Here is a 144,179-nt window from a genome sequence, read left to right on the forward strand (position 1 = left end):
GGCCATTGTCTTACTGATGCTTCCTTCTGCTCTTTCTTTTTGTCAATTCTCATATTCATTTTCTTGACTCTTCCATCAGGGATCATATTTCTAGTCTTATCAATGCCAGATCTTCCCTTCTATCTCTTTTCATGATTCTGAACAACTCTGGAGGATCCTGACATATACATTCTCTTTTCCAAAGACAGTGTTGCTCAAGTCTTGTTTTTATCCTTTTAGAGATTTCTCCTGCAGTGTTTTTTCATTGTCTCTTTTACTTAGGCAGTTCTTTCATTTTCCTGTCTTCCCTGAGAAGCTTTTTCTTTCCTTTCTTTTTCATTGTTCGTTTATATAAAGTATTACATTTGTCAGTTCTGAGGCAGTGCTGGGGAACTGGACTTAGTCTTTTGACCACTCTCTTTGCCTTTGTGTTGACAGTCATTTAGACCTGGAAGGGACTGGAGAGGCCACTGAGAACAGCCCCCTCATTTCACACATTGGGAAACTGAAAGGTAAGGTTAATTAAGTGACTTGCCCAGGCTCACACAGCTAGTGTCTCAGAGAGTCAGGATTTGAACTCAGATCTTCCTGACTTGAGCCCAGCAATGGATTCACCACATAACAGCCTATAGAATTTCCAGGCACAAGATCCTACCTAACACTTTGAAATATGCTCTCTAGTTTTCATTCCATACTATACCTGTCTTTCCTCTTCTCTCTCACAAATTCTAAAATGAAGTGGTCACTAATTCCCAAAATTTACAGCCTTCCTTTCTAGAAATCAGTTCCTCCTTGTTGGTAAGAATGAGAACCCAAATGGATATTTCCATTGCTGGTTTCCATACCCTTTTGAAGATACAATTGTGATTAAAACTAGTCAAGAAATTAACTGCTCTGCTTTTGGCAGAGAGTAGACTCTCTCTGGAAAATTGGAGTTTTCTAACACAATTATATGATGACTTTCTAAGACTTGTGATTTGTTTCCCAAACAGTATTTCCTCTTTACGTCTAGGAAGCTGTCATGACAGTATCATTTATGGTTCTGCCTCCATTTCCCTTCACCCAAATACTCTCTACCATTCTTCCTTGCTCTGATTTCTGAATTTCTTTATATGTATATTTTCTTAAAATACGATGTTACTAAACCAATACCTCAAGCTCCTCATTTTTTAAACCTACATTCTCCTTTTGAATAAGTTATACCCTTTCAGGGCCATCTTGCAGCCAGGAAGCATGTCCTGTTAATACCTATGAGGTCAAATTTCCCTCCTTCTGTTAAGATCTCTAGTTCATCTTGTTTAATACTCACACTTCATGCATTTTTATTTAGCATCAGGCTTGTCAATGGTTTCACTCTTGGCTTTCCTTTCTCCAGTGAATTTCTGAGAAACTCCATGGATACTGTTTTTGTCTTGTGGCTCTTTTCTCTGATGGCGGATTTATGTAAATAAATTTACATTTCTTTCTTTCTTCTCCTTCCTTTTTTGTTCAAAGCTTTTCCCTTCTCTATCTCAATGTAGCATTCCTAAAAGGCCGCCGTGGCTAGGTCTCTTGGAAGAGTTTCTAAAATGAATACAGACAGGCAAGTGAGTAAGAAAACTACTCGTGCTGGGAAGCTATGAAATGGAAGAGAAAGCTTGTGGTCAGTAATCTTTCTCTACAATAGAAACTGATACTATTGGTCTTGCCCTTGTCATATATTCTTTGTTCAGTTGACTTGTTGTTATCCATTCTCCTCTGGGTGAGTCCTACAGCTATGCTTTTGGGAAACTCCAAGGCTTTGTTTTAGAACAAGCCAAGCCTTGGTTTAGCTTGATTTCACTCAGGAGGAAATCCCTTTACTCCTTCATCAGAGGGCTGTATCGATTATTTAGATTTAAATGCCAAAATGTCATGTTTCCATTAATATCATTTTTCCAAAGAACCAGACCTAGAAGAAATCAGGCTTTCAGATCATTGCTGTAAGGAGCCAGTGCTGTAGTGGAAAGCACGCTGGACATGGGAGTCTGCCATTTATTACCAGTGTGATTTTGGCTAATTTCCTTAACCTTTCTGTGCCCCAGTTTTCTTATCTATGAAAAGGGGATATTCAATTAGATGATCTTTAAGCTCCCTTATACCTCTCTAAGTTCTGTGATTCCAAACCAAACAATACTAATAATGTATAATGTAATAATAAAATACGTTTTAATATTTCCAGTGGAAATTTTCTTCTCTTGAATGATGGTCCTCAAATGGTTTCTACTGGTTGTTTACATTGACTTAAATCTAGTAACAATATTAAATATGTTGTTTGTGGAAGCCAGTATGGCTTTTTTTTATGCTGTATCTCTGATGTATGATACAACGCCAGACACATATTAAGCATTTAATAAATGTTTGTTGAATGACTGAAAAAACATAGGATATGGAGTTAGACCTAGGTTCAAATTTTGCATCAGAATATATTCTAGCCATGTGATTCTGGACAAGTCATTTGACCTCCCTCAGCTTCAGTTGCTTTGTTTGTAAACTGGAAGTGATAATATTTTAATTCTGTGCTTCACAGGGTTCTATGAGCAAGGCCCTTTGTAAATCAGAGAGTGTTACATAAATGGGCTATAATGTGATGAAGATGATGATGATTTTCATGACCTCATTGCATATTTCCGAGAAGCATGGACCATATATTTTGTGGAACCTCAATAGATTTCTAGCCTTGTATATTAATCTAGACCAATAATTTTCAAAGTGTAGTCTGGGGATGAAAATCTTTCGGAGGGGTTCATTTCATAATGATGCTAAAATGTTTTGATTTCTATATAATACTACTTATTGCTATGACCTGCATTTACAAAAAAAGTTTTGGGGTTCTTGATAATTTTTAAGAGCATAAAAGGATCCTGAGACCAAAGAGTTGAAGAATCACTGACCTGGACAATCACTCCAAATCTCTTATCATATACTAAGATCCCCAATAGGTTATAAATCTGTAAATTAATCTAGCAGAGCATTTCAAATTATAAATCACAGGCAAATAGATAAGCAAGAATGACCACAAATTGGGTTAATTACTGTAGCTCCAGTTTTAGCTCATCAGTTCTTAATTTCAACTTTCAAAGGCTACACAAACCAATTTTGTACTCTTAGATTAAAATGAGCAGCCTTTATTCTTTAATCAGTTCACCCAGGATCCAGCTGTCTAATGTAACATTCCTTTGAAGTTTAGAGAGATCTAACATAATTGAAGAAATGTCGAACTACTTGACTCTTTTTTTAATATAAAGGAATTAAACATTAATCAGGCTTGCGCATCTCAATTAAGCCAATTAAAATTATCACAGAATGTACTGCATATAGCAATAGGTAGCTTTAGTGTTTGAATACATTATCAACTCTTACCTAATGCTTTTTCCTTTAATGTGTTTGTAACCCAAGAAGTAAATGCAGTCCTGGAAAGGGTCACTGTTAAATATGGTCTGATTTGTGCATCCTGATTACCTGGCAAAAGGTATTTTCAGGGATACTCTGGATGCTGTATATGCTGGAGTTTATCTTCTATCATCCTGCCAAAAAGGCATTTCCATAATCATGGGGAATGCCTGGTTCCTTAATACAAATAGCCCATTAAATATTTAATTCACTTCCCTAACAACTGGGAAACACAGCTTGGTCTTGCAGGCTAGAGTATATACACAAAGTCCATATAATTACTAATAATTTGTAACAAGTGTTAATTGATAAACAGCTCCCTCTGGTAGCTTAATTAAAGCTGTAGGATAGCTAGGAGATTTACAACTGGGATTGATCTCAATTAGTCAACAAAATCTGTGTAGTCTTTTCAAAGAAGAATAAGGAAATTTAGCCCAGTGAGGCTTTGGGGATTTTGTCTTGCCTTCACAGTTTCTTTTTTCTTAAAGAAGAAAAATAAAATCAAAAGTACATTAACGTCATCTGGAACATTCTCCCATCTGTTAATGGTATGAGCCATACTCTCTGGGAATTGTTCTACTGTTTATTTATTGAGGGTCTACTGAACACCAAGCAGTTTCTCTGCTTACATGCAGGGAACTCTATTGTAGAACAGCAGCCTTGGGGGGAACCCAAAATAGGAAAAACACATTTTTAAAATGTAAGAGATTAAAAAAAAACTTGAATCTGTTTGCAAACTGAAATGAAAAAAAAAAAACAAAACAAGAAACACCACAACTTTGTCTTCATTCAAAGCTATCCCAGGAAAATTGCATTAGAGAATCTTCGGTGATGTGGCAGCACAGGAATCTCATAAAAGCTACTTGACTGCTTCAGTATTCATGATTCTTTTTATCCTGTGGGTTGATATAGTCAGAGTCTAAGAGTAGTTAGAATGATCCCTATGGAATAAAACCAGCAAAAAATGTCATCTGGGGTCCTCAAAATCACATGCTGGCTCAAACAGCTGCAGAAACACACATTAATCTGTTTGCAGATAAATCTCAGATGTGGGCTATCCCCAATTGTTACTCTAAACAAGTGGGGAGGTTGGCTTTTCCAGGTTTTCCTGCAGTTTCAGATCTCCTTGTATGTTATAAAAATCACCAGAGTTCAAATACTGCCTTTCCTTTTCAGCAGCCTAAAAGCTGGGCATAGTGATGTTACCTGAGAGATCCCTAGCACTGTGGCAACACCCATGGCTTATGACAGCTTTGATGCTTGCCTAGTATTGTGCCAGTAGGTCTTAGCTTTGTTTAAGTCAGATTTTTAAGTTTGTCTTTCTGTCTTTGAAATCCCAGTGCTTGGCACATGAGTACTTTTTTTGGTTGTTCATACATTCTTTCAATCTTTAATTTATTCAGTAACCAGAGAAGGAAATACTTTGCCAAGTAAATTAATACAGATTCAGTAATTTCCCATAAAAAATTCAGAAGTGTTATGATTGCTTAATTTATTCTAACTAAACTGGGACTGATTCTTGATTCCCTTTACCTATTCCTTGTTTTTCCCATCTAGAAGTTGGGGTAAACTGTGAGCATAGTAAGCTGGGGTCCTTTTGCAGAGAGGTGAAATGCTTTCCAGCACTGTCACCTGTTCCTCCTTGAAGATGTGACTAAAGATGTGGTGGATTTTCCTGTGTCCAGATGATGTGCTTTGAGGCACAGGAGGAGAACAAAATGTAAAGTCAGCAGACTTTTGGCTTTGGTCAATTACTTCACTGCTATTGGCTTCAGATTTCCCGTCTGTAAAATGGGAGTGACATTCCTTAAACTACCAACCTCTTTGGATTGTGAGGATCATGTGGAAGTAATGTACATGAAAGTATGCAACATGATATATGTATATATGTGCTTGTGTGTTTGTATGTGCACATATATATGCACACATACACCCACACCCACACAGGAGATTCCCTCTACTAATACAGGTTAGCACCTTATCTGCAACTTCTAGACAGAAATCACAGAAAAGGGTCATTACCAAGGGTCCCATAGCCAGTCAGTGTCAGAGATCACACTTGAACCAATGTCAATTCTTTATCAACAATGCTGTGCTGCCTTTCAAACTAGATTGCTGATAGATAGCATCTGTGATTTCATTAGTATGTGGGACTCCTAGGTGAGGTGACTTCCTTCATCAATGTAGGTCAATACCTTCTCTGCACCTTGGTGACCTAAAACACTTAGTCTTAGAGAGTTCCCTAGAACACTGTGGGTCAAGTAACTTGCCCAAAGGCATGGAGCCAATATGGTTTTGAGGCAAGAATAGATGTTCTCGGATCTCTATCGACTGTTCCAAACTGCTTCTGTTCTTTGTCTCTCACTTTCTTTGTCTCTGTCTTTCCCCTCTCTGTCTCTGTCTCTCCCCTATATCTATACACTATGTATGTGAAGTATTTATTGTTGTTATTATTGGGCCCACGTGACCCTTACCAATTATGATGTTTGCAGTGTTGCCTTAAGCCCCACCTTCCCCTGCCATCCCATAAAGTTTTTTTTCTCCTACGTCTGGGTACAATCCTTTGCTGTCCCAGACTTGTTTCTGACATTCTTTCGTGTGCTGAAACATACCAGGGTCAAAGGTAATTAGCTCATTCATACCCATAAGGGAGAAGTCTAGAAGGTCTTATATACATTTTAATTGGATTTGTAGAGATATCATCTCTACTTTTTTTTTTTTTGGATCAACCCATTAGCAGTGCTGTTGATAGGAAGGAAGGGAGATGACTGTAGACCTCTGGAATTTATTGGTTAGGCTTCTGGAATTTATTGGTTAGGCCAGTTGTTTGCAAAGTTGGGGTTGGTATCTCCTGGGGAACTGTTGCCTGATTCTAAAGGAAATGTGGCCTGACCCCAAAGACGTGTGTGGTCAGCTAGTCAGAGGATGGGGAGATAGGCTGAATTTCATCCTCCCATAGCCAGTCTGTCTTGTCTCCAATACCACCTCACCTACCCCTATCCCACATACCTCCCCCAGGCAGTTCTTTCCCTCTGTAGTGTAAGGCTTAGCTACTAGCCTCCCTGTTTCTGAGTTAGTGGTTGGCCTTTCAGAGCAGTTACAACCTTTCTGTCTGGGCATGAACCAAGGTAGCTGTTCAGGTGCCACTGGGAATATTTTGCTTCCTGCCCCTCAGCTCATCTTGTAGCTGTGTCAGGTTCTCACCTTCCTCCTCAGAGTAGGCTTTGTGATCTGGAACACTGACCAGTGAGTAAGAGCCCTGCCTCCCTACCTTTTCATTTTGGGGTGGGCAGAGGGAGTTATCCAGGGTGAGCAGGTGTAGATGGGTTATGACTGAGTATGGATCCGGTTCCTTGTTGTTCTCCTCAAACTTAATCCTCTTCCAAACTTTCCTATTACTATCAAGGGTGCCCCATCCTCATCACTCAGGTTCAAGCCTCAGTGTCACCTTTGACTCTTTATTATCCTTCTCTCCCCATATCCATCAGTTGTCAGATCCTATCAATTCTATGACGTTGTTTGCACTTGACCTCTTTTCTCTACTCACACAGCTATTACCTTAGTTCAGGCCCTTAAGAGCTCTCACTTGGGCTATTGCAATATTCTCCTAGTTGGTCTTAAGTCAGAGTTCCAACTCGTTCTCCACAAAGATGGCAAAGTGGTTTCCCAAAGTGTAGGAGCCTACTCTGAAGTGGCCCCTATTATGTCCAGGATCAACTGTTTCATCTTTGTCTTATCCATCCTCTCAAAATTTTCTTTATTTTTTTAATTTTTATGAGGTGCATAATTATTGATACATAAAGGTAAATGTACATAATTTATAAAGGAGTACATATATTATTAGGGGTGTGGGCTCAAAAAGTTTTTTCTCATAGGGCTATGAGATCACAAAGTTGGGAGGGCCATAGGTCCAGCTGACAGCCTCATCTTCCTCTGTATGGTGCTATGCTTGATTAAGGCTGCATTTTGGCTTAAGGTTTAGCCATTGTTTGCAGAAGCTATGCTATCTCATTTCCACATAAAAATAAATACAAAAATAATTTTGAGATAATTAATAATTCCACTTATTAATAGCAATGGAGGTTGGCTTCTTATAGGAGGCAGCAAGCTGGGTTGAGCTTTCAAGGAAGCTAAAGAATATAAAAGGCAAAAGGGAGTAGGTCCTACTTTTCAGACGTGCAAGATAACTTATATAAATAAGGAGGTTGAATGACAACTCCCAGGGATGGCAAATAGGGACTTTGGAACTTATTGCATGTAATAAGAAATACAACTATAAAAGTAGACTGAAACCAGTCTCTGAATGGCTTGAAACGCCAAGGTGAGGCATTTGTAGGTAGAATACTTGTGGGTGATGGTGAGATTAAAGCTCTGGATACCCTTGATTACTCCATTGTCAACTTGCTACTCATTGAGTTGCGGTTTGTACTGTGGTGCTCGTAAGATTGATTTATCACCTCCCCTATTGGCTGTCTCAGCAACTCTATTATGTGAGTGGTTCAGAGGGAATCCAGAAAAGCTAGTAGGGGTTTCTTAATGTTTATCTTCTTTTTTATACTTGTCCATATGACAAAAGAGATAGCCTGGTATGGTAGAAAGAGTATTGGATGTAGATTCCTGATGTGACTCTGACTTAATGAGGTGTGCATCCATGGAAAAGTCAGTATCCCCTCTGAATGAGCTTTCTTATCTATCCAATGGCTATACTTCACAACATTGTAGTGAGAAAAGCACTTTGTAAATCTCAAAGTACTTAGAAATATAAGTTATTAATAGCCAATCTAAGTTTTTGCATCAAAGCTTCTTTTATTTAGGTTTTTTCTTAGAAAACTGTGATTCCATTATGAATGATCCCACGGATCTAGTTTTTCTTTTGGGTGAGGGTGTTGGAAGGGACAAGATGCACATGGTAGAAATAGTCCTAACTCATGACAAACATTCTGTGTGGGGCTTGCTTGCCCAGTTTTCAAATCCAGTTGACAAGAGGGGGCCGAGAATAGATGAGTTCTCAGGGGAGGTCATAAATGATGAACTTCTTTGGATAGAATACAAAAATAGATGTTCTCCATATCACTATTCCTCAGGCATGACTCTCCTCCATGTGTTGTTTACCCCAATTTTAATGTAAGTTCCTTGAGGGGACAGAGTCTCACTTTTATATTTGTATTACCAGTGATTAGGCATAGAGTTTGGCACATTTTTATTGTTTCTCTGATTCTTTGTGACCCCATTTGGGGCTTTCTTGGTAAAGAAATGGTTTGCCGTTTCCTTCTCCAGTTCATTTTACAGATAAGGAAACTGAGACAAACAGAGTGAAGTAACTTACCTAGGGTCACACAGCTAAGAAATATCTACAGGCAGATTTGAACTTTCTGACTTCAGACCTGGCATTCTATCCACCTAACTGCCCTGTTTGACACATAGTAAGCACTTAATGAATTCTCATTCATTCATTCATCTAGATCATGTGGAGACTGATCAAACATGGCCAAGAGAAACAAGTGAGTTATAGTCACCCACAAGGATTATAGTGAACTAAGACTTGAGAGACTGAGGTCTCTAAAAGCATCTCTGTTAACTGAGTCCCTTCCTTATTGCCAGTAGGTAGGGAGATTGCTTTTCCTAATCCTTGTTCTTTTATTTATTTATTTATTTTTAGATTATAACATTCATTTCCCCAAAATTTTGAGTTCCAATTTTTCTCCCCATCTCTCCTCTCCTGCCACCCCATAACACCTTTCATTCTGATTACCCCTTCCCTCAATACACCCTCCCTTCTATCACACCCCACCCTTCCCTTATCCCCATCTTCTCTCTTTTCTTGTAGCGCAAAATAAATTTTTATGCCCCATTACCTGTGTTTCTTATTTCCCATTTATATGCAATAATAACTCTCAACATTCGTTTCTAATACTTTGAATTCCAACTTCTCTTCCTCCCTCCCTCCCTACCCATCCCCACTGAGAAGGCAAGCAATTCAATTTAGACTAAATATGTATTGTTTTGCAAAACACTTCCATAATAATCATGTTGTGCAATACTAACTATATTGCCCTCTATCCTGCCCTATCCCCCCTTATTTTTTATTGCCTCGTTTGACCTTATCCCCTCCCAAAAGTCTTTATTTCTAGTTACTCCCTTTTCCCATTTGCCCTCCCTTTTATCATTCCCCTCACCCCACTTGTCACCTCTTCTCCTACTTTCCTGTAGAGTAAGATAGATTTTCATACTAAATTTGGTGAGCATGTTATTTCCTCCTTAAGCCATATGTGGAGAGAGTAAGCTTCACTTTTCCCCTCTCCCCTTCTCCCTTTTCTCCTACATTGAACAAGATTTTTCCTCTCTCTTTTATGAGTTATAGCCTGTCCCATTCCCTTTCTCCCTTTCTCCTCCCAGTATTTTCCTCCCTCACCCCTTAATTTTTATTTTATTTTTTAATGAATATCTTCTCTTCTGATTCAACTCAACCTGTACTCTCTCTTTCTGTGTGTGTGTGTGTGTGTGTGTGTGTGTGTGTGTACAATTCCTCCACCTACCCAAATACTGAGAAAAGTCTCAAGAGTTACAAATATTATCTTTCCATGAAGGAATGTAAGCAGTTCAGTTTTAGAAAGTCTTTTATGATTTCTCTTTCCTGTTTACCTTTTCATGCCTCTCTTGATTCTTGTGTTTGAAAGTCAAATTTTCTCTTCAGTTCTGGTCTTGAAAGTCCTCTATATCATTGAATGACCATTTTTTCCCTTGAAATATTATACTCAGCTTTGTTGGGTAGGTGATTCTTGGTTTTAATCCTAGTTCCTTTGACTTCTGGAATATCATATTCCAAGCCCTTTGATCCCTTAATGTAGAAGCTACCAGATCCTGTGTTATCCTGATTGTATTTCCTCAGTGCTCAAATTGTTTCTTTTCAGCTGCTTGAAGTATTTTCTCTTTGACTTGGGAACTCTGAAATTTGGCCACAATATTCCTAGAAGTTTCTCTTTTTGGGTCTCTTTCAGGAGGTAATGGGTGGATTCTTTCAATATTTATTTCGTCTTCTGGTTCTAGAATACTAGGGCAGTTTTCCTTGATAATTTCATGGAAGATAATGTCTAGGCTCTTTTTTTGATCATGGCTTTCAGGTAGTTGTATAATTTTTAAATTGTCTCTCCTGGATCTATTTTCTAGGTCAGTTATTTTTCCATTGAGATATTTCACATTATCTTCTATTTTTTCATTCTTCTGGTTTTGTTTTGTAATTTCTTGGTTTATCATAAAGTCATTAGCTTCCCTTAGCTCCACTCTCATTTTTAAAGAACTATTTTCTTCAGTGAGCTTTTGAACCTCCTTTTCCATTTGACTAATTCTGCTTTTTAAAGCCTTCTTCTCCTCCTTGGCTTTTTGGACCTCTTTTTCCAATTGAGTTAGCCTATTTTTAAAGGTGTTATTTTCTTCAGCATTTTTTGGGTCTCCTTTAGCAAGCTGTTGACTCACTTTTCAAGCTCTTCCATGGCCTGAGCCCATTGCCTATTCATTTTGGAGGTACTGGATGCAGAAGCCTTGACTTCCTCTGGCAGTAAGCATTGTTCTTCCTTATCCAAAAGTATGGAAGGAAATACCAGTTCACCAAGAAAGTAACCTTCCATGGTCTTACTTTTTTCCCCCTTTTTTGGGCATTTTCCCAGCCAGTTACTTGACTTCTGAATCCTTTGTCAAGAGGAGGGTCCTAGTGCTCCTCCTCACCCAGTACCGTGCTCAGAGCTGAGATTTGGATCAGATGCTCAATTCCCCCAGGGGCTTTAGGCCAAGTGTTTCACAGATAGACACTGCCCCCACTTCCACTGCTGCCACCTGGGGCCAATGCTGGGAGGACCCTGCTCCCCTCTCACCCAGCTGGGAAAGCCCTCTCACTGACTTTTAAAGCTGTCTTTGGCACTTGTGGGTTGAGAGATCTGAGACACTCCCTTCTGGGGATTCTGTCCCAGGGGCCTGTTCCCATCCTGTTCCCCACAGTGGTCATGGCTGGGCTCTGCTCCGCTCAGTGTCCCATGGGATAGACCTTTCCTGTCAGCCTTCCAGGTTACCTTGGACTGGAAATCTCTTTCACTCTGTCATGCTGTGGCTTCTGCTGCTCTAGAATTTGTTGAGAGTCATTTTTTACAGGTATTTTATGGGCTGTGGGGGAAGAGCTAGAGTATGTGCATCTTTCTACTCTGCCATCTTGGCTCTACCCCTAATCCTTGTTATTCAAAGCTTCCTTTCTAGGCACAATTCTTTTATTCCTTCCCTCATCTTCAATTTTCTCATCACTAACCCACTCAATCCTAATCCTCCCTATTCCTAATCTCCTCTATTTGCTTCTCTATTAGCTTCATTCTGTGGATGCCTCTATCTGTTGTTAACAAAATCACCTTTATCTAATTATTATACTATTACCTGAAATCTGGCTTTCCCCTAAGACACTATTGCTAGCCACTCTCTGAGATGCTGGCCGCTACTCACTGTCCCCCTCATCACAGTTCATGAGGTCAGAAGGAGGCGATGGCATATTCTTTATGGCCCCTGCCACCTCCAGACCTTTGCTCTGTCACTGCTACTGAATAATTGTTCTTCCTTTGCTATGAATGCTGTTTGATACCACTGCTTCCTTTAATGTGTCACTTACAAACCTTAAAGGGCATCCTCCTCCTTTCCTCAAATACTCTGACATTTGGTTTACAATCTTCCTTTCAAGCCTGTCTCTTGACTTCATCTTTCATCCCTTTAATATTCATTTTGGTTATCTTTCTGCTACCCTGGTCTTACAGTTATTGATCTCTCCTCATCTGTTGTTGCTTCCATCTCCACTTTACTTTAGTCACATAATTGGGTATTTACATCATAGACCTTGTCACCTACCTCTTACCACCTTGTTTTTCCCATACATGCTCTTGGGCTTTTACATAGTCTTCATTCCCCCATCACACCCCAGTCAGTTGCTAAACCCTCAACTCTCCTTTTCCAGTATCCCTTGGATCCAGCTCTTATTTTCTCTTCCCAATGCCACAACCTGTATTAGGGTGGTTATCGTTTTTCATCTGGACTACTGTAATAGTCTCCTAACTGTTCTTCTGTTCTTCACTTTCTACCCACTCAAATCCATCCTTTCTAACTGTCAGAATTGTCTTTCTAATACTCAGTTGAGATCACACCATTCAACAGCCATCTGGGAATTCCCAGGGACTGCTCAATAAATGACCTACTCCTTATTCTAGAAGTCAAGGTTCTCTGTTTTATGATTCCAACCACTTTTCCAACCTTATCTCAGATTTCATACATCCCCCTTCCATTTTTTATGGATTACTCAACATTCTTTGATTTCATTCTATCTTCTCCTGGCTGTTTTTTATTTTCTTGTCTTTTACACATGCTGTTCCTTTATACATTGTTCTGACCTGGTTCACTTTCTCTTCTCTCTCTCCAGTATTTGGTGATAGGCCTTTCCTAGCATTCCCTCTGTCCCACTCCCCCTGATAGTGTCTTTCCTTTGGGATTATTCCCCATTTGTCTTGCCACTGGATTTTGATGATTGGAGGAGAGTAAGGCTGATGGCTTTGCACAGCTCTGCTCCAGTCGTATCCAATTTATGCAAAAGTCAAGATGTCACCTTTGAGATGTCATTGGTCCTCTTTGAAACTGAAGGATGAACAAAAACGACAACCTCCTATTTACACTGTGTATATCTTGTATCTATTCCTTAATGGAATTAAGGATCATGTTTTTACCTTTCTTTGTATCCCCAGCATTTAACAGTGCCTGGCACATAGTAAACCTTTAATAAATGCCTAATGACTTGTTGATCATCAGTTCCTTTTGGTTTCTGTTATCATCTCTGTATATGACTCCCAGATCTCAATACTGAGACCTCATCTTTCTCCTGAGTGTCTCCAATTACTTCCTGGATGTGGAAGACAGAGGAAAAAAATCCTGACTCTGGAGAAAGATTCAAGTTCAAATTCCACTTCTGGTAATTATTACTGATGTGACCTTGGGCAAGTAACAGCCTTCTTGGGTTACAATTTCCTCATCTGTTAAATGAAGAAGTTAAGCCAAATGAATTCTGGAGTTCTTTCCAGCTGTCCATATTCTTATGATCCTGTGATTGGATTCGATCTTCACATTGATATCTCATAAATGTCTCAAGCTCAAGATATCAAAAATGGAAATAATTACTTCTCCCCAAACCCCAAATTCCTAACTTCCTGGTTTTTTTTTTTGGAAGCACCATCATACATTTATTCAACCAGATCAACAGTCTAAGGCATCCTTAACTCTTCAGTTTTCTTGCCTACCCATGTTAAACTAATGACCAAGTCTTATCAGTTCAATTCTACCTCCTCATCTCCCACACAGTCTCTTTCCTCCAGTCATAGGCCACTCTAGCTAAGCATATCATTACATCTTGTCTAGATTATTATAACGGTCTTGCTACTTTAAGTCTCTTCTCCTTGCAATCCATTCTCCATGCAGCTTCCAAAATAGTTTTTCTTAAGCATTGGTCTGACTATGCTATTCATCTGCTCAAGAAGTTTCAGTGGCTCCTTAGTGCCTCAGGAGTAAAACACAAGTCCCTCATCTTGACATTCAGAGCCCTTCACAGTTTGGCTCCAGCCTACCTTCCTAGCCTTATTTCATATTACTCCCCTTCACATACTCTACATTCCAATGAAAATAAGATATTTATTGTTCCCTAAACCAGCATTCTGTCTCGCATTTCTGTTTACTCCCTCTTCACCTCTGTTCCTTCATATCTCTAGATTCCTTAAAGGTTCATTGATAACATGTGCTGCCTCTTAGATACCCATTCTTTAATTCTCAAATTCTATATTTTCATGCTGTATACCTCAGCAGAATGTAAGGTCCAGCAGGGGAGGGACTGTTTTCTATTTTTCCTTTGAATTCTCAACACCTAAGATGACATCTTGCACATGGTAGGTAATCAATAAAACTTACTGAATTGAAGTAGAAGCCCATCTCAATCTGCTGGAAGTCCTCTGCCTTCCTTTAAGGGCTAGTCTAGGTGCTATTTCTTCTATCACTCCTTTCTCCATCTTTCCATTTAGATTTGATCTTCCAAACTCAAGGTTTTCCTTTGAAACATGCTGTCTGTGGGACTCTGGGCAAGTCACTTCATTTTCTCATGTTTTACACAATTCTTCAAGACAATTCCAGTTGCAGAAGAGACACTGACTTACATTGGAAGAAGGGATTTCCTCACTTGGAAAATCTTAGGGTCAGGAATAGATACTAAATCTATGATTTCAGTGCCTTCCTGGCATACAATTAAGATTTCATAAATGTTCTTTTTTTAAAAAATTAATTTGTTTTCAGTTTTCAACAATCACTTCCATAAATCTTAAATTTTCTCCTCGTCCCGACCCCCTCTCTCCTCGAGATGGCATGCAATCTTATATGGGTTCCACATATACATTCTTATTAAACACATTTTCATATTAGTCATGGTGCCTAGAAGAATTAAAATGAATGAGAGAAACCATGAGAAAAACAAAGAACTATGGAATCGGAACACAAAATGAAACAGACTATTTTCTCTTGTGTTATGTTTTGTCATAAATATTTTTAACTAAATTCTGTTCAATTCATTGCTGGATTATCTGGAGTTAGACTATGGGAATAGACTGGGAAGGGGCATTTTGGTGTTCAAGAAGTGACTCTGCATGCCGGGGCCTTCTACTACTCCTGGGTAAATGAATAGATCTGACTTCTGTGACTTTCTGGGAAATTCCTTGTCCCAGCTAGTCCAGGGAGAACTCAGAGTTATCTCTGTTTATTGGTTAATTGATGGCACTTGGGGGGAAAACAGTCCAAGTACATGGCATAATTGACTCTGGGGTCTATGAGAACTTCAACTTTGCATGAACTAAGTACTTCCTCTTTTAGCCCAAAGTCTATATAACATGATAATATGATATATGATAAATATAATATGATAAAATATAAAATAAAATAACATATAATACGATAAAAGTAAAAGAAATGTAATTTCTTGTTGGTCCTGAAAACTGTCTCTCTTGTGCATTGTCTCAGGTTACTAATTATGTCTCAAATAATATAATTTGTCCCCCCAACAGCCTCATTGCCTGTATACATACATATATGTATATGTATATGTGTGTATCTAAATTCTGCACTTCTGTCAGGAGACAGATAGTATCTCTCCATCATCAGTCTTCATGGAAGGCCATTATATCAATCAGAGTTCTAATAGACTTCAAAGTCCTTCGTCTGTGCTGTTGTTAATGCATACATTCTCCTGGTATTCTGATCATTTTATTCTTAATTATTTTATAAAAGTCTTTAACATTTTTTATTTTTATAATGTTGCTATCATAGATAAATTGTTCTCTTGGTTCTGCCCATTTCATTCTGTGTCAGTTCGTGTGATACTTTCCATGTCTCTTTGAAATCATCTAGTTCCTCATTTTAATAGCACTTCCATCATATTAATATGCCATAACTTAATCAGATGTTCCTCAATTGATGGGCATCCCTTTAGTGTCTAGTTATTGGATTGGTTTTTTTTCCTCCACGAAAAGAACCACTATAAAAATTTTTGTACACATAAGACCTTTTTCTATTTCTTTCATCATTTTGAGGTATAAACTTAGCATTAATATAGCTAGTCAAAGGACTTGCACTATTTAGTACCTTTTGATATATAGTTCAAAATTGCTTTCCAGGAAAGTTGGAAGCCTCTGGAGGCTTGGCAATCTGACCTTCCATAGCTCACAAGATTGTAGCAGTCTTCATTAAATCTTCCCTTAAAAGCAGGGGCTAACAAATATAGAAATATAAAAAATGGAATCATATTTGTGGGTCCCACGTTGGCTTTAAGTGGGAAGGGTCTGAGTGAGGCCTCTTCCCATCCAGAGGTTGATACGTCTCTCTCACTTGAACATTGCCAGTGAGCCAAGAAAAAGAGGCTTGATAACTTTTGAAGGCACCCAGATCCTGGCTCAGTAGCCAATTAAAAATACATCTTTTCTCCATGTGGTTGGTGGACAGGAACCCATTATTCCACAGTCTGTGTGGGACTGTATCAACTGCATGTGCTTCACATGCCCTTAAGAACGAGGCTTGCCAGTCCTCTGTTATACTTATATTTGTACCTATTGGATCTCCCATTAGAATTAAACTCTTTGTTAGTAGGGGCTACTTAATTCTTTGTGTTTGTATCCCCAGCACCTTTCAAAGTACTCAGCACATGGGATGTGCTTAATAAATATTGACTGATTGATCAATTGACAATCTCATTAGTTCCCCTGGGTTCAACTGCTACCTTTAAGTAGACGATTCCCAAATCTATAGATACAACCACAGTTTTTCTCCTGAGTTCTAGTCAGCCTCACATCACCAATTTCCTATTGAATATTTCCAGCTGAATTACCAGAAGGCATCTTAAACTCAAAATAAAAAAAATAGAACTTATTATATCCATTACCCTTCCAGTAACCCTCAAACAATCCAAATGTCCCCTCTAATTTCCATATTTCTGTTAAGCTACCATCATCTTTCCAGTCATTCAAATTTGTAACTCAGGAGTTGACTCCTCCTTTTCCGGCACCCCAGTTCCGTATCCTATCAGATGCCAAGTCCTGTCAATAGTGCTTCCACAACATCTGTCACATCTGCCTCCTCTCCTAGTTCAGGTCCTTATCACTTACCTGTACTTTGTAATCACCTCCTAATGCACCTCCCTGCCTCCAGCATCTCCTCATTTCATTCCATCCTCTATATAGCTTCACTCTCTGAACTTTACTCCCATGTTTCAGCTACCTTCTCTCTCCACTGCTGGAGCCCCCTTCTTCCATTGGTGAGTTTTTCCCGGAACCTGCATTTTGGAAAAGGACCAAGACCCACTGTACTTCCTTCTTTGGATATTACCATCGTGTTTTAGCTGCCTTTTCTTTCTGCTTCCTTAAAACTCAGCTGGCTTGTCCTATCTTTCCCAGCCTTTTGCCCTCATCTCACTCCTGCCCCATATTTGTCGGCTCCTCCTGGAAATTCCATCTTGAGGAGGAAACCAGACAGGTCACTGTCCAGGCTTTGCTACTATGCCCCTGAGAGGGTTCCTCCCCACCCCTCTCATTTTCAGCTTGTTTTTTGATATATTGTCTTCCCCCATTTGAATGTCAGCAGGGATGTTTTCTTTTTTATGTTTGTAGCCTCAGTACCTGTCACATAATAAATATTTATTAACTGACTCCAAGTGATGCAGGTTTGATCAAGATACCCCCCTACTCAGGAAGCTCTAGAAATACCCAATTGCCTTTAGGATCATATACAAGCTTCTTTATTGGATATTTAAGACCATTTAAGATCTTGCTTCAGCCCACCTTTTCAGTTTTAGTACATATTTATATTTCATCACTCTCCTGGACTTCTCTGTTAGTGTTGAGGTAATGCTGAGGTATCCTTCTCGTCACCTAGGTTCACAACCTTGGTATCATTCTCAACTCCTCAGTCTGGCTTATCACAATATCTAATTAGTTGCCAAATCTTATGATTTCTTTCCTCACAACATTTTTTGCATTCATTACATCCTCTACACACACACACACACACATACACACACACAGACACAGACACACAGACACAGACACAGACATACACATACACACACACAGACACACACACATACACACACACAGACACAGACACACAGACACACACAGACACACACACAGACACAGACACGCACACAGACACAGACACACACACACTCACACACACAGACACACAGACACCCATACCCACATACTCACACACACACACACACACACACACACACACACACACACACACACTCCTGGCTCAGGGTTTCATTCCCTCTCCCCTACATTATTACAATATCCTTTCTGCTTGTTTTCCTTGCATCAAGTATCTCCTTGTTCCAATCCATTCTCCACACAGTTGCAAAATAATTTTCCTAAAGAAAATTGTTAATAAACTACAGTGATCTCTCTAGGATCAACTGCAAACTCCTTGTTGGGCATTTAAGGCTCTTCACACCCTGGTCCCTTTCTACCTTTTCAGACGTATTACATGTTACCCTTCTCTACACACTGTACAGCTCAGTCCTACTGTCCTACTGGTTGTTCCTCACTCTCAATACTCCACATTCTATGCCCGCCTCTGGTCCTTGACTAGAATGATCTTCTCCATCACCTCATCATCTCCACCACTTAGAATCTCTGGCCTCCTTTGAGACTCAACTGGCTTGAGTCTTTCTCAGACCCTCCAACTGCTAATACCTTTGTCTCTAAGGCTTCCTCCTGTTTATCCTGTATGCATCTTGTATGTATTGATTTATATGGATAGTATCTCCCCCATCAGAATGCAAACTTCCTGAGGTCAAGGATATTTTTTTCCTTTGTATTTTGTTAATTAGCACAGTGCATGAAACAGAATAGGTGCTTAATAAACCAATAAATTTATTTTATTTTATAAATGTATTTTAATTTATAAATTTATAATAAACAATAAATATGATAATATATAATATATTTAATGTATATTATACATTACATAAGTACAATATTATATTTAATGTAATAAATTTATAAAATTTTAATTTAAAAATTTTATTTTATAAATTGACTGATCCTATACTCTCCTTTCTAGACAAATTGACCTACTACTATGCTATTCCCTGTCCATGGTATTCTATTTTGCGTGTCTCTCCCTTTGTTCAGGTTTTGTGTCCCATGTTTGGAATGTACTCCTTCTGCATCTCCACCTTGTAGAATCATTAGCTTACTCTCAAGTCCAGGGTGTGTCACCTCCTAGATGATGCCTACCATAATTTCCTCAGTTGTTAGTAACCCAAAAACTATATATATATACTTGCACAAACACACAGACATATATATGTATGTATACATGCATGTATGTATACATACACATACAGATAGTGTATTTGCTTGACTATTTTCATGTTATTTTCCCCTAAGAGACTATAAACTCACTGGGGGCAGAGCTGCTTCATTTTTGTCTTTGCATCCTTAGCATCTGGCACAATGCCCGGCATATGGCGGGTCTTTAATAAATACTTGCTGAAAGAATGAACCACAATTCTGGCCCAATTTATTCTGACCATGGTCAAGATCAGAATCCTAACCTTTGTTGGAAGTAAAAAAATATGAAATTACATTATGCCCATTTCAAGGAGACAGATAGCCAGAATGTTTTAATGGCATAATTCTGAGCATGCTGGGTACTGTGAGGGCTGATCAGAAAGCAGTGGAGTCAGCCTGTGACCTTTCTTGTGTGTATTGCCACGGGATTCACTGTACTTGTTGGTGAGTGAGTAGGAGCCATATCTGTCTATTGACAGACTGAGACCTATACTTTACAGTCTCAGGAGAAACAGAAGATGAAGAGATACATAAATAGTATACTCCATGGCTGCAAGGCCATTAGAAGGAATCCTACCACTCACTTATATACATCTTAGGGAGAACACAGTGAGGAATAAGCAGAAATGCCAGCCAGTGGATAAAGACAAACTATGAAATCTTGCTGTCCAGGGAAAAGGTACCAAGGGTAAATCAAGAGAGAATTATATATACTTAGCAGTTGAGAGATTATATAATCTACTAGTCTACGAAATAGCCAAAGAAAGTGGTTGGGGTTTTATGAAGTCTGTACTTCTTTATTACCTGCTCTCCTTAGGGGAGTAAGTTGTACTCTTCAATCAATGGGAGAGAGGAAACATGGAGAGACAAAGAGTGACCTTTAGGAAAGTTTCTTCCACTAGTGGCAGATGGGCAGTAGCCATTAGATCATGGTCATATGGAAAAGATCTCAATCAAGATAGAGAGGAAGAGAAAGCCGCATGCTGTTTTTCTTGACCGTTAGGAAAAGCTCCCCAGATCGCTATGGCCCAAGGGATCACTGTCTGAGGGCCACACCAGTGGCATTTTGTTGTTTCATAGATTGAATAGGACTTAAACTAGTGAGACATCCTCTAAATAAAAGAGGTGACATAAGGATCTCTAAGTGTCCTGTACATAAATAAGTGGAAACTACTTTGTTCCAAGATTTTTGGAGAATGGAATCCCAGAATTTGATAGAAGAAACCTTAGTAACCATTGAGTAACCATTACATGAATGAAACCCCTACAATAGCATGCTGAGAAGTGGTCATCCAGCCTCTGCTTGAAGACCTCTCAGGAGTGGAGGCTCACCACTTTTTGAAGCAGCCCATTCTACTTTGGGATAGCTCTGATTGCTAGGAAGTTGTTTTTTTTTTTTTTCTGACATAAAGCCTAAATTGAATCCTTTACAATCTCAGTGACTGGTCTTGATTCTGGGGCTTCACAGAGCAAATCTAATCCTTCCTTCACTGGACAGCCCTTACTTGAAGACAGTTATCATGTCTCCCCCCCCACCTCCCCACCTCACCCCCTTTCTTCTATTCTCCAGGCTAAACATCCCTAATTCCTTCAACTGATTCTCCTAAGACATGAATTCAAGACCTTCCTCATTCTAACTGCCACTCTCTGGACATTTTCCAGCTTGTCAATGTCCTTCTTAAATTGTGGTTCTCTAAACTAAATATAATACTTCAGATAAAGTCAGATGATGGCAGGGTACAGTGGTCCATCATCTCTCTTTTTCTGAGAGCTTTGCCTGCCTTAATTTAGCCCAGGATCAATGGGATTTTTTGGCTGTCACAATACAGTGCTAATTCACATTGAACTTACAGTCCACTGAAGTCCCCAAATATTTTCCAGAGCAACTTATATCCAACCATTCCTCCTTAACTGATACTTGTGAAGTTGTACCCAAGTGTAAGACTGGCATTTTCTCCTCATTGACCTGGATCTCATATTCAGCCCAGCATTCTAGCCTGTCACTATTGCTTTGGATCCTGACTCTTTAGTCCAGTGTGCTAGCTATCTCTCTGAAGAATATGTACGGTGGGCCAACAGCAGATGAGAGGATGTTCTAATACTTTTATTTAACTACAAAAGATAGTTGTTTTGTTCCCTTTTGCACTTGCTTTTACAACATTAGATGGAAAAGAAAAAAGCAAGATGATGACTTCTAACACTGATTCTATCTGAACTCCAGTAAAAAGATGATTGTATTATAGTAATAATGGTGGTGACGGTGATGATGACACCTGTGCCTCTTGGTATCAGTTCCCTAAGTATTAGTATAAATTATGTAAAGTGCTATTTAAACAGAGTCAAGGAGAAAGATGATATTTATCCTCTTTCCTGGATGGTCTAGAAAAGAATTCCTGATCTGAATTCACAGAATCACAGAATTTTTGACCTGGTGTCAGCTTATCTCTGAGATAATGCTTAAGCATTGAGGCCCTAAACTTTTAATTGTGGAACAAGGTTGGCCTAGTGGTACCTCTCCTTTACGAACATGAGTACATCCATGATATCAAATATCCTTAAGGAATACTTAAGAAATTCAAAGAAAATTCATGGGGCACATGTTTAAAAGGGTAGTCTTTCTCTCCTTTTGAAAATTTGATTGATACTTATGTCATTTTTTTCCAATACAGTTACTTTGTTAATGACTCCTGCTTCCCCCCTTCAATGAAATCTCCCGTATGACAAGAATAGTTGAACAGAGCAAATCAACAAATTGGTCATGTCTGAGAACATGCCAGAGTTTGTTCCTGTAGTCCACCACCTCTTTGCGAAGAAGAAAGAGGCATGTTTCACTAGAAGTCTTCTGAAATTGATTGGTCATTGCATTGATGAGAGTGTCAATGTTTTTCCATCTTGTTTTGTTTTAGATTATTATGGTCATTTCTCTTGGTTTGGTTTACTTCACTCTGTATCAGTTCATACAAGTTTTCCCAAGTATCCCTGAAGTCTTAATGTGCACTATTTTTATGGTGTAATGTTATTCCATGAATCCATGTTTGAATTCATAATTGAAGCAACTCTGCCCCAATCAATTAACATTTTATTTCTTTTTTGTACCTCTTCTTATCTTATATAAAAATATAAAATATAAAATGTACATTTTATACATTCCAAAATATGACTATGACTATAGTTATTTTTAAATCAATGAGAACTTTCCCTTTGTCTTTGACCTCCTCCTGATACTCTTCGGGTGTTCTCATCCCTACTGGTACCACCATGATGTATAACAGGCTTAGAGACAGGAAATCTATGTTCACATATTCATTCCACCATTTACTAATCATATGACCTCAAATAAGTTATTTCACCTCTATAACACTCAGTTTCCTCATCATGATTAATCATGTAGCCCTGAGAATGACTACTTAAAATATTTATTGATATCTTTTGTTTTTACATCACATACATTTTCCAATTCATTCCTTTCTTTTCCTTCCTCTCAAAGAGACATAGGAGACATAGGGACTTTATACTGACAAATAAAAAAAGACAAAGAAAAAGTTCAGCAAAACTGACAAGCATGCTGAAAAAGTTTAATGCTTTGTGTAGTCTTTGATACCCATAGTCTGGTGGAGGTAGGTGGGGTAGTGGATAGAGTATTAGATCAGAAGTCAGGAAGACTTATACTTATGAGTTCAAATCTGGCCTCAGACACTTACTAGCTGTGTGACTCTGGGCAGGTCACTTAACCCTGTTTGCCTCAGTTTTCTCATCTATAAGATGAGCTGGGGAAGGAAATGGCAAACCACTCCAATATCTTTGCCAAGAAACTCCCAAATGGGATCACGAAGAGTCAGACATGCCTGAACAACAATATACAGTTAGTCCCTCCCCTCTGCAAAAAAAAAGACCAAAACGAAAAAACAAAACAAAACCTTCCAAAACCTATGTTGGGAGGGATGTCTTTTCATTATAGTTTCACGGCAATCAGTTTCAATTTTTGTTGTGGTGGTTTCTTCCATTTACTTTGTAAAAGTAAACAAACGCTGTACTAAGTCCTAGTGATATCAATATGAGCCAAAAGAAAAGCAGGTCCTGTCCCCAAATAACTTACATTCTAAAGGGGAGAGATAACATACAAACAAGACCTGAAAATGAGCAGGAACCAGGAATGTGGTTTTGAAGTCCAGAGAGTCAGGAACAGAGCTAGGGGGAGAGTGACAACAGACTGACCTGGGTCCTTCCAAAGGAAGTCCTAAGAGGAAGTTCCAGATGGGATGGGAGGGAGTGGGCCATGCCCAAGGGATATTGCAGAGTAAGCAGGCTGAAGTGGTATGGACTGCTTCAGGATAAGGAGGCTCCAGGCTCCGAGGAAAGTTCCAGGATGAACTCGCTGTGAAGAAGGCATGCTTTTGAAGTCCAGAAAGTCTGGAACAGAGGTAGGACAATGAATGAGTCAGAAAGCACTGAAATGTGAACTTTGATTTATATGGTGTTACATCTTTCCTTGGTCAGTGGGTTGGCTAGAAAGTCTTATAAACAGACTAGGCTGATAGAAAGAAAAGAAGGAAAGAAGGAAGGAAGGAAGGAAGGAAAAAAGGGAGGAAGGATCACTTAGCATTTTACCTGTCTTGTATAATCTCCAGCTTCCTTCAATGCTTAGTTCATTCAGTCAGTAGACCAACAAGCATTTATTAATGTGCCAGGCACTATGCCAGACAAAAATGAAGCAGTCCTTGTCCTCAAGGTACTGCATTCTATTAGAGGAAACAACACGTACATGCAGAAGTACATACAAGATATTTACTAAGTAAATTAAGGGAAGACATGGCAACAAGCCAGACACAGTGCCAAACCCTGGAACCTCAAATAGAAGTAGAAAGAAAAACAATCCCTATCCTCAAGGAGCTGACCTTCTAATGGAGGAAGACAGCGCATAACAGAGGACTGGAAAGGGGAAGTGGGAAGAAGATGGATCTGGAGCAGGGGAGAGAAAAGCTTATGGAGAAAACCCCGCATTGTAGCCTGGAGAAGGATGCAGACATATTTGGCACTGGCATTTTTCTTAGAAATTGGAAGTTTTTGGAGGAAGCAGCAATCAGAAGGTGAGAGACCTCAGGGGCGGTGAGTTCCACCAGTGTGAGACGGAGTGGGGTGAGCTTCCAGCTTTCTATGTCATGGCAGAGAAAGTGCAGAGAAAAGTCGAGTGAAACCTGAAGAGGGATGTTCAGGTGCCACCTGCTGCAAATCTTTCCTGATTTCCGTCAGTTGTGGTCTCTTCTCCCTTCCCCCCACCCCCATCTGAGATTAGCTCCAGTTCACCCTGGATATATCTTGTTTGTACATAGTTGCTTACATGCTGTTTCCCCATTAGAATCTGAGCTCCTTGAGGGTAGGAATTATTTTTGCCTGTCTTTTCTTTAGTACTTAACACAGTACAAGTCCTCAATAAATGTTTTTTCATTTGACTTCACTTAATTTACTTAGTACACATATCTTGTATTTACTTCCCTGTGTACATGTTGTTTTCCCCCATAGAATGAAAGCACCTTGAGGGCAGGGACTGCTTCACTTTTGTCTCTATAGTCTCAGTACCTTGCATGGTGCCCCCATAGTAGGCACTTAACAAATGCTTCTTGAATTTAATTGAACTCTTTCCATTTCCTGGGAAAACATTAATATTTTAAAGGAGAGTTGGGAAAGAGATCTTTTCTCCCCCCAGAGCCCGTTGCTGAAATGCCCCCATCACCACCCAGCCATCCTTTGCTTGTGTTCCTGGAGGATTTATAGAGCTGTCAAATGATAATTGGACTGAAGGGCTAGATGCGGTTGCCCAAACAGAATTGTTTCCCGTCTTGTGTTCTGAGCAGTCGAACATTTTTACAGCCAGCTTGGTGAAAGGTGTGCATGCGATTGTTGTCGTGAAGCATTTTATAGGGAGGTCTAATTGAGTTTTTATTTTTACTAGGAAATAACATCAGTCTTGCTTTGGGGACAGAAATGTGGGGGAGGTGATTTGAGGAGCCCCCAACTCGGCAAGCCCCCTGTGATTATGGACTGTGCTCGGTGGGAACAACAGTATCTGAAATCAGTTTTTTAAAGAGAGAGACAGAGAGAAACGAATTTTGATTCTTCTATCCATTTCTGACCAGAACAATGAAACAGTCAAGGACACCATAAATCCATTCATTTATTTCAAAATTTGCAAAACAAATCCCTTCTTACACATAGTATTTGTACAACAGGAAATTATTATTCAATAAGTTGACATTTTAAACCTATTACTGCCTAAACCCATCTATTATGGAGCTGTTCAGAGCACTAAGTTAACATTTACCAGAGCATTCATCCTCACATCATGGGGAGATCAAGCTGAAATCCTTTATTTCATATTCAGATCTTGTCGGGTCAGGATTGAAATCAGCTACCTTTCTGATACTTTACTGAAAAGCCACTGTGAAATCCACAAAAGAATTATTATCAAGTTACTGCAGTTATTCAGCTAGATGTTGACTTTGATATGACAAATCTCTGATCTTTAATAGAAAATTGATGGTCTTGCCCTGAGGGTCAGTCATATGCATGACCAGGATAGGCCAAGGTTTGCATTATATTACAGCAGGCCTTGTAGTCTCATTCCCTGGCAGGCAAAGTCAAACAAAACCAATGGATCCCTTGTTAGTTTGGGTCTCTCCGCTGTATTGTGTTGGCATATGGATTTAATTCTGTAATGGGGGACTGCTGGGCATGATCTGGCTTATTGATTTTCTGGAGAGAATTTTTTTTTTCTTTTTCTTAGAGCACCCGGAAGTATAATAAAAAGGAAAGCAACTGGTGTAATTTTTCTTTTCCTCAGCCCAGATGGTTATACCAGCCCCAGATTGATTCGGTCACAAGAAATCATATGAAGATATTAAATTATATCTCCAATCAATTTGTTTTAAAGGGTTGTCTTTCTCTGTGTCAGCGGGCTGAGAGAGTAGAAGAAAGAATGGTTTCTTTCCGTGCAGACAGGTTAACTCAGCACTCATGCTCAGTAGGGCTGAGCTGCTACACACAGATCATTTCTATAAGGATACTCGTTGACATGTGGCCATTTGGGGACTGAGCAGTAGAAATATGGGATGGAAGATAATGACTCCACATAGAGGGTGCTAGCCTGGGTGAATTCATAAAGTTCCTGGCTGCCTTTCATACCTAGTTTTGGGAATCTTAGAACTGAAAGGATCCTTTGAAATAATCCCAATCCCCTAATTGTCCAGATGGGAAACTGAGGTTCATAGAAGATGAAGTCATTTGCCCAGGGTCAAAATGTGATAGTGGGAGAATCCAAACTTAGGTCAACAAGCTTATTAGTAGCAGAGCCAAGACTAGTACCTAGATCTCCTGATCCAACTGACCCCCTGCTGGAAGCTAAGGGAAATATGAAAGGGGAAATGAAACTAAAAACCAAAAGAACAAATGTAATCAATTTCTCTTTCTACCATTGATTATCAGCAACTTGAAGGCAAGAAGTGCATCATATAGCTTTTTCTTTGGAATCAGAAGGTCAGTAATTAAATTGCGATTCTACCATTTGCTATTGATGTGTGACCTCGCTTTGATTTCCACATTAAGGTGAATCTCGCACTTCAACTTGCAAGTTTATTGAGAGGGTCACAGGAGGGAGGCAGCAATCATATTATAAAAAGAGCGCTGAGTCTAGTCAGAAATCTTGGGTTCAGATCCTGCTTCTGATTCACCAATGTGACCTTGAGTTAGTCTGTAGTTCTTCATGAACAAAATGAGGGAGTTGCATTGTTTGGTCTCCTGTGTTTCTTTTGGATCTAAGTCTATCATCCTATGCAATAATGTCAGTAAAACTGCTTTGCAAAACTTCAAACATAATATGGATAATGACTGTGGTAATTCTTGTTTTCTCGATCTCCCTGGACACCTGTAGTGCTGGCCTCAGAGCAGACACTTTGTTAAATTTAGTTTTGCTTCAGAAAGTATCTTCCTTAGAAATATAGGAAGTAGCACGACCTCTCTGGGTCTATCTAAAGGATGTAGTTTTCCCTATACTCTTTACAATAAAAATCATGGCGGTAACAAAACAGTTATTTTGTTTCTTTTCATTAAGGGGTACTAGGGATAGCTTCTTATCCTGAGGATGGGTTAGTTGTGTGCTGGTGCTTTACAGGGCTGGCAAACTGGCCATATTCCCTGTCTCCATTTGGCTTTTTTGTGCACACCAGTTGTTTCAGAAAAATATGTGTTTCAGACTTGGCTTTGGGGACTTTCCCCCTTTAAATTAAAGTTTTAAATAGGCAGAATTCCTTCTGGTTTGTGGTATTTGTTTTGGCCAAGTTGTTGTACCAAAGGGTCAGTCTTCACATATCTTTCCTCCTGGTTTGATGTGTTTAAAGTGCTGGCTGATATCTAGCATGGGCTCTTCTCTATACTCAGACCATCAGGATACCGGGTGGGTTACAATACATCCCATTCATTTAGCCATACTGACAATCCTAGTTAGCCTGAAAGAATCCCCACAGTGTGTGTGACTGTAACAGTTAATAACTTTCTCTCTTCAGAATCCTCTTCTGACCTCATGATATCTGGAAATGACTTTGGATCCTATAGCAGTATCTAGATTATTCTGTTTTGCAGCTGCTAGGAAACTCTTTTCCTGGAAAAGATACATGGGGGAAAACAAACCCTTAAACTAAGGCCTTTCTATTCAGCACTTTTCCAAGACCTTGGATGGTGGCAAATGGGGCAAATTGAAATGTATTTTGTCATTTCCTGGTGTAATTAACAGGATCTTTATTGTGGCACTTTCTTTGATGCCAACAGAAATGGTGTCTGGCTCCTGTGGAGTTTAGGATTCTTCTTCTTCTTTTTTTTTTTTTTTTTGCAAAGTGGGAATCAATAAAATGTTACTTTTTGCACCCCTCCTCCCATCTCATTGTGGGTGGGTGATGAAAGGAGGGAAGGGGGACGATATATGTTCTCACTCTCAGCTCTTTATGATTTTCCTTAACACAGATATTTAGATTGTGCCTTTGAATGGTAGAGAGATGGGAGAATTTTTATAAAAGCTACCCAGTCATGGAAACTCTCATTCGAAGATTTGAGAGATAATTAGGAAATAACATTCCTTCGACACAAAATAAACACCAGTTAAATAATTTCACAGTAAGCCACGGGGGCTGTTTAAGCCCAGCATCCACTACAGCCCCCCAAATTTGCAGTGGGATCAGATTTTTTTCGTTTTTTCTTTCTTTTTGCCAATGAGTGTATTTTAATGAAACAAACCCTAAATGTTTTCTTCTGCATTTTAAGGCATCGAACTCTCTTTTAGTGCAAGCTTTGCCTCACAGCCAGAGCTGGTCCCTTCTTCACCCTGGCCCTTTCATCTCTCTTTGTTCCGGGTCTATGCTGAGGCTGAGATTCTCCCACCTCTCTCTGTCTTACTGTGGCTCTGAAAGATGATTGCCTTCTGGTGAAGCCCTTTCCCCTTCTTCTGTACCCAAGCTCCATGTTCAATGAACATCAAAAAGCCTTATCATACCCTGATGGTTTAAATCTTTAAACAGAGAGTAACAGCCTGAGTACATCCAGACCTCTCACATCCTATAGTCTTGTCACTGTGTGTTCCTGCAACAATTACCAGGAGAGAGAGGCTGCGGAGTGAATCAAGTAGCGTGTGTTGTCTCCCTGGACTCCATGCTGATGCTCTGATCAGGACTTCAGCAAAATTCTGTTTGAAATGAGAATAGACTAATTTTCATCTGACTCTTCTCCGAGGAATCCCATGTGGGCCCACACGCCAAGGGTCATCATTAGAAAACCGCCTTCAAACGAGCGGAGGTTTCTTGTGGCAAAGCTCTCTCCCTTTGTTAAATTTATAAACATTTATGTAAAAATGTATATATTAATTGTTCAGGTTTCTTCTAAGCCCGGAAAGTAATGCCCAGGAAGATACTTGGGGGAAATAAACTCATAAAAATAGCCCAAGCGAGGAAGAAAATGTCCTCATTTTGAGTGAAAATTCAGAAGAATTCTGTGATCAAAGGCAATTCTAACTCCCAGCTGTTCAAAGGGACTTATATTTAAAAAAAAATCAGATGTGACCAAGAATAGAAAAGAACTCATTAAGAGCTTAACAAGATGATGACAGGTGAAGCCCGTCAGTTTCTTAAACACTATGAGGATGCTTTTTTTCCCCTTGTTTTTTGGGAATCAATTTAGATTTTCAAATCGTTACGGAGTGCAGGAAAGTTTGTTGGGAAGGACAAATATATTTACCTAGGAGCCACTGGGTACTTGGGTAATGAAGACATCCCCTTTTTTTCTTGCCCCTCACCTCTCGGGTGGCTTCTTGCAAACACATCAAGGGAAACACAATAATTGAATTGCTTTTTTTTTAAACTTCTCCTCTTTCATCAGTTTTCTTCTGACTTAGAGCCCTTGAAAGGCAGGGCAGGTCTGTAAGAAAAGGCATGATTTTGAGAAGTTTATATAGTAAGCCTGCAGATAGACCTGAAGAAAAAGGTTAGTTTGGGTGAGCCCCAGATAACTATGTATCTCTGTGCCTATTGATAGCAGTTGCTTAGTAGCTCTGATATTTGTAAAATAAAAAAAAAAATTCCCTGAAAAGAAAAAAAGCATCTTTCCTAATTCTCCTAAGCAATATAAATCCCCTTTCACTTTCCCCAGGCAAGACCGGAATCTCTTGCATGTTTCTGGGCTCTGACCTGCCTGATGCTCATCTTCCAACCCTAGTAGCCAGTTTTTTCTTCTCTAAGTGCTGGAGGAGTCATGAAAAATTCAGACACTGGGTTTCCCTGAGACCAATCTGGTGGCTTTGTCTTTGTGCAAACTGCTGCTTTCTATGCATCATTCAAAGGGTACATACCAAGTTGTCAGCCCCTGAACTGCTACTTGGTGTTAAACATGAATATTTGTAGCTTAGCGAGGGACTAAATTTAAAAAAAAAATTAATATTTGACAAGCCCAGAAGAAGGCATAACAGGTACAGAATGATACCTATGAAAGATGCTATTTGTGAAAAGTCCAAACTTTTTGTTCAGCAGGACTGATGGAGCACTGCAAAAGGTCGCCTGGCAATGGCTGTGATAACTGGGCTGCCTTCTAGGAACATGGGTTAGGTGTGTGGCACAGAGCATGCTGAATGAAATTTTTTTTTTCTTTCTTACACAATGCATTCTGGGCATGTGCCATTAAGCTGGTCTGGCTAGAAAGCGGAGCGAGATGATACCAGGCTTATTCCTGCTACACATCAGCTCTCTGTGTGATAGCAAAACTGCCTCCCCGCTCCACCCCATTTCTTAATTAGAAAGGGAATCAGCTTAGAACTAATAGAATCTCTTATTAGTAACACCAAGATGGGTTGGCCCTCCAGTTCAAGTGGCATATCTGCATAACTTATAGCCTGAAGAGCTTATGGAGTCACTGCAGCTCCAGGAGGAATGCCTTTGACTCTCTCATATTAATGAGTTGTTCTAAATTTAGTCTGCTGTGACAAACTAATATTAATACAGTATTTTATGGCCCAGAGCATTGTGAATGCATAGGAATGAACCCCAGAATCAAGGGAAGATGGGGAAGGAGCAAGATTACTTTGTGTGATTGTCAAGATATAAGATAATCCAAGTATGTAGATATTAAGACTTAAACATAATACACTGCTTATGGATTTATATTATGTGAAACATTTTCTATTATTTTAAATCCTCACAGCATTAGTTTCCTATTTTCAGGGGTTTATATCTCGGCCATAAAAATTCACTCTGGGCTGAAACTTGGCATGTGGGGTCTTAACCTAGGAGCATTTTATTTTACTTTTTTTAAAAAATTAGCTAAACCTTTAAAAAAATCATTTTTGCCATTTTTTAACCTGGGCAAATGCTAAGAAAGGGCAGATACTTTAGGAAGTCATTTTGCACATTAAACTTTTTTCTGCCCCGTCCCCCCCCCCCCCCACTTTGCTTCTAAGAGATTTAAAGGAAACTTCTAGGCATTATTTAATTAGGAGAATTTCTTTTGGGGAAAAATAATGTAAATGAAACTTATACAATTGGTGAGCCCAAGCAAAGATCTTAACATTTGTGTTGTCCTCCCTTGAACTATGTTGTCCTATTGAGGCTGCAATGGCTTTCCATTCCTAACGAACAGAGATGCTTGGTAAGAGATGATCATCCATTTCCTTTTAGCTAGTTGCTTTTGTGCAACTCAAATCCTAGACATTTGTTAATAGAAACAGTCCATGTTGGAACATCCCCACCATCCCTTCAGTCTCTACTGCGGCTTTTAGTTAAGAGGCAACTTTCAGAATGGGAACAGCCAATCTGCCCATCCTCTGAAGGAAGGTTGCTGGGTGCTTCAAGGTACATCAGTCAGCTGGGCCATCAGGTTGGCTGAAGTTCAGAAAGCAACAGACCTACAGCTCTTGGCAAAGGACTGGGATTCAGTTTTAAAAAATATATTTCTGAAAAAAGCATTTCTGCTTAGAGGGGGCCCCAGTGAAATGAAACAGTTTTCAAATCCTAAAAGTCATCCCTTGGTAGTTTTTCATCAGATCGGGTCTTTTGGATCACAAGGGTATTTTAGTGCCTATTTTGGGGTAAAATAATTTTGTTCCTTTACAAGGAAACACAATTACCACTGTCTGTCCCCTAGCAACAGCTTTTTAAGAGTCTTTTTTAGGTAATGCTGAAATTTAAGACTTTTCTTTCACCTTTTTTTTTTCTGGCACCTTTCTGCTCCATTGAAATGAAGCTTCTCTCCTTCCTTTCCTTCCCTTGCCTTTTCTCCTCCTCTTTCTTTCCTTTCAAGTCAGCCAACAAGCATTTATGTGCTTACCAAACACTGTGCTGAGCTCTGAGAATATAAAGAAATGAAGGAAAAAATGCACCCTCTGATCCCTGCCCTCAAAGAGCTCACATTCTAATAGGGAAGAGATGACATGCAAACAACTAGTATGCACTAGATAAATGCAGTTAGTGGGTCGCAATAGCAGAGAGAAGGTATTGGTAGCTTCGGGAATCAGAAAAGGTCCTGTAATCATTCCTTTTCTTCTCTCCTTTTTTGGGGTTATTTCCCTTCACTTCCTTTTGGTTCCTTTCGTTTATTCTGTGTTTCTATGGTTACCCAATTCAATTATTCTTTGGGATAAACATCCTATTTTATCAACATTCAGGGTCTAGGTTGCTTAGTTCAAAGGAAGAGCCCTCCTTTTTTCCATCGACCAAAGTCCTGGAGAGGTACTAGATTTGCCTGTGAGGACCTTCTTAATTAGAGCCAACTTGGACTTCGTAGTCTGCCTGCCTGCCTCGCAGAACCACAGTATGGACCCCTCCACTGAATGCCATGGGACATTCAGAAGTCCCCAACTTGCTCGGGAGCCCCTGTGGCATCACTCTGATGATTTTATTTGCAGCAGGTAGAGATAAGTGGCAGTGCCTTTAATTTTTTCTGATTCTTTTTATTGGGTGATGACAAAGAGGTGAAAATGTGAGCTTAAGAAATAGAAAATAACCAAAGTCCAAAGAAAATTGCATTTGGAAGAAACAAACTCTTTGCTGCAGAAATATATCTAAATATAGTATCCAAACCAGAAAAAAAAAAAAGAACTTTGGTTGAGGTTTCATAGTATTAAAGAGACAACAGTATCTTTCCATGAAATTCTAATTGCTTTCCTACTAATGGTTGAAAGGAAATCATAAACCAGCCATCCAGAAACTTAAATCAGCCATAGCTATTTGATAGGGTGTCCAAGATACCTTCCCTGAGGGTTGTGTAGGACAAGAATCCAGGCCCATGTTGCTATGTGACACTTTCACTGTGTGGTTTATGCTTTTGTATATGCTAGATTTCATCTATTTGAAATGTGCAGCTTCGTGCTGCTTCAACTCAGCCGCTGATTCTGTATAACGGATGTTGATGTGTTTTTGAGCTAAGGAGATGAATTCTTGCTTCGCCCAAAAGAGAATGAGACTGGTGTCTTATGGGGTTCCTGCATGCATAAACTCTGTTGAATTTCCAGGATAAAAATCTGTGTTGGGCAGGGGAAAGATAATCCTTGTACCTTTCAGCTTGGTTCCAAATGTAAAATGTCCATTGCATTTAGCAGGTATTGGCTGGAGTTCTTGAGTTTGGAGGGAACATGTTTGATGATGATTTTATGTGAAGACTTCCCCATGGTGTAGTTTGGTGGGAACAGAGTGAGGCTTACTTAGGTCAGTGAAATCAGAGAAGAGGTCTTTAAATCATGGTTTGATAGTCGGGAAAGACCTGGGTTTAATAGTAACAATAATAGGTAGCATTTATATAACACTTTAAGCTTTATGGGAGTCTTTACAGATTTTATTTCATTTGACATTCACAAAAACACTGTGAGCTAGGTGCTATTATTATCCCCATTTTACAGTTGAGGAAACAGAAGCAAATAGGGGTTGACTGACTTGTCTAGGGTAATACCATTAGAATCTGAAGCAGGATTTCAACCCAAGTCTTCTGAACTATAAGTCTCTAGTGAGTTTGTCTCGTGTGCCACACAACTGTTCAAATCCTGCTTCTCATGGCCATGAGAAAGCCATGCAACCTCTTTAGACCCCACTTATTCATCTATAAAGTGAGATCTGTAGTTCCTGCCCTGCCCACCTCTCTGTGGGATAGTGAAGTCTATAGATTTAGTATTGGAAAAGGCCTTGGAGACCATGTAGTCCAACCCCTTCATTTTTAAAGCTCAAGCAACTGAGGTTTAGGAAGATGAAAATGACTTGCCAAAGGTTATAGTGCTAGCTGGTAAGTGAAAGAACCAGGATTGGAACCCAGATCTTCTTGACTTAAACTGCAAGATAGGTATTTGGTCAACTCAGTAAAACAATATCTTGTTCCTAATGTCCTTCCCAGCATCATTCATTTAGAGGTAGAAGGAACCTCAGAGGGCATTGGTTAGAACCCCTTCATTTTACCAGTGAGGATGCTGAAAACCAAGGAAGTTAAGTGACTTAATCAGAGGTGGGGAACCTGCGGTGTTGAGGCCACATGTGGCCCTCTAGGTCCTCAAGTGCGCTCCTTTAACTGAACCCAAACTGCACGTGAAATTTGAGTTCAGTCAAAGGGCTGCACTTGAGGACCTAGAGGACCACATGTGACTTTAAGATGTCAGATTCCTCCCCGTGGACTTGACCAATGTCACACAACCAGGCTGTATCAGGAGCTGGATTGTAACAATTTCCAGAGTCCCAACTTATTTCTCTGTATCATGCTTCCTACACTCTCAAGTCCCATACAAGTATAATGTTAGCTATTGTTCTGATTGTGTATGGTTGGAGGCAGTATGGTAGAGTGAATGGAGAGTCAGCTTTGGTTGTGGAGATCTGGGATCAAGGTCTGTCTCTGACACATATGGGCTGTGTGATTTAACCTCCCAGCAACCCAAGCAGGTCTCTAAGGCTACAGTTGTCAAACAGTTGTACATCTGCATTGGGAGATGGTGGTTTATCACTGGGAGGTGCCTGCACAGATGAAATCATAGGTTTGGATCAAGAGAATTTTCTGTGACTAAAACTTATGCAGTGACCTCTTTGGAAAGTGTCAAATCCCAAATTCATCAAATCAATCCTGTAGCATCTCATGTATGTCTTAAAAATGAGAGAATTTATTCCTCTATTTTTTTTAAAAAAGTTGCATATGTGAACACAAGAGCCTATAATAACCTAGTCATGTATCATTATTCTAGTTTTATGAATGAGTAAACAGATTCAGAGAAACTCTGACTTTCCTATGAGTGTACAAGAGGTCAATGGTAATGGAATGGAGGAGACTGATCAATGATACTCCCTCTAAAGTGGCAGGGGTATAAAACCTTGGCCTTATGATTCTGTTTGTTGATTTCCCCCTGGCCACCCTCCCAAGTTATGTCACAACAGGATTTGAAAGCCAGAACTATAATCTTGCAACTCTAAAGACAGATCCCATGTAAATTATCCTATATTATTTACTGTGGTTGTTCACTGTTGACCCCATTTAAGTTTTCTGGGAAGAGATACAGGAGTGATTTGCCATTTCCTTCTCCAGTTCATGTTACGGATGAGGAAACTGAGGCAAACAGGGTTAAGTAACTTGCCCAGGGTCACACAGCTAGAGTCAGAGGACAGATTTGAGCTCAGGAAGATGAGTCTTCCTGACTCCAGACTCAGAATTCTATCCACTAAGTCACCTAGCTGCCCTGTCTTATAGTAAGCCAAGTCTATAAAATTTTGGAGACTCCAAATAGAAGCTACTAAGCTTTAGTTGTGTTTCTTGTTTTAATGGAATTCAAACCCACTTTCACAAGTTTCCACTGCTGTTTGTTGGCATTCATGGATCATAGGATTTAGATCTGGAAGGGACCTTAGAAATCACTTAGTTCAACACTTTCTTTTAGCAAATGAGGAAAACAGAATCTCACATGAAGTGATCATTTAAGTTTGTCATCTAGAAGAGTCAGAGATGATCTTGGGTCTGCTTACTTCAAATCTGCATGTTCTCTTCTGCCATGAAAACTGGTCTTTTAGGGTTTAGTCATTTGACATATATATTCTTCTTCCCACAAGATCATGGAAATGTGGATTGGAAGATCCATTGGAGGACAGGATATTCTTCCTGTTTCATTCCCACCACATGCCCTATTTTTCAACCAAGATACCTTTAGACATTAATTTCCATAAATCTTTTATTTTTAAAGTAATTTTGCAAATCTAGTCTTATTTGATCCTCATAACAATTCTGGGGAGAAGATGGAGAAGGTAGTTTTTTTCCTGAATAGTGTTCAAGTTGTTTTTTATTGTTCTTTTCTCCCATTGACATCATTGTAATCAATGTTTATTATTTTCCTGGATCAGCTCACTTCACTCTGTATTAGTTCATATGCCTTCCCATGTTTCTCTGAATTTTTCATATGAATTGTTCTTAGAGTATGGTAACCTTCCCTTACATTGTTGTGACTCAGTTCATTCAGTCTCCTTCCATTCATTCAATGCAACCCTTACTTTAAAAAAATGTCTTCTAGTGGGATCACCTTTCCCCATCCTTATAATGTGGTTTGGTCTAGATGGACTCAGAGGTCCGTTCCAACTCTGAGAGCCTGTGATTCTGTGATCATGTGAGGCCTAGAGGGATTAGATCCTGCAATGAATTAGTGAGAGAGGCAGGGATATCAAGAGCCATGTAAATAAAGGATAGGGATGGGCTCTGTGATTTCCCTGGTGTGGGACAGGGGTGCTCCTATATGATGAAATTCCCTCTCCCAAAGCAGGAGGACTTGCCTTTTGAAATTTATGGTTTTAGAGAGTTGCCTAAAGCATTGAGAACTCCAGTGACTTTCCTCTAGGATCCTACAGCCATATGTGTCAGAGACAAAGCTTGAACCCTAGCTGCCAAGCCAGCTTTCCAGCCACTACATCATACTGCTTTTCTTATGTATGTAAAAAAAGCAACTTCATTTAGTTTCTAAATTTTTCTTTTAAAGTTATCAATAAAAAATGATTCTCTCAACTGCTTTTGAAGTAGAAAAAAGGCAGGGGCAGCTGTGTGATGCAGTGGATAGAGTATTGGACTAGGAATCAGGAAGACCTGAGTCCACGTCTGTTTTAGCACGCTTAATAGCTGTGTGGTTTGGCCAAGTTGTTTAGCCCCTGACTACCTTGCTTTTCTCATCTATAAAATAAGGATATTATTATTGCTATTATTAATATTATTACTAATAATGTCTACCTCCTGGGGTTGTTGTAAGGATTAAATGAGTCAATATTTGCAAAATACTTTGCAAAACTAAAAGCTCTGCAGAAATACTATTAAAAACCCGGCAATCAAACAAAGCTTTATTCGATCAGTACGATAGCTAGAATAAATGGTGATGGTCATAATCCATTCATGATAAATTCTCCAGGACACTTCACTGGTAGAAGGCAGCCAATCACCATGCATGGTCTTTGAGATCCCATTACAGGAAATGCATCCACATCCCAGTACCATAAATACTACAATATGGTTGTCACTATGGAGTTATGAGTACAAAAGCTACATTTGGTAACATTCCTCCACTCCTGGCATAATAATGGAGGGAAGGCTGGGTGCGAGTAGGAACGATGAGCCTCAGGTGAAAATATTTTGTGAGATTGGAGATTTAGAAATTCAGAGCAGACCTGGAGGTTTGAAGTAACTTGTAAGAAGGTGAAATGTTTGCCATCTTTCCATGGACTTGGTTGTATTACAAATGGTACTGGAGGTGCAGTGAAATCTTCCAATTGGATGTTTTTGAAACTCTTCTTAAATTAGAATTTGAACAATGGGGCTTCCAACTTGGGAATCCCAGTGAGTTCTGTCTCATGGCTGCTTCTCTTTCTGGTCATCTGAATTTCAGGGATTTGAACCACTGAAGCATTGACATCTTGTCTCTGTTTCTTGCCTTTTACAGGAAAATGAAGATATGTGTGGAAGCGAAATATTCCTGACTTCCTTGAACACTGATTGAATATTAAACCTCTAATAACGATCTCTTCCTGAAGGAATCCCAGGTGGGTATTGGTTTGGGTAGGGCAGGAAACTGTCTTATCAACTCTTTTCCTTTATGTGAATTTAGGCTCTCAAAGCAGTCAAGATAATGAAGGCTGCAGAAAGGCTAATATCAATTATATTAGTAGCTAAGCAGATGCATTATCCTTCTGAAGTCCTGTAAGGTCAGAAACAAATAATTGCTAATAGATGGATAGAGTGGAATGCCCTGTTTTTATATCTCTTCTACTTGCTTTGTGTGAGCTGAGTGGACAGCGCTGGAAGCAAATGGGTATGGAGGCCATATCAAGGATAACAAAATGAAATGAACTTCTTGGGAAATTGTAATGATTTATGCTTAAAATTTTTTTTCTAGTGATGGCCCTTCTTGGTAATCTTGTTCAGAATTTTTTATCTGAAATCTTAGGAAGGCTTTGTAAGTCTAGTTAGTGCCATATTCAGGAAAGCTGTTTTCTCACTAGAGGGCAGCATTTGACTAATTGTCTGAGGAGAGAATTTTTTTCCCCACAGAACTGGTGTCCTCCATGTAGGTGGCTTTAGATAAGATTTTTTCTAACAGCCTTCCATGATTTCTAATCCTATCCACTGGGCCAAGGCCCAATTTGATTCAATGAGCCCATGGAAAAGAATTTTAGGAATTGGTTCCACTTGTAAATATGAGTTATTTTTAAATAGTAATTGTTGCAAGTATATGGAAATCTTGCTTACCCTATAGCCTTTTAAGTACACATACATTCACATGTTAATTTCTTTTATTATTGAACCATAATAAAATAAAATAAAATCACAGGTATATTAGCAATCCCATCTTCTTGAGACCCCGGACAAGTTGCTTAACATTTTAGTGATCTAGGCAGCTCTCCAAGATTCTTAAGTTGCAGAGAAAATGCCAGCCAGAGTTGGTAGAGGGAATTTCTTCACCTGGGAGTTCCCTAGGTCAGTGGAATCATTGGTCTAATAGTTACTATCCCTATAGTTACTGTAGAGACTCCATGGTTGAGTTCAGTGACTACTTGCAGAATTAAATTCTGTTTTGTTCTATGGCGTACCATTTAGCTGAGCCTTAAGGACAGTTGTGGGAGATCCATTTTTTCCCCTACAGCTGTAGTAACCACAACTGCATGAGGCAAGGTATATGCAATATCTCACACTGGAAGTACCCTGAAAGCCTAGGAATGTTCTCCATGAACAATAGAGGGTTTGTATACCCTAGATAAGGCTCCCAATGGCTAATTTGCTGAAAGATGTTCAAGAACTAGACATACAATCATTATACATGATTTTCAAGAGTGAGAGATATGGTGGTTTTCCATTATTATTCTTTTAAAACTTAGAGGGACAAATTCCTCTTCTTTTTTTTCTTATCTATTTGGTTAAATAGCTATGTATGTGTGTGTGTGTGTGTGTGTGTGTGTGTGTGTGTGTTAATGTCCTATATTAATGATATAATGTATTTCCATTTGGCAACAAAATCCAACATCAGGCCATAGTCCACCATCACCAAAAACAGAATGACCACTGAAATGTTCATAAGAAAAAAATGTGTCCTCTCCAATGGCCTTTCATACTCAGTGTCTTTGGCTAAAACAAAATAGTTCAAAGAATCTTAAGGGAGTATAATGATCCTGACTGAATGGGGAAATGGATGAAAAAGCATTATATTAAGGGCTTAATATATGCAAAGCATTGTACCAAGCACCAGGGAAACAAATCAAATGATCGCCTGGTCTTAAGGAGCCAGAGGCTGTGCAATCTAGCGGGAGAGATAATGCACACACACACGTACACACATGTATACATACTCACATACACACTCACATGCACATAAAAGACAGCATTGTATAGTGGATAGAAAACTGGTTTTGATGTCAGAAAGACCTGGGCTCTACTCCTGACTCTGACTGATTCTGGCTGTATGACTGGGCGTTACCCCACAGTATCCCAGGAAACTTTCTAATATTGGAAATTACTGAGAAGGTGCTGATCTGTCTTGGTGGAGCAAGCCCCCTTTTAGACTAACGCAATTGTAGCCCTGGTTAAAGAAAACAAAAAATTCAACTTGTCTTCACAGAAGAGATAGGAAAAGACATTTTCCCTTTCTCCCTCTTTGGCAGAAATGTGGTATGAGGGCATCAATGTTACATATGATGTCAGGTTTTTTCTGTTGTATTCATTGGCTATGTTGAGCTTTTTTTCTGTTTTTTTAAAGGTATTTATATAAGGGGTGACTGTCTTGAAGGGGGAAGTGGGGGATCCACAGGGAAATCAAGATGTTATAAAAACAAAAAAACATAAAAATCTATTTTTAAAAGTATACAACATATGTTGTATATTATATGTGTGGATATGATATGGTATTGTATTATAATATACATTACATTATGTTATATTATATCAATTTGTCTAGTTCCCCACAGTGGGGGTAGAGCCAGTCTTTAGATGAAGACATAGAAACAGGGTTCTGGGCTCTCTTGGCCATTGTCTGGAGCTGGAATTGGTGAGAATTGGTGCTCAGGAAGGTTAGGGCTTTACCTAATCTTCACCATCCAATTCCTGATAGAAACCTCTGACTAATTCTGTCCTTCAGAATAGGGAGCATGTTTCTGATGGCTGACCCTGACAAGATACCGTGTTGACATTCCACCAGTGTCCTCCTATCAGTGCAGCCTCCTCTCCAACAGCTGGGTAACTTCCTGTAGCCATTTTCCCTGGCATTCTTCTTTCCTTTAACCATTGAAAAGCCAAAGGGAGCAGTACAGACAGAGGGTAGAGATGCTACAACAATGAAGAAATCCCTTTTCTCAGCTAGGTTTACATGTTATTTAAATAACTTTTCTAGGAACATTGATTATAAAAGGACAGCAACAATGAGCTCCTCAGTGCTGGCCTTTTCATAGGAGACCTGGTTTTGAATTCTACCCCAAATGTGTATTAGCTGCGTATGATGGTGGACAGGTCACTTCACCATTTCAGATATTCAGATGTTCTCATCCGAACTACCTATCTAATCATGGACAAATCTCTTAAGGCCTTTCTTACCCCCAGGAAACTCCCTAAGACTGCAAGTTAAAGATGGACCATGGTCTACATTAACGGAAGAAGGTTCAATTAATCAATCAGTAAATATTTAGCAAGTGCCTACTATGTGCCAGGCAAGACAGTTAGGTGGTGAAATAGATAGAGTGCCAGTCTTGGAGTCAGGAAGACATCTTCCTGAGTTCAAATCTCATCTCTGACAGTAAATTTCTCTTTGTAAAAGAAAATTGATGTTAAGAGACAAAAGTGAAACAAACTTTGTCCACAAGGAACTTACATTTTAATGAGTAAGATCACATAAGTATGAACAGAAAATAGAAAAATAAGTGCAGGGTTGTTTTAGAAGGGCATGAAGAAAGGCTTTATGTACCTGAGTGGTGCATGTGTGTTTCGATGTTCTTTGGTATAGCGTCAGCTGGAGAAGGTCTGTGACCAGAGCATACGATGCCAGTTATGTTTTCTAAGTGGTGCATCCAGCTAATGTTCTTAAACAAACCAACTCCTCTTCAGAATTATGAAGGGCACAGAGGCGGAGTTTTGTGCCTTCCCACCTTTGTCCTGGAGGCAGGTAATGCTCTAGGTATTTTTGTCTTCTTTGGTTGTTGTTGAGTCATTTCAGACTCTGTGGCTCCATCTGAGATTTTCCTGTCAGAGATGTAGAGTGGTTTGCCATTTCCAGTTCCAGCTCCTTTTACAGATAAGGAAACTGAGGTAAACAGGGTTAAGTAACTTGCCCAGGGTCACACAGCTAGGAAGTGTCTGTCTAGATTTGAACTCAGGAAGGTGAGTCTTCCTGACTCCAAACCCAATGGACAAAGTTTGCTTCACTTTTGTCTCTATGGCACCAGCACCTAGCACAGTGCTGGTGCTTAGTGGGTGCTTAATAAATGCTCAATGATCAGTTGTATGGATAAGTGATGTTGTCATCTGTGAGAGGGACATAAGTGAGTTATTTCAAGACTCGACTTTTCTACCCAACTACAGATGGAAGTAAATGAGGGAAACTCTAATACTGTATCCCTGGATCTACCTTACTTTTACCTTCTACCCTAAATAGTTCTACCTAACTTCTTCCCTGGCATTCTGGGCTGAATCTCTACAAGGAGTTAATTTAAGGTTTTACTTTTTTTTCATTTTAAAAGAGACTTCTTCCAGACCAAAAATCCTTTAAGGGCTGCAGAGATTTCAAGCACTGGCGTGGGGGACATTTTGGTCAGGGTCTTTGGTAGCGTCTTGCTTCAGGAACTGATGGAGGAGGTAAATCATAGAAAAATATAATAAAGCAAATGCATGATAGATTTTGGAATCAGAGGACTGGGTTTTAGTCCCTAATCTGTAGCTAATTCGCTGTATGACCTAGGGACATCTCCCTTGGCCTCACCTGTAAAATGAGGTTGGGGGATGTAGATTAAATGATATCTAAAACCTTTCTAGCTATAACGGATGCTATGCTATAGGCGAAGCTCTTCAAGGCTTGTGCCAAACCTACCAAGTTTTGCCTATTTGCTATTTATTTTTTGATGTGGGCCTGTGAATTTATTGGCATGAGAAGTTTCTTTTTGAGGATGCTTTCTTTATTAATGCAAAATGATATATTCTTTGCAAAGTATAGTCTTAAAAAGTTGTCTGGAAAGTACTGATAAATGGAAGTATGATATATAGAATAATTTTACATATATATATATATATATATAGAGAGAGAGAGAGAGAGAGAGAGATACACACACACACACACACACACACACACACACATACACACTTCTATTTGTGTCTAATGGTTGCCATTTCCAGGGTTGAGGTTGGGGGGTAGAGGAAAAAGGAGGAAAAAAAGAAATTTGCACGATAATTTTTTCTATATTTGAAAGGCATAGCAAGTTGTACATTGTAGATTTGCAGTTTCAAGTGCAATCATTTTTTTTACTATACTATGTTATGGAAATACTTGTTTTATTCTATAAATTAAAAAAATGATGGGAAAATGTTGCCTAGAGTGGTGGCATCAAACTCAAATAGGAATCTTCCACTAAAGGTATGTTAGTATACCAAGGGGCCACATATTTACTCAGAACACCACAAATTAATGTAATCAATGTCTTGTGCTTTTTTGCTTAAATATTTCCCAATTACATTTTAATCTGGTTCTGGCAAGTGTTTGGGAATGCCTATGGGCCACCGTGAGTTTGAGTCCTCTGGCCTAGAGCCCTGAGACACTAAGTGATTCTCCCCAGGACATATGGGCAGAATGGGACTTAACTTTGGGTCATCTGGACTTGGAGGCTGGTTTTCTATCCCCTATACTGTACTTTGATATATTTTTAAAGACTTTCTTTAAGATGGGAATTCTTAATCTTTTTTCTTGTTTCAAGGATCCCTTTGTCAATCTGTTGAAGCCCATGAACCTTTCTCAGAATTAGGTTTTTAGATAACATAAAATAAAATACATAGGTGCACAAATAAAACAATTATGGCAAAATAAAATGATCAAAATATTTTTAAAAATGTTCACCAGTTAAGATGCCTTGCTCTAAGAGGATCATGAAGGAAGGATGCAGTCTTCTGGCAGAGCATGTTCTCAACTGAGAGAGTTGCATGGGGGACAAGAACACTTTTCCTTCTCCCCTCCCCAACTTTGGTTAAAATGATAATGCAATGTATGATTGGCCACTTCTGGTAAGGCCTACTAAGTGATCTTTACCACAGCCAAGCCAATAATTCCTAGCACTGAGAGACTCCAGATAAAAACACAGCATAAAAGCCTGGATGGTATAACGCCAGTAATTGTCAACAGATGTGATCTCTTTTAATGGAGCATGTGTTCCTCATTTGGCACTACTGAATACCAGGAGGACCTTCTTGCAAATGAGATGTTCTTTGCTGGATTCACTGGGCTTTCTTTCTAAACCTATCTTTGGTTCCTCTCCATGTCCTGTTTTGATGTTGGCATGTCACCTTTGCATTGGGCACACTGCCATGCTAACAGATGGCCAGGAGATTCAACATGCCAGGGAACCATTAAGCTTCATCAGTGAGAGTAATAGAGGCAGCATTTCTATCTGCAAATGTGGAACTCCAGCAGTTTCTTCTGGGGAAGGGCCTAGATAGAGGTCTTCATCCTGATCCAGGCACATTCACTTCTTGGTCCCAAACAGGCAAAGCTGACCCGATTCTATCGAGAAGGCTGCATTCTGGGCCACATTTTAAGAGGCTATCGATAAGCTGGAAAGCATTTAGAGAAAGGAAATAAGATTCATGGGGAGAAAGGGGAGGTCTCCTGTCTATGTCTTGTGATGATCAATTAAAGGAATGAGAAATTTTAGTCTAGAGAAAAGAAGACAAAGGGGGAATAAGAGAGCTGTCTTCAAGTATTTGAAGGCCTATCATGTGGATAATGGATTCGATTGATTCTCCTTGGCGCACACAGTACAACCAGGAGAAGTAGGCAGAAGTTGAAAAGAGGTAAATTTCAGCTTAATGCAAGGGGAAAACTACTCAGGAATTAGGAAAGGGGAATGGGCTGCCTTGAGAGACCATGGTTCCCTCTCCCTGGAGGTCTTTAGACAAAGGCTGGCTGGCCACTTGTTGAGTATGTGGGAGAGTGGGGAGAGAGCATCCTAGGCTCCTCCTCTGATTGCACACCAGCTTTTCAGCCTCCTTCCTAGTATGGGGTGCCCAGAATTGGACGTGAAATTCTAGATAATACAGATATTAGAGAGGTGCTGTGGTCTAGTGGATAGGGCACTGGACTTGGGGTCAGGAAGATCTAGATTTGAATCCAGCTTCCACCTAGCTGTGTGACCCTGGGTAAGTTCCTTAACCTCTCAGTGCCTCAGTCTCTTCATCTGTACAATGAGATGGTTGGACTAGATGGCACCTAAGGTCCCCTTCAATTCTAAGTCCTAGAATCAAGATGGGGCACCTGCAGGACAAGTATAGAAGGATGATATATGATTCTCTAGCAGTGCCTATCCTGGACCCCTCAGTTGGATTAGATTTCACCCCTCTCCCAGTACTCTCTAGTACCTTTAGGTAGAAATTGGAGTGATCAGCCTCTCTGTTAATTCTCCAGCCTCCACTGGTTTTGTTTCCCCAAGTGTTGGGAGTAGGTCCTCTGCACCCTAGTTCCATCTAGCCACTTAGTAAGCAGATTAGCTTTTATAAAAGAATATTTATTTCGTAAATATCACAGCAAATATACAAACATCCTCCATAATACAAAAGTCATAGCTAGCACCATCTCATGCTCTGGGGAGGAAAGGCTTCACAGCTTAGCTTAGTTCCTGTATAGAACAGAAGGTTCTATAGACTAGAATATTCACAGCTTTGCTCAATTACTATAAAAAACAGTTCCAAATTTCAAGTCCAAAGTCCGCCTTGGGCTTGAGTCCCAGGCATCCTGGTTTCTCACAGATTTTCTGTTAGCGTGGCTAGCTGCAACATCCAGCCTGGGATCCTGTCTCTGAGGTCACTATGACTCAAACTCCTGGGTCCAGTGGTGGGGGGCATACAGCCTGTGCTTAAAACTGAAAAGGACACATAAAAATAGATCAAAATGAAGAATTCCAAACCCAAGGCCATTTCTTGGGACTCTGAGGCAAAAGGGGAGAGTACAGGAAGGTAGCCTTACCCTCCTCTCTGATTCAGCTCATGGCATCCATACTATGGGTACATGGTGACCTTCATTCACCCTTTCTGGAAGCTTTGGGAAAGAGATGGAGGCTGCTTCAGTCTGGTAATTTGTAAGATGTAGCATGTTCCAGCTATGTAGCCAATCTATGGTGGCTGCTTAGTGGGGGAACTCAGGATATCTTCTCCCAGAAGCAAGGTGCCTCCATGTTAGATAACTGGGCATGGTCCAAAGTCCCCATTTCTCTTCCATTACTATAGCTTGAGCTTGCAAGCCAGTGTGAAAGATGGGTAAAATGTAAATAATCAGGATTCAATTCAATTTATAAAAAAGGAGAGGCAATATGGGAAAAGGGAAGGAAAATGGATTTGGAGTCAGAAAACATGGGTTCAAATTCTGTCTCTGCTACCTACTACCAATGTGACCTTGGTCAAGTTACTTAATGTCTCCATGCACTGTTTTCCCCATCTCTAAGATGAAGGGTTTAGATTCGGTGACTCTAAGGTTCCTTCTAGTTCCAAATCCATGATCTTATGAATATTTATTGAATGGAATTGAATCAGAATGATGTCACTGTATTTCAGATAAAGGGAAACTATTAACAACAAAGATGGTCACAAGTGTCCTGCTTTAAAGCAGACTTTTCTTTTGCTAGAGTGGTTCATTTTTTTTCTTTTCAATAGGATTCCATCCCAAGGGGGAGAGGTCAATGACATCTCTGTGGATGATGGGAGTTGAAAGGTCACACAGGAAGTCTTTTTGGTGTCCTGATCTTTGAAATCTACTCACCTATCCCTACAACTAAGAAAACTTGCCTTTCTTTATGCCCCAATACATTCTTCTAGCTTATGGTCAGAGAGATAGCTGGCCAGAGCACACAGGTAGAATGCTAGTTTTGAAGTCAGGAAAATCTGGGTTTAAATCCTCTCTCTGGCACTTACTATGAGACTATGGCCCAAATCTCATTTCTCTGAACCTCAGTTTCCTCATCTTTAAAGTGGTTCCACTCCTACTTGTGGTGACTCACCTAAATGGCTACTTTGAAGCGCAAATGGATCATCTATATAAAATGCCTTGCATATTTTAAAGCATTCTGTGAATGACAACTATAAGCATTATTGTCAATTCCATGCCATAAGAGTGTATAGATGTATTGCTGGGCTCACTTATTTGTGACAGACAATTAGCCCTTGACATACCACTGGTGCAAAATTTTCTGTGCAGAGTTTGTCTGTTTTAAAAATAGTATTTCTGTTTTTCATTGATTTTTAGGTTAGGACAGCAATTCTGAAGGTCATTTATTCACTGATTTAGGGTGTTCCATTGAATTTCTCCATGTCTTTACTTTACGTACTTGTAAAATGGGAATCACAGTGAGATCTGAAGAGAATCAGAAAAGACCTGGATTGGAATTCTGGCTCCAGCACTCAGTGTTATGATCCAGTGCAGGCCATTACCTTCTTGGAACTTTATTTTCTTCATTTATCAAATGGAGATAATACTACCTAATTCATAGGCCCATTTTAAAGAAAGCTTTTTGTAAACCTTAACCTGCCTTATTCATCTAGGGGAGCACCTAGAAGAGCTAACCCTACTCTGTGAATCTGGGTATACCCAAAGGCTCATGAGCCTGAATTTCTACTAGCCAGACAAAGGACACAATTCATTAAAAGCAAAGGTATTTCATTGTAAAAAAAAATAGTAATGGAACATTTCCTCCCTATAAACCTGGGACACACTGTCCCATGTATATGCATGGTGTTGGTGAGAAGATTTTACACACAAAGAAATTGTGTATTGGGTCTCACATGTATGAAACATGTCAGCAGCTTGCCTGTATGGGTGATATATACTATTATCTCTTCCATCTTGTAGGGGTTAGGGGCTCTGTGCCCCCGCAATCTGGAAAATACACATCAAATTTTTTGGCCCTTCATAACAGAAGAATTCTGAATCATTATGGTATTAAAAGATAAAATATGTTGATATTATATGATACTATGCATATATTTTATGCATTTCTGAGTTTTTAAACTTTTTCTGTGTCATTTGCCAGCCTTCACATATTGTTTGCGGATCCCACAAAACTCCCCTAAATTCCAATTTCTTATACTGACCCACGACATATCAAAACTGTGACAGGAAAAGTCATGATGTGGAAGGGATAATTCTACATGAAGTGAATACAAGTTGTTGGGGGTGTATACAGTTCAGTCATATTTTTAGTCATATCTGACTCATTGTGATCTCATTTGGGATTTTCTTGGCAAAGATACTGGGGTGGTTTGCCATTTTCTTCTCCAGTTCACTTTACAGATGAGTTAACTGAGGCAAATGGGGTGAAGTGATTTGACCAGGGCTGCACAGCTAGTAAGAGTCTGAGGCCAGATTTGAACTTGGGAATATGAGCCTTCCTGATGTTAGGCCCACACTCTGTGCACTATGGTGTCACCAAGCAGCCTTTGTGGGGTATACACAAGTGGGCAACTCTGTCCTCAGGCTTTGCTGGGGTACAACAATATCTTCTGATCATTCTGCTCTCTCTAGGTCAGCTTGTCTGCTCTCTGTTGGCTGCTGCTTTTTGTTGGCTGTACCCCGGGCATCACAGCATGCCATTGCTACTCCCCTCCTCTTGCTTTCTCCTCACCTTTTCTAGATGAAGTATTTTGTGACTCCTGTGGGATTTGCTGGATGATGCTCCTGCTACTGGATTCTGGACTTTATTTCTGCAAAGCCACCTGTTTGCCATCTCAGCTCATTTACTAGGGTATAGTGTAATGATTGGAATCCTCTTATTGATAAGGTCAGGGTAATAGCTTTTAAACCATACCTTGGATGTATGGGGTGTTCTGGGGGGACTAGCCCTCTGGTGTGATACGTTAACATCAAGTTTGATTTCAAACAAAGTTGGACTGTAGCCATCTGGACCTCATTTTTTGGAGGCATTGACATTTGTCCCTGGTCATTACTTTCTATCTGTGTGTATATACATATATGTATATATGTATATGTGTGTATACACACACATACACACACAGAGGTATTTATTGCTTCTTTATACATATCTATGAGTCTGGGGAATATTTAGGGCTTTGACCTGTGGCAGACTCTGGTTTAGGGATTACTTCCTAGAGAGAAGTAACAAGGTCCCAAGAATTACTCATCTGTTTCAACTTTTCTTCAAATACCTGGTCCAGAAGACAACAAAGTTCTCTTATTTTAGGTGAAGACACAGATCTGATATTTAATATTCATGATGTTATGGGTGTTGTATGAATACTGAATTCAATTGCTTGGTGCCAAAGGGAAGAACTAGGACCAAAGAGGGACTCACAAGGGTTCAGGTTTTAAAGGAGAAGACCCCACATGGTGTAGGGGTTCTACATTCAATGTTTTTCATTTATAGGAAATATTTCTAAACAATTAGAGCTAAAATAAAGGAAGAGTTCCTCATCACTGGGAGTGTTCAAGCAGAAAGGCTGAGTGACCATTTCTTAGGGATGCTATAAAGGCAAACTTGAAGCAGGCAGTTGGACAGGATGACTTCAAAGGTCTTTTCTAACTCCAAGATTCTCTGGTTCAACTGAAAAACCACTGAACATCCTCCCTCCCCTCAAGTCTTTTCTTTTCTGTGTTAAACACTCCCAGTGTCTCCAATAGATCCTCATGTGGCATGATATTGAATTCTCTCAACCCCCCAGTCTCCTCTTCTGATCAGAGCCTCACTTATCAAAATCACATCATCTCAGATGTGAGAGAGGCTTCGATGCCATTTGATCAAACCTGCACCTAAAAAATAACTGTAACACAGTTAACGAGTGGTCATCCAGTCTTTTCTTGAATCAGTCTACTGCCAGGATTGAACATACATCATGGCTAGTATTAGACTGAAAGGCCCTTGAAGGCAGGGATATGTCTTATTCATCTTTGTTCTTCCTTCCATTCATTCATTCATTCATTCATTCATTCATTCATTCATTCATTCATTCATTCCAAAAGCCTTTACTTAGCATTTATAATGTGCTATCCATTCTGCTGTGTGCTAAAGATACAAAAATAAAAAGAAAATGGTTACCGCACATGAGGTGGTTACAGGTGGTTACCTGCATGCAAACAATATATGCACAGATAAGTAAATGCAAAATTTAAAGTAGATTCAAAGCCATTTTGACAGGTGTGTGTGTGTATGTGTGTGTATGTATGTGTGAATGTATATGTAAGGGGGGGGGGACAGTGGCTAGAGAACACTAATAAATCTGGATGATCAGTAAATACCTAGAGTCAGAGGTGTCACCTGTTTTGGGTTTTCAAGAAAGTTAGAAATTTCACATGACAGCAATGGAGTCTGGACACCAAGATGAGGGAAGGGAGTGGGGGTGCCAAACTCATCTGAAGCCAACACCTTAATCACAATGGGTGATTAATATCACTGAACCCAGAAATAAGCTGCGTATTTACAAGATATAATGATTGTAAGTGAAGGCTGAGATTTTGTGGGACTCAGAGGAGAAATAAGACGATTACAATTCTGATTTAAGATCCCTTTAGATAGAACATTTAAGCCTAAGATGAGGACCTATGTTCAAAAAGAGAAGTAGAAATTATCGCAGGCATAAGCTCTAAGATTTATTCAACAAACATTTACTAAGCACTTTCTGTGGGCAGGATCCTGTAAAAGGTAATGGACTGTTGCAGAATTTATATAAAGCCTACATAGTCCCTTTCCTCATGGAGCTTATAGTCTGGTGGGATGGAGAAAGGGAATAAAGATATAAACACAGTTATTTATTTCCTGCACACAAAAGAAATGCTAGACATAAAACACATCTAAGTGTGCACTGACAAGATTCATTAATTTAATACTACTGTTTTATTCTCTGTGGGAAGTTGATACTTAAACATCATGATAATAGAAAACAAAGTTAAAGACATCTTCACTCCAGATGTTCATACGGGCTATTTGTACCTGACCTGTAGGGAAGCTTTCTGAGCTCATACTGATCTGATCAATCACAGGCAGGCGTACTGTGCCTTGATCCTGACATAATGATGTCCTTTTGGTCCTCTTTGAGCTCAAAGGACAACAACCAACAGAGAACAGTTTGTGGCACTGTTACATTTCACCTTGGCTCTGTACTGTCACCTCAGTGCTCATGTCTTCTAACCAGTCAGGTCGGGTCTTAAGCTCCTCCTTTTGCTGGTACTTGACTTCTCCAATGTAGAAGCATCCTCTCCTATCATTCAGCTTCATTTGGTAGACCCAGGTCCTCCAGACCTCGTCTCTAAGCTTGGGCAAATTCGTTAAGAAATTGATAATTTGCCAGCTATTCAGAAAAAAGAAGAAGGTTGTTCCACCTTCCTGACTTCTGCAATGAGTTTTATTATTAGACTAGTTTTTCATGTCAATCTACAAAAATTTATTAGACATTTGCTATGGGGAAACTAGGTGGTGCAGTGAATGAGCTCTCTACCTGAAAGTCAGGAAGACTCATTTTCCTGAGTTCAAATCCAACCTCAGATACTTACTAGCAGTGTAACCCCGGGAAAGTCACTTACCTGTGTTTGCCTCAGTTTCTTTAACTGTTAAATGAGCTGAAGAAGGAAATAGCAAACCACTGTGGTATCTTTGCCAAGAAAACCCCAAATGGGGTCACGAAGAGTCAAATATGACTGAAAACAACTGAACAACAATAACAACATACCAGCCATTATTTTAAATAATGGAGTAGCTTGACCTGGAAATCTATCTCTAACCCTAAGATATTCCCAGAGTTTATAATTCAAGAAATCTCTAACCTCAGGTACATCAACAACACATCACCTTAAGTCCCATGGAGATGAAGTGATTTGAGAGCATCTCCTTTTGTAAATAGCTACTGAAGAGCCCTTCTCCACTGGACTTTCACCCTCTCTCCCTGCAGCCTGATTGAGCTTTTCCTAACGTACCTGAGTTCCCTCGGGGAGGGCGGTTTCCTGTCACCAGTATACCGCTGCTTGAAGATTTTCCAGGATTTAAATTTAATCCCCAAGGGGTTGTTAAACACAGAACATTAAGTGTGGCGCCTGTAAGGAGGCAGTGAGATTGAAGTTTCCCCTGAGACAAGCAGTTTTTATTAAGGATCTCTTTTGTCCCAGAAAAGGAAAAAGAGAGAAAAGATAAGGCCACCACTACAGTCTGATTCAATTTAATTCAACAAGCATCTATTAAGCACTTGCTATATCAAGCAAATACTGGGCTAGGCATGGGAGATAGAACAATTCCAAGAAAAATGGTTCCCGCTTGACCCTCTTGCCAAGAATAAATAACACTAGGAGAACTGAGAAAAGACTTTGAGTTGGAGCTGGGAACTTTAAATGAATAAGAATTTGTAATTACGATGCCCATTTTCACTCATATCAATGAGATCACACTGGGCTATAAGGTGAAGTTTGGACAAATGAAGTGGAATTACAATTTTTGCTGTCTAGACCTGTGATTTCATTGATGTAGGAATGTTCTGGCAATGAAAATGATTTTTCTAATGCAGATCAGCAAATATTTTGCATCTGAAATGGTTGCCTTGCACTCTGAGAGTTTAAATGTCATGCCTATTATGGGTTAGAGACAGGATTTGAACCCAAATCTTTTTGACTCTGAGGACTGTTCTCTACTCACTAGGTAATGCTGTCTCTCATACTTTACACAGCAGGTAGCAAATATGAAACTCATAGGGAGACCAGTCAAGATGGTGGAAGAAGAGCAAGCAATATAATCCAGTTATCCCTTATAATTACTCCACAAAGATCGGGGAAGCATGCCAGACTCTATAAATTGGGAAATAAAAGAAAAAATAATGCAGTGAATTATTTTTCCAGTCCAGGTTGTCATAGGGAGACAGAAAGGTCTGTACACATTTTGTATAGGGTTGAGCTAGGAGTGTGACTCACAGAGCATTCCGACTTGCATACTGGACAAGGCCTCCTGTTGTACACTAGGACCAGAAATGATTCAGGAAAGCGGTCTGCCACTGGGAGGGAGAAGTATAAGCTAGCAGTTATAGTTTATTCCCCAGATCCAGTATGGATTGAAGACAGAACCTTTGCCTAGGGGTGGAGTGACTGTGAACTTGAGGATCTTTACTGTGCCAAGAATAGGAACAGGAACTGGCAGAAGAGTGGGGAGGTTTCCCCTATCTAGCTTCTCATCCCAGTTTGAAGTCTATAGCATAATGACTGGGGTGTAGGACAGGGGAGAAAGAGATGAGAGCAGAGTGAAATCCACAGCTTTGTCACTCTGACCCTCCAGAGATTTCCAGCTGACTGATGGTGGCTGAATTTAGCAAAAGTCTACTGGATGTCCAGCCAGGGGCAAGCTCACAGTTATGCTGCTCAGGTCCAAACCAGATCAAGAACTTGCAGAACTAAAACCAGGATAGAAATTAGACTTCAGCCTGGATCAGACTGCTTTGAGTACACTGAAAGCTTGCATTATCTCATTTTATCCTCACAATAACCCTGGGAAGTGGTATCCCCATTTTCTCCATGAAGAAACAGGCAGACGGAGGTTAAGTGACTTGCCCAGGTCTCACAGCTGGTAAGTATCTGAGACTGTTTTATGCACTCAGATCTTCCTGATTCCAATCCCAGAACTCTATCCACTGTGCCGCCTACTTATCTCATCAACACATCAACAAATGAGAAATATAGAAGGAAATTAGAGAAAGAATTAACAGCTTGACATAAGAGGTGGAAAAACCTAACCCAAGCAACAGATTTCTAGAGAATTAAAAGGGACTGAGTAGAAGTTAATGATTCCATGAGACAAGAAGTATCAAACAAAGTCAAAAGACTGAAAAATAAAGAAGAGAATATTAGATATCTCCTATCAAAAAACATGTTAAGGAGAATTAATTTAAGAATCACTGGGATACCTGAAAACTATGATCAGAAAAAGATGTTGGACATCATACTTCAAGAAATCACATGAATGGGGTTGAGTTAGGAGTGTGACTTGCAGAGCATTCCATTTTGCATACTGGATAAAGCCTAGTGCTGTGCAGTAGGGCTAGCAAAGATCTCAGATCCAGCAAAGGGGTCTGCCACTGTGAAGGAGAAGTAACAAGTACAAGCTATCAGCTGTAGTTTATTCCCCAGATGCAGTGTGGATTGAGGAGAGGATCTTTGCCTGGGTTGGAGGTCCAGGGCATGCCCAGATCTTTTAGAATTGAGGGTAAGGTAGAAATAAAAAGAATTCATTAGCTACCTCCTGAAAGAAACCTCCAAATGGAAATTCCTAGGAAAGTTAGAGTCAAAATCCAAAGCTTCCAAGTTCAAGAAAAATACTTCAAGTAGTCAGAAAGAAAGAAATCAACCACATTCAGAATCATACATAACTTATAACTTAGCAACCACCACATGAAAGAAGTGGAAAGCTTGGAATATGATATTACAGAAGGCAAAGGATATAGGCTTACATCTGAGAATAACTTATCCACCAAAATTGAGTATAATGGTACAGGAGAAAAACATTGGATCTTTACTAAAACAGGGGACTTCCAAGCATTCCTGACAGTAGAAACACTGAAATACAAAGACAGAAGTTAACAGAAACATAAAAAGTTAAACATAAGTGTGTAATCATGAGACTGAACAAAGATAAAATAGTTATGTTTTAAGGGAAGGGTTGATATGTATCCCCTTAAGCCCCATGATCATCAAGGGTCACAGAGGGAATCTAATAAGACAGAGGATTTGGGGGTGATTTTATTAGATTTTAATGAATTTTAAGAGAAGAAAGGAATACATTGGGTACAGTGTGTGGGGAGGGCAAAGGCATGTGAATGTGAATGGTTTGAATTTACCCATAAAACTGAATAGGATAGCAGAATGGATTACAAAGAATCTTGACAGACTTAGGAACTCTGGTCAAAACAATGAAAAAAATAATATTTCAAAGGATTTATGCTGAAACATGCTATCCACTTCCTGACAGAGAGGCAATGAACTCAGGGGGCAAACTGAGATATTTGGATGTGGCCAATTTAAGAATTTGTTTCACTTCACTATGTATGTTTTGTTATAAGGGTTTGGTTTTTCTTTCTTTTTAATGGATGAAGGTGGGAGGAAGAGAAGAAAGATTTTGTTTAATAGAATAAAGTGAAATAAACAAAAACTGAATTCACAGTATTGGACTTGAAGTCAGAAAAAACCTGGATTTCAAGCCAGCTTCTGATCTAAGCTGTGTGACTTTAGAGCAAGTTACTTAACCTTTCTGCCTCACTTTTCTTATATATAAAAAGGGGACAATAACACCTTCAGTACTTCTATCTCCTAACTATTGTGAGGATCAAGTGAGATAATGTCTGTAAAGAGCATTCTAAACCTCAGAGTTCTATGTAAATGCCAGTTATTATTGTTGTTACTGTGGTTATTCTTATCCCAAGTTTTTTTTTCCAATTTTTCATTTATTTATCTATTTTTAGTTTTCAACATTCATTTCCACAAAATTTTGTTTCAAATTTTCTCCCCATCTCTCCCCTCCTCCCACCCCATAACGTCTTACATTCTGATTACCTCTTCCCTCAGTATGCCCTCCCTTCTATCACACCCCTCCCTTCCCTTATCCCCTTCTTCTCTCTTTTCTTATAGGACCAGATAAATTTCTATACGTCATTACTGTATTTATTTCCCAGTTGTATGCAAAAGCAATTCTCAACATTCATTCCTAATACTTTGGATTCCCACTTCTCTCCCTTCCTCCCTCCCCACCCATCCCCATTGAGAAGGCAAGCAATTCAATATAGGCTGTATATGTGTAGTCTTGCAAAAGACTTCCATAATAGTCATGTTGTGTAAGACTAACTATATTTCCCTCTATCCTCTTCTGCTACCCATTTATTCTATTCTCTCTTTTGACCTTGTCTCTCCCAAAAGTGTTTACTTCTGATTACTCCCTTCCTCCATTTGCCCTCCCTTCTATCATCTCCCTCACCCCACTTGTCTCCTTCTCCCCTACCTTTCTGTGGTGCAAGATATACTTTCATACCAAACTGAGTGAACATGTCATTCCCTCCTTAAGCTGAATGTGAAGAGAGTAAACTTCCCTTTTTCCCTCTCACCTCCTCCCTTTTCGTCTTCACAGAAAAAGGTTTTTCTTGCCTCCTTTATGAGTGATAATTTGCCCTTTCTCCCTTTTTCTTCCCAATATATTTCTCTCTCACCCCTTAATTTTATTTTTTAGGTATCATCCTTTCTTATTCAACTCACCCTGTGCGCTCTCTCTCTCTCTCTCTTTCTCTGTATATGTATGTGTGTATATAATCCCTCTGACCACCCAAATATTGAGAAAGGTCTCAAGAGTTACAAATATTATCTTTCCATGTAGGAATGCAAACAGTTCAACTTTAGAAAGTTCTTTATGATTTCTCTTTCCTGTTTACCTTTTCATGCTTCTCTTGATTCTTGTGTTTGAAAGTCAAATTTTCTATTCAGTTCAGGTCTTTTCATCAAGAATGCTTGAAAGTCCTCTATTTCATTGAATGACCATTTTTCCTTGAAGTATTATACTCAGTTTTGCTGAGTAGGTGATTCTTGGTTTTAATCCTAGTTCCTTTGACTTCTGGAATATCATATTCCAAGCCCTTTGATCCCTTAATGTAGAAGCTACCAGATCCTGTGTTATCCTGATTGTATTTCCACAATACATGAATTGTTTCTTTCTAGCTGCTTGCAATATTTTCTCCTTGACCTGGGAACTCTGGAATCTGGCTACAATATTCCTAGGAGTTTCTCTTTTCAGATCTCTTTCAGGAGGTGATCTATAGATTCTTTCAATATTTATTTTGCCCTCTGGTTCTAGAATATCAGGGCAGTTTTCCTTGATAATTTCATGAAAGATGATGTCTAGGCTCTTTTTTGATCATGGCTTTCAGGTAGTCCCATAATTGTTAAATTGTTTCTCCTGGATTTATGTTCCAGGTCAGTTGTTTTTCCAATAAGGTATTTCATATTATTTTCTATTTTTTCATTCTTTTGGTTTTGTTTTGTAATTTCTTGGTTTCTTATAAAGTAATTAGCTTTTGTCTGCTCCATTATCATTTTTAAAGAATTATTTTCTTCAGCTCCTTTTGCACTTGGCTAATTCTGCTTTTTAAACCATTCTTCTCCTAATTGACTTTTTGAACCTCTTTTGCCAATTGAGTTAGCCTATTTTTAAAGGTGTTATTTTCTTCAGCATTTTTTGGGGTCTCCTTTAGTAAGCTATTGACTTGCTTTTCATGATTTTCTTGCATTGCTCTCATTTCTCTTCCCAATTTTTCCTCCACCTCTCTTACTTGATTTTCAAAGTCCTTTTTGAGCTCTCCCATGCCCTAAGACCATTGCATATTTATTTTGGAAGTTTGGGACATGAAAGCCTTGACTTCCCTTGATGTTATGCTTTGTTCTTCCTCATCTAAAAGGATGGGAGAAAAGACCTGTTCACCAAGAAAGTAACCTTCTATAGTCTTATTTTTTCTCCCTTTTTTGGGCATTTTCCCAGCCAGTTACTTGACTTTTGAGTCCTTTGTCAAGAGGAGGGTATGCTCTGGAGTCCTGTAAGTTTTCAGTTCCTCCAAGATGGCATAATCAAGAGAGAGGAGTTTACTCCTCTCTTGACCTGCACACTGCTCTGGGAGCAACTAAAAACTTTGCTGCCCAGAATCTGCAATTGGAATTCCCTCACCACAACTGCCTCCAGCTCCACAGGCAATACCCCTCCTCACCTCTGGGTGGAGCTCAAGGATGAGAATCAGATCAGTGTCTCAGTTCCTCCAGGTGCTTTAGGTGGAAGTCTCCCAGGGCTGCCACTCAGGGCTGAGATTCATATCACATACTCAGTTCCCCTAGGGGCTCTAGGTGGAAAGCTTCAAAAATGGCAGCTGCCACTGTAGTGCCTGTTGCTGGAGGTCCAGACTAGGCTCCCCTCTCCTGGTTGAAGGGGCACTCCCACTGACCTTTGAAGCTGTCTGTGGCATTTGTGAGTTGAGCAATTTGGGAACTGCTGCCCATAGCACCCTGAAGTCTGTTCCACATGTGGCATGCTGGGCTGGGCCTCCTGAGGTATTTTTTAAAAAGGATGAGAGATTCATAGTGGGATAATAATGACAGCTTTGGTCCTTGGGAATGCATACCTGATTTTATCAGGTTGACATTTGGGAGACCAAGTGTGTGTTTTTGTTCTCATTCCCTTTATCTCTTACTGCCACTCTCAGAGGCAGAATTCTGGGTTGTAGAGAACATAAATGGTCCTGACCCTTCTTTTTTGTTTTGCATTTTCAAATTGAAGTAGGGCAAGTAGGGGCTGCAGGGGATAGAGTGCTGAAACTGGAGTCAGAAAGACTTATTTTCCTGAGTTCACATCTGGCTTCAGAACTTACTAGCTGTGTAACCCTAGGCAAATCTCTTAACCCTGTTTGCCTCAGTTTCCTCATCTATAAAATGAGCAGGAGAAGAAAATGAGAAATCAATCCAATATCTTTACCAAGAAAACCCCAAATTCAGTCATAAGTAGTTGGACATGACTCAAAAAAACTGAACAAAAGTTTTATTGGTGCAATTTTAAAAAATCAGTTATTTCTAAAGAACCTCCAAAAAACCCCCCTAATTCCTCCTCCCATCTCCAGATTTAACCTTGCCTTATAAAAAGAAATGCAATTAAGCAAGAATGCTCTATATTACAAACATATCTGGAAACCTATCTTTCTACCTAAGCTTTTGCCAGAATAGTCCTCCCCCTCCCTTCCATGAAGGAGGGACTTTTCATTCCCTCTTCTTCAGGACTGTCTTTTGTCTTCTTCTCATGGGTTATTAAACTTCTGAGTTGATTTCTACTAAAGTTCATATTCGAATCTAAGCTCCAAAGTGATATCCATGTAGTAAACTGAATATAGATATACTACACTACAAATCTCTCTCCTTCCTCAACTTCCACAACATTTGTCTGTTTCACTTATCTTAAAACTTAATTTTATTGTCTTGTGCTCTTCTCTAGTTATTTCAGGAGCACCTGTCTCACCTCCCTGAATAGGCTGTCAGTTTCTATAAGTTTCTTGAAGGCAAAAGTTAGGTTCCTCTTAAATCCCATCTCTATAAAATGTTTTCCCAATATTCCCATCCCCTGGCAATCCTCCTTTGAATTCCTATACTGTTAATTTGGCATGCACCAATTTTGCAAATTACTTACCTTTTGATGCACATAAACGATCTTCTTAACTAGATGAATTTCCTAAGCATAGGCATGTGTTATAACTCTATATATTGAGTGCCAGATAACGAGTTCTATTTTGGACATATGAGTTTAAGGTATCTACTGGATATCCAGTTTGAGATGTCTGAAAGGCAGTTGGAGATGAAAGACTGGAGATCAGCAGAGAGATTGGGGTAGCAAAGGTAGACTGGAGAATCATCAGCATAGAGGTGGTAATTAAATTCAGGGAAGTTGATAAGATCACCAAGTGAAATACTATAGAAGCAGATGAGAAGACAGAACCCTAAAGAACACCTACAGTTAGAGGGTATGATCTAAAGGAGGATCCAGCAAAGGAGACAGAAAAGGAGTGGTCAGACAGGTAGGAGGAGATCCAGGAGAGAACTGTGTCCCAAAATCCTTGAGAAGAGAGTACCAAAGAGGAGAGAGTGATCAACAGTGTCAAAGGCTGCAGAAAGGTTGGGGAGAATGAGAATTAAGCAAAGGCCATTGGATTTATAAGGTCAGAAGCCAGGTTATAAGGGGTTAAAAAGAGGCATCTATTGTAGATGGCTTAGAATGTAAACTCCATGAAGACAGGGACTGTCTTTATTTTCACACACGTCCCTAACACTTTGTACTGTGCTTAAAACATAATAAGTACTTAATAGGTACTTTTAAATTTATCAATTCGTTTATTCAATAGATACATGCTGAAAAGAAATTGAACACAGACATTTAGGAAGGGTTCCCTTTCTATAGATGTGGTACCTATAATATATTCAAATTCACGAAATGGGAAGCTCAAAGTTAGCAAGCATCTTGAAGCATGAATTAACTAATAAGCATTTATTAAACACCTCATGTGTCAGGCACTGTGCTCATTGCTGGTAATAGAAGTGTAGAGAAAGACACAATGCCTACTTGCAAGAAGCTTGCATTCTAACAGGACAACCAATATACATATGGAAATACATACAACACAAATGTAAAGTGGACAAACACACATGTATAATGTATACAAAATGGTTTGGGTGAAAGGGTGCTGGCAACTGACAGGAGGTGAAGCATGAAAGGCTTCAAGCAGAAGATGGTGCTTAAGCTTAATCATGGGAGAAAAAAAAGTTTCTCTCCATTTTATTCTTTGGCTGACCTTTCTGGAAAAGCAGAGTATATGTATTTTTGCTTCGATATTTGTTCCCTCTTTTGGAGTGGCAGAAAGTTCAATGACCATATTTTATTTAGATTCATAGTGAAGGGGTGCCCCTTGACTGCCCACCCTTTAGGGACTTCTAAGGTATAGAACCAGGAGTTCCTAATCCTGAGAGGAAGAGGTTAGGAAATATCAGTTTGAAGACAGACTATGAAATTTCTTGGTGTTTCTTCACCCTCAAGAGTGAAGGTGAGACAAATGGAAATGTCCGTGTTTAAAGAATGTTTCCATAAATTATTCTGCTTAAAAGGCACCTAGGAGCCTATTCAGTCATGAGGACTCAGGCCATTCTGCCATTGTTTCCACTGATTTTTCAGTTACCTTGTCACAGCCAGGTACAAAATAATGCTAATTGGATGAGACTGATCTAGGAAACCCTTGTTAGGAAGCTTGAAAAGAACATGGGAAAATGTAAAAACTTGCAGAAACCCTAAGAGAGAAGGAAAGCATGGAGCTTATCAGTGGAAACAGTGTGTCCCCAACTCCCAGTAAAAAAAATCTAGAAGATTATTTGTCTTAAAAAATGATAGTGTTGATCCCACGGCCAGACTTCCCAGGGTCTGCAGAATTTGTGCTGGGTAATCACTTGTATCACTATCCCAGCTTTCTTTTGAATTAGTCATCTGTGGCCTGATGATGCATAAAGTGAGTAATATGCCTGCTGGGTAGGGGGTTAGGTTATTGCCAGTGGATCGTAAAGACTTCCCCAAAACACCATCTAGCTCAGCTGGGGATCAAGCTACTCACCTGATGTGTTACTTTGGTAGGACCATTCTTAACTAAACTCAGTTCCTTCCTTCCACTCTATGTCTATGTCACTGAAAAGCAAATTTAGCCATCACTTGCAGGCATTATAATCATTGTCATCAATACATATTTATTAAACACTTACTACATGCTGGGTATGTGGTACAAACAAAGGCAAATACATGGTTCCTGCTATCAGGGAGCTCATATTCTAATGAGGTACACCATATACACTGTATGTCTATAATACAGGTAATATATACATATGTCTGTCTATATATAAACATATGTAAATAGAATACATTACATATATATGTGTATATACATATATAATGAAAATTGAAGCAATCTCAGAGGGAAGGCTCTAGCAGTGTGTATGTGTGTGTGTGTGTGTGTGCACGTGCAAAACTATGGCAGAAACTAGGAAAAAAATTCTTGCAGAAGATGAGATTTTAGCTGAGCCTTGAAAGATGATAGAAAAATAAGGAGGAGGAGATGAATAGTGAGAGTTTTCCTGGTATGGAGGATAGCCAGTGAAAAGGCTGTTGAGAGTTGGTAATTGGAAGGCCCTTAATAAAGTGAGCTTGCTTGTTCACTTTCAGTGCCTTGGTTTCCTTATTTGTAAAACTGAGATAAGCACTTACCTTACAGGATTATTATGAAGCCCAAATGAAATAATATATATAAAGTTCTTTGTAAAATTTAAAACATCATGTAAATGCCAATTGTTATAATAGTAGTAATAAATAAGAAATGATTATATATCCATACATCCCAATCCTCTCATTCAATTACACAACAGTCATTTTAGTCACTTGTATAGTAATAAATATAGAAGAGAAAGAGCAAGCTAGAGACTAGTTCTTGCACTATATGAACTGCATTAAAAAAAGAAGAGACAACAATGAATGAATTAAAAAAGCTTTTATTAAGTTATGACTATATGCAAAGCACTGTGCTAGGTATGAAAGATATAAATAGAAAAGGAGAGACCCTCTCTGGTCTCTAGGAACTCACGTTCTAATGAAGGAAACAACATAAAAGGTTTAAGTAGCAGATCAGATGGAAAGTCCTAGTGGTCCTTAGGGTATAGCAGCAAAATAGATAGTAATGCACTTTCTTTAGTCTAATTCTCATGCATTTCACATGGACTATCTGTGCCCAATCTGTGCTAGAGCATTCTGAGCTTGTGTTGATCTGATCAGCCACAGCTGGACACACTGAAATATGAGTTTATCATGGTGATGTCATTTTGGTCCTCTTCGAGAATGAAGCACAACAACCAACCAACCAACCAAGCAATCCATGCATAAACTACCTGTCTCTGATACTAAATATTGTGACAATGCCAAGGATTTTGGTGATTAGAACTTTTTTTTGCCAGGTCTTCATTAGCTGTGACTTACAGGGTAAGGAGATGGAGGACTTGAAGACCTACAGAAGCAGTTGCAAGTTGTATCTTCCTAAGGTTGCTTGTAGGGGCTAGTTTGAAAGCAGGTAGCAGGCTTGGGTGTGGGAGATCAGCCAGGGTTGCACTTTTATTCCCAGAACTCTTGGGTTTTCTTGCCCATCAGTGGCAGTTGATGTTAGGAATAGTGCATTTGATAGACTTTTTCTACACAGAGAATGCTCCATATCCAGGAGTACTCCTACTAGCAGTTAAGTGTAATGGAGAGTGACTTGGTCCTTTGTTCAAATTCAGTCTTTGATGGTCCTGAGAAAGTCACCTAACCTCTGCTTGCTTTAATTTCTTTATCTGTAAAATGGGGATAGTAATAGCATCGACCTCCTATGGTTGTTGTGAGGATCAAATGGGATACTGTTTGTAAAGTGCTCAGCATAGTGCCTAGCACATGATAGGTGCTTAATGAATGTTTATTCTCTTCCTTTTGAGAAGCACTGCATTCATGAAAACAGCATGACAACTTTTCCTGGGAATTATTTCTATCTCAAGCCCATTGAAAAAGATGAGAAGAATGAAATGATACTAATAGTAATGATCACCATCTCAAAAACCTACCCTGTCAACTATGTCATGAGATGATGAGGGTAATAGCCAAATGAGAAAGTACCAAGAAGAGTGATCATTATAATATCTCTGAATGCCTGGAAGGAACCCTGCAATGCTGGTGAATTGACCTCTGGCATCACCAATGACTGGGTTAATAAGGTGGTCAGTATGATGCAACTTCATGTAAGATTCAAGGTCAGGTTCACAATTATTTATTAAGTGCTTAGTATGTGGGTTGGCTATGTTGTTCAAATGCCAAATGTATGCTTGCCAAAAAGACTATTTTGTGGAGAACTTGCATGGGGCAGGCGATCATATGGTGGCCAGAAGAAACAATACAAGGACACTCTCAAGGTCTCTCTTAAGAACTTTGAATTTGACTGTGTAACATGGGAGACACTGGCATAGGACTGTTCAGCATGGCGTGCTGTGCTGTGCTCTTTGAGCAAAGCAGAATTGAGACAGCACAAAGTAAATGCAGGATGTGCAAATTTGGGATATTCATCCCAAATATTCACATGGACTATCTGTGCCCAACCTGTGATAGAGCATTCTGAGCTCATATTGGTTTGATCAGCCACAATTGGACACACTGAAATTTCGCTTTACAGTGGTGATTTCATTTTGGTCCTCTTCAAAGATGAAGGACAACCACCACCACCACCACCAGTATGTGCCAGATATTGTGTCAAATGTTGAGAATACAAATACAAACTGAAAATGTGAGTGGGTTCCTGCCCTCAAGAAGCCAACATGATGATGAAGACAACACACAAAAGGAAGTTGAAAAGTGGGAGGTTGTTGTTGTGTTCATCCTTTGTTTTGAAGAGGACCATGACATCAGAGAAATGATGACATGACTTGCTTTGTTTTGAGTGAGGGAGGGCTGTGAAAGGTCACCAGCCTCACTTTCCCCTCCTAAGCCATCTGGATCTAGTGAGGTAGAGCTCAGAGGAATGAAGACATGAACATGGCTGACCTCATCACTTTCTTTAAAATGGAAATTCCAAGAAAAAAATCACCAATCAGAGGAATGGATTATAGAAGTACAGTGATCTTCCAGGGTGAGAAGGCTGTTGGGTCATGGTGGAGAAAGAGGTTAGGAGAGTGAGGAATGAGTCCTGAAATAAGTGGGGCAGCATGGATTATAGGCTGTCCATACCCAAAACCATTGTGGTGATCCACTTGTCACAGAGGATAGTAGAGCAGGAATCGCTCTTTCTTGTTCTGACATCATAAGAGGGAAAGAAAAATTGTATCAAATAAAGGAAATAATATTCTGGAAATGCTTCACTGTGGATGGCACTGATTATTATGTTGGGCAGACTTTGAGTACCCTTGAAGTGAACTGAAGATTTTCATTTTGTGCCAATGCTATATCATAGCAGTGTTGGAGCTAGGTCTCACCAGTTTTAGATAAGGGATTCATGCTGCCTTGTCAATGGTATCATCACATCTGAGTTATGGTAAACATATTGTCAACCTGGGCAGCACAACTGTAAGAAAATAACTTCATTCTTAAACCTGGAAGAGATAAAATAAGAATTGGAACTGAAGAGCAACTATAATTCAAGAAGGAAAAGTCAAAGAAATTTTCACTTAAGGGAAACTGTCCTATCAAATAATAAAACAGATGGCAAAGACAATTCTAATATCTTAAAAGATTTTGCAAAGGTGATGGGCATCCTTAGATTGGAATTTTTAAAAGCCCCTTTTGATGGTTAAATATCCAAATAGTACAGCAACTGTACCAAAACAGAATAATTAAAATCTGGAATTTGCTGAGACATCATGAATGAACGTTTCCACATCCATTTGAGAGAAAGTATAAAAAGTGTCAGCATCTGCACACAATAGTGTATATATATATATATATGTATATATAAAACATTTGTTATTAAAGTAGGAAGGAAAGATAGAACTATTAAGAAATATTTTTTAGGAGAGACATCAAACCCTACAAAGGCACATGTCATCTAAGAAGGCTAACAAATACCCCCAAATGACTGGAAGATGAAATAAATATTAACTGTATCTAATATATATATATATATACATATATATATAATAGAAAACTTGAACACTACATCACCCAATTAAAGTCAATAAGAAAGAAACAAGCAGAATATTATCCATAAAAGTTTAAAGGGATACAAAATTTCAAAAAAGCACAAAGAAAAAAATACCTCAATAGAAATATGTAGACCTTGAAGAAAAAAAGACATGAGAAGAGAGAGTGAGAGAACCCCCAAAAAAGGAGGTAGAAAATTTCATGTTATCTCTCTGGTTGCAAGAAGTCCAACACAATAAAAATGCAAGTTGAGTCTAACACAAAACAGGGATTGTCTGCACCATTAATATAATAAGTGATAGGATATTTATGTTAAAAGAGGGGACTGACACTAACTTTTCTACAAAATTGGAAAGCGGCAGAACTAGATAACATTCACAATTATTAGCCCGAACACTTTACAATAGTGTGTGAATTATAAGCAAACCACTTTACTTCTCACACACAAGCCTGATCCTGCCTTTCCTAACAGAAGTGACATATTTAGTACTAAAAGAGGAGAACACTTTTATCTCTTCCAAATATAGGACAATTTAATAAAATTTATACAAAATATTCACAACATGTATCCCTAAAAACCTGTTATAAACACTCTTAATAAAACAATATATTGTCCGAGTAATTAAAATATTATGCCAAAAAAATTCCAGGGTATAAAGGACAACTTATTACTGATTCAGTAATTATTGATCAAGCTGATAGGAAACACTTCAATATTTATACCAGTGTTCTTGGTCAGAACTAACTCAAGACAGTCTGATGGTTCAGGTTTAGGATTAGGAAAAAAAGACACTAATAGACCACTTAACAAAAGGATTCTATTTAATAATAGCATGGAAAAGATATTCAGCACAGAGGTGGCATTAATTCAAGGGGATGCAGCTTTTCTGTTCTCTAGAGGTAGGCAGCTCTGAGCAGGATGGTATGAGGGTATGACAAAACAATTAGAAGTCTGTCAAGCCTGAGGGGTCCCAACTTCTTTCGGGCCTCCTTGAGGCTTTATATGTCTCAAGTAACTGGGAAGCTACTACTATTTGAGCCAAAGTTTCCTCGACCAATTAGGTCTTAAGTACAGTTTAATGACCATTTTAGGGAAGATAAAAACTAGCTTAGCTTATTTGGTAAAGATGGTGTTTCTTCTACACCTATTTTTATTGATTATTACGAAGCATTTGATCAAGTTCTGCATTCATGAATTTTTCACATATTGCAAAAATATAAAATAGAACTAAGTATAATGATAATAATATATTTTATGGAAACACTTTTCTTTATTTATAGCATACTACCAACACAATCATCTAAGGAACAATTGGTAGAAAACGAGACCTTTTTTCAAGAGCAAGGCATGTATGATTTTGTCTAGCCTTAAGTCCAATATTACCTTGCCTAACAGAACAGAGTATGGCTTCTAAGTGAAAGAGGGAGTCATACCAGAACATGATATTAATCATTTGTTATATATGGATGACATCAAATTACATGACTCTACTAAAAATAGTGATTAACAGCTTCTGCACTGTGGAGTCTTTAAGCATGTCATAATATAATTTGAACTCAATAAGTATGCAATTCTTAACATATGCAAAGAAAAGATATAGACCAATCTATATGGCTTCAAACTTGAGTATAAGGCTCAAAATGAAACAAGGAATAAAGGCAATGTCTAAAAATACCTTGTTTTTTTGCAGACGAGATACCTTGTATACAAAGCTATTGAGAAGAAAGCATTTGGCTAGATATATTAAAAAAGTTACTGGCATCCTGAAATCAAAGCTTAATGGGAAGAACATTTAAAGCAATTAACTCCTCTGTAAAGTCAGGCTTAACATACAATTTCAGGGCTGTACAGGTATGCACCAGGAGTTTGTCATCTTTTGCAAACTAACGATGAGAAATTCCCACATTTCAAAAAACAAACTCCAAATTATCCTTGATAATTCAACAAATAAACTTTATTATATCTAAACCATTATTGCAACCAGAACTATTGTCTCCAAATACCTAGATAACATTGATCCCTAAACATTTAATAACAATGTTTTTATTTTTTATTTGTCCCCACTAACTAGTATTCTATTTTTCCAATTACATGTAAAGATATTTTTCAGCTATCTTTCATTTTTATTGGATTTCGAGTTCTAAATTTTCTTCCACTCTCGCCTCCCCTTCCCTAAGAGAGCAAATCATCTGATATAGATTGTACATGTACAATCATACTAAACATATTTCCGCATTAATCATGAGAAATAAGAATCGGAATAGAAGGGGAAAAACTCTGGGAAAGAAAAAACCAAAAAAACCCCAGAAAATAGTATGCTTCAATTTGCATTTAGACTCCATAGTTCTTTTTCTGGATGTGGATAGCATTTTCTATCATGAATCTTTTGGAATTATCTAGGATCTTTGAATGAGTGTTGTCCCATTCTAAGTGAGAAGTGAAAAGACCTTAGTTTAAAAAGGTTGAGGTTTCCCACTTCATCCTGGGCCATCTCTAGTCACCCTGATCTTTATTTGGCCACTGGACCCAGATGGCTCTAGAGGAGAAAGTGAGGTTGTGACTTTGCACAGTCCTCCTTCCCTCAAATTCAATTCATTCGCAAGTCATATCATCATCTCCCTGATGTCATGGTCCTCTTCAAGAACGAAGGACAAAACACACACACACACACACACACACACACACACACACACACACACACACAAAGATCATTGTATTGCTGAAAAGAGCTAAGTCTACCATAGTTGAACACTGCATAATGTTGCTATTACTATATATAATGTTCCTCTGGTTCTGCTCACTTCACTCAGTATCAGTTCATGTAAGTCTCTCCTGGTTTTTCTGAAGTCCTTCTACTCAACATTTCGTAAAGCACACTAGTATTCTACTATATTCATATATCCTAACTTGTTGAGCCATTCCCCAAGGGAGGGGAACCCCTCAATTTTTAATTCTTTCTCATCACAAAACACTGCTATAAATATTTTGGTACATGTGAGTCCTTTTCCCTTTTTAATGATCTCTTTGGGATACAGACCCAGCAGCAGTATTGCTAGATCAAAGGGTACGCTCCATTTTATCACCCTTTGGGCATAAGGAACAATATTTTAATAGTCATTGACATTCCAAATATTCAGAAACTCAAAATTATGTGGAATAGGACACTTTCAAAATACAGAAACCTAGAAGAAGAAATCAAAATTGTAGGGGAACAGGATAAAGTACCAATCATCCTTTCTGCTATTGGAGTTTTTCCAAAAATGCTTTTAGTGATGCTACAGAAGATGAATTTATATCTTCATATTTTTATTCTATTACAAAAAGCATTTATTTCATCCACCTGTACAATAGTCCTCAGAATCTTCAGTGTAAAAGAACACTAGCAGGAGGGAGGCTTTTCCCAGGGTTCCTTCTATCTGAGCTTGATCAGACAAGATGGAAAGAATGAAATAATAATGATGAAGATGAAAATTGTCTCCAGTGTCCCATGGATTGATTAAACTTGAACATGATGATAGAGGAGAACATTTCTATAGGTCACGTGCTATTAGCCTGTGAATTGGCTGATGGAAATTAGGAAGATATAGGTCAGGATGACTGGCAATGGCCCAGGATGCAGTGGAAGACCTTAGCCTTTTTTAAGCTAAAGTCTTTCCCAGGTTTCCTTTTGTCTGAGGTAGCACCTATTCAGTAGTTAAAGACTAGGTAAGAATTTAGGTAAAGGATAATCTACTTTGCTTTCTGGAAAAGTGTCAAGCTCCTTATGATTTTTAAAGAATAGACAACCTTCTATCCCTTACTTTCACCTCTCTGGTAAGCCTTACCAATTCATGTGTGTGTGTTCATCCTTTGTTGCCAGAGAAGACCATGCCATCAGAGAAATAATAACATGACTTGCACTTGACTTTGTTTTGAGTGAGGGAGGGCTGTGCAGGTCACCAGCCTCACTTCTCCTCCAGAGCCGCCTGAATCCAGTGACCAGATATTCATCAGGATGATTGGAGATGGCCCAGGATGAGGCAATTGGGGTTAAGTGACTTGCCCAAGGTCACACAGCTAGTGAGTGTCAAGTGTCTGAGTTGAGATTTGAACTCAGATCCTCCTGACCTGGTGCTCTATCCACTGTACCACCTAGCTGCTCCCTATTCACATCAATCTGCTGAATGAGGAGCAGTTGGTGGTGTGAGCTGTTGATTACTGGTTGATTGATCCAGTCAGAATCAGCTTCAGCTCCCTTGCCATTAGTTAAATCTGACTCCTGAATTTGCTGTATTTCATTGGTCTCTAGTTGCAATGACCTTGGCAAATGGATATTACCTCTCCACTTCTGGCTCACTCTCTGGTCTGCTCTACCTCCATACCAACTTGCTTTCCCTTCCATCCATTCCTGTTCCTCTTCCCCAAAATTCTATCTTCCCTTTAGGTTTTGTCTTCTCCATTCCACTGACTGTTAAGTTCCTTCAGGGCAGGCATTGTCTTTGTTTTTCTCTCATGTCTTTGTATGTTCATTGTTTTATTCAGTGCTTGGCACATTGTAAATGCCTAATCAATTCTCTATCTGTCTGTCTATCTGTCTACAAAGTAATAGAAAGAGCATGTTTAACTGTAGGCAGCATCTTCCTCAACAAAGGAACATGGAAAGTACTGACATTTGTTCTCTTGCCTCTAATTGCCATCTTGCATCTTCTGCTCTCCTTTGGTTCATATTTCCAGTGGTTGAGAGGCATTTAACATTCTCACTGAACCTTGCAGGGTTGTTGTGAGGACCAAATGAGTTAATATTTGTAAAGCACTGAGCATACTGCCTGGCACCTAGTAGGCATTTGATACATGTATTTTCCTTCCCTTCTCTCTTCTCATGCCTAATTTGTCTTTGTTTTCCCCAGGATCATGAATTTAGAGCTGAAAGACATCAGACATCATCTAATCTATTGGTTCTCAAACTTTTTGGTCTCAGGACCCTTTTATAATTGAAAACTCCTCCAAAGAGCCTTTGTTTATGTGGATATTGTCTATTGAAACTTTCCATATTTTAAAATGAAAACATCTTTGCATTAACATGAAAATTGCTTTGACCTCATGGATCCTTTGAAAGTGTGTCAGGGATCCCTGAGTCCCTAAACCACATTTTGAAAACATCTGACTTAATACAACCATGTTGCTTAATTAATTAAAAAACCCTAAGACCAAATAAGGTTAAGTGACTCATCCGAAGAATAATTCTAGGTTGTCAGAGTTCTGAAAAAGAATTAGATCTCATATTGAAGATGAATGAATGAAAAAAAATCATGAAGTGCTTACTATATGACAGGCACCTTGCTAAGTGCTGGGTATACAAATGTGAAAGTAAAACAGGCCCTGCCCTCAAGAAGCTAACTTTCTACTGGGGAAATCAACAAGAGTTGGAAAACGGTGGCCAGCAAAGGTGGTTTGGTCTGGAAGTCCCAGGGAGATTGGAGGAAGAAGGGAGCAGTTGACTGATGCTCCCTTGTAATATAAAATAGTAGGGACGATCTGACTTGATTATTCTTTCCAGAGTAATGTTGGCATTGGAAGTAATTCCTTTTACCCCAACACAAGAAGTAGAAAGGGCAGGGGAGGTGCTCGTACTTTGGCAAAGTGGGTGGCAAGAAGATTACTGAGTGAAGCACAGACACATATTCCCTTGTCAACTCAGTATCCAACTCTCCACAGTGGCTCTTCCAAAACTTTTTAGGCCTACTTAAATCTATAGCTCCCCCTCCCTTGATCATATCAGATGAGGTCCTTGCCTCACAGTTTACAGAAAAAAATGGTGGTCATTTACTGAGAACTTCCTCTTCTCTCTTCTTCATCTAACATCATTCAGGTACCTTTTGCTGTTTTCTCCTCAACTGCCTCTGTCTTACATGATGATATGGCCTTACTTCATGCCAAGGTCAACCCTTCTTCTTGCTCGAGAGATCCCATTACACCCCGTCTCTTCTAACAGACTGCTCCCTCTGTCATCCCCACTCTTTCACATTTTCAATCTCTCCCTTCCAACTGGCTTGATTCCTACTGTAGTCTAGGAGCATGCCCACATCTCCCCCATTGTGAAAAAAAACAACCCTCACTTGATGCTTCCATCCCCACCAAATATCAACCTATATCTCTTCTGCCCATTGTAGCTTGTTGTTCACTTGTTTCAGTCAAGTCCAACTCTTGGTGACCCCTCTTGGGGTTTTCTTGGCAAAGATATTGGAGTGGATTGCCATTTCCTTCTCCAACTCATTTTATGGATGAGGAAACTGAGGTAAAAAGGGTAAAGTGACTTGCCCAGAGTCACATAGCTAGTAAGTATCTGAGGCTGGATTTGAACTCATGAAGATGAGTCTTCTTACCCTTTAAATCCCAACTAAAATCTCACTTTCTATAGGAAAGAAGCCTTTCCCAAATCCTCTTAATGCTAGTGCCTTCCCTCTGTTAATAATTTCCTACTTATGCTGTTTATAGCTTGTTTGTATATATCTGTTTGTTGTCTGTTTCATTAGATTATGAGCTCCTTGAGGGCAGGGGACTGTCTTTTACCTCTTGTTATGCCTCCAAAGCTTAATATGGTTTCTGGTCCATAATAGGTGTTTAATAAATATTTATTGTTTAATTGAAAATACAGGAAAAACCAACCAAACAAGCCCTGGTCACATCCGAGTTACCACTCCTGAAAACAGCTATTAAGAAAGCAAACCAAGCTCAGGAAAATATTGGTTGAACTTTAAGCTCATTAGTAATTAAAATGATCAACCCAAAGAAGAATTAACAAGGGAAGAAAAAGGAAAAAAATGAAAAATTCGCTAGGGTCACCACAAAATATCCTCTCCACCGTGTGTAGACCCTGACCCTTTCTAAATGCCGGCAGCTGCTCTTTGCTGTGCTGCAGACTTTTCTGGGGAAACTTTGCTGAGCTGAATGACTTCGGCATGGCTTTCAAACTTGGCAAGCCTCCCACTTTATTTATGATATCAAAGCTGCAACTCTGCTTTTTCCTCAGCGGAAGACATAAAAGAGATTCAGAAGTCATCCACATCATCTTGTAATTAATGTTACGACGCACGCCCAGGACATTAAAATGTTAACAGTGTTAGAATCGTGCGCTTTGGAATACCGAGTGAGGGCTTTATTAGAGAGAGACGCTCCGCACATGTCATCCGCCCTAATTGAGGACATCAGGGTGCCTGCTGCTTGTTCTTATCAGTGGTTCAGCGTTTTTTTTTTTTAATTTATTCATTTTCCTTACTGCTAGAATCTGCTCTCATTATTAGTCTGTCTTGTCACTCATTTGCATTTCAAGTGCTGGGACTGTGGGGTACCAGCCAGCCGCCTTAGAAGAACACTTCAAGGGGTTACTCTATCAAATAGCAGCACAGTAGCGCAGTGAATTTGACATCTGGGTTATCGTATTCCCAGATGCTCCGTGGTGTCATTAGCAGGATTAATCTTAGCTTTAATTTCATAATGATTCTTATTCTAATATATGTGAATGAACACAAAGTCTCTTGACTCATTATCACCAATTTACCCAAGATATGTAATCAGGCACTTCCATCCACCAACATTTATTTTTGCTAATACATCCAAAATTGTAGATTAAGCAAATACAGTTAGTTCCAGCTGAGTGAATGCCTACTGAGGTAGCAATGCAGTATTTATGTTTTAATTAAAGTACATTAACGAGGTGGTTTTTAAACGGGGACTGACCTGGAATGCTTTCACAGGGAACACTCAAGTCGTCGTTGTTCAAGCAGCGTCCAGCTGTAAAATCCGTCATGGCAGCGTTGTGTGAGACACCATTACCAACTTCCCGGGCAAATAATTTCAATTCCCTCCGTTAATTATCTTTTAACCTTTATAAATAGAATGCAGGTAGCTAAGCCTGATTTTAAACAAAAGGCTCCCTATGGAACCAGAATGGTACATCCTTACCAGTAAGTACTGCCGTAATGAGCCTAATTCTTTTAATTTCTCCTCATAGTTAATGTGTCATCCAATGCCAGGGTGGCTGAGTGGAAAGAGCACTGGGCTGAGAGACCCAGGACCTAAGTTGGAATCCTTGGCTCTCCCTGCTTACTTTCTGTGGGTCAAAGTATAAGCTGACAACATTCCATAAATAGGAGCTATTATTATCATTATTAGCAAGAGAATTGACTGGAAGCCAGAAAGCTGGGGTTCTAGTGTCAGCTTTATCACAAACTAGTTCTGCAACCTTGGCCAGTTGCTTCCCTTCTCTCTTTCTTAGCTGGCCCATTGGTCAAATGAGGGGGTTGAACTAGGTGACCTTCAGAGTCCCTTCCAATTTCTACTTCCGTGCTTCTAGGAACCAATCAGCAGACATACATTAAGTGCATCTTACTTAGATATGGGGCAGCTATATCTGGAGTCGGGAAAATATGAGTTCAAATTCAGCCTCAGACATTTACTAGCTGTGAGACCTTGGAGAAGTCACTTAACCTCTTTTTGCTTTAATCACCTGGAGAAGGAAATGACAAATAGTTCCAGTATCTTTGCCAAGAAAATTCTAAACGGGGTTAGGAAGAGCCAGACATGACTGAAACAACCGAACAGCAGCAGCATTTAGTTATAGTGGATAGAAAGCAGACCTCAGAGTCAGGAACACCTGGGTTTAAGGCCTGCCTCTGACACATATTGACTTCAAGACTCTGGACTAAAACATAAATCTCTCTGCCACATGGTTAAAGACTTCACAGTCTGGGCCCAAAGTATCTTTCTATTACTTGTCTTGACTTATATACAGTCAAGCCAAATTAGCTCTTCCTTTCTGTTTCTTTCTTTCTTTCTTTCTTTCTTTCTTTCTTTCTTTCTTTCTTTCTTTCTTTCTTTCTTTCTTTCTTTCTTTCTTTCTTTTCCTTCCTTCCTTCCTTCCTTCCTTCCTTCCTTCCTTCCTTCCTTCCCTCCTTCCTTCCTTCCTTCTTTTCTCCTTCTCTCTCTCTCTCTCTCTTTCTCTCTCTTCTTCAAACAGCAGGCATTTTCTCTTGGCTCTCTGTCCTTCTATAGGTTGTCCCCACATGCCTGGAGTGTCCTTCCTCTTCACCTTCACCTCTAAGAATCTCTCTTTTCCTTCAAGGTTCAGCTCAAGTACCACCTTCCACATAAAGTTCTTCTTTATTCTCCCCTATGGTTGCTGCCTCCCTTCCCAAATTTCCTGATAGCTAGTTTGTAAACATACATGTAAGCATATATAACATATGCATATAAAATCTAGGAAAATATGTACATCTATAAACATGTATATTTTATATATATTTATAAATCGTATGTGTAATACATGTTACACATGTGTATATATGTGCATGTGTGAATGTTGGTATGTTGTCTTCCTAGATTAGACTGCAAGATCCTTGAGGATAGAGACTGATTCACTTTTGCCTAGGACAGAGCCTGGCCTGTAGCAGTGCTTAATAAATGCTTGTTGAATGAGTGTAGAACTTCTCAGTGCCTCAGACAACTCTAAGACTATACGTTTCAGAGTTAAGTGCTGATTTCTATTGATAGAGGGAGTTTCCTTACAGGGAGTTTCCTATCTCAATGGAATTACACGTCTTGACCAACAAAATCAAAGAAAAGTGCCAGCACTGTGTAATGTACTGGGGATGCAAAGACAAAAAAAATTAGACTTTGCCTTAAAGGAGTTTACCATCCTTTCTAAAAATATGCATTTACATCATGGTTTTGGGCTGGAGAGATGAAAAGCTTCTTGCAGTAGATGGTACATGACCTGTGAACAATTGTCACCTCTAATTTATCATCCCACATGGGCCAGGCATCATGTCCCCTTTTACTCAACTCCAACTTTAAATTTGTCAATGGGATTTAGATGGGAGGTAAGGCATGGAGGACACAGGGAAAGGGCCTATAAAAAAAATGCCAAATCCTTCACTCTAAACAGCCCCAACCAACTTTTTCATTTGCCAGATGTTGTAGCCCAGCAGCATCTCCTGGTTTATTACCGATGGATAAAATGTTCAAACATTTAAAGAAATGAAAGTCAGCTTTGCATTTTTAATTAATTAATTGAAAACACTCTAAATGCCAGTCTGTTAATTGCTCAGCACCTGTGAGCAGACACAGGTTTTTGGGCACTCTTTCTTTGAATATTAAAATTTTTTCCCCCTTGTATGTCTTCTGAATGCTTGGAAAGTCTCCCCCGCAAACATATTAGTGAAGAGTAAATATTGAATCTTAGGCAAAACTCACGGCTTCATCTTTCACTGTACCCAGAATAGGATTTAAGGAAGATTTAGATTTCCAAGGCTTCTAATTAAGTAGTGATAATCAGGCTTTCTGGTGAGGGTCACTTCCTGAGAGTAATTTGAGTTATTAAAATGCATGTTTTTGTTTGTTCTTCTTTGCGAGCTAAAACTGATCCCTTTTAATATAGCAGCAAATATGCAAATTGGTGTTTCATTATATTGTGCAATTTATGGCAATCTTCTCTAATTTACTGAAAGGTCAGGAGCCTGACCTTGTCATTCAAAAAAAATTTTTTTCCCTTGGTAAAGCTAAACTAATTATGTGGATTTTTTTAAAAATGAAACTCTGCAAGTATGCAGCTCGGGGAAGGAATGTGACAAATTTGCCTGGTGTTTAGCTCTCATGTTCATTGAGACAGCCTTCAGTTTTGTTGGAACCCCAGTGATGAAGGTCAGGTAATTTTAACTTATGTTTGGGAATCAGTTTGTTTTAGGATCTGAAAAGGAGACGAGGGACTTAATCCTCCCCACCACCCCCCAAAATCCATACCCCAAACCCAAACTGAACAATTCTGTCATCCCACACGAAATATGGATACTAATAGTACTCAGTCTGCTGAAAGAATATAGGTTGTAGACTCTGAACTGAAAGGGACTCAAGGGGTCATTTAGAACAGCCCCTTATTTTTATTCTTCCTTTTGGTGTTTGAAACACTGCACAATCTGACTGATCCCTTTGGCTCAGCCAAACTGGCCATCTTGCTGTTCCTCACATCCAAGACTCCATTGTCCATCTCTATGTCTTTGCATTGGTGATCCTAAAGTGCCCAGAATCCATATCTTCTTTATTCCTGACTCTTAGGATCTCTAGCTTCTTTCAAAGCTCAGCTGAAGCACCATCTCCATGCAGGCTTTCTTAATCTCCCTGTTAGTTCCTCCTGGCTTCCAAATTTCCCTCTTATTTCCTCCTGGTTTCCAATTACCTTATGCTGTGTGTGTGTATTGGGGTGTATGGAGTGTTCAAGGAGGACTAGCCTCTCTGGTATGAGGGCTTACCAAGCCCTTTTCAGGACTGCTCATCTACTTTTAGTGTCCAACTCTCACCTGTGGCTCTAAGAAGCTGTAGCATGCACAGTGGCCATACCACAGTAGACCTGTCTCAGCAAATGAGTTAAACTATATTGAGTGTCACCAATGGTTTGTGAGTTAGGGGGGTGTCTACCCCAAGCATGTGAAGACTTTCCCTGGCATACTGGGCAGATAGGAATAATTTGTTCCAGTGACCATGAAGGCAGATGAATCAAGTGCTGTGGAGTGCTTAAGCTTGATTAGACATATTAAGGATGCCAAGGTCATCCGTTGCATCCCATCCATTGTTAGTTGTCCTGACTTTTGTCTTGCCACTGAACTTTGATGACTCTGGAAGAGAGTGAGGCTTTTGACTTTGTGTACCTCCACCTCACATCTAATTCCCAGTCGAGTTAAGACTGTGACATCATTGTTCCTCTTCAGAAACGAAGGATACACGGCAATAAGTCTTAGCTGATAGGAAGGAAAGGAGCAAACATTTATTAAGCACCTAGGATGTGCCAGGCACTATACTAAGTACTTTATATGTATTCTCATTTGATCATCATAACAACCTAGGGAGGTAGGTGCTATTATTATCCCCATTTTAGTTGAGGAAACTGAGGCAGATGTTAAGTGACCTGCTGAAGATCATACAATTGATAATTATGTGAGGCAGAATTTGAATCTAGGTCTTCTTGATTCCAGGCCCAGGGTTTTATCCACTTTGGTACCACCTAGCTAAGTCTAAAGCCGCCAGTCCTTTTGCCATGTTGCTGACTAACTTTCTTTTTCCAATTTTACTACTACCTCTGGCCATGGTGCTGACAAATAGTATATGGAGAACTTTTTATCTGGAACGAATAAAAGGAATTCTTGATACATTTTTAAAAATGTTAAAGCTCCAGTAATATACTCTTGACTCCTAAGACTTAAAGTGTTATCTTGTCCAATTGAATTTGAATTTACATAGAAGACTTAATCTTAAGACAAAGGAATGAAGCTTTATTTGTGGAAATTTCAGGCATTCGTAACACTGGTTTATGGTACCAAAAAGGACTTTTTTAAAACTCTGAATTCATATCATGTAAGGCTACCTATTGACATGTCTGGTTCTGTCACCATTTGGGTCAGTATCTTTGCTATTCTCCATACACACCAATTTTTATTCTTAACTCAGTCTTTTCTCATGTTATTTGTCCTGCCTGGCATTCTTTCTCTTCCTTTTCTGTTATCCAAATCTTTTTGGTTGTTTTGCAAGGCACTTAATGAAGTCTTCCAAGTTGGCATTGAAATTTCTTGCTGAATTATTTGGCATCCTTCAAAAAATTCCTTATACTATGGGGCCAGCAAGAAGTGGGTGGAAAAGGTTCCATCTCTTCCCTTTAAGTCTAATGTGGATATCACACATGCTGCCTCTTTGGGACATCCTTGTGTATAAAAATGGGACGTTAGTTTAGACAATATGCTTTTTCCATTTCCTATTTTTTAAAAAAATATTTTTAATTTGTGGAGCAAAACAAGCATTTTTGTAACATAGTAGAAAAAAAGATGATCATAATGAGACTGCAGATCTACTATGTTCAACTTGCTATTGCTTTCAAATATACAACAAAATTATCATGTGAACTTTTCTCCCCCCAACCCACCCTAGAGATGGCTACCATTAGGCACAAGTAGGTATCTATGTAAAATTATTCTATACGTGCTTCTGTTTATCAGTTCTTTTTCTAGATGCAGATAGCATCTTTCTTCATATGCACTTTATATTTAATTTGGGTATTTATATTAGTCAAAATAACTGACTAGCTCAATGTCATTCTTTAAACAATATTGCTGTTACTGTTTACCGCATTCTTTTGGTTCTGCTTATTTCACTCTTTCATTATGTCATGCAAGTCTTCCCATGTTTTTGTAAGATCACTGAGCTTATATCATTTCTTATAGCAAATAATATTCCATCACAAACATATACCACAATTTATTTGAGGCTTCAAACTCTTACCAGATTTGTGGTATGTCTGTACGTTTATCTGTAAAATGGAGACCAGAGTAGCTATAATACCTACTATATATGGTTGTTGTGAGGATCACCCAAAATAATGTATATAAAATACTTTGCAAATAGAAAAGAAATATAAATGGCAACTATGACTAATTATTGTTATTATAATTATTATGGTAAGACCTAATGAAAACCTTTATGCTTCTCTCTTTACACTATAAAATGAGTTGCTAAATTCCAAATGTTACTTTTTTAAAAAAATGGAGCTAGGGTCTTTTAATGTTGAATGTGACCTTAGAGAGAACTGAGTCCAAATGGAGGGGGAAACTGAGATTCAGAGAGATAAAATGACTTAACTGAAGCCGCACACAGTGGAAGTCAGGATCTGAACCTGTCTCCTTATTCCCAGTTTAGTGTTCTTTTTACTACACCATATAGTAATTACATCCTTCCATTATACCATGTTGTATTTTTAAAAGTTATTGGTAATACTTTGTCCCTACTTTTATCTTACTCCTCTACTTCCTCATTTGGGGTTAGTTGGATCTCCTACAACTTCTCCATACGTATCTCTTATTGCAGCCAGGCATGATTCCCCATTGCAATCCACTCTTGGAATGTTCATTTCCATCTTTTTGCATTTGCCAACACTGTTACAAGCCCCAAATGCCCTATACCTTTTATCTCCTTTTTGAGGATATTCAATCTAACCTAGCCTTGGCTACTTTCCTTCAGTGTTTTAAGAATGTCTGATTAAATGGATGAGGTTGTTCTATTTACTGCATGACTTGGTAGATGGTCCTTGAGAGTTTTGGGGTCCAAAATTTTCATTATGTTGTACCAAGTCTGATGATAAGCCTCTCTGCACATAGCTAAAATAATCAGACAACACCTATATAATCCATTTTCAGGTCCACCATTAAAACTTTTTTTTAAAATATAGTTTGGCAGAATCATTCAAAGATTGCATTCCACTGGTATAGTTTTCAAGAAATTAAGATCATCTCCAAACAACGAAGAGGCATACCACATGGTAGAGGAAACAATCACAATCCCTTAAGTCAGTCAATCGATAAATATTTATAAAACATCTATGAAGTGTCAGGCACTGTGCTAAGTATTGGAGATACACATAGGAGAAAGAATGACATTCCCTGCCTTGAAGAAACTTACAGTCTTATGGGGGTCGGCCATACACCAGAGGAGGCTGAAAGGAGTGGTGAGAGGGGAAGGGAAGGCATCTGATACATGGGCATGATGAAGTCCATAGTCATGTAGCCAGGTATGATACAAAGAAGTGGCTTACCTGGAGGTCTCCTTTAAATGAAAGTTTGGGGAAAAGCCCTCCTCTCCATCCTGTATTTAAAGGTGTATTTAGAGGTGTCCAGAGGTATGAGTACCAAGGCTGATTTGATCTTGAATGATGAGGTGATTTCTATAGGCATGATAAAGAAGTTCAGAGGAGGGCAGTTGGGTTGAGTCTTCTCTGCCAGATCACTGAAAGACTTCATTCTAGGAATTAATTTGGCCGCTCTGTAACAATAGTCTGTCAGCTCTTCACTTTGATATTTGTTTTGTTTTTGATGGCACTTTCCTTTGATCTTTAGTGCAACCAATTCTGTTTCACTGTGGGCTTGAATGATCCTTAGAACACTTGACTTCCATACATTTAAAATGATCACAATATCTCTAACAGTCACTGAAGGATGCTCTTCAAGAGCCAAAGCTTTTCATGGGTCCTTACAGTAATATCCATTATTAAGAAGTATAGAATTAAAGATACAAAAAGCAAGGAAGCATGGACTACAGCATGAAATCCATAACATAATAGATAGGATTTAGCTAAAGGTGGAAATGATAGTTCAGTGGAGTTTAATTTCATTCAGGTCAAATGTTCTGAATTAATTTATTGTCAATAAAGTACACACACATGATTATCACTTTCACAAAATGAAACCATATAAAAATTACAATTCGTACTAAGTAATCTTACAATGCTGTGGATGTGTATAGACTTACATATATATTCAAGCACATATACATATATACATACATACAGATAGATGGATAATAGATGATAGACAGGTAGATAAGGACCAGTCTGCTAATTTCATTGTTGTAGGGAACCATTAAAGATAAAATTTCCTTTACAATGCATGTTGGCATCTGTTCTTGAACTTATTGTCTTAGAGAGTTGCCTGGGACATTGAAAAGTTAAGTGACTTATTCAGGGTCACACAGCCCTGTATGTGTCAGAAGCAAGATAACTAGATCTTCTTGAATTGGAGGTCAATTCTCTAGCTTCTAAGTGGCACAGTACTGGGAGAGTGGAATATCTGAGTTCAAACCCTGCTTCAGACACTTGCTAGGTGACTCTGGGCAAAAGTCACGTCACCCCTATGTACCTCAGTTTCCTCCCCTGTGAAAGGGGGATAATAATAGTAGCACCTATCTTACAGGGTCCTTTTGAGGATCAAATAAAGTAACGTATGTAGGGTTCTTTGAAAGCCTTAAAACACTATATAAACGTTAACTGTTATTATTAGCCACTATGCCCTGATACCTTTCAAGGATCACATTATAGGAGGATTTTTAAGGCATCTACAATCGTCTTGAAAAGAGTGCAGACATAATGAGTTAAACTCTAACACATACTCTCTCCTTCTCTCTGTCTCTGTCTCTCTCTCCTTCTCTGTCTCTGTCTCTGTCTCTGTCTCTCTCTGTCTCTGTCTCTCTCTCTTTCTGTTTTGGCAAAGAACAAGTTAATATACTAAGAGATTACACATTCTGAGTATGGTGGAATTTTTAGCTGAGAACCACTCATTTGAGCCAAGCTCCTTGTGTTCCAATCCGAGTCATGAAGAGAGGAAGGAGATTCTGAGGGAAAGGAAGGGTTCCCAATGGAGAAGAGTTGAACTGATAGTGGAACAAGCTGACCTGGCCAGGAGAGAGGCGTTGATGGACCCATAACCTCATTACTGGTAGGTTTGGAATTTCCCAGCTCCTTCCTTGCCAGGGAATGTGTCAAAGAAACAAAGGTGATGGAGATCTAGGCCAAGCAGAACTCAAGAGCTGGAGAAAACCAACCCCTTTAAAAAATGGACCAAAAGTGACTCTTGATTTCATAAGACAGTGGTAAATAATGCTTTTCAAGGGAAGCTCTTTCTTTTTTTTTATCACCCAGATCATGGGAAAAAGGCTACTTTTCTAAACCCACAAAGTAACTGGAATGAACTCCCTAGGATGTCCTTAAAGAGAGAAGTGTTGATATAGCCAATGTGGCAACTCCATAAATAAAACAACACCTTTCAACTTCTAATTAAGTTTTAATGTCAAGTGCATGCAGATGTCAATGCTTCTGTTGGGATTAGTGTCAATTTTGCTATTTAGCAATTAGCCCATTTATTTTAGATGATCACAGAGGAGGTTAAATATGGAAACAAATCTCTTCTCCCTGGTTTCCTGTTTCAGACTTTGAGTTCCGAGTTAGTAACTGTTTCTTGAACCCTGGTTGAATGAAATCTCTCTTTGATCTGCCTTGCATTCAGCAATCTGAAGCATGGCTTCCTAGCCTGGCCTGTGAATGGAAGGAGGGTTGGAGTGGTGCATGGCATCCCCATGTGGGCCCAAATTGCCCCATGCTGTTGATTTTTCTTGGTTTGTGAAGTGACTTCTCTTGACTGTTGAAGACTTACGGAGAAATTTTGTTCTTTGGTGATATTGTCCTATTTATTATTATTATTAATAGTATTAGTAATAAGACTTCAAACTCTTTATTATTATTAGTAGTAGTATTAGTAATAAGGCTTAGGTAATAATAAGCTACCTAGGACTATGGACAGGAAGTCTGGCCTGGGATCAAGTCTGACCTCTGACACCTACTGGCAGGTGGTCCTGGGCAGGACATATCACCTCTCGGTGTCCCAGGCCACTTTCTAAGACTATACACTGAGAAATAGGTACTTTTTTTTCCACCAGAGTTCCCTATATGAATAAAAGCACCATTGTCATTAAAAAGAAACAAATAACCCTCCCCTTTCCCCACCTTAGGATGTACCAAAAGTCTAAAGCTATGAAAACTTGAAAATGAACTAAGACATTTGGGACACTCTGTATAATGTCTTGACAAGGATCTATGTTGGGGGAAGGGGTTTCCAATGTAATGGTCTAGGGCTTTCTTAATTACAAATTGATTTCTTTCAGACTTTGGTTCTTGCTGCCTCCCAGTGTTCCTGCAAGGAGAGAAAATAGAAATTTATAGGTGTGTTTTCCATAGTGAAAGCACTATATGTCGATGTAACATGTGACTTGGGCTGGCTGAACTGTCTGTCCCATGTGAGGCAGCTTTTTGCCACCATTGCCCATGACTAGGGACAGGCTTTCAAACTTGTTCTTGATGGAGCCCTAACAGAGCTGCCCCCAGACCCAATAGTCTAACTTCATTGCAGGCCCCCTGTACCTACCTAGACCCCTGCCAGTGTCCACAGGGAGGAGAATCTTAGTGAATTTTGGGGCTTTTGATCAAATAAACTTCAACTCTGTGTCCACTCTTTAAAACTTACTTGGAAATGAGAACTTTGAACCTGCTGGTCAAGATGAGTAGGACTCTGGAAAAGATCCAGTGGTACCTAGTCCCCTCTTCTCCATACTGGAGAGCTCAAAGTTTCATTTATAAGGTATCTCTTTTTTAGTTTTGTGCATTTTCCCAATTTATCTTAGTGTCAAATGGTACCCAGAATGAATTCAATTACCTAGATCTGTATTCCAAATGATATTATACAGTTCTCTTTCTGCGTTCTCTTAAGAGTTAAGTACTAGTTCTATTCCAAAGTGCAACTTTGAAGTCTGCTTCTCTTTGAACAGTGAAGTGACTCTTTTTCTCTTAGATGGATCTGAGGGGAGAAGTTTCCCCTTCCTCTTTTTTCTGTCTGCCTCCCCACCTCTAGAACTTGACCGCAGTCCAGTGAAGAGAGAAAAAGAGAGAGAGAGAAAAAGAGAGAGAGAGAGAGAGAGATTTTTTTGCCAACAACCTTTCTTTAAGAAACCATCAATCTTTCTAGCCCAGGTCCAGTTGTTTTTTTCTGACTGGCTGCATTTTGAATCTTACAAGGTGGCAGACTCAGAGATTTTTACACTGACACAGAGTAGACAAATACAAACAGAAAGCACAGATTTTCTTGGTCTTCCAGATCATATAGATAGCAGGATCTATATAGCTTAGTAGTCCTATAGGATGGGAGTTGGGACTGAATGCCAGTAAGCCTAAGGAAGTCTCCCCTATAGCCACCTTTATCTGAGTGGTGTCCCACTGAAGGATCAAGAAAAAAAAATTCAAAATTCCCAAACAGAGTATCCTCTGTCAAAGGGACTTTGCCATCTGGAGGGCCTTGGGCACGCAAGCAATCCAGTCGTGCCTTCCTAGGTGCTTGAAGGACCTCCCAGCTAAGGGAAGGGAAAAAAAGATAGGCTTACCTTTGGATTAGAGCAGGTCTGATTCAGAGACTGCTCTACCTGGAGGTCAGAGTCTGAGACTTGAGCCCACCCAGAGACACAAAAAACTATTATGGTTGAAACTCAGGGATGCCAAAAACTATTGAGATTTCATCATGTGTTGTGGTGGAACTGTCTCAAGGAAGTCAGACTACCTCTAATCCAAGTATAGGCATTTATTGAGAGTGACACCTCTCATGAAGTGGGCTAAGTTTCAAGAGAAACCAGCAATCTCAGAGAGTAAGACAGATTTTTATAGGGTAAAGATGCAATTACATAACAGAAATTTATATAGAATATAGGAATACGATCAATATTAAAAAGGCAGGAGGAGTTTGTTAAGGGATTAGGTAATGGAGTCTCCTCCATTATTTTATTTTTGGTCCCATTTGTGGTTTGGTGGTTAAACACTTTGGCCATGCTACCCTGCAGTTGGCTAGCTATTGAGGTCCTGTCTGGTCAAGATGTATAGTTAGGTATTGTGGTCCTGTCTTGGGCTAGATGGATGATGTGATTGGGATTGACTATAAGAACACACCTATTTCTGTGGAAATGGGTCTGGAGGTCATGGCTGGGTAGAGGCAACGACTGGGTTCCCACGTCTGCTGCTTTTGTGAGAACCATGAGTTTCATGGACTCACCTGATGTTCTAGTGAGCAGTGAGGCATATATAAAGAAATTAGGACATTGGCAGGAGGGCTAGGTAAGTACGGTGGGCTTGTAATGAAGTTAGACTACTGGGGTTGGGGGGCAGCTCTATTAGGACTGCATCATTCTCAGAGAACTTGCCTTAGGATAATGGAACCACAGGATATTAGAGTTGGGAGTGACCATCTACTCTAACCTATACATGAAAAGGAATCCCTTTTATGCTAAGTCAGACCAGCAGCCATCCACTTGTTGTTTGATGGGCACCAGTAAGGAGTATACCACTGCCATCTGGGGTAGCCCATTCCCTTTCAAATGTCTCTAATTGTTAGGAAGGTCATTGATTTTTTAAATTGACATCAAGGTCAATTAGCCAGTATGGCTAAAATGGAGAGAGAAAATGGTAAAAAATGAGGAAGACCCAGGTCCTAATCCCACCTCTGACACATTCTGGCTGTGTGAATTTGGACAAGTTACTGATCTCTCTGTTTTCCAGGTAAATATCTAACCCTGTAAGTTCCTGAGAATGTGTTGTCTTTCAGTAGTAGAGAGAGTTTCTTTTCTCTGGATTTCCCTCTGCTAATAAAATCACAGGTCTAGTTCTTTTCTCTTTCAAGCCTCAATTTGCCTCAGTGTAACTTCTACTCATCAGTTCCTGTTATGTCCTCTGAGAATAAGTAACTCCTCTTCCACATGTCAGCCCTTTCAGTCCCTGAATCCAACCATCATTCCCAGGTACCCCAGTCTCTAGAGTAAGCACTCTTTCTTTATAAGATTCTCATACGTTTCTCATGCTTTACCATCGAATTGCCCTCCTTTGTACAGTGATCAAATATTTAAATTAATGTGAAAATATGGTCTATTATGAATGTATTGAAGGTTGGATTAGAGTACCCTGTATGGAGTGCTAAGCCTGTGCTCTGAACAGCTCCTGGGAAAGAATTCAGTTTGGGAGCTTGATTGGTCCCTGATTCAAAAGGGCTGGTGACTCAGTGGGACTTTCCTAGGCATGGCCAGAAAGAGACTAGGGCAGGTTATGCACTCTGTGGGTTATATTCTAGTACAATTCCACCTCTACTAACTTTGGACTGTTTCGGCTACTCTGGGTGTCCTCTCTTCCTTGGATCTACTGAGGGCTCTTAGGAAAAGAGACAAGGAAGCTTGATCTCCACACATGCCATACTGATTACAATATACACGTCCTTTTCTTTCTCTCTAACATACCCTCCTAAGAGCATGTTAAAGTCTTTACTGAGATAACACTTTGTGAAAAATATGGAGGTGCAGGCAAAGTGTGTGTATAAATATATATATGCATATACACATACATATATGTGTGTGAGTATACACACACACACACACATATAATTGCAGCTGTTAATGCAAAGTTTGATGACAGCCCCTCAGTTGGAAGAAGGTCATTTAATCATTTTTTGTTTATCATGATGGTGGCTGTGAGATGTCAGCCTTCTCTTACACTTGGAGTTTTATCTGTTGGTAAACTGACTTCAGCATCTGGAGGATGTGGTGTCCAGAGAAAATCTGCAATTCTTGGAACCAGGACTGATTTCTGTTTTCTTGGGCCTCATACTGCTTTATCCAGGGCAGTTGAGATGAAAGGTTCTGGAGTGTCCAAGCCTTTCCCAGATGTTTAATTGACTATGTGACCTTTGGCCTTGAACAAGTGAGTTCATGTTTGTGCCTCAACTTCTTCATCCGTCAAAAAAGCATGATAAAAACTGCTCTGCTTGTCTTGGAGTTGTTGGGAGGGCTGAACTAGATTGAATACTTTAAACTGCGATGGAGATATCATGGAGTTAAGCATGAGGTAGGAATAATACATATTACAAATCTGATATGCATAAATACAAAGTTGGTCTCTATAGTTTAGTGAAATTAGAAAGTTATTTCTTGCCCTGACAAAGGAGAGACAGTATGGATAATAGTGAGAGGGCTGGATCTGGCAACAGAGGCCTTGGGTTCAAAACTTGCCTCTGTCACTTATCACCAGGGTGACTCTGGGCATATCACTTTTTTGGTCCGGGCTTTGGTTTCTTCATTTGTAAAGTAAGGGGGTTAGATCAGCAGTTTTCAAAGTGTGGTCTGGGAGGCCCCCTAGTACCTTTTCAGGGGGTCTATGAGGTCAAAATTATTTTGATAATAATACTGAGATGTCGTAAGTTCTAATATGGTTAATATTGATAGATGTAATCCATATAAGCAAAAGCTCTTTGGGGGTCCTCAATAACTTTTAAGATTGCCAAGAGGTTCTGAGACCAAAAAAAATTTGAGAATCACTGAACTGGTTTGTGAGATCTTATCTACCTCTAAATCTATAATTTTTCTTTAACAAAATCATTCCTGTGAAAGAAGAAGGAAATTAAGAGGCGAGAGAGAAGGAGTCAGGGAAGAGGGAAGAAAGGAAGGAAGGAGAGAAAGGAGGAAGGGAGGGAAGAAAAAGAAAGAAGGAAGGAGGTGAAGGGGGGATGCAAGAAAGGAAGAAAGGAGGGAGGAAGAGAGAGAAGGAAGGGGAAAGGGAACAAAGGAGGGAGAAAAGAATGAAGGAGAGAGGGAGGGGGGAGGAAGGAAGGATATTATCTCACTTGATTATTTCTGCAGATTTAGATCCTTTAGATTAAAAAAAATGTAATGGAGCAAGGACCCAAAGCCAGTTCTTTGGAGCTGGGCACCAAATTTGGTGCCTTTCCCACTGTGCCAGAAGCTCCTCCCAAAACTTTATGAAATCCTTCAAATTAAATCAGAATTTTCCTGCCATATCTTCCTGCCTTGCTCATCAGTAGTTGTGCAACGCTGTACAAATCAGTTAACCTCTCTGAACCTCAGTTTCCTTATCATTAAAATGAGGCAATGGGACTGGATGATCTCCAAAGTCCCTTCTAGCTTTCATTTCTACAGTCCTTTGAAAATTCCTTGAACTAACGAGCTCCTCTAAGACATTTAGAACACCAAGATCTATGCTAGAAATATTGCCTCTGATTTAGCAGCATTAAACCAAGGCATGGCTTGCCTGTAAACCAAGAGTGAACCTTGCTATAATGCTATATCCTTGCTTTAGAATGGCGATTTAAAGTTTTTAAAGAAATAGAAATTTATCATCTTATTTCTGCTTCACAACGATTCTGTTTGCTAGAATGAACAATTATGATCATTCCCATATCACAGATGGGATCACTGAGGTCCGTGGAGATTAATTGACTTGCCCAAAGTCACTTGCCCAGCACTAGAATTGCTATGAGAAATCAGCTTTGCAGATTTCTAGACCAGAGTGCTTTGGGCTATACTCTGCTGAGTCAGGGAGCAGAATGGCATCATGGAAAATTCATGAGACTTGGACTTAGGAGATCTGAATTCAAATCCTGGTGCTGATGCTTACCAACTGATTGACTTTCAGTTTCCATATCCATAAAATGGAGATCATAATACTTGTTTAAGAACAATCTCATGGGGTTTTGCGGGGAAGGTACTTTGTGAGCCTCAGAGTTCCTCCTAAATGTGACTTGTTATTTGCATATGAGCTGCTTTTGAACCCTTTCCAAGAAGTACAATATACTATACCCAGTTTGTACTTTTATTTTTATTGTCTTTTGAGGCAATCAGTGTTAAGTGACTTACCCAGGGTCATGTAGCTAGTAAGTATCTGATGCCAGATTTGAACTCAGGTCCTCTTAACTCCAGAGACCTGTGCTTATACCCAATTTTCAAAACCCAGGGCAACTGGGAAGGAGTATGGTGAAACTTCAGTTTCTCTTCTGTAAAATGAATGATTTGGACATGATAGTCTCTAAGGTTTCTTTCCGCACTAAACCTTAAAGTAACAATACTATTTCCTTTTCTTTCAATAGTTTCAGGGTTTATTTAACATAAAAATGTGCAAAGCTTTTTACTCATTTTCTTCGCTTTAGCATTTGGATTGGTGATCTTGATGGCTAGCTGAAGTGCTCTCTCAACAACTTTCCGATTCTTAGAGGAAACACTGTGAGCGATCTTACCACAGTAAGATTTGTTGTATATCAGGGGCACTTCTAACTCTTTGACATTGTGTACCAAAAACTTCCTGAATCTGCTTGGCAGCAGGTGTTTTGTCTTCTTATTGCTTCCATAACCAATATTGGGCACCAAGATATCACTACCTCTTGGTTTATGCCAATTTCTCTTGATCTTGACATATCTGTTGGACTGGTGCCAGATGAACTTCCTCGTCCTCTTCTTGACCGGGGTTCAAGAGGGGTCTGAGGGCAGGCATGTCGCTGGCCTCATGTGACTTTCCCATGGGAAGCACCAACAGAAAGAGAGAGAGAAGGAAAAGCAATGATACTCTTTTTCAAGAAGCAAGGTGGCATAGTGGATAGAGTGCTGGCCTTTCTGACTGAGTAACCTGAGTTTGAATTCAGCCACAGACATGTACTAGCTATGTGACCCTGGACAAGTCACTTATCTTCTGACTGCCTCAGTTTTTCTTCATCTGTAAAATAGAGATAATAAGAGTAGTGACTTCCTAGGGTCATTGTGAGGATAAAATGAGAGTTTGTAGAGTGCTTTGCACATTTTAAAGCAGTATATGAATTGGCTGTTATTTTCTGGGGAGCAGTATTATGTAGTAAAAAGTCAGAGACTCCGAGGACCTCAATTTAAATCTCAGTTGTGCTACTGCCCCCCTTTGTGACTTTGGGCAAGTTACTTAGACTCCCTAGGTTTCTTTTTGCCTAAGGCTATTTCTTACTGGAAATGCTGGTAGCTTGTGACACTATGAATTCTTGGGTCCTCCTTGCGTCCTGGAGATATTTCTGCGGTCTGGGGAAGACAAGAGCATTCTAGAGCCACCAGAATCTGGAAGTGATCTGCCTGAAGGACTTCCCTGTCAATAACCCACCTTCACACATAGATAAAAGATCAAGGGCTTGCTCTCTGTCAGGTACTGTGCTAAGTACCTGGGATACACAGAAAAACAAGTAAGACAGTTCCTGTCCTCAGGGAACTTATGTTCCAATGGGAGATATCATGCATAAAAGGTGCTGGAAGGCAGGGGAGGGGCAGGATAGAGGCAAGGGACCTGGTGAAGGGATTGTAGTTTTGTGGAAGCCTGATTTTCAGGCCAGATGAGGCAACAAGCTAACTTATCACAACTGGAGTAGTAAGAAGTAGATTCCTAGTTTCTAAGGGTGTGGAGATGGTTCAAGAATGAAATCATGAAAGGGAGATAGCAAGAAATGTCATCCCTACCTATTAATTTGTTATTGTTTTTCAGTTGTATTTAACTATGACCTCACTTGGGGTTTTCTTGGCAAAGATTTGGAAGTGGTTTGCCATTTCCATCTCCAGCTCATTTTACAACTGAGGAAACTGAGGCAAACTGGTTATTATCTCAATGAAGAATGACAATTATTAGATGGGTTGTGGGAGGACATGCACATTAGTGTCCATTGTAGTTTTGTGGAAGAATATGGATTGGTGAAATTATGACTTGATCCAACTGTCCTGGAAAGCAATTTGGAACTATAACTTTAAAAATCATTAAATTATTTATACCCTTTGACCTAGTGCTAAACATCGTGATCCAGTATTGCACCTGGGCCAGTGGCTCCCTAGTGAAAGGGCCCTGGAGTTGGGGTGGGGATGATGACTCCCGGTCAGGTGAGAGAGCAGAAGTGGCAGTTTGGAGGAAGCATGTTTACCCCATTCCTGAGGCCCTGGGGCAAGCCTTAGTCTCCCCATGTTAGTAATGTAGCTTTTTATTTATATTACCATGAAATTGTCTTTGTTTTAAGCTCTAATGTGAGAGTCATGTTGGATCACCTAGTGAAGAAATAAGAAAGCTCCATGAGACTCTCTTGGCTCCAGTTATCTTGGTCGTGCACGATCCATATTCTGTCCCCAACCTCTTGTCAGAGCAAGGGAGGAGTGGAGAGGAAGAAGGAAGAAAACTTAGGCAGAGAAAGTGAAAACCAAACACACAGCACCTCCGATCAGCCATTTTTCAATTTAGAAGCTAAACAGCTTTCGTTTTTGTATGGCCATTTCTCTGCCCTCTCTTGATTTCTTCAAATCAGCAATAAATACCTTTGCCTTCTTTGGTTTCCTAGAATCCAGCTCCCAAGTGGCAATGCTCCTGTACAGTACTTGATGGTGGGTATTAGGAAGCAACTTTTATGTAAGCAGAATTCAGCAGCAGAAAAATGTGAAAGCATATGTTTTTGTCTTCTTTCTTTCTCCAGGAATGGCACCTAATCCATTCATCATAAAACACTCAAAATCAAAGAACAAGATGCAAGAATCACCTGGCAGAGAGCATGAAATCTGGAGAACTGTCAGAGGCAAAAGACTCTTGGGGAGGGGAGGGCAAGGTAGGAGACGTGAAAAGTGCCAGAGGAAATGAAAGAAATCAAGACATTAGAAGTGAGTCTCTCTAATGCTGGTCGTAGAGGTGTCATCATGTCATTGGGTAAAGCTTTGAATAGTGTGAAAGAAGAGAGTGGTTCTTAAACATGTCCTGATAAAATTTTCTTTTCACCAACTCTTGGGCCAGCTGGGAAGAGGATAAACTTTATGTATTTCCTTCTGGTTGGGGCATTGAACAGTGGAAAGAGCTTTGTATCTGGGATCAGAGGATTTGGGTTTAAATCCTGACCCTGGATTTACTAGTTATGTAATCTTGAGTAAATCATGTCAGCCCTCTGAGTCTCAGTTTCCTCACCTATAAAATGAGGGAGTTGAATTGGGTTTCCTCTACGGTCCCTTGCAGGTTGAAGTTGACGGTTAGTTAATCGATCAGCAAGCATTGATTAATCATCTATTCTGTGCCAGGCATGGTGCTGAGTTCTAGAGACACAGAGATAAAAATGAGATTCCCTCTCCTCACTGAGCTTACATTTTTACTGAGGATGACTATATGTATGCCTCTAAGTATATTCATAGTATATATGAGGTAAGTAATTTGAGGGAATCACTAGCAGCTTGGAGATGGGAGGGGGAATCAGGACTTATTGTAGGTATCTGAACTGAGTTTTGAAGGGAGCTAGGATTTCTAAGAGGCAGAGGTGAACGTATTCTGGGCATAGGGAAAGGAGGGAAGGGAGCAAATTTTTTTTAACATGCTCACATTTCTTTCTTTTTGTTTGTTTGTCCTTAATATTTTATTTTTATAATTACATGTAAAAACAATTCTTAACCTTTTATTTTACAATTGTGAGTTCCAAATTCTCTCCTACCTTCCCCCCTCATTCCCTTGAGAAGACAAGTAATTTGATTAAAGTTATACATGTTCAGTCATGCGAAACATTTCCATATTAGTCATATTGTGAAAGAAAATACAACCTCTGCCCAAGAAAAATAAAGTAGAAACCCAATGTGCTCTGATCTGTATTCAGATAGGTCCTTCAGCATTGTCTTGGATCCTTGTAGTGATGAGAATAGCTAAGCCATTCACAGTTCTTTATTGTACAATGTTGCTGTTTTTGTGTACAATGTTCTCCTGGTTCTGCTCACTTCACTCAGCATCAGTTCAGGTAAGTCTTTCCAGGTTTTTCTGAATTCCACCTGCTCATCATTTCTTGTTGAACAAAAGTGTTCCATTACATTCACATACCACAGCTTGTTCAGTCATTCTCCAATGGTTGAGCATCCCCTCAATTTCCAATTCTTTGCTACCATAAAATGAACTGCAACAAATGATTTTTTATGTACAGTGAAAATAGCAATAGAAAGTAATGGTATTCCTTTTCCTTATTTCTTTAAAAATTTCTTTGAGATACAGACCTAGTTGTGGTATTTCTGGGTCAAAGAGTCCACTTAGTTATCGCCCTTTGAGCATAGTTCCAAATTGCTCTCCAGAATGGTTGGATCAGTTCACAACTCCAACAGAGCGTCCATGTCCCAATTTTCCCACATCTCCAATATTTGTTCTTTTCTTTTTCTATCATGGAATAAGTATTTATATAAAACCTACTATGTTCCAGGTACTGTGCTAAGTGATTTTTACAAATATTATCTCATCAGAGCCTCACAAGAATTCTACAAGGTGCTATTAAGTATCCCCATTTTACAGTTAAGAAAATTGATGCCAACAGAAGTGATTTGCAAAAGGTCACACAGTGTCTGAGGTTGTATTTGAACTCAGGTCTTCCTGATAGAACATGCCCTAGTGTTCTATCCACTGCAACACCAGTTGCCTCATAGGAGATACTTTGTGCAAAACTGCAGGTAGGGGGATTGAATACCAACACCATCTATTGCCATTTTTGCTAGAGACTCTTGTCTCTAATGAAATAGAATCACTGCAAATGTCCGTTTTCCTTCCATTTCATGGACAGGGACTGTGTCCTCTGTATGATGCATTTTCAGGCGTGGAGGGAAGGATGTGCTAGCAGTAGAGAAACCATAACTCTAGGTAATCTCTAAGCATCTTTAGGATACATTCTGCATTGATAGAGGTTTCATCATACAGGATCTCTTTCTATGAAAACACAGGTCTAGTCCCTATGATTATGTATGATCAGGTCCTGAAATGAACAGTATAGATAGAAAGTAGAATATAAAATTAGATACTTGTCCATCTCCTTTGCTGATTTTGTTTTTTCCTTTGCTTTTATCTTTACTCATGTTGTCCTTCATACTTGGAATTGACTCGCCCTCCCCTCCCCAAATCTATGTACTGAAGTCCTTAAGACCCAACATGAATATAGCCAGCTCAGTGAAGCCTTCCCTGACCTACTGGCAGCTAAGTGGTGCAGTGAATAGAGCACCAGTGCAGGAAGACCTGAGTTCAAATCTCTACTCAGACATTTGTCACTCACTAACTGTGTGACCTTGGGCAAGTCACTTAACCCTAATTGCCTCATCCTGGGTCATCTTCAGTCATCTTGATGAATATCTGGTCCCTGAATTCAGATGGCTCTGGAGGAGAAGTGAGGCTGGTGACCTGAATAGCCCTCCATCACTCAAAAAAACAAAGTCAAGTGCAAGTCATGTCATTATTTCTCTAATGGCATGATCTTCTTCATCAATGAAAGATGAACACACACACACACACACAGCCAAAATGATCTCTTCTGCCTCAGTTTTATCATAACCCTTTTCCTGTTCTTCTCTTTTTGCATTCATCAAACTTTCCCTGGGTTTTAAACTATGGATGTAGTTATATTTCTTCTCTATTAGATTTTAAGTTCCTTCAAAGTGGGTTCAGTTCAAATTTATCTTTGCTTCTGCAGTGCCAAGCAGGGCCTGGCACATATGTCAGTGGATTGATGGAATCATCTGGGCAGAGGGTGGTGGTAGGACATTACCATATCAAAGGTGCAAATCACAAACCACAGTTCCCATCCTGTATTATTCTTATCCATGCCTTCAGTAAGTCTTTCACCTCTGAGGGACATAACATTGAAAACAGCAAGTGTCACATTGGATAGAGTGTTAAAATAGATAGGATAGTTAGGATAGAGTCAGGAAGACCTGAGTTCAGATCTAGCTTCAGGTACTTACTGTGTGACCTCAGGCAAGTCACCTAACCTCTGTCTGCTTTAGTTTTCTCATCTGAAAAATAGTGATAATAATAACATCTACATCTCAAGATTTCTGTGAGGATCAAATGAGGCAATATTTGCAATGAGTTTTACAAAACTAAACACTTTTATAAATAACACTACTTTTATTACTCCTCTTCCTTCTTCTCCTTTTATCCTGTATATCTTCATTTGATCTTAACTTATGTGGTCTCTTTTCAGCAGCTGGGTTTTCCAGCTGGTTTCCATTTCCCTTGCTACATGACTGGTCCCATTCCTTTTCTGATTACACATTTTCTAGAGTCATGTTTTATGGTCTCTCCTTATAAAATGGAGAGATTGGGCATCTAAGGGCAACACTTTTAGGATGTGAACTTGTTTGTTAAACCTTATGGAGAAAGATTGGAGAAAATTCTGATCAGTTAATGCCTCAAAGAGTAGAGAGAAGCACTGAGGAAAAAAAAACAAAAACAAGTTTTAAAGAAATTTTGGTCACATACCCGACAAAGCAAAGTTCTGGAAGAAAGAGGTCAGGTTTAGAAGAATGGAAAAGATCTGCAATATCTGAGCATCTAACTTTTTTCACTTTTGCAGACAGTGAAGCCACCACATTTAGGCTCTTATTTCATGGTCCAAGATGTGTTATTTGATGAAGAAATGGAAGTAGAGAAAACAAAGATGGGAAAAGCAGCTAGACTAGACTATCTACGCACAGAAGAAGTCCATGCTAGAGGCAACAGAGCTTTGAAGGGTTAATTGATTTGCCTAAGGTCACACAACTAGTAGGTATCTGAATCCATATTCGAACTCAGGAAGATGATTCCTGATTCTAGGCCAGGCACTGTATCCACTGGGCCACCTAGCTTCCCAATATCATATATAAAAATTATTAAATTCTTACATGATATAAAGCTACATTCTCAGGACAACTTCAAACATTTGGCCTTTCATGGCCTAGTTTTTCCCCTATCAATCCCATTTTTACTTTTTATTTTAATAAATAAAATATTTGGAAAGTAAGCATGTGCAAGTTAGCTATTGCATATATCAATCAACCAGGGAAATTTTTATATAGTTCAAAAAGCATTCCATTACTGTGATTTCTGGGAAACTTACTTTATGGACTATAATCTTTTTTTGAGAATAATGGAAAGAAGCTTCCATTTCTCGTCTCTTATATCCTGTTGGTTCTGTGAAGATGGATTGCATATAGTTTATCTCCAAAGGTGTAAATAATAAACAAAATGCTGTTTTCAACTCATTTTAACTCTGACTTAACTTGACTAGTGTAACTAAAAATTAATATTAAATTAAAAAGTGAAAAAAATTTGGTAATTTTTAGTGAGGAGAGTATTTTCAGCTAAGTGGTAAGACCAGAGAGGAGATCGCCAAGTTTTGAGAAGGAAGTGAGTGGCAAGGAAGTGAAGGCAGTTAAGTGTAGAAGAATTTTTTTGCAAGTTTGACCATGAAAGGAGATAATAATTAGGGTGATGCTTGAGGGGATGGAAACTTCAAATGAAGAGTTCAAAACAATTTTTTAAAGGCAGAGGAGGCTCAGTTATGTTTGTAGGTTTTATCAGGGAAGAAATCAGCGGATAAGGAGATATTGAGTAACAGAATCATAGATAAAATGCTGAAAGAGACCTTGGGGGCCATTGGGCCATACCCTCTCACTTTTTAGGTGCAGAAACTGAAGCTGAGAGAGGCTGACCTGATCAAGATCACAACAGCTAGAAAGTGTCTATGGATAAATTTGAAGTTGGATCTTTCTACTTCACATCGTATCATTCAGCAGATGGAGAAAGCTCCTAGGGGATCTGGGAAGTGACAGGATCAAGGTCACAAGCCAAATGGTTAGCCTTGGTCAGGAGAGGAACATCCCTCAGAAACTGAAGCAAAGGAAGAGAGATAGGGATGATGTAGAAGAGTGTTAAGGTATGGAGGAGAGGAGAATATGAATACTGAGCAATCCAATTTTTTTTCCCACTCATCTGTCCCTCTGATATATTCTTGGTGGAGCAGTGGTGAAACTCTTAGAAAACATCTGATCCAAAATCTGAAATTCTTCAGATGTTACTTTGAAGCCAGGGCTGTAAGCTTGTCAAAAATTCTGAACTCCTCATTGATTCAGATGGCACTTCCAGTCTTCCACTCTGTCCAAGATTCTAGCAGAATGACTAAGCCAGCAGCTAGAATATGTACTTGTTGCTCTCCAAATGGGGAAATACACTGGAGAATAAGACACAGGCATTTGCTTTTTGCTTCTGTACATGTAGACCAATACTCTCCTCCTTTCCCCAACAAAAAAAGATATTTGAATGTTTCTAGTACAATCAAAAAAGCATTGTTATTTGAAGTCTTCTGTCTAAATTCCAGTTTTGCCACTTACGACTTGGAGGACCTTGGGCAAGTCAACTTCCATCTCTAGACCTCTGTTTTTTGTTGTATGAAATAAAGGATCTGGAGTAAATGACAATGGAAGTCCTTTCTAGCTTGAAACCTATGATTCTATTAGTTAGCAGACTTGGGTTCAAGTCCTGGTTCTTCTATTACCTGAGTGGTTTTGGACAAGACCCTTCCCTTCTCTTGGTCTCAGTTTCTTCCTTGGTAATGAAAGGGATGAACTACATGACCTCCAAGTCCCATTTCACCTCAAAATCTATGTTCCTGTGTCTACATAACACAGCTTTCTATATTACTAGGCAAACTCTTACATGACTTTTTAAAAGGCAAAATCTGGAAACCCTTAGTGAAATAAGATGAATTGGGAATTATTAATACCAAATTCACAATTCACCAGCTATCAAGGTCAGCCTTGAGTGGGGCCTTATATATGCAAGGAAATCAAGGTTTCAGTCTGGTGGGAAGGTAAATTCTCTTTCAGGGGCCAGGATATAGCCTGAGAGTTGCTTGTTGAGTCTGTTCCCTACTGATATAATGACTAGGGCTACATTGAGTTGGCATGAATTATTCATGATAGAGAAGGCACTGTTTGTCCAAGAACCAGGTGCTCCAGCTGTCCTGACCAGAAGATCCTGCTGCTTCTCAGAGTGAAGCCTGATGACTCAACTGAGACAACAGCCTTGCCCTGGGAGAGCCCAGTGTACTTAACCCACATTCCCAAATGGGTTTGGACATGGATTAGGGTATGATGAGCTTGTTTTAAGGGTGATAGTCTTTCAGAGAGAGAGAGACAGACAGACAGACAGACAGAGACAAAGAGAGAGACAGAGAGAGAGAGAGAGAGAGAGAGAGAGAGAGAGAGAGAGAGAGAGAGAGAGAGAGAGAGAGAGAGTCAGAGAGACAGACAGAGAGAGACAGAGAAAGAGAGAGAGGAGAGTAATACTTGCCAGCTAGTTCAAAAAGTAATATGAAGGCTCAAATGGTACTGTTTTAATAGCTGTGGAGATCCTGTCAAACAAAGGGATTGCCTTCTGGAGACAGAATGAGTCTTCTGACTGGTGGCAACATAGAGGGCTAGGGTGTGAAAATTGTACACATTATTTAAAGCCTGAGTCTTGGCTTGCTAGGTTCTTGCTTGGCTGGCACTTTTCTTCCATAAGATAAAAGAGTTGTAATTTCATCAGAAGTTATACCCCTCTTTATACCTTAGAGATATTTCTTCATGAATTACTGTGCCCCTACCCCAAAATAAGCCCTCAAAAACACTTTGTGGTAAACACACTGATGGAGATTGAAGGAGATTCAACAGATCAATGCTCACTATGCATAGGGTGCTCTATTGCTCTTCTCCACACTTCCTGTGTGGATCTTAGGCAAGTCATTTAACTCCATGGGGCCTCAATTTCCTCACTTGTAAAATGAGAAAGTTGAACTTAATAGCCTCTGAGGACATTTCTAGCTCTAGCTTCATGATTCTAAGAACACACTTGAGTTCCCTGGGCTTCAGACACTCAGCTGTAAGATAAGAATTTTGGACTTGACCTCAAAGATCCCTTCTTCTCTTAATTTATGATGTTCTAAGGTTCTATAGTGCCTTCAGAATCATCTGGAAGATGGATTATGGAAGATGAATTATATCCATAAAAGGTCCTTTTTGGTTTGGCTAGGTTACTGCTTAAGTGATGGAGTCCACTATTGCAAGTCCAAATAGTCTACTGTTGGGCATATGCTTTCCAACACACCAGGAACCTGTTAACTGTTTTTTATTGTTTTTTATTTTTTAAATTAATTTGATTTATTTTCAGTGTTCTCCAATCACTACCATATAACTTAGATTATTATTCCCCCCCTCGTTCCTACCACCCCCCTCCCTTCCTGAGATGGCATACAATTTTATATAGGTTCTACACATACGTTCCTATTGAACACATTTTCACTATGGTCATGCTGTGTAGAAGAATTAAAATGAATGGGAGAGATCATGTAACAAATAAAAATGCAACACATACACACAAAAATGATCTGCTACATTTTGCGATTGAATTCCATAGATCTTTCTCTGGATGTGGAAGGCATTTTACCTTAGAAGACCATTGGGAATGTTTTTTAAGTCCTTGTTTTGCTACGAAGTTCCATGTCTACTAGAAAAACTCACACACTGTGGTCATTGCTATGCACAAGGTTCTCCTGACTTTGCTCCTTTCCCTCAGCATCAGATCATATAAGTCTTTCCAGGCCTCTCTGAAGTCTTCCTGTTCATCATTTCTTATAGAACAATAGTATTCCATTACATTCATATACCATAATTTATTCAGCCATTCCCCAGTTGATAGGGATCCCCTGGATTTGCAGTTTGGGGCCACCACAAAGAGTGCTGCTATAAATATTTTTGTACATGTGGGACCCTTTTCCATTTTTATGTCTTGGGAATACAAGTCCTAGAAGCAATATTGCTGGATCAAAGGGTATGCATATTTTTGTAGCCCTTTGGGCATAGTTCCAAATTGCTCTCCAGAATAGTTGGATAAGCTCGCAGCTCCACCAACAATGTATTAGTGTTCCAACTCTCGCACATCCTCTCCAACATTTATCATCTTCCTGTTCTGTCATCTTTGCCAATCTGATAGGTGTGATGTGGTGCCTCAGAGTTGTTTTGATTTGCATCTCTCTAATCAAAAGTGATTTAGAGCATTTTTTCATATGATTATAGATATCTTTAATTTCTTCCTCTGAAAATTGCCTGTTCATATCCTTTGACCATTTATCAATTGGGGAATGACTTGTATTTTTGTACATTTGACTCAGTTCTCTATATATTCTAGAAATGAGGTCTTTATCACCGACATTAGCTGTAAAAATTCTTTCCTAGTTTTCTGCATCCTTCTGAATTTTGGTTGCATTGGGTTTGGTTGTGCAAAACCTTTTCAGTTTAATGTAATCAAAATTATTCATCTTATACTTCATAGTGCTTTCTATCTCTTCTTTAGTAAAAAATTCTTCCCTTCTCCATAAATCTGATAAATATACTATTCCTTGCTCCACCAATTTGTCCATAGTATCGATCTTTATACCTACATCGTGTACCCATTTGGATTTTATTCTTGTGTATGGTGTCATTGGTCTATGCCTGGTTTCCACCACACTTTTATCCAGTTTTCCCAGCAATTTTTGTCAAACAGTGAGTTCTTATCCCAGCAGCTGGGGACCTTGGGTTTATCAAACAGTAGATTGCTATATTCATTGTCTACTGTGTCTTGAGTACCTAGCCTATTTCACTTGTCTACCCTTCTATTTCTTAGCCAATACCTAGTGGTTTTGATAATTGCTACTTTATAATACAATTTGATATCTGGTAACGCTGGGCCACCTTCCCTAGCACTTCTTTTCATTAGTCCCCTTAATATTCTGGAACTTTTGTTCTTCCAGATGAATTTTGATACTATTTTTTTCCAGTTTCCAGCTCTAGAAAATAATTATCTGATAGTTTAATTGTTATGGCACTAAATAAATAAATTAATTTAGATAGAATTGTCATTTTTATTACATTAGTTCAACCTACCCATGAGCAAGTGATGTTTTTCCACTTACTTAGATCTGACTTTATTTGTGTGAAAAGTGTCTTGTAGTTGTGTTCATATAGTCCCTGGGTTTGTTTTGGCCAGTTAACTGTTTTTTAAAAACCTTTTTACTTTTATTGAATTCTGTGGTTGTTTTTTTTATCACTTTCCCCCCCCCCCAATAAATCTTCACCCATTCCTACCCAGAAGTCTTTTATTGTAAGAAAGAGTGAAAAGAATAAAAGGAAAAAAAAGTTAAGTAAAACAAACAATGCAACAACTGAATTTTAGAGCACAGGTAACATGCCAAATATAGACTCCCCCACCACTGCAAAAAAAGGAGGGAGGGACATTTTTTCCTTATCTCTTCATGGTCAAGCTTTGTCATTTTTATAATACCATGTTCTGCTTCTTCTTTTTTTTTGGCTGGGTTATTTTTTTTTTTGTAACTTTTCATTAGTGTAGTCATCATGAATAATGTTTTCCAAATTTAGGGCACTTTATACAGTTTCAAAAAATAATGTAAAACACCACTAGTCTAGATCATAAGTAATTTAGTAAATCACTTTCCCAACAGACATGTTTGAGTACCTACAGTGCACAAGGCAAGATGCTAAGTATGCTTTGTATAAGATACAAAGAACTAGGGAACATGATCCCTGCTGTTAAGGAGCTCACAATCTCATTGGGGAGATGAGATCATAGCCATAAAAAGATAAGGAGTTGTACAAGGCTTCTCATATACTCCTTAGCAAGAAAATGATATGTATTGAGAGGCAACAGGATAGTGGATTGAATGATGGTCTTGTATTTGGAGGACCTAGAAGGAACTGAGCATGTTTAGTTCAGAGAAAAGACAGCTGGGGTAGGTAGGGGTAAGTATGAGGGTGAAATGAGAGCTGTTGTCAAGTATTTTAAGGTTGCTGCTGCTGGGTGCTATTTGTCCTTCATTTTTGAAGAGGACCATGACATCAGGGAGGTGATGCCATGACATGCAAATAAATTGGATTTAAGTGAGGGAGGACTGTACAAACTCACCAGCTCTACTTTCACCTCCAGAGCCATTTGAGTCCAGTGGCCAGATATAGAGATGGCCCAGGAAGCAGTAGCCTTCCAAGCCTTTTCAAGTTAAGGTCTTTAACAGATCTCAGTTTGACTGAGGCAGCACCCATTCAGTGATTAAGGATTAATAAGAGATGAGGCAAAGAATGACCTCTGTAAAAAAAAAATAGATCTGGGAGGGGAAGAATCTTAGGATTTCTGACCAAAACAGAAACAATTGTTATTTACATTCATTCTGAGCCAATCAGGGGCCAAACAATGACTAAGTAGGGCTTGGCCTGGGACCTATTGTCTCTCTGGCTCTCTCATTGATTGGCCAATTTGAAGGAACATATGGAACAAAGATTACACTTGTTTTACTAGGTCCCAGAGGACAGAATCAAGTACAATGAGCAGAAGTTAAAATGAGTCAGATTTATTTTTAATGCAAAGAACAACTTAACAATTAGAGCTGGCCAAAAATAGAAAGTGCTGCATTGAGCGGTGATGGAAGTCTTCAAGCAAAGACTAGATGACAATTTGTTAAGTATGTTATGGTGGGAATCCCTTTTGGGTGTAGGTTGGACTAGATGGCAAATGAGGCCCCTTCCAATTCCCTAATTTGGCGATTCTATGATTCTTCCTTGGACGTTTCCAAGCTGCGTGACCAAGACCAAGTCATTAACTCAGCAACAGTTTCTTCACCTGTAAAATGAAGAGAATTGTATTTGTAGATCCAACCTCATAGAGATACTGTCAGGCACTGGTGCTCTCATTCAGGTCCAGGTAAGTTACATCCCCCTCAGGGTTCTACACAGCCTTGAGGAGTTGGTGGCCATTTTTCTTTTTCTTTTGCCATATTGGAACTCTCATAGTTCCATTGTTAGGAATACAACAACCATCAACCATATTAATTTAACCACTTAGCATGATTATTTTTGTAAAAAAAAATAGATATTTATTTCAAACACAGAGCCAGAACAAACATGCAAAAAACTTTGCTACCATCTCTGATGCATACTCAGGATAAGATAATAATTCTGAATAAATCTGGATAAGATAATAACTGGATGAGATAATAATTGTAAAGTGCTTACACAGTTCCTGGCATATAGTAAGCACAATATAAAGGTTAGTTATCATCATCATCATCATCAATTTCCTTTATGCTATTTTAGTTCTTGAGAGAGTAGGCTCAACTTAATTTTTCTTCTTTGGATTTGACTATGCCACATGGGAGACACTGGCACAGAACGGCACAGCATGGTGTCCACATCAGAAAAGGTGCTGGGCTCTTTGAGCAAAGCAGAATCAAGATAGCACAGAGTAAATGCAGGACATGCAAATTTGGGATATCCATCCCAAATATTAACATGGACTATCTGTGCCCAACCTGTGGTAGAGCATTCAAAGCTCAGATTAGTCTGATCAGCCACAGTTGGACACACTGAAATTTCATTTTATCATGATGATGTCAGTTTGGTCCTCTTTGAAGATGGACAACAACCAACCAACTTCCCACACAGCATTAATTCCACCAAGTTCATATCCAAAGCTGACATCTCTGTTGGATGAAAACTTATCTCAGTTTCTACTGGGCAAGGAACCTAAAGATCCTTTTGAAGATCTGTAATGAGAGTTAAAGATCTTCTCCACCCATTAATAGGCCTCTGATGGAGCCCATTAAGGGAAGCTTGATTAGGGGAGGCTTGTTTTGTAGGAAGGCTCACACCTGTTGTTAATTTCTAATGAGGCACTGGGTCATGATGCCTTTCAACTCTGAAAAGTGTATATATACTCTGAGATGAGGTTTTGCTTTGGGGCTTACTCTTTGGAAGAAGGTTCATATGACAGAAGGTTCATGTGACAATGATGAGATGGGTAGCCACTGAGGAGCCCCCTGGCTTTGAAAACCCAGGTGTTGGTGCTTCTCTTTCTGGTAACTATGTATGCAGACAGTTAGAGCTGTCTATTGATCTATGATATATGTATTGCTTATGGTCAGACAGTTAGAAGCCCTGTCTCTTGGTCTTTATTTCTCTGCTTGTATTCTCTCTGTTGGGAAATGTAATTAAAGTTGATTGTTGATCCTTCAAAAGTTGCTTTCCTTTTAGAAAAGCAGATCCAAGAATCTGTGCTAGCAGGCCATCCTGGATGTGTCAGGGTGCTTGCTGCTATAAGATCATTCCTTGCTCCTCAGGGCATTGATGCTGAGATGAGTGCAATGCTTGGCCTAGGGTTTGCCTACCAGATTCCTGTCATTAATCTTTTACACTTTCAAAGCTCTCAAATTTGGAAACTACCTGTGCTTCATTGGACACCATGAGCAAAATGCTCCAGGAGAAAATGAGGCAAAGAGAAAGTAGTTGAATCCTTTTCAAATGTCCCAGCAGCCCATCACAGAGTCTCCTCTTCAGTGTGAGGTTAGGGGATCAAATCAGTTGCAGAATGTTTCCACGTCTGCCACAGTCCACCTCTCTATGTCACTCAGGTCACAGATAATGAAGATTCTCTCAGAACCAGATTTCCCAGATTTTTCATGTGGAGAAATACCATATCAGGGACTCTATGCATGCACCAGATCTGCATGAGGGGGCAGAGAGGTGGTACAATGAATAGAGCACTAGTTCTGGACTCAGGAAGACTTGAATTCAAATCTAGCCTCAGACATGTACTAGTTTGTAACCTTGGGCAAGTCATTTAACCTCTGTCTGCTTCAGTTTCTTCAACTGGAAAGCAGGGATAATAATAACACCTACCTCCAAGGGTAGTTGTGAGCATTAAATGAAATGATATTTGTAAAATGCTTAGCAGGCTTCTTGGCACATAGTAGGCACTTAAAATTTTTATTTCTTTTCCTTCCTCATTACATATGTAAAATACTTTGCAAAACTCAAAGCCCCATGCCAAGGGTAGTGATCTGCCAGGCCTAGAGGCCTGAGGGCTACCCGAGTCTTACCTTACCTCTATCGCAGGTCTTCAGCTGGCCAAACCGGATAAACGTATGAGAGAAGAGACTTTCCGGAGTCGAACAAGGGTTAAGCTTTATTCAGGGTCCTGGTTACAAGTGCAGGGGGAATTCTTCCTTAGGAGGGAGAGAGAAAATCTCCCAAGGAGGCAAAGATCTTACGATAAGAGATTGGAAGCAGAAGTGTAAGTGGGGAGAGAGGGGGAGGGGAGAACGAAGAGAGGAAAAACGGAGCCTTCTGTCCTGTCAAGGCCCCTCCCGAGCTAAGAGCGCCTTCAGGCTTTCCTGATCCTAATTAAGCTCTCCGGCTGCATAGTTTGCACCTGAATACCGTGCCTGTTAGATAACAATAGGTGTGCCCAGATCCGGGACAGTCTCGAGGGGGATGCTCCTCCCATCACGTTTCTCACGGGAAGAGGCGGAAATACACGAGATTGCTCGGTCTCACTCCTCGATTCCCTGCTGTTTTCTGGGGGGCCTCATGAGAACTCTAAGATTTAGAAGTTCCCACCTTTACCCACCCGAGACTGTCCACATGGAATTGAGCTTCCACCCCCAACAGTGATCATTATTATTCATTCAGTGAAAGGAGAGCTCTTGCAGGTGGGGTAGAGTAGCATAGCCCTAGGAAGGAGTGGGAAGCTTGACTTGTGTCTTGAAGGACTGATAGGATTCAGATAGGTAGAGAGGAGAGAAAGCATTCCAAACTGAGGGGGAGGGGAGAGCACAAAGTTGCGTTAGTTAGCTGGTTCAGAGTCTACCAATCTTCCTGACTGTAAATCTGAGGGTTTAGAGGGTTCATTAACTATTTCAGGCCCAAAGCATCCTAGTTCTTTAATGTCACCTTCTTGCTTCTGAAGGCATAGCGATGGAGCCAGGCTTATTTTTATTCTTCTGGAGATTTGCACATCACACCAAACAAATTCAAAGGGTAATCAAAGGCATAAACTCTAATTAAGGTTCACTTTCAAACTGCAGATGGAAAATCCAGCTGGAAAGACTAGGCAGCCCATTAGGAAGTGGCCTTTCAACTCCAGATGCCACTCAACATGGGTTAATAAAGGAAGGCTCAGAACAAATAGGAAAGCTATGGTGAACTAATGTTGGATAAACAATCTTCCAAATAAGTATCAAAAAACATCTGTCCTACAACTCACTCTGGAAAAATGAACACAGAGGCTTCCAGAAAACAACAACTGGGAATAGGGTTGCTCATCAAAGCTGATGGTCAGAGAGTGGGTAAAGATTAAGGTGGGAGGTAACCAAAGAGCAACCCAAGAAATTCAGGGGATTTAGGGTGATGAAGAAAAACCCAAGAACCAGAAGAAAGATTTAGTCATTGAAGTGGAAAGTTAAGATAAACCCCAATACTTTTGGAGGGTGGCAATAGGATTGATCTCAGAGATGTTGTTAGGCTAAGCAACCCAAAGCAGAACCTATAGCTCGCCATGGGAATCATTCCATTATCTTCAGTCCTTCTGCTTTATACTTACTTATAGAATCTAGGCAGCTTACATTGTCTGCAGTGCTCATTGTAATGGGGCCTTGCTCTATTACAGTGTGGTTTAGTGGTTAGAATACTGGTCTTGGAGTGAGGAAAGATGGGATTCAGATGATACCCCTGATTCTTACTGCCTATGTGGCTATTGTGGGGCAAGTCATTTAATGTCTATGTTGAGGTTAATAAATACCTCAGAGTTGATGTAACAATCAAATCAGCCACACTGGCCCAATTGGGGTTCCATGGCATTCAATCTCCTGCCACCATGCCTTTTTACATGCTGTGCCCGTGTCTAATAAGTTTTCCTTTCTCACCTATGCCTCTTGGAAGCCATAGCTCCCAGCAAGGCTCAGCTCAAAAGCTACATCCTATGAGGTCCTTCCTAATTTCCCTATTTTTAAATGACTCCCCAGTGACTGTTTAGTTTTCTAATTCAATTTATACTTTCTGATCTATGAGCATGTTGCCTCCCTTTAGAATGTAAGATTCTTGAGGACAGAGGCTGTCATATTTAGGTTTTAGGATTCCCCAATGCCTAGTATAGTGCCTAGCATATAGTCAATGCTTAATAAATATTTGTTGATTAAATGAAAGTAGTTTTTAACTGTAAAGTTTATGGTAATTCTCTCTCCTCCATCCATCTCTCCATCTCTCTCTCTCTCTCTCTCTCTCCCTCCCCCCACAATCAATTAACAAGCATTGATTAAATACCAGCCATGTTCTAAGCACTGTATTAGGCACTGGGGTTACAAAAACAAAAATAAGACATATGACATGTAGGCTTATACATGAATGTATACAAAATATATAAAACAGATAAAAAGTAAGTTTTTATGGGAGGGAGTGGAAGGGGATGAAAGCTGGGATGAGATTAGTAAAGGCTTCATGTATGACATGGCATTTGAAATGAATCTTGAAGGAAAGCGGCAATTCTAAAGGAGAGAGCAGATGATGATCACATGCTTCTAAGAATGGGAGGCAGCCAGTGCAAAGGTATGGATGGGTGATGGATCGTTGTGTATAAGGGACAGGTAGAAGGGCAGTTGATTGAAGGGCAGAGTGCATTAAAGGAAGTAATGTGTAACAAAATAAGAGGTAGAATGAAGTCAGGTTATGTAAAGCTTTAAATTTCAGAGAAAGGACTAGATATTTGATGCTGGAGGTAACCAGATACCACTGGAGTTAATTGAGCAGAAGGCAATATGGCCATTTATTTATTTTTTTGGCAAGACAATCAGGAGTAAGATTATCCAGGGTCACACAGCTAGGAAAGTCAATTCTGAGTTTTAGAAAAATCACTTTGGCAGTTATGTGGAGAATGGATTTTGGTGGGAAAAAAAGAGACAGAGAAACCAGTTCGGAGACTCTAGACAGAGAAACCAGTTTGGAGACTCTAGACTGATTAATAGCAGATATGGGATTGGATTCCATGTTGATTGACTCCTAGGTCAGTTCTCTTTCTATTTGCCCTCACTGCTCCTTCTGTATAGGCTGAAAAATTTGAATAATTTTGAAAAGGCTTTAGAAAAAAATGTATAATTGCAAAGTTATAAGCTGTAGGAAGTTTGGGATCCATCAGGTAAAAATTCCATCTTTCTCAGGATGCATCCCTTTTGCTAGCAGGTAGTGGCTTCAGTGGAAAGAGCCCTGACTCTGGAATTTTAGGATAAGATTCAAAACCTGTGTCTGCTGCTTACCACCAACGTGACCATGGGTGAGTCACTTAATCTTCCTAATGTATAAAATGAGGAAGATAGACTAGGGGTTGCTTCCAAACAGTGGTTTGTTGGTAAATGTTATCAACCAGCTCTCTGAAAAAAAAAATTATTCTGGGGCAGCTAGATGTTGCAGAAAATTGAGCACCAACTCTGAGTCAGGAATACCTGAGTTCAAATCCTATCACAGATACTTACTAGCTGTGTGACCTTGGGCAAGTCACTTCACCCCATTGCCTCCCCCCCCCAAAAAAATACTCCCACACTTTCATTTAATCTCCAGGATTAACATTTTCCCCATCATTTTGTTATGTCTTGGCAACCAATGACAAAATAAATCAAGCCCTGATTTCTAGTTTGCCAATTTCAAGAGGTGTAAAGGCTCACGCTGAAAATTTAACAACTGGCTTTCCAGAGTTGGCCTCAACACAATCTGGCCTTCATCTTCGGATCTATGAGCCTATGCCGGGAGGCTAAATTGGTAATGAGTGGTCCAGAAAGAAGTAGTGAAAGCAAGAAGGAAATGGTAGGGGGTGCCAGTGAGCTAGGAGCTAGAGAAATGAATGCTAGAGAAGGCAGGAAGAACTCAGCTCTGAAATCATCAATATTTCTCTAAGAGGAGCCCTGCATTACAGTCCCTAAGCAAAGGGACTGTACTCGGAGATCACCTGTGAGGCATTAGGCTTTCATTGAGACCTTATGTTATTGTCATGCTGGACTGTCATGTGGAAATCTTTTCTTTTGATCCTCTGGTGCCAAGTCTAATTGCCTTTCTCATGTTAGTCACCATGCCCAAATTTTACTTGGGTTAACTTTCTGGCTCCTTCCCCGGGAGGCAGACGGGCTCACACCTGGCACAGACAACTGGCAGAGTGTGCTTTCACTGATCCAGCTTCTTTTCTGCCCTGGCCTCACAGGATGCAGACAGCCAGTTTCCCATCGGTACAGCTTCCAGAAGTGGATATTTCCAGCATTTCTCCCACTGTAATCATTGCAGCTGATCTCATTCTCTCTGTGTTCCCTCCTTTCCACTCCAAGATTCTGCAGACCATTGCACAAGTTAATTCTCCCCCAGTATGATCACTAGATCATAGAATTTAAAAAGCAGAGGCTTTGAAATTAGGTCAGAGATGAAAGGGATAATATAGAAAAAAGAAATGAGCTCAATTATTTAGATCAAAAATAAACAAGAGAGACCCCTATTCCATTACTGGCAAGTGCCAGAGGCAAGATGTGAACCCAGACCCTGTTGACTCTAGATTACTATCCATGAGGCCCTGGTGCCTTTTAGCTCTCTATATAGGTTGGAGGGAAATGGATTATGAAGGAGTAGAAGGTCACTTCTATGTGGAATTTCATTTAATTTCTTAAAAGCTTTCTGACTCATTCTCCCATCTTTGTGATGGAAGTCTCTGAGATCAAGTTTGCCTTTGGTTCTTCAGCTTTCCCCAGCCAGACACTCCATTTACTTCATCTTCATTTCCTGAGTTTCTTTACTTCTCTACCTCTTTCTCTTCCTCCTCCCCCTCTCCTCCTTTACCTCAAACCTAGTTGGTATGTATAGATCACTTCAAGGTTTATAAAGATTTTGTTCTTACAACATGGAAGTAGGTGCTATTTTTATTCCCATTTTGCAGATAAAGAAAGTGAGACATATAGAGGTTAAATGACTTGCCCACAGTCACACAGCTAATAAATATTTGAGATTGATTTGAACTCAGGTCTTCCAGACTGCATGTCCAGCATTCTATGCATTGTACCATCTAGCATCTGAGTCATTTGCTACTGAAGCTACCTTTTCTGAGGATGCTACCTTTCTCTGTAATTTTCTCATTAAGAGCATTAGCCAGAGGCAATGGTGCATGCCTGCAATCTTTGCTTCTAGGGGAGGCTGACTGAGACTGGTGGATCCTTGGACTGCAGTGTGACTAAAGCTGATCAGTTACCCACATTATTTAACACCAATATGGTGAGCTCCTGGGAGCAAGGATCCAGCAAACTTCCTGAGAGGGGTGAATTTGCTGGGGTCAGAAATGGATCAGTAATGAGGTCAGGCCTCTGAGTGGCTCCTAAATTTTTGGGTAATGTAGGGAGAGTAAGTCTCAAAAAAAAGAATTTTTTATTCAAAACTTTAGTGGCTTCAGTCTAATGACAATAATAACATCAGCCACAGCCATAGCAGCAGCAGCAGCAGCAGCAGCAGCAGTAATTAGACTAGGTAACAACTATCTGGCTTGAAATCTGGAGGCAGAAGAGGGTCTCAGTTCCAGCTTCTAGCCTAGCTTCTATACTGCAGAGGAAAAACCAGGGCAGATCAAATGAGAATCTAATAAAATGGGATCACTCCAAACCTGCAGAGTTTACAAGCTGTCTGAGAATGTCTGAGTACATCCCTCTTTTCTTTCCCCTCTATCTAGGGCTTCTTAAACTGTGGGTCACCACCCTATATGGGGTGTTTGAGAAGGGCTGAAGGATTCCCAAGTGGAAAAAATTCTTCAGCTCCCATGAATTCAGTTGTATTGTAATTGTCTATGGTAATTGTCAGTTGTCTATGGTAATAATTCTCAAATCTGCCTATCTTGTCTTAACGTTCTTGCCCTCCCTAGTCATCTCCAATTACCTACTTACTAGGTATCTTGGATTGGATGTCCTATGGACATCTTAAACTAGACATGGCACAACTGAATTCATCTTTTCCCCAAACCCCTATTCTCTTTCTGGAAGGGTACCACAATTCTCCCAGTCACCCAGTCTTACAACCATGGGGCAATCCTTGATTCCTCACTTTCTCTCTCTCCACTCTTCTCCCACTTCACACATCCAATCTGCTTTCAAGGCCTTTTTGTTTTATCTTTATAACATTTCTTATGTATTCTTATTTCTTGTCTTTAATACTGACACCACTCTGGTGCAGGCCCTCATCACCTTATGTCTGGACCATTCCAATAGTCTGTTTGTTCTGTCTGCTTCAAGTTTTTCTCACTCTAGTCCATCTACCATTCATTTGGTGGTTTACTCAAATTGCAGGTTTGATCATGTCATTGAGCTTTTAAAGAAACTTTAGTAGCTTCTTTGTCACATCCAGGATCAAATATAAAATTCTCTCTCTTTTTGTCTTTTAAAATCCTTTACAAAATTGGCCCCTTTTTCTTTTCTAGCATTTTTATACTTTATCCTTCCCTGATCCAACTGCCTGCCACCCGACCATACATCTTCAGTTCCGTGACACTGGCTTCCTTGATTCTCCATCCTCTGGCTATGGGCATTTTCACTGGCTCTTCTCCACACGTTTTTTTTTAAGGAATCTGAACTTGGTAATCAATATAGTCTATGCACCTGTATGGTGTGTGTTGGTCATCTGGATATGTTATGACCACATGCTATATCTAAATGCAGTTTTTGCAGTCATCGATCTGGAATCTTGGCCATAACTCTTCAAAGTATACCTTGATTCCTGCCTTGAGGGGAGCAGCTGAAGAATCCATGAGGAGAGAGAGAGAGAGAGAGAGAGAGAGAGAGAGAGAGAGAGAGAGAGAGAGAGAGAGAGACAGAGACAGAGACAGAGACAGACAGAGAGACAGAGACAGACAGAGAGAGACAGAGACAGAAAGACAGAGAGACAGAGAGAGACAGAGAGACAGAGAGACAGAGAGACAGAGACAGAAAGACAGAGAGAGACAGAGAGGCAGAGAGACAGAGACAGAGAGAGAGACAGAGACAGAAAAAGAGAGACAGAGAGAGAAGGTTCAACAAAACTAATCAACACATTCACCAAGTCTGAAACTACATGTACTACTCTACATCCATAACTCACCATCTTGGCAAAGAAGGGAGAGTGTGGTTCTTTTCTCACATCTCTTTTTTGCTCGTTATAATTTCATGGCATTAGGTTTAAGTGTTTGGTTGTTATTATCCTGTTCATCTGCATTGTTATAGTCCTTATGTGTGATGTTTTCCTGATTCTTCTTTACTTTGCATCAGTTGAGAAACATCTTTCTGCTCTGTTATAAGAGTAGGGCTCCATTGCTTATCCCACCCCCCTTAAAGGTACTTTTTGTAGATAAGAATACTTGATTGAATCAATCTGAACCTAGTGTGAATAGGGTTCATACATCTCCTGTAATTAATCAAAGCCACTGCCTGAGAGACTTGGTTATGTCCTAAGGAACTTATATATAAACAAGAGGTGCTATCTTAGATAAGATAGAAAGATGAAAGTTTGGAGGCAAAGGAAATGGAGAGGTCCTATAGATCTGAAATGGCAGCCCAGGAGCAGTTAGTGAAAGGAGAAAGATCTGAGCTGTAGCAGAAAAAGAAGGTATTGAGGAGGACAATTGACTGTACAAGCATCTCTGAATAAAAGACTGGGGTAACTCCACTAGTGTACCCAGTGATTCAACAAATGAGGAAAACCCAGAGAAAAGGTTCGCTTATTCCCTAACTTCCTTTTTCAAGTCTGACTATCTAAAGACATTATAGCGTAATCTGCTTTTTTATACTCAAATATTGTCAGTAACTTGAATTTTACCGTAGCCACAAAGAGGGTAGGGGTCAACTAGAGGGAGATATAAAATACAAAAATAAACACAAAATGTGTAAATTATAAAGTATAAAAATATACTGTATATAAATAAAATACAATAATATAAATAAATAATGTGTAATATGAACATAATATAATAAAATATAAAAGAAATATATAAAATATGTAAATATAAAATAATATAAATGTGATATAATAAAATACAATATAAATAAATAATAAAATAAATGAAAATGAAAATAATATAAAATAAAAATAATAAAAGATAATTCCTAAAATTCAGGTAGAGAACCAAACTTCTGCCTGGATTTTAGGAATTGTCTTAACTGGAAGCTTAGCATGAACGTACTTGAACTAACGTCTGAAGCACAGCTAAGTTCAGTATCCTACTCGCTGATCGGAATCTTAGCATCTCGGAGCTGGGAGAGACTTCAGAGGCTGCTCAGTCTAACCAGTACACAAACAGGAATCTCTGCCTCAATACACACAAGAAATAGCCGTTTAGTCTCTACTTGAAGATCTTCGGTAAAGATGGCTAACCGCCTGAAGCAGCCCATTCCAGTTTACGTTGCTTTACTTGTTAACAACTCTTCCATTACGTCAAGTCTAAATTTGTCTTTTGGAGGCTCCCATTCATTACTCCTGCTTTGACTCTGCAGGGTGACACTTCAGTGGGTTCTGACTGATTGATCTAATTCATCCAGTTCTTGGCCTGAATCACAAGTTTACACACGCAACATCACAATTTTTCAGTAATCATGATTTATTATATATATATGTAATATATGTATGTACATATATACACACATTTCACACTCATGTATAATGATGCGATTACTGCAAATATGTTTATATATACATTTATATGTGCATGTATGTATATGCATGAAGGCTGGTTCATCCTTGTCATCGTCATCATCATCGTCATCTTCCAGAGCTTTACAAGGACTAGCTAATAATTTCTCTCTGTGTGTGCATGTGCACATTCACAGGTCCCACGGAGGCCTTCCTGTACGTTTAGCCTTCATTCCATGAGAGCCTTCAACTGTTACATGTTTGCCTCCTCAGGCTTCTCTCTCTTGATTGACATCTTGTTGCAGAGGGGGGTCTCAATGGACCCTATGGAAAAGGAAATTTACATCCATCTGTGTTTGACAGTGTGTCATGTCAACCAGCAGTGACTCACAACAATTATCAAGTTACTGCTTGAGAGATTATGAGATTTGCTGGGTAGCCTCCCGTTGAGGTGGGACTGTTTTGAGACACCCGGTTATTTCTTACAATATCCTCTAAGAAAGTTTGCTAAAACTCAGAATGGAGGGGGCTTGATGACACTCTATCTATGTGGGGAAAATGCCCTAGTGTGCTTGGGTTCAGTTCTACTGAGAACATGCTACAAATATACCCTTTGTTTTAAAGGGCTTTATTTTTCATCTTCAAAATGCACACGCCCAGACACAGACACAAACACTCTTGTCATCAAAATCTGGTCTGTAGGAAAACAAATGATGGACTATGTGTCAGAAGACCCAAGTAGTCCTATCCCTTCAATTGTGACCTTGGGTAGGTCACTTTTCTGAGGCTTACTTTCCTTATTTGAACATTGTGTTGTACCAGGCAACCTCAGAAGTGCCATTCAGTTCTGAATCTCTGTGATTTCTATATTTCTGGTGCTTATTTGGAAACCCCGGATGCTTTAGTTTTAAGGGTGAATGTCATAATTGTAATAGGTAACATTTACATAAAATGTAAAGATTTGCAAATCTCTTTACATAGTTTGCTTCATTTGAATCTGATGACAACCCTGTTAAGTAGGTACTAGCAGTATTATTCTCATTTCACAGAGGAAGAAAATTGGTTAAATAACTTGCCCATGGTCACATGGCTAGTAAATGTCAGAATTGAATTTCCTGGGAGTCAAGGGGTCTTTCTTGTACAGTACATTACCTGATGCTGCTTATGGTTCTACACGTGAAATATATATGTCCAATTCAAGCACCCAATAGAGGTAAATCTACATATTGTTGAAGACTTCTAGAGGGAATATTTTACTTATCTGTCTATTTATGGTGTGGACTCATGGGTCATTATGGCACATTTTAGCATTACTAGGCAACAGAGAAGGAGGATAATCTTTTAACTGATTTTAACTATTTTATTAATTTTAATTAATAGTTATTTTAATCTTGTGGTCAAACAATGATCTTTCTATTTATTTGTTTATTCTATTCTATGTATTTATCTATTAATGCAGTAATTTAAATTTGCCCAGGCAGAACTGAATATATCAATCAACAAATCTCTCTTGAGTGTTGGCTCCCTGTCCAGCAGTAGCTAGAATGGATAGAAGCTAGGGAAGACTAAAGATCTAAAGACTAGTTAGGAGGCTATTTTTATAATGAATGCATGAGACAATAATAGTCTGGATTGGGATGAGGACATGGAAACAGAAGGGAGAGGGATCTAAAAGACATTGGATAGGAAGAATTAATAGGCTTTATGGACCAACTGGATTTAGGATGTGAAGGAAAGGTAGAAGTCAAGGACAACTCCAAGGTTTTAAGCTGGATCGGTCAAGAAAGAAGGTGACACTGGAAGACATAAGAAAGTCTGGAAGTGAAGTCTGTTTCAGGGAGAGAATAATCAATTCAGTTTTGAACATGAAGATATTAAAAGGATGACGGTAAATGACTGTGTCCAGGAGAAAGTTGGATGTAGAAGACTGGGGCTTGGGACAAAAGCCAGGTTAATATGCTTATGTTTAAAAATTGCCAGACTATTATAGAATCATAGATTTATAGTTAGGAGGGTCTTTTGAAATTACCAACTCCAAACCCCTCATTGTATAGAATTAGAAACTGAGACTGAAAGAAGTTAAGTGACTTGCCCAGGGTAGCACATCTAATAAATATATGAAGTGGGATTTGAAACTGTGAACCAGATCCAAATATGAGTAATGATCCTTCACCCAGTGCCAGTGAAGGGACGCCATCTAACCAGTTGTCTGACTCCCTTACCATCTATCAGGTAAGAGCTCTGGCAGTAATGCTGTCAATTTAGTTGCCTTCCAAGGCCTGACGCTGTCTTGTGGAGGCAGCCTGCAGCTGGCTTGTTGATGTTTTGCCAGGGCTTTGCCTGTGCTTTACTAAGTTCCACTCCCACTCTGTGTGACAGACTTTTCCTACTGACCTTCTAAGGTGTCTTGGGCTGGGAAAATTGTCTCACTCTATCTTTTTGTGGGTTCTGTTACTCCAGAATTCATTTTGATGCATTATTTAAAATTGTTTGGAGGGGAATTTGGGAGAACTCTTCTGTCTTGGCTCCACCTCTCATGTGATGTGTCATGCTAATATAAACTCAATTACCAAATGCTTCTCGAGGAAAACAAATAGCTCAAATTGCTGGAGAAATATTCAGTGTTTGTGGATGGGCCATGCCAATATATTAAAAAGGATAGTATTACCAAAGTGAATTTACAGATGAATGTTTTCTGGCAATAGAATTACCAAAGGTATATTTTGTGGAGCTAGACAAAATAAAAGAATTTATTTGGAGGACCAAAAGATTTAGAATAGCAAAGGAAAAGATGAAAAAGGTAGGAATGAAGTAGAAATAGCAATAAGCATCAAAATTAATTGGTACTGTTTATATACAAAAGTAGATCAATGTAACAGACAAGGGAGAATCAGAAATAATGGAACTCAATAAACTCAATCTTTAGTAAACTTGAAAACATAAATTACCTAAGAAAGAATTATCTTTCTTAAAAGAACTGCTGGGAAGAATGGAAAGAAATTTGACAGAAATTAGATTGAGACCAATATCATTGCATTCCACAATAAATTAAAAATAGATAAGTGACCTGAAAATTAAATATCATATCACAAAATAATTAGAATGGAACCAGACTATATATGTTTCAAAGCAATGGGTAAGAGATTAGTTCTTAGCCATACACAGAGAGAGTTAATTACAAAAGACAAAACAGGTAATTTTGATTACATGAGACAGAAAAGCTTCTGCAGAGATTAAATGGAATAAGAAGGGAAGCATTCAATTAGGGGAAAAAACCCTTTTATAAAATATCTATGGTAAGGGTTTGAATCCAAGATATCTATCTATCTATCTATCTATCTATCTATCTATCTATCTATCTATCTATGTATTTATGTATCTATTTTGGATACATACATATTAGATTCAAACCCTTACCAGAGATTATACATACCATACACACACATACATACATACATACATACACATATACATATATGTATACATGTGTGTATGTATATACAGAAATTTATAAGACCAAAAACCATTCCCCAAAAGACAAATGATCAAAAGATGTGGGCACATAGTTATCAAAAAATGCATTGTAAACTATTAGCAACCAAATGAAAGTTTGATTCAAATCACTAATAATAATGAGAAAGATGCAAATCAAATTGCCTTGAGATTTGAATTCATACTCAGCAAATTTGGAAAATGACAAGAGGTGGGGGTAGTTGATATTATAGGATTTATGGTAAGATGGGCACAATCCAATGCTGATGGAGTTTTCAATTGGTATGACCATTCTGGAAGACATTTTGGTATCATTAAATTAATTGGCTAAAATAACCATCTCCTTTAACACAGAGATTTCACTGCCTGGCATATAACCCAAAGATGTAAAAAGTTTATACACCAATTTCTTTTTAAGCAGCATTTTGTGTGTTATAAAAGAACTGAAATCTTAGTAGATGTGAACTGATTGGTAAATGTTTGAACAAATTGCAGCATATGAATGGAATGAAATAGTGCTATGTTATAACCAACAAAGAACATGGCAAATATGGTAGAAAGATGGAAAGACTTATATGAACTGATATAAAGTTAAGTAAGCAGAGTCTGAAAAACAATAAACTGCAATACAATCAACTAGTGACTACAATAATGTAAATGAATGGAACTTGACCACAAAAAAAAGAGTTAAAACTGAATGTTGAGATTTGCCCAAACTTGTCCTACCCCCACCCCAAAAATGTGAGAAGACACAAGCTTTAACTTTTTTTTTTTTTGCAGAGAGTTGCTCCACAAGTGTTGAACATAGCACAAAATGTAAGATTTTTTCAGGGAGTTTATTGGTATTGCAAAGCCCCTTCCACTTTCCTCTTTATAAAAGTTTGTTTTAAGGGAAGGATTCCTATAAGAATGAATGAAGAAATACAGGTGATGTAAAAACAAAAAATAATAAATTCTATTAAAATAAAAATATGTGATGTTTCTGTTAAAAAAGAAGGGATGACTTTCAACAGAGAAGCTGACAGAATATTTTATTGTTCCTATGTCACTGTGGAACATTTGAGTCAGTAATTAAGGACTTTATTTAGATCTACCATTTTCCTGCATTGCTGGAAGCTAGAATTCCGAACTTCCTTTGATGTCACAGTTTTGTGGTTCAATATATTATTAGTAGGCAAGCTTTCTGTTTCATGTTTGATCCATCTCAAACTTTCAGAGTATTGGTTTTCTTTTGACCACAAAAACAACCAGAAAATGTTTGTATCCTCTTTCAATGAGCATTTATTCACTCTGTCAATAAACATTAAGTACCCACTATGTTGCTAAGAAAAACAATATGCTATATAAATTCGAATCAGTCACTTGGCGACTGGGAGGATGGTGTTACCTTTAATGCTGCTAGCGAAGCTAGAACATGAGAGGGTTTTAGGAGAAAGACAATTCAGTTTTGGGCACACTGAGTTTAGGATGTCTGTGGGGCATCCAATAGAGATCTGGGGATATGTGACTAAAGGTGAGCAGAGGTTAGGGCTAGATAAGTAGTAGATTTGACAATCATTAGCACTGAGGTAATAATTCATTCCATGGAAGCTAATGAGGTTCCCAAGTAGAGTAGACTGGAAGAAGAAAAAAGGGCCTAGGACAGAGCACTGTGGCACACACATAGTTAGTGGGCATAACCTGGACAGTGGTCAAACAAAGGAGATTTGAAAATAGCAGCTGGTTAGGTAGTGACACTAAATTTCAGAGAGAATAACATATTAGGGAAAAGAGGGTGATTGATAATGTTAAAGACTACCAAATGATCCAGGAAGACAGGATTAAAAATAGTCATTAGATTTGAAATAAAAGATCATTAGTAACTTTGGAGAAAGAAATTGTAGTTCAGTGATGAGGTTAGAAGCCAAACTGTAGAAAGTTAATGAAACAGTAAGAAGAAAGGAAGTGAAGGCATTTATGGGAGACAATCTTTTCAAGCAATTTAGTCGCAAAAGGGAGGAGAGATATGGGGCGCTAGCTCATGGGGATGGATGGAGCAAGGGAGGATTTTTTGAGTTGGAGAGAGATTTAAACATGTTTGTAGTCAGTGACAAGAAGAGATTTAAGATAAGTGAGAGAGTGAGGATGACAGAGTGAACAATTTGCTGTAGAAGACTGTATGGAATGGGTTTATACAGAGGGGTTTGTGTTGTCAAGGAGAAGGATCACCTTTTCATGTGCGATGGACTGAAGATGGAGACAGTGGCAGAAGACATCTGAGATGTGTGGAGGAGGAGAGGAGAACAAGAAGCTCTCAGTGAAGGCCCTCATTTGTTTCTATGAACTGTGAGGCAAGGCTTTTAGCTGAGAGGGTGGGGATAGAGAGAGCTATGGGAGGTTTGAGGAGGGATGAGAAGGTTTGGAGAAGTTACTGTGGTGAGTGGGATAGTGAGTCAAACAGGGAGGAGAGAAAGGATTGCCTTGAGGCAATGAGGATTCAGTTGAGATTCCACATACGGACGTAGTCATCACAGTTTCATAATTTTCTCCAGTTTTGTTTGGCAGTATGAGAATAGTAACAAAGGGAGTGAATGGCAGGAGTAATCCAGGACTGAAGCCTGGCAAGGCATAATTGGAAATAGGATAAAGGCTAGGGATTCAAGAGAAGAGAGCAGTATGGAACTGAACTAGTTCACTGAGGGGAAAGGAGGAGAGTGTAGCTCATACAGGGGTGATGATCTAGGGAATAACTGAGAGGACATGGAAGTGGAGGTCATGGTAAGGATGAAGAACAGGGTTTGGAGATGTGAATGAGAGGGTAGGGTAACATCAAACTGTGTTCAGATAAGATAATTTCAGAGCTGACAAACACAACAGTGGAACGTTTGTGGGTGATGGCAAGGTTAAGAATATGTCTCCCCCTGTGTGTAGCTGAGATGGGCAGAGTAGGCCATGGACCTAGCAAGTTGAGGAATGAGGAGGTGAGGCTGTTTGAGGGAGCATGAATATTTAAATTGAAATCCCTTAGTTATGAGGGCAGGAGTTGGGGAGGGAAGAAAGACTGTCAGCCAGACACTGAACTCATTGAGGAAAGAAGGGGAAGAGTCCTGAACTTTGGTAATGACAAACACTATAGCTGTGATTGAGTAGTAGATGTGGATTAAATGAACCTCAAAGGAGGAGATATTCCTGAGAGGGAGAGCCTGGAAAGTGTCATTGGGCAGCAAGGAGTATTTCAGCTCCCTTACCTGGACCAGGGAATTTGGGGAATGAGTGAAAGTGAAGCCATTGCTGGCAAGGGTGGCTGGGGAGGCTATGTCATCAGCAGCCAGGTTTCAGTGACTCAGAAGATGAAAGGAATAGGAAGGCAAAAGATTTAAGATGAAAGCAAGTTTATTTCCTATGAAGAGAGTACTTCAGAGAGCACAGTGAATGGGGTGGATAGCTTTAAAGTACAATGGTGGGGGTGTTGGGTCGGGGGTGACAGGAATAAGGGAGTAGGCAGTGGGAGCTGGAGGTTTGGGGTTGAATAATTCCAGCTAGGGGCTTGGAATCAATATAATAGAATGGGAATCTATTAATCATTAATAAATAAGTTCAGATGGTTTATTAGCATCGTTAGGGATTCAGCCTCAGGATGAAGTACTCAGAATGTGAGACAACTCAAGTCAGGGGACCAGTGAGAGTCATGGAATAGCATTTTTCATCTATCCTTGTAGGCAAGTGAGACCAGGGAAGGGGACTGTTTCAATAAGGAACAAGCATTTATATGGCAATTACTATGTGCCAAGCACTGTGCTAAAGCCTTTACAAACATTATTTCATCTAATCTGCTAAGAGACTAGCAGAGGGAGCATTATGGAATAATTCTCTGAGGCCCTTACAAGTGGTAAAAGATTAACCGAAGAGACTTGAACATGATGGAATGTTTTCTCTCTCTGTCTCTGTCTGTCTGTCTTTGTCTTTCTCACTCTCTTTCTGTCTCTCTCCAACTCTCTGCTTCTGGCTTTCTGTTTCTCTGTCTCTGTCTCTCTCCATCTCTGCCTCCCTCTGTCTCTCTCTGCCTCTCTCTGTGTCTCTGGCTCTCTTTCTCCCATGCCTCTAACTAGTAAGGTCTCTTTCCAATTCTGTCATGTTAGACTGGTGTCTTATGAAAGTATCCCTGTCCCCAGTCCCTTCGTTGTGTACTGGTTGTTTGCCTTTTTTAGTGGTCAGTCCCATCGGCACCACAGCACCCCCATTAGCTAGGGTCTGATAGTTCTGGGTTTTTTGGGTTCTTCTTCCTTCATCACTTTGCTGTCTTCCATGTCAAAATGATTATTGCAAGAACTTTGAGCAGTCTGGGCTGCAACTCTAGGCCATCTCATCTCTTCCAGTGACTCTCTGAGTGAGGCTACCTCACATTGACCAGTCTGTGAACCAGTCAGTGGAATTGTTAGGATCCAGCTCCTATAATGGTCTCTTTAAGTTGATTTGTTTTCAGTTTATTTTTCAGTCATTTCCAACTTTTTGTGACTCCATTCAGGGTTTTCTTGGCAAAAATACTGGAGTGGTTTGCCATTCCCTTCTCCAGCTCATTTTACAGATGAGGAAACTGAGGCAAACAATGACTTTCCTGGGGTCACACAACTAGTAAGTGTCTGAGGCCAGATTTGACCTCAGATCTTCCAGATCCCAGTCTTAGGATAAACAGCCCATAAAAGACAAAGAAAACATTCAGACTTCTTCCCTGGTGCAAAGGGAGGGTCAAAAATTTTTTCAAGGATTTTCCAGATTGAGGGGTTGCGACACCCCTAATCCCTGTGACATGGAAGGGATAACTGTAGCTGTATGCTCCTGACTGATTCACTTAACTTCTTGTTGCTCTAAGCAACTCTCTAAGGCTGTAAGTTGTAAGGGAGGTGTCAGTTTGCAGTGGTACAGGGTATTTTCTCATTTGGGAGTTCTTTAAACCAATGAAATCACAGATCTAGTTCCTCTCCCTGCAGACATCAAAAATGCACTTCAGGGTTTGCAGGCATTTTGCATACATGATGTCACGTGGTGGCCACACCCATGCTGTACACACCCAGGCAGGTACTAAGGGTATCGTTCTCCATCCACATTCACTTGTTCCTTAAAGGTTCTAAGGAGAGCAGTTGGAAAGTTTAACCTCCTTGGGTTGTTTCTCAATTCTGGAATGTCCCAGAAAACTCATCTATAGGAGAAAAGTGACTATGTAACATCCTCAGCCTGGAATCTATGGATATTATCTTTTCCTCCTGTGGTATATCTGATGCTATGCCTGTTATCTAGCTCCTGCCTCCCATTAGCAGAATCCCTGTTGGAAAGCTGTTCCCCTACTTGAGATTGTAATGCCCTTGTTAATGATAAATTGATGAAGAGCCTCTTTTTTAGATGAGGTGAGTGGTCCTTTGATAATGGGGTTGGAATCAGGCCAGGGGTTTTATTCTACTTTGCCTGGAGAGTAAGAACTACCTAAAATATTCCTTTTCTTGCATGGCACTAGAAAGTGATGCAGTCAACGTATTCCAGCTTTTCATTTTAATAGAACAATCCAAGCTTCAGAGATGTGGCTGGTAGGTTTTTTTTTTGTTTTAAAATCTTTTCTCTTTGATATTATCTTCTGAGAAATGACATAACTGGAAATGGACTGCAGGGTGTCATCCAAAAGTCACTGTGTACAAGACGTCCCAGTGGAAAGCCAACTTTATAGTTACTTTCCCTTTGCCCTTCCCTGGTCCTAGCTTGCCCTATTTCAAATTCTGATCCAGATCTGGATCCATGTTCATCCCTGGTACATTGTCTCAAGAAGCCCCTGGGAGACTCTAACACATTCTAGTAGTTCAGGACTGAGACAAAATTTATGAAGATTCAGTTTCTATTTGAGACCGGGGTCATCCTGGTCTGATTTTAGAGAAGATAAATACCCCAGATTTGCAGCAGAATCATGATACTAATAGAAATCACTTTACTACTGGGAATGATTTAAGTTTTGAACAAACATATTAGCATACACACATCTTAGACCTTATTCATGGATAGTGTGTCAGCGTTTGTGTCTATGGCTCCACTCACTATTCTTGTAACTTTCCAGATCAAAGTACTCCCCTCTTTGGACATGTGAAGCCATAGATTTGAGTCTGCTTTTGTATCTGAATCTCAAGAGCCCTAAACAGGAGTTGGCACATAGTAAGATTAATATTTTTCCTTCATTCATTCATTCAGTCAGTCAGTCATTCATTCAGTCATTCATTCATTCACTGTCACTGCCACTTACTAGATAGCCTTATCAGCTTGGTTTCTTCTGGAGAAGATGGAATCCCAAATTGGTTTTGTTTCAGTCATTTTGCAGAGCAGATTTCATCACTAACTCCTGACCTGATTGGTTCTATTAATGACAAATTCTTTAAGTTAACATCCCACCCTTAGTAGTATACACTGTTTAGCAAGGCTCTGCAGTATGGAGTTACTTTAAGGGCTTAAATGATAGAAGTAAAATACATTGGAAAACTTAAAGTAATATATCCCTGCTCCCCTGGAAACATGGATAGAAATATTCTTTCTTGGGCCAAGAAATAAAGTTCATGAATCTAGGTAAGGTTCACAAACTCATAAAAGGGTTTGGGGTGGAGGCTTCATGGGGGTGTGGGGTGAAGAAAACCTAGTAGTTTCAAGCATGGGTTCTTCCTCATCCTAGAAGAACTCTACTATGCCTAATCAGTTTGCTAAGCCAATGCATCCATCCTGTAGATGTTTTAGCATCCCAGGAGGCTAGAATCATTGAAACAAGAACTAGTGAGGAGCATTCTTGATGGATCTTAGCCTATAGGAACAGACAAGCTTCTCTCAGTTCATCTAAAGTATACCTAGCTGTCATGGTTGCTACGTCTGGAGTTGTCATACATATACTTAAAGTGATGAGGTAGAATCTCAGAGCAATTGCCATAGCAAAAATATAGCCCAGGCTATATGTGAATGGACTTAATGTCATAATTGAAAACCAACCCTCAACCACCAGCGAAGTTATCACATAAAATCTCACAAGGATCTCAGAAATCACTTAGCCCAAGAGGAAGCCTCAGGAAGAATCTGCTCAACAAAATTCCCAATTAGTCTTTTCTTAGGTAGCTAGCTGGCACAGTAAACAGTAATGGGACAGGTTTAAATCCTGAGGAAGTTCTATCAAAGGTGAGATCTCAAATGAACTCTGTTTCAGTTAATGTGCCAAACATTGCCATTGACTCCTGACCAGAGCCTCATTGGTACCACTAATACGAAAGTCTCCCAGGTGACACCTCACCCTTATCAGTACACACAGAATAACAAGGATCCACAATAAAACCCTGATGAGCTATAAATACAGATGAGATAGTTCTATCTTGGATCAAGATCCATAAGTCTGGGAAAGGTTCAATAACTCAGGAAAACCTAAGTTCAAATCTCCATTCAGACACTTACCATGACCACTTACCAGACCATGGACCAGTCACCTAAACTTTCTCAATCTCAATTTCTTCATCTGTTTAATGGGAATGAATAAAATGCTAATCATAGCACTTACTTCAGAGTTATTTTAAGGTCTCAAATGATATAAATACAGTATACTGGAAAACTTAAAGTAACATACAATATGATAGCAATAATAACATAAGATATTAAATGCATTACCATACAATCATCACAATTATTAAGATCTCTAGTGAGAGGGAACCCAGGAAGCCCATTTTATGTTTGAATAACAAGGCTAAAATTGCTTCTTTAATCATTTTGCCTTTTACTTTTTCCTTTTCTGCATGAAAACGTCTTGAAGACAAGTCATCATGTCCTCTTGAAATTTTTTCTAGGCTAGACATCCTAGTTCAAATTATAGATCAATTTCATTAAGAATATGGATGTAAAAATTCTAAATAAAATACTGGCTGAAAGATCGCCACAATATATTACAAAGATTATACATTATGATCAAGTGGGGTTTATACCAGGAATGTGGGGATGATTTAAGATAAGGAAAACTATTAACATAATTGATTATATCTATAATAAAAAACTATGATTATATCAGTAGATCTTTTGACTAATCTTTAAACAGCATGAAATGGATACTCTTCATTAACTAGTCTTCTCATCTCTGGATGGTCTCAAGCTTGTCCATGTCCTTCCTAAAATCTAGCATTCAAAATTGAAAATAATATTTGTGATGTAGCCTGACTAAGCTGAAAGTACTGTCCCCAGTCCTAGGCACAAAGTCTCTCTAAACATTCAAAGATTCCATTAATATTTTTGATTGCTGTACCACAGTTCCCAAGTGGAGAGAAACACAACACCCTGCTCCATTTAGCCTCACTGCCACTTACTAGATAAGTTGCATTCTTGGTGGTCAGAACACTGGGGAAAGCAGGAGGAGGCACAACCATGTCAGGAAATCTTCCTGGAAAACCCACACAAAGCCTTCATGAACTTTTGAGTTTCAGAACCTTATTCCATCCTGTTAATTGCTATTTCTTAGACAAATAAATTCTTCTTCAAGGTACTAAGATTGTGTCCAGTCTACTTACTCACCAGCAACCGGCAGCTCCCCCTATTTTTACTCAAATACCTGAGATGTCATTAATTCCACAGAGAGAGTACAATTACATCTTGTAATGTATTGAGATTTCACTCTATCGCTGTAATGCTTTGTTAATTATAATAATAGCTAGCATTTATCTAGCACCTTAAAATTTGCTAAGCACTTTGTGTATAGCACCTCATTTGATCCTTGTAACAACCATATGAGGTAAATGCTGTTATTATCCCCCATTTTACAGATGAAGAAACTAAAACTGAGAAGTTGTGATTTGCCCAGGGTCACATGACTAGTTAAGTGTTTGAGGCAAAATTCAGACTCAAAACTTGGTGATCCGAAGCTCTCTCCATCGTGACACCTGGCTATAATAACAGTAGCTCTAATTTTCTTCATCTATAAAAACAGGGGGTTTTGGGCAACATTATGTCTAAGGTCTCTTTCAGTTCAAAATCTTCTGAACCTGTGATCCTTTCTAAGGAAGGACTGTCACTGCTTATGGCAGGAGACTGACAGCCTTTGATGTGACTGGTTGAGAGGTACTATACTTTATCTGCTGCCTGCTTGTGTTTGGGTCTATAGTTTAAATACCCAGAACTAGAGTGACTTGGGTTAGAAAAAAAAGTAGGTTTTTGGAAGCTAGAGATTGGTTATAGTTCAACAGAGAATCTCCTCTCTGGCAGTTTCCAGTCTTTTAGAATTAGTGTTGCTTTTTAACATCCCATAATTTTCAAGACTCTCATATGATTGGAGTTGTAAAATTGGTATTTTTAGACAGAGAAAATGTATAGTGTCAAAAGCTATTCTAAATTGATACACAATTTTAAGTGAATTTCTATTTTATTAATCACAAATTTATTAATAACAAAAAAAGAGAGGAATCATGGTTTAGTAGAACAAAGGTTGGTCTTAGAGTTAGAAAGAACCAGGTTCAGATCCCGTCTCTGACATTTCAAGGACTATGAGCTTTCACCTAGCCTCTCTGATAAATTCTCAAAGTCTCTAAATTGTGAAGGACATGCTGATTAGATCAAGTGAAGCTAGCTTCCATACAAGGACTTCTCTACATTTTTGAAATCACTTGTCTAGACCAATCATAAGAATATTTGAGAAATAGAATGACATGTATGTAATAGACACTATTCAGTCTAGAGAAGTATTTGTGCCTATTTGCATAGTTACATATATATTCTGAGAATCCTTGCAAGAATCCCAGGGCTTTCCTAAATTCCCCTAGATTGGGGGAACCACTATAGTGTGAGATGCCTTGCCTGTTAACAGTACTTATAAGATTGGTACCTGAAACCAGGGAGATCTTTCTTGCTTGAGTTCCCATCACAACCTAGGAACGAACAGAGAAATAATTTTGAACCTTAGGTCACAGGGTCTTACTGTCTAAACCAGGGGTCTGGTGGAAAGATCTGAGGCTGGAATCCTTCTTGGATGCCAGAAACTAGGGACAGCATGATTGGGATCTCTTCTAAATGACTCTATCTACATCAGTGAAGACTTCTTGACTAAGTTCTAGGGTCAATATGGATCAATGGAAAAAGCGCTGGGTTTGGAGTCAGAGTCCAGATTCTGCCTCAGCCACTAACCATCTGTGTGATCTTGGGAAATCATTTGATCTCTTTGGGTCTCAGTTCCCTCAGTTATAAAATGAGTTGTTTGGACTAGTTGACCCTCAAATTCCATTCCAACTCTAGATTTAGAATACTCTTTTAGGAGAGACAAATTCTCCCAGTGATATGATTGTGACAAACATATTTAAAATAAATGAATGTTCAAATTGTTTTTAATGATCATTTTTGGAAGTTGATGATGCCTTATCAATTATTTCCTAAGACTTTATTTGCAGGGGAGAGATAGCCCTACATTCCATGCCCTCCCTTTTTTTCCAATATGAAAATAGGCATGTGAAGTCCCTGACTTCTCTCCTACTACATAATCCAGTATAAGAAAAGCTCAGAGCTCAGAGGCTGATAGGGAAGTGTGTGTATGAGTGTATGTGTGTGGGGGGTGGGGAGGAGGAGGGAGGCGGGGAGAGGGTGGAGAGTGTGGAAGAAGAGGTTGTTCCTTGGGTGATGGTGTCCTGCAGAGCTAGGGCACAGTGTGATGGAGCAGCAGCAAATCCTATTTATTCAAGTTTTCAGATTGCCCCCTTTGCATACGATGCCTCAGGCACAGAGTGGCTGGGGATCTTATTTTTGCAGAATTAAACCATTTAATGGATTTTCTCCCCATGTCCTGAGACTCCTTTCAGGCTGGGAATATGTCTCCCCTCTCCATTTTGTAAATTGGGTCCAAATGACAAAAGATCACAAGCAAAAGCACATTTCCAGACCTTGCAAAATGAAAATGAGTCATTAAATTTTTTTCTTTGAACATCAAGCAGGTTTTGGTTGATTTTAAATTTTTACAAACCTGCTCCTGAACTCCCAGGCAACATCTGAGTATAAGGTTTAGAGTGGGCTCTGTCACATAATAGAGATAAACCTAGGGAAAACATACAACAAAATGACTTCACAAATGTTCATTTTGTTTCTTTTTATCTGGCAAACAGATCTTACTAAAGGGTTAAAGCCTGGACAAGAAAGAAAGATTTCTACTGAGAGGCCCTCTTCCTTATTTCTTCCTAATGCATAGAAATTGGACCCTGCACATTTCAGGTAATACATTATAAGCTTCCGACTTGCAAATTTCCATGCTGAAATACAAAGGTGGTGGAGAATTGTAAGAGCAGAGGTGGAAATGGGTGGGAGAGTAGGGGACCTCTTAGCACCAGCAGTATGCAAATCACTTGGATAATGAGGGTTCCCAGAGTAAATAATTTCCATCTCTACTACCAATAAGAATGCCACCCCCCTTCCCTTCTAAAGCCTTTTTCCACCTCTGATACATTGGAAACAAATTATTTTCTACCATCCATTCCTGAATAAGCCCTGAAGTAGGGTTAGTTAGGAAATACTGAGTGCTTCTCTCCGGGGTCCCCTACTTTAAACTTGTAGACAGAGAACATTAACATGTATGTTGGCTCGATGTATGTTTTGCATAGTTCAATTTGTTTTATCATTTGAATGCATGAGAGTGGTATTGCTTCACAAAACGCATTAGGCATTCTCTGGGTTTGGAATTCATCAGACATCTCAGACATTTCTGCAGAAAAGCAAAGGGGCGTGGGAGGTTATCTGTGCACACTGTGTCCAACACAGAAAAGCAAGAGTCAGAAATGAAATGGGTCAGTAGCATCTATGCTGTAAGCTTAAAAGCGACACTTCTGTCTTCCATCACTCTTCCCCGCAGCTGATCTTGCCACTCACTCTGAACCACAAGACCCCAAATATCTGATGTGGATTTAGCACTGCTTCATCTTGAAGGTGTAGACCACTTTAAAACAGTAGCCAGACTCCATAATCACTTAAGATGGGGTAAAATTACTGTGCCTGCTCATTGATAGACCGAATGACCAGGGGCTGGCAAGAAACACAGGCTCAGAGAAGGGACAGCTTTTACCAACTACACACAATTATCCGGATTAGGTATAGAGTTCGTTCAGTGACCTGGGGAATGACAGCTAGGTAGAGCCCTAACTATTGGGTAGTTTTGAATTCTGACCTAACCTTTAAAGCCCAGCTCAAATTTAACTTTCTCTAACTTCCACTCTATCCTACTCCAATTGTAAACCCATTGTTTGTACCTCTTCTTCAGTGCTTATCTTGGGCTATTTTATATTACACTTATTTATGTATATGTCATATCCCCATATAGACTAGATTTGTTAAAGACAGGAAGTATATATTAGCTAAGCTTTGGAACCTTCCATCTAGCACATTTTTCTGAATTGCTGAATTAAATTATAGTAAGTCTAAATCTTGCTCTTTGCTTCTAGTTCTGGCCAGGTAGAATGCCTCTTGGTCTTCCATATAATGCCTTTCAGATATTTGAAGGCAGCCAGCCAAGAAACATTTATTTATTAAGGTCTTTCCATCTGTCTGGTACTGTGCTAAGCATTGGGGCATAGAAAAAAAAGTCAGGGAGACAAAAGCAGTCCCTTCCTTCCAGGACCACATTCTAATGGGGGAACAACATGTAAAGAAGTAGGTCTGTACAAGATATTTACAAGTAGATGGAAAGTCATCTGAAAAGAGAGGTCATTAGCATATAAGGGGAAAGGGAAAGCCCTCCCACAGGAGGTAGGTATTGAGCTGAAGCTTGAAAGAAGCCTGGGAAGGTAGGGGGAGAGGATTCCAGGCATATTGGAGAGTCAAGGCAAAAAGCACAGAGATGGGAGCTGGAGTCTGAGCTTTGAGGAAGCTAGTTTGTGGGGTACATGGAAGAGAATTGAGACAGAACACTGGAAAGGTAGAAAAGGGTAGGTTGTGATGAACTTTAAATGCCCAACTCAGGAGTTTTTAATTGATCCTGGAGGCAACCGGGAACCACTAAAACTCATTGAGAAGGGGATTTGTGAAACAGGCCAATACTTCAGAAAAATTACCTTTGTAACTCAGGGGAGGAAAGAATGGAGAAGAGAGAGAAAGGAAGAAAGAACAGTTGGAAAGTATTGCAATGATGACAGCAAGACACATGAGGGCATGAACTAGGGTTGTGCTGTATGCCCAGAGGTAGAAGGTAGGAACAATATACATGAGGCCAATTGGTTCTAATAAGCACCTTCTGAAGCACAGGTGTTATTGACCCTATTTTATAGATGGGGAAACTGAGGCTTAGGTAGACAAGTGTCCATTTGGTCAAGTGTTGGAGCCCAGATTTCTCTTGACTTCAAGTTCAGTATTTTGTCCTTGATCTATCCTTCAGAAAATCATTCCTTCCATATCCTCATCTCTCACTCACTTCTTCCAATCTGACAACCCAGTTTTTGACCCACTTCTTCCAATCTGACAACCCAGCTTTTGACCCCATTCTCTACTGAATCTGATCTCCCCAAGGCTACCAATAATCTGTTGTCTATTCTATCCAAATTACTTTTCTCAGTCCTACTTGACCTTTTTGTAGCCTTTAATACCATTGACTACCACCTTTTCCCATATACTCTCTTATTCCTTGGCTTTAGATCAAAGGGTCATAGATTTAGGGCTGAAAGGGACATCAGAGGTCATCGGGTTCAACCTTCTCTTTTACAGATGAAAAAACGGAGACTCAGGGAGGAAAAGTGATTTGCTCAAGATCACACAGGTGCCAAGTCATAAATTCAGGACTAGAACCCAGGTCCTTGGACTTCAAATACAACACTCATGATTCTAAGTCACAGCCTCTTATTCATAATGGGGAAATAGGCATTATTGAGATGTTGGATTTAGAAATCAGTTGGTTTGCCAGGGTAAAATACTCATTTGTGAGCTAGATTCTATCACAATTAATCAATCCACAGTTATTAAGTGCCTCCTACAATATGGAAACTATTCCATTTCTCCTATCTCTAAATGGAGCAATGGTGTGAGTCTGAATATTATGATTAAACTTCAGAAATGGCTCTGAGTTATAAAAGAGCAACCCCACCCCAAAACCTCCTAAAACTAAAATCTGGTAGCAATATCGGAAAAAGGCATCAGTCCTAAATCGATATTTGGTTGGGTATTCAAAAGGGACTATACTGAGGCCCTCGTGAGACTCTATTTTTTTTACTTTAAAGGCAGATAACAGGGAGAATGTTACCTCTTTACTATTTATGCACTCCTACATTTGAATATCTAAATGATACCTTCCCTGACTTGTGGAAGTTTTTCCCTGACAGGAATGCTCTGAAAACATCTTTCATGGCAACTGAAATGTTGATATAAATATCTGAGGGAAATATCCTAATCACAGAGTACATTGAACAGACTCACTGATCTCACATACCTGGAAAAAAGATTTTCAAACAGACTTTGTCAGTTCAGCCCTGGCATTCCTTGTCAAACAAAAGCCTGCCTAAAGACAGATTTCAAAAGCAGACAATGCAGCACTCGCTAACCTGCAGAAAATCGAAAAGGAGCAGGGAGGTAGAGAACAAATAGAATAGGAAAGCACCGAGAACAGGAACACGGTGCTCAAAACCCATTTCAGAAAAAGCCAAATCTGTTTAGAGAAGGATGCATCAATAATTAAACACGAGTAAGTAAAAATTCCAGGCCTCTTATTTGCTGGGATTGTTTTAAGTTTTGTAATGCAGAAAGGAGACAATCGATTTGATATCAAGCAAAAAAAATGAGCTGAGGCTTAGAAGAAGGGAAGGAGGGAAGGGAGAAGGAAAGCAATTCTATTTCTTATTGGGGATAACGGCAGAGTTAACTTTCATTAATGGGAAGCCCACACTTCTCCCCACATTTGTCCAGTTCAGTCAGTTTAAGATTTAGGTGAGGAAGCTGGTATCAGAATTGGCAGAATCTATATTTGATTCAAGAAAAAAGAACCCACACCTCATCCCCAAGCTCAAACTTATCCACCATGCTTTTTCAGAAAAGAGAAAACACAGAGCCCAGGGCTACTCTGGTGGGTCATGTAGTTTATGTTGTATCATACCAGGCAAGAATTTGATGCTCTGTGACACATCTTGACATGACCTCACTGTTCATGGCCATCCAGAAACAATTCAAGAGGCTTCCTTCAGTTTTTCTTTTGAACCCATTCCCTCTTTCTTACTAAGTCTTTATGCCTCTTTGTTAGATGAAGGAAACTCAGGGTTCTTGAAGGCAAGATCAGCAAAAGGATTTTGAATGGAGACCCAGTGATGGATTCAACCAACCAACCAATCAATCAATAAATGTTTGCTAAGCACTCACAGTTGATAAGGCACCGGAGAGACAAGACAAAAAATGAAATTCCCTGCCATCAAGGAGATTCTGTTCTATTTGGGAAAACAATATGTACACAGAGAAATGCAAAATATATACAAAGTAAATAAAAAATAATTTTTTGTGGAGAAGGGAGGGAAAAGGAGGAGGTACTAGCTACTGGGGAATCCAGAAAGTCCTCATAACACATGAGCCGAATTTTGAAGGAAGCTAAGAATTCTAAAAAGGAGAGAAATGTATGAGCTGTATGTCTGAGGATCATCACATTTGAATCATTTGAAGACTAAATCCTATAAGGCCATCAGGTGGTAACTCAGGAAAGTGTTAAACACATTAAATGATCCTGAGTCCTGTGACAATGACAATACATGAATGGTTTGAATGAATAGTAAGTAAAGAGTTCAAAGTTCAAAGAGAACTTTTAGTGACCCTGAACTCCCTGAAACAGTCTCATCTTTTTTAGGCATTAATATTCTTCTAGTAAATCTATATTGTCTGTGAATCATAGAATGCCAGTCTTCAAAGAATTAAAGTTGGAGGTCATTGCCAAAGAAAAATTGAAAGACACATGGTAGATGTGAAAAGGCTACAACATAACAATGTACTTATGGAGTAAAGGCCTTCACCATAGAGACTATGAATATCTGGTCACTGGACCCAGATGGCTCAGGAGGAGAAAGTGAGGTTAGTGACCTTGCACAGCCCTCGTTCACTCAAAACAAAGTCAAGTGCAAGTCATGTCATCATTTCTCTGATGTCATGGTCTTCTGCGGCAATGAAGGAAGAACACAAAAACATAGGCAGCTAGCTGGTGCAGTGGATAAAGTGCCCAGCCTGGAATCAGGAAGGCCTGAGTTAAAATCTTGGCCTCAGATTCTTATTAAGCTCTGTTTCACCAGGCAAGTCATTTAATCCTGTTTGCCTCAGTTTCCTCATCTGTAAAATAAGCTGGAGAAGGAAATGACAAACCTCTCCAGAATCTCCACCCAGAAAACTCCAAATAGGGTCACAGAGAGTTGGACATGACTGAACAACAACAAGACAGAAATTATATGATCAATCATGTGAGGAGAATGAGGGGATAATTTAAGCAAAGTCAAATACTCCCTTGGTATCCATGTAATGTCAAGAGAACACAAGGAAGGCCTCCAGAAAATCAGGCAGACCCACTTAGAAAGAAAAATGGGAGGACATGGACATGGATCTTGTAGGATGAGAACACTGGGTGGGATACAATCTGTATTCTCAAAGGAATGGTTATATTGGTGAATCCATTTACATGGATGGATTCATCAAAGTTTTGGAGCAAAGCAATGTGGATTTTGGGCAGCTAGATGGCACAGTGGATAGAATGTTGGGCCTAAAGTCAGGAAGACTAATCTTTCTGAGTTCAAATCTGGCCTCAGACACTTACTAGTGTGTGTGCTCCTGGGTGACCTCAGTTTCCTCATCTATAAAATGATCTGGAGAAGGAAACGGTAAACCACTCTGTATCTCTGCCAAGAAAAATCCAAACAGGATCACATTGTTGGGCATAATTGCAATGCCTGAACAACAGCAAAGCCGGTCAACATGCAATTTCCATTGACCAATGAGTCAGTAGACTAATGGAGGGATTGGACTATTTTTGTATTGTCTTTTTTTCTAGAAATGGAAATAGAAGATGTAAAGAAGTTACAACTGAAAGAGAACTGGAAAGGATCTTAGAGGCCATCTGGTCCAACCTCCCCATTGAACACAGCATAAAACTGAGGCCCAGGGAAATGATGCTATTGTCAAAGGTCATTCAGATAGCATCAGAACTGGCTACAGAACAGTGCTCTTTGCCTTGTTCTGTGATGTGTTCTGAGGGAGTGTCTCACCAGTTCTTCCTGGAGAGGTCAATAAAGGAACTGGGATCATTTTATGTCCAAGAGAAATAAGAAATGCCATTTCCCAAGATATATTTTGCCCTGCACTGCTCATAGTAATGGCAAACAAACAGGCCATTATGAAGATAATTGAAAGTTACTTGCCAACATTTGCAGCACAAGATGAAGTAAAGAAATTCTGTGAAGAACTTGACAAGATCCTCCAATAAATCAAAATACACTTTGATGTTTTTGGTGAATTTGTGGATCATAGGATCATAGATTTAGAGCTATAAGGAACCTTAGAGACCATTTAGTCTAACTTCTTTGTTTTACAGATGAGGAAACCAAAGCTTAGAGAGGTTACATGATTTCTTCATTGTCACACAGCTAGTGTCTGAGGGAGGATTTGAACTCAGGTCTTCCTTATTCCTGGAAACAGCTAGATGGCTCAGTCTACTGGGCCTGGGGTCAGGATGACCTGAGTTCAAATCTGGCCTCAGAAACATATTAGTTGTGTGACCTTGGAAAGTCACTTAGCCTCTGTTTGCCTTTGGAGAAGGAAATGGCAAACCACTCTAATACCTCTGTCAAAAAATCCCATGGACAGTGTGGTCCATGGAATCACTAAGAGTTGGACATGACTGAGAGACTAAACAATAGCTTCCTTGCTCTAATCCCAGTGCTCTATCTACAGAATAAACTAGATTCCTCTTTAATTCAAAGTAAAGTAATCATGGGATAATACTTACAACTATCTTAGAGATTAAATTTCAGGACCATGCAGAGACCAAAGACCTGTGATCTATTTAGAAGGCTTATATCTGTTTATCATGATAATACCTTCAAGAGAGAACCAGAAGGCGTTGGATGTGAGTAACATCAGAAAAAATGTGATTGATTACATCTTAACAGATGGGAAACAATTGATCAAAGAATGGCAATAATTTCAGAATCTGCGTGGGGTCAGTTCATTGGCCAGTTAGAAGAGAAATTGATGTAAATGCCAAGTTAAAAGGAATCAATGATAAAAGTGGAAGGAACGTCCTGTGTGTAACTGTAGCATTGGACTTTGGAGTCAGAAGCTGAGGTTCAAATGTTGGCCTTGCAGCTGCCTAGTGTCGCCATCTTGGGCAAATCACTTAATCTTTCTGGGCCTTGGTTTTCTCGTCTGTAAAATATAGAGTTGGAACTAGAATCTGAGTCCTCAATCTTTTTAGTGTGTCATGGATCCCTTTGACATCCTGATAAAACCTATGGACCTTTTTCAGAGTAATGTTTTTAAGAGCAGAAAAACATTGCATGGAATTATAAAGTAAACAAATTGAAATAAATGTGTAATTTTTCTCCAAGTTCACAAGTTTCCTGAAACTTACCCGTGGACCCGTTGGGGAGAAGGAGGTGAGGTGGTTTGTGGACTTTGGGTTAACCAGCCCAGGGGTGCATGATCTCTCAGGTTCCTTCTAGTTTGAGCGGATTCTGTTATTCTGTGACTTTGGGAGTATCGCTCTGCTAAAAATCCTATTTTTACATAATACAGCTTTAATGAAAATGCCAATGTTGCAAAATGAAAATGACTTGCTGATAAAGAAGATTTGAATGACGCTTATGAGGCTTTTGTGTAATTTAAATTGAGTTTTTGCATGCCCTAATTCCTTAACTAAAGTAAAATGGAGGAATCCTTATGTTTCATCTCTCATCACTATGCAAATAAAATAGAATATCCCTTCAAGAAAATTCTGAGGGTAAATTGGCAATTTCCTTTCCCTCAGAAAATCCAATTTTCTGGATTGACCCTGGGCCCCACCCATTCATAGAAAGTGGATTTATTTGTAATGACATGGGGCAATCTTGTCAGGACTACAGGGACATGGCTGATTGGTGTCTACAGAGGTGGATGGGAGAGTGTCTAGAAGCTCATTATTTATCAGTTTGGTGATGCACTTTGTTTCAATTATTGAGATTTTCAAATGATTTTCAGTTTCAAAAAATGCTTCCCTATAAGGGCTATTTCAAACATTTTAGAAACAGATAACCAGACTGTATGTGTAAACTGTATTCCTAACCATAGATCTTACTTAAATGCATCAGAAAGGCCCCCTAGTAAAAGTTTGTTCTGCATATTTATAGAATATCTTACTCTGTACTCATTATTGTGCTGGGTACCATGGGGGCAGTGAAATAGAAGATGTGACTTCTGTCCTTAAGGCTCTTCTAATGTACTTGTTGAGATAAAATTACCACATAAGAAACAATCACTGGATGGAACAATACAGTATTATCACAATATCACAAAATATGAAAGTGTGTGGTGCCTGGCCAGTTCCCAGCTGTTGATTACTGGTGATGGTGGGACTTCTACTCCTTTGTGATGAGTTGCTCTGTTTCCTAGGATGAAGGATTACAGCCAATCCTGACTTGCCCTACAATTCCAAGGTTTGGGGGGTCATTTGAGACATTAGCCTATGTCCACTATACACCTATACACCACTGAAAGTTAAATCACCATTGGTATGATCACCACAAACTGGAGGCTGATGGAGCAATTGTCTTTCCTTGAATGGGCTCCATGTCAATGCCAATGCCCAGAGTGCAGGAGACCTTTTTGTGTGTCCCTAAAAAAAGAAAAGAAAAAAATCTTACAACCCAAAGCAGAGAAATAGGCCAGATTCATAATGGTTTATCACTAGAAACCAAGGAATGAAGATTCTGGTTATGGAAATCCAAGAAACTGCCTACTAAAGTCTGCATGATTTGTGATTATAATTACAATTGGTCATCATAATTCACAAATCTTTCAAGTTCTGAAGTGAATGGATCAACAGCCTGAAGAACAGATGGGAATGGCAGAAACTGATGTAATGGACACTAGCTAAGAGTCAGTGATTCAGACTGGGCATCTGGACTATGATAGTGGTGGTGGAAATAGAGAGAAAGGCACAGTGATCTGGAGCATTTCAAAGGAGAAAGGTACCTAGCTCGGGCAAAGAGATCCTTCAAATTCTGAGCCTTGGACAGTTGTGGGGTCATTGAGACAATGAATGGATGAATGAAAAAAACATTTATTAAGTGTTTACTATATGCTTGGCATTACTAGTTATTGGGGGGGTAAAAATTAAAGTAAGCAGGACTGGCTACATCCTCAAGGAACTGATATTCTAATAGGGGGAGACAATGCATATACATACATATACATGACATATATTGTATGTGTATGTATAAACACACACATGTATACATATGAGAGAGAGAGAGAGGGGGGGGGGGGGGGAGGGAGGGAGGGAGGGAGGGAGAGGGAGAGGGAGAGAGAGAGAGAGAAGGCCAAGAAAGGGTGTTCTGGACAGGGAAGTCAGAATGATGGTGATTAGAATCATGATGGGGTAGGAGGGCAAATTTGGAGGTTTGATTAGTGCCCTAGTACATGATAATTACTCTGCCCTTTGCAGGTCTCTCATTAGACAGGTAAACAGATGGATACAACACCCTGCTTCCCTCTGAAAGTTCTCAGATGCCCAAGCTCTCTCCAGTGTCAGCCCAAGGGTTTGTGACGAGGGCTGAAGTCTTTTGAGTAGTCTCTAATTTTCATCGACAGCCCTGAGAAGTTCTAGATGCACTTAGCGCCTCTAAAGAAGCCGCTAAATGATTTAACATTTTGGGGACAAATTGGTTCTATTAGCCTCTAGTGCCAAATTCACCAAAAATAACTCATTAGCTGTGCATTGTGATTCACTAGGGTGCCTTGATCTTGGCCAGAGTCCAAAGAATGCATTTGTATAAAAATGTTCCCATTATGGGGTGTGATACCTATTAATGGAACACCATATGTAGCCCCTGTATTTCCTCTCACTACATTCTCTCTGCCTTTCAATTGGGAAGCTCTTGCTTTCTTACCATTCTTGCCAAATGACCCGCTTTGTAGGGGTTAAACTTAACCTAATGGGCTAAGGCTCGAGATGCTACAGCAATCAATCTTTCATCTGGATGCAAGCATCCAGGTCTCCCCTTTCTCTATGGCTGCTGCCAAGTTAGACCCTTTAATTCCATCTTTCCTTGAGGGGAGCTGGGGGAAGGGAAGGAGCGGCATCACTGTAGGCTAGGCTCTAGCCCTGGACCTGCAGCTGTGAATGATTGACTAAAAAAGAAAAGAATAAGGCCACTTTTCATAGCTAAAGCAAGAATGACCAGCTGCGGTGACAGGCCTTTGGGCTTAGCCTTCCTGCATTAAAATTCATCAGTGCCCTCTGTTTTTAATCATGTACAGTATTTCAGGGGTACTGGCTCAGGAAGTGTCCCTAACCAAAAGCTTCATGCTCATAAATAAAATCTGCCTCTCAGTGGTTAGTGCTTCCCCTGCCACACCCTGATATTATTTGGTATTTGCTCTGTAAATATTTTGAACATACCTTTCTGTGTACCTCCCTCCAAGGAGAATATAAGCTCCCAGGAGGCAAGGAGTGCCCTGTTCTTGCCTTTGCTTGCTCAGTGCTGAGCGCAACGCTTGACCTAGGTCAGACATCCAGTAAACGTTTGTTGAATTGCCATCATCCTGAGGCTGTCTATTTCCCTTACTGGGTTGGTTCCTTTCCTCCGCATGTGAATTGGGATGAGTGCATGCTCTGTGGGGTGACTCACTCATAGGGAACCATCTGCAAAGAAGTGACATTTTCCCAGAAGGCACCAAAAGCCGATCTTGCCTTTGGGAATATTTATTTATATTTTACATTTGCATATTGCAATTTGGGAACATTGCATTTGAGAATATTTATTAATACATTATATTCACCCTCAAACCCACAACATCTTGAAATCCAGAACCTGAGGATCAGGAGAAAAATTTGGGGTTTAAATCAGTGGGATCTCTACAGGATTGGGCTTCTGGTGTTTTTTAAAAAAATAAACTTGGTGAAGAGTGATTGAGGTATCTAGCATTGTTCTGAATAAAGGAAGGGAGGGAACAAAGAAGAAAAAAGCCTTTTTTAAACATCTACTCTATGTTATTCACTGGGCTAATCACTTTTTTTGCAAGTCTTATCTCATTGGACCCTCACAACAACCCTAAGAGACAGGCGCAATTATTTACCACATTTTATAACTGAGGAAAGTGAAGTAGATGGGTCAAGTGACTTGCTCAAGATCATACATCTAGTTAGTGACTGGGACTAGATTTGTGTTCAGGTCTTCCTGACTCCAGGTCCAGCTCTCTATTGACTGTATTGGGGTGCATCTTCAATCATCCTGATCTATATTTTGCCAGTGGACCTAGAAAGGTCTGGAGGAGAAAGTGAGGCTAGTGACTTTGCACAGCCCTCCCTCACTTGAATTTAATTCACTTAGAAGTCATGACATCACCTTCCTGATGTCATGGTCCTCTTTGAGAAAAAGGACAGACAACACCAGCAGAAGCACCAACAATCCGCTGTGTCACCAGTGGCCTCTAAAGGGGAAGAAAACTTCCTTTAAATTAAAACTTAACAAAGCCTTGGGAGGGGGTAGTAATTTTCTCATATAGCTCATTTACAAGAAGAATACAATAACCATGTTTGTTCATTCATTTATTCAATTAATATTTATTGCATGTCAACTTTGTTCAAAGTCCTCTACTACAAAGATAAAAGATGTTCTCTTACTTCAAGGAGTTTATAATCTAGTAGGATCAGAGTGAAAAGGTAGCGCCAATTGAATCAATCAATCAACCACCCCATCTCAATTAAAGTAACTAATAAGATACTCTATACATTGATTCCTTTATCAGGTAAGAGTACCTCTATTGAATCAATCAATTAATTAAAAGCATTATATGAGGTGTGAAAAGGTCTTTAATCAGTCTGGAAGGAAAGAAAGCTAGAAAGAAGAGATTTGATAAGATGCCACATTGGAACAACAGGCCATGTCCTTTGGGGTTTGGAAAAACAATCAGAAGGCTAATTCAGATAAAGGAATTCCAATGGTTAGCCTTCCAAGATGTGGAAAACTTCCTCTAAGATCTTGAGATGGAATTATTTTGGGGGGAGACAATGTAAAGGCTTGACTAGACAATCACCTGTGCACTTTGAAAGGTTAGAATATGTTGGACTTTTCATGAGTGTCTTAGTAACGTCCCTGAAATACTGGTAGTTGAAAACAATGTTTGCATCAGGAATTAAGGACAAACTAGACTGAAGAAGGCAATTTTAGGACTCTACACAGAGCCCACCAGAACGCTACACCATACCCAAGTGGAATTTCAAGAGGAAATCACAAGAGGAGAAAAGGAAAGGAAGAAAAAAACTTCTAACAGTAAGAAGCTGTGAATTACCCCTTTGGCACATGCAAGATCACTTTCCCCTTGACTCTAGGTACTTGTGGAAGAGGGAGTCCCCAGTTTCCTGGGAATATGTTTGTACCAACTGTTGTTGCTATTCCATCTTAGTAAATATCTGTTTCTAAAAGCAAATTAAGTCTGACTGGCTAATTAATATAAATTGATAATCAATAGTTGGAAAGCACACCAGTGGAGGCTCATAAGCAATAACCTCAGGGAAAACTACACTTAATACCTCAGGATTATTCCTAGAATTCTGAGGGGAGCAATAGTTAATCCTTCCTCCAGAGACCCAGTCTGCCAGTGTGAACTGGAGTGTGGGATAGAAGCCACAGAGCATGTGCTACAATAAGATCATAGGTTTAGAAGTGGAAGGGACCTTAGAGGTCATCAACTCCAATGCCACCATTTTGCAGCTGAGGAAACTGAGGCTAGAAAAGTTCAGTGACAACAGCAACCATATCCGCCTAGAGCTTTAAGGTTGCAAAGCACTTGACTTATGATAAGACTTTGTGGTAGGTAGTACCAATTCTACTTTACAAACAAAGCAAATGAGACCCAGAGAGGTAAGTCATTATTGCCATTCATAATTCGTAAGAACATCAATGAGGGGTTAAGTTTCCTGACTGGTTGGGCAGTCTATACCATGCTCCTTCATCTAGCAACTCATGGAAGAGAGAGGATGTGTCCGTAGGGCAAAAGACACCAAGCTTAGTGTCAGAAGAATTTAAGTCCAGGCTCTACTTACTTGTTGGTTGACCTTAACCTCACTTAATTTCTTTTGGCTTTGATTCATTATCTTATCCTCCACCAAAAAACCCCTGAGAAACAACCAACCCTACATTACCCTCTTCTGAACTTGATTCTGACCATCTAGGGCATCATGAGCCTTCTGGTTACTTAGGTTTACAACCTTGGTGCTATCTTTGCTCACTCTCATTTACATAGGGAATCAGTTGACAAATATTGTTTCTGTCTCCACAAAATCTCCAGCATATGCCCCTTCCGTTCGACCCACACACCTGCCAGCCACTTTCAGGCTCTTTATCACCTCTTTCCTCTACTATTTCAAACCCTCTTATTTAGCCTTCATACCTCCAGCCTCTTTTCATTCAAATCCATCCTCTCTTTTCTCTTGTTTTTTCTCTGCCCTTGACTCTGAACTTCTCCACCTCCAACCCTGTGGCTTTTTCACCTTGAAGGATGCTTTGATTTCTTTGGCCTCTCTCTTAATTTCAGCTGTCTCACTCTAGAAGATGCATCTTCCCTTGCAGCTTCATTTTTCAGCTGGTGAGTTCCTCTCTGGAACCTCCATATGAGGAAGTGTCCAAGCCAGCCATGTTCATTCCTCTTCACTTTGCTCTGCTTCTCGCTCTCTAGACTTCACCTCATATTCAGATCCCTTTTACATATTGTCTCCTTACATTAAAATGAAGACTACCTGAGGGCAGGGACTGTCTACATTTTTTATTATATTTGTATTCTCATTACATATAGCACTGTGCTTAGTACATGATATGTGCTCAGTAAAAGTCTATTATCTATCTATCTATCTGTCTGTCTGTCTGTCTGTCTATCTATCCATCTAACTACTTATCTACCTGTCTATCTGCTACAGAGGTACCAAAATGATCTTCCAAAAGCATAGGTCCAAGTATGTCAGTTTTCCTCCTCCTATCCCTAATTCTGTCTCCCCACTCAATAAACTCCAGTGGTTCTCTGCTATTTTTAGGATCAAATAACAGCCCCTCTCTCTGGAGTTCAAATCTCTTTACAACTTGTTCCTTTCCTACATATCCAGCCCTCTTACTAATTGCTCTTTCATGAACTCTTTCTTTCATCCAGACGGGTCTACTCACTGTTTTTTTCACATACCATATTGTATTTTTCAGCTCTTTGTTTTTGCCCTGCCCATTCTCTGTCCCTAGAATTAATTCCCTTCTCCCCTCTGCCTCTTGGAATTCTTGGATTTCTTCAAGACTTATCTTAAGGTCCATCTTCCAAATAAAGTCCTTCTTACTCTCCCTATCTGATAGTGTACTCTCCCCCCAATCTCATTTTCTATTTATTTTGAATGAATTATGTATATTATACACATATGTATGTATCTATATATCCATGGAAATATGTATATCAAGAAAGAGAGAGAGAGAATATGTACACATGCGTGTTTACAGAATTTCATGCACTCATAAATATGCTGAATTGAATCAATTTGGGGCAGGTCAAGGACAAATGTAATTTGAAATTTGTGATTAGGGCTATGATTTGTCTGTAAAAATTAAAATTCCCAGCCTAAATCCTACCCAGTCTCTAAACACTTGCCTCCAGTGACAATGCCTCCATTAAGCATACATTTATATGTGCACATATTCTCTTCCTTGATAGATTATAAGCTTTTTGAGGGCAGAGATTGTTTCACTTTTGCTTATTTATCACGTGTTCAGCATAGTGCTGAATACTTAATAAATCAAAAAGCATGTATTACAGCACCCAGCACATGTTTTAATACATGCTTTTTGATTGATTGATTTCTTCAACTGTAAAATGAAGTTGATAATACTTACATTATAGTGAGAAAAGTGCTATATGAGTTATTGTGATTATTAATATCTATAATTCAAGGTTGAAAGTGATAAATACCATAGAAAAAGTACAAGGTGATGTAAGAGTTCAGGGAGAAAGATAATTTCTGACTGGGTCGGTTGGAGCAGGGAAGACTTAATGGAGGTGACATCATTGGAACCAAGTCTTGAGGGATTGGGTAGGATTTATGCTGTGTATTTGAATTTTTACAGCTAAATCATAGCCCTAACCTTAAGTTCTAAATTAGATTTGTCTGTGACATGCCCAACATATTTGTGAGGGCATGAAATTCTGTAAACATTCATTTCTTTTTCTTTTGCATCTATCTCTGTAGAGCTCTTACTAAATTGTCTTGGGACCAAAGGACTTTCCAGTGATGTTTTCAGTCTAACACAGGAAACCTCTACAGCAAACACACAATTTCTAGTCTGATTTCTAGATCAAAGAGTTTTGGACAAAAATCCAATATGAAGCAATTCTTTACCAGATCCCTAAAGCTTTACATCTATTTGAAATTTTGTTAGCATATTGCCTTTCCTTCTCCAACCCCCCAAACAGTAATGTTCTTGGGTAGAGATGTATTGCTGTTGAGTTGTTTTAGTTGCGTCTGACTCTTCATGACCCCATTTGAGGTGTTCTTGCTAAAGATATTAGAGTGGTTTGCCATTTCCTTCTCCAGCTCATTTAACAGATGTGGAACTAGGGCAAATAGGCTTAAAGGACTTCCCCAGGGTCACACAGCTAGTAAGAAGCTGAAGCCAGATTTGAATTCGGGTAGGTGAGTCTTTCTGACTCCAGGTCCAGCACTCTATCCACTGTATCACATAGCAGGCCTAAGTAGAGATGCTTTGATTTTTCTCTTGATTTTGGCAAGAAATCATTGAGAGAATGAAAGAACACTCAGCCTGTAATCAAGGTTCTTGCTTTGAATAATAGCTTTACTAGTCACCATTCCTGTGATCTTGGACAAATCACTGGGCTTTGTTTCCTCATCTATAAAATGATGATTAGGAGATTACATGACCTCTAAGGAACTTACCTGCTCCAGAGTCAACAATTCAACAAATTCAACAAACATTTAAGTTCCTTTCCTGCTATAAATCTTATGATTTATATTCCTTGAATTTCTTCTTGATCGTCTTCCACAATTAAAAGGCAGAAGGCTTAATTAATAGTCAACACAAGCTCCCCTGGAGAACTATTTAATGTGAATCCTGGGATCATCTAATATGCTAATATTTACAGGTGATGTTGTGTACCTTTCTAGCTTTGGAAACTGAATTAATGGACTCTTTCCCAATGATGCACATGATGTGGTGGTGGAGTGAATGATAGTACATTTCAGAGATCTAATGAGGGTGAGGCAATTAAGGATTTGTCAACAAGTAAAATCAAGCATTTATTAGGTGCTACTATGTTCCAGGGATAGTTTTTTTTACAGGTCCTGCCCTCAGGGAGCTCATAATTTATTGGGAACAGACATGTATCAATAGACAATATAGACTAATTTGAAGGTAATCTCAGAGAGAAGGCTCTAACATTAAGGGAACCAATGAAGGCTCTTGCAGATGTTGGGATTTTAGCTGAGATTGGAAAGAAGTCAGGGAGTCTAGGAGGCAGAGAGGAGTAAGGAGAACAGGTGAAAATGCCTGGAGAAGAGAGATGGAGTTTCTTATTCCAGAAACCTCAAGGAGGCCAATGTCATTGAATTATAGAGTATGAGGATGAAACTAGAGTGTAAAAAGACTGGAACAATAGGATAAACCCAGATTATGAATGATTTTAGAAGTCAAACAGAGAACTTTATATGTAATCCTGGAGGTGATAGGGAGCCACTGGAACTTACTGAACAGGGTAGTGTGTGTGCTTGTGTTTGTGTGAGTGTATGTGTATGTGTGTGTGGCAGTGTTAGATTTGTACTTTAGGGATTATGCTTTGACAGCTGAGCTGAGGATAGTCTATAGTACAAAGAGACTTGAGGCATGGTGAACAACCAGCAGACTATGGCAGCAGTTCAGGTGTGAGGTGGTGAAGGTTGTACCAAGGTTGTAGCAGTGTTAGAGAAAAGAAGGGGGAGTGTAGGAGACATGTTACAAAAGTAGAATTGACAGGACTTAAAAATAATTTGGATATGAGGGTGAGAGAGAATGAAGAGAATTCACGAATCTGACTGATTGGGGGAATGACCGTGTCTGAGAGTAAAAATAATAATTAACATTCACATAGGGCTTACCCTGTGCCAGGACCTTTGCTAGCTGCTTTATAATTATTATCTCATTTGATCTGCAGAACAATCCCAGGTAGGTGCTATTGTCATCCCTATTTTACAGATCAGAAAACTGAGGTAAATAGATTTTAGGTGACTGGCCCAAGATCAATAAGCTACTAAGCATC

The 144,179-nt window shown here is 39.4% G+C and overlaps 1 long non-coding RNA gene and 1 pseudogene across 1 annotated transcript; one reads left to right on the forward strand and one right to left on the reverse strand.

Moving 5' to 3' along the window:
• The first annotated feature begins 37,753 nt into the window (after nt 1-37,753).
• LOC140524212 (uncharacterized) lies at nt 37,754-91,462 on the forward strand. Its single transcript, XR_011973610.1, has 2 exons — nt 37,754-37,837; nt 90,413-91,462. It is a non-coding gene; the product is annotated as an uncharacterized lncRNA (long non-coding RNA).
• On the reverse strand, nt 88,056-88,443 carry LOC140522011 (large ribosomal subunit protein eL32 pseudogene; annotated as a pseudogene).
• Nucleotides 91,463-144,179: the final 52,717 nt, after the last annotated feature.

The sequence above is a fragment of the Notamacropus eugenii genome, chromosome 2, assembly GCF_028372415.1.
Source record: "Notamacropus eugenii isolate mMacEug1 chromosome 2, mMacEug1.pri_v2, whole genome shotgun sequence".
Classification (NCBI taxonomy): domain Eukaryota; kingdom Metazoa; phylum Chordata; class Mammalia; order Diprotodontia; family Macropodidae; genus Notamacropus; species Notamacropus eugenii.